The sequence below is a fragment of the Phocoena phocoena genome, chromosome 3 (genome assembly GCF_963924675.1).
Source record: "Phocoena phocoena chromosome 3, mPhoPho1.1, whole genome shotgun sequence".
NCBI classification, from domain to species: domain Eukaryota; kingdom Metazoa; phylum Chordata; class Mammalia; order Artiodactyla; family Phocoenidae; genus Phocoena; species Phocoena phocoena.
Window position 1 is genome coordinate 153,535,007 of NC_089221.1, and position 140,895 is coordinate 153,675,901.

The following is a 140,895-nucleotide window of genomic DNA, read 5'->3' on the forward strand; positions in this document are numbered from 1 at the left end:
CTGGCACAGAGTAGGCACCTGATCAAACTCGAATGAATGTATGCTTGGTATGCAATTTGATCTTTATCCTTGACAGGTGAGGAAGACTGAGGCCAGGGGTTCCACAGAAGTGTCTGTGCATTTTTGAGTCTCAGTGGGGAGTGATTTGGGTGTGCGCACATTTGAACTCCCTTCCACCTGCCCGTCTCCCCCCGGCCCCCAACTCCTCCCCAGCCCAGGCTTTCTGGCCCCTCAAAATCAGCCTCCACACTGCTTCCCTGGCTGACTATGTCCCTCTACTGAGGATAAGACCAAGCTCATTGTAGGATGGTGAGGTCTCTCATGTGCGGCCAACTCTCCCTCAGCCCCTTGGAGCCCTCCGGGTCCATGGTCTTCCCTTGCTCTCTGCACCCACCATGCCCACCTTCACCCTGGAAAGCTCCAGGGCTCACTGCCAGCCTGGTGAAGCCCTGCCTGCCCTTCACACTCAATTCAGGGGGCACCTCTCCCATCAGCAAGCCTTATTTCTCCCTCTGCCCTACTGTCGGAGTTATTTCTGCTGAACAGGACCACGTGGAGCCGTAATTACCTGCATCTCACCCTCCTGCTCCAGGAGACTTGAGCCTACTGGTGGCAGAGGTCAGGTCCAGGTCACGTGTGTCCCTGGAACCCAGCACAGGGCACTGGTGTTTGCTGCAATGCCTGTGTTTGAGGGTCTATGTGGACCCGGGCAAGCCACTGCAAGGAGCCGTAGGGAGGAGGTATGGACTGTGGGCCACAAGGTGGGATGGAGAGGAGAACTAAAAGGCTTTATTACCAGCAAATCTGTACACTATACACTGGGGGCCGGCAGGGCACCCGAGGGGTCCTCCCCAGGCTGTCTGCCTTGTCCCTCCAGGCTAGAGTGAGTGTGGGGGTGTGTCTGCAGACGTCCATTGTTCCCCCGCCCTCTTGTCCCAGGGAGAGAGCCTTCCTCTCCTCCAGCCGCCACGATACTCGGTCAGGGCCTATCGCAGGGAGCCGGTCCCTTCCTGCGCTCGCGGCTCAGCAGCGTCACCAGCTTGGCCTTGAAGCCCAAGTGGGCGCCGGCGGGGGCGGAGCCCCCGGCCTCGTCGCCGTTGTCGGCCAGCTCCAGCTCCAGCAGCCGCCGGTACTGGGCCTCCAGGCTGCTGTCATGGGCCGCGCCGGGCCAGCCCAGGTCCTGGCTATTGTGGTAGATGCGGCTGGCCAGGGAGCTGCGGCCGCCCGGGCCCTCCTGCTCCGGACAGCCGACGTCGGGCGCTGGGCCGGCGTCCAGCACGCACAGGTTCTCGTACAGGTGCTCGGCGGCGTCCGGAAGCCGGCTGGCCCGCTTGCACACCGACGCGTAGAGCGCGGGCGCCGGCTCGTCCGGGGCTGCGGGGCCCAGCAGAGGGGGCAGGCTCTGGGGCCCGGGCTCGGCCGCGCGCGCCCTCCGGGAGCCGGGCGCCTCGGGCCCCGGGGGCACCTCCCGCAGCTCCCCCGGAGGCTCCAACGAGGGCAGGGAGGTGGCCCGCGGCAGGGGGCAGGGCTGGGGCCCCGCCGTCTCCGGGAGCCGCTCCCGCTGGCGGGCGATGGCGGCGGCTACGGCCCCGCATAGGTCGCGGGAGCGGGGGCTGATGAAGGCGAAGAGGCCCTCGCCCGAGTCGCAGCGGCGGCCGGCTTCAAAGGAGAACACGCCCTGGGCACGGGCGGCACGGGGAGTCAGCGGCTGAGGGGCCGCCCGCCAACCGCTACCCTTCCCTGCGGGACCAGTGGGGCGGCCGCCCAGCACCTCACCTTGTCGGAGCCGAACTTGCGCAGGAATCGGTAGGGCCAGGTGTAGAGCGCCTGGGGGCTAGCGGGCTCGTTCAGCTGGATGGAGTCCTGGCCCAGCAGCAGGAGGTAGGGCCCCTTCAGCTGGCAGCGGGCGGCTGCCTCCGTCCTCTGTACCACCACTGGAAACTCGCCCACTGCAGGCACGGCACCGTGAGGGCCACAAGCACAGCCCCCGGGCGTCCCGGAAAGATCCCAGCCCTGTTTGTGCTAGGGCTGAGGCTGCCCCTGTACCTCCTCGACTCACCTTCCTGCCAGGAGGAGTAGATGGAGTTCTCCTCCATCTGGACCAGGCCCTTCTTGGGAGCCTCTGCTTCCCCTGATCCTTGGGAGCTCTCCCCTGTGCCCTGGGGAATGGGACAAGGTCAGAGGTTAGTGTCCCATCCACTCCTCTTCCCACATCCTTTCTCTGGGGTTCATGACAAGCAAGGGCACCCAGAGACTTGAGTGCCAGTCCCAGTTCTGCCCCTGACACACTGCAAGACCCTGGACACCCTTCTGAGCCTATTTCCCCACCTGCAATCCCCACCGGCTCCCCCTTGAGGGTGCTGAGTGCTATAAAGCAGAGGGCACAAACGAGGCTGTCCATTGCCCTTGAGGTTGGCCAGCGACTGGGCCGGCCTGTGTGTGTCCCTGACAGCTTGGAGCAGTAAAGGGGTGGGAGCTTCAAGGGTGGGACCCACGAGTGAATGGCCACTTGTTCCTCCCATCTCTGGCCTCTTTCCCCATCTCCCACCATGTCCTTTGGGCTCTGACCCTGAGCTCTCCATCATGACCACCTTGGCCCATGGTACCATGGCCAGGGTCAAATGCAATGGCTTTCCACTGGTCTCCTTGCTCCTGTTTATTTCTTTTTTTTTTTAATTATAAGAATCGTGGTAAAATATACAACATAAAATTTACCATTTTAACCGTTTTAAAGTGTATGATTCAGAATTTTATCATCATTCCAAATGGAAGCCCCGTACCCATTAACTGTCACTTCCCATTCCCCCCTCTCCCCATTCCCTGGCAACCCTTAAGCTGCTTTCTGTCACTATGGATTTGTCTCTTCTGTATTTCACATTAATGGAATCATATAATGTGTGGCCCTTAGTGTCTAGCTTCTCTGACTTAGCGTGTTTTCAAGGTCCATCCATGTTGTAGCATGTATCAGTGCTTCATTCCTTTTTATGGCCAAGTAATGTTCTGTTGTATGGATAGACTGCATTTGGTTTATCCATTCATCAGTTGATGGACATTTGCGTTGTTTGCATCTTTGGGCTACTGTGAACAATGCTGCTCTAAAGATTCTCGTACAAGTTTTGTTTTAACACCTGTTTCAGTTCTCTTGGGTATACACCTAGGAGAATTGCTGGGTCATATGTTAACTCTATGTTTAGTTTTTGAGGAACTGCCACTCATTTCCTTTTGGTCCATCACGGATCCTGTAAAGCTTTAAAACTCTCAGCTTCTGTGTCCAACTCCCCAAAGGCTTCTCCTCACACTCAGAATAAAATCCCAAACTCCACATGTGGCCCAAGGCAGTTTCAGCTGGCTCCCACCGGACTCTCCACTGTTGCCGCTTCCTGGGCCCCCTCTCACTCCTTACCTTCCAGCCACACTGGTCTTTCTGCTGCTTGAACATCAAGCTTTTCCCTGGGCCCTTGCCCATGCTGCTCCCTTAGTTCAGGGGACTCCTCAGACCTGTGTTTAGGACACTCTTTCCTCAGATCTTTGCCTGGTGGGTTATTTTTCCTCAAGGATTCAGGCGCACTCTCCTCTCCTGAGAAGCCTTCCTGGACCATCCTAACATCCCCCTACTCACTCCTGCTCCCACCCAGCCTCTCATTTTCTCCATAGCATGCATGGCCATCTGAGATTTGTTCTGTGGGCTTCTGGGCTGTTTCCCAGGCTTCTAGGTGCTTGGCAGGTGCTTGCTGAGTGATGAGATGTGAATGAGCATGGAGATGAACAAGGTGTGAGTGAACTGGTCTCCCCGGCTGGCCCCTGGATGCCTTATCCGCCCACTCTGTGCTCACCGGGAAGGCCAGCTGGCAAATGGGGGCCATCCAAGACTGGCGGTGCTGTGCGGCCAGCAGGTGGCTTCGCTCCGTGGTGGTGAGCAGGAAGGCACCAGTGTCCCGTGGGCAGCTCTCACCGTCAGCCGGCAGCACGGATACGCAGTCAGCCAGGCGGATGACCCGCCGCTCTCCTCGCCGGCCAGGCCCCACAGACCTGTCACCTGTTGGCCCCAGGCCACCATCCCGGACCTCCCAGCTCTCTAGCCGTGCCACGCCTGATGGGCCTCCTGCATACAGTAGACCCCATACCTTCCTCCAGGACTTCTGCAGGAGATGAAGATGGGGGAGATGACCCTCGGGTGGCAGTTCTCCCTGCAGCTCAGCCTAGCACAAGCCACTTAGCAAACACTCCTGGCCACCTAGGCTGGCCTCTGCCTCGCAGCTCTTCAGGCCACAGAGGATGCCTTGCCAGAGCCAGCCCGGCAGCAGGAAGCGTCTGTGCTTGGAGTCGGTCAGCCCTAGCTTCAAATCCACCCCACGCTTTCCTAACTGTGACCCCCCCATAAGCACTAGGATCCTCGTCTCTCAAAAGATTATGAGAACACGGGGCTGGGGCTTCTACTGGGCAATGTCTGTAAAGTATCTAGTGGCCAGAGCAGACCACCTGACACTACTCCTTTGTTGGTGCACCCACCCCCTGTAAAGCAAAGGTCAATTGGGCCACGGAACAAGGGCTGGGGCGGGAGGGAGGCCTCAGTCTCATGATGGCAAGGAAGGAAACATGCAAATAGCGTCGAGCAAAGGAAACAGACGGTTTATCTGCCTGGGCAGCAGCTGCAGCTGAGCTGTGGGTGTGCAGGGCCTGCTACCCCAGGACAGGGCTGGGAGGAGCTGAGCCCTCTTCTGCAGGATGGAGCTCCACTTTTGGGGGCTCCTCCAGCTCAGCCTCCAGCCCTCTTGAGGGGCCACAGTGCCACTAGTAGATGGGATGGAAGGCAGTTGGATTAACCAGCCTCACAGCTCTGCCCTGCCCCAAGGGTTCCATTCTTGGCTCCCCGCTCTTGGCTTCCCATCTGTAAATGAGGCAGGGTCTCGAAAAGGCCCACTCAGCCCAGCCTGCTCAGGCTGAGAATGGGGCTCTGTTCCACTTCCCCACACCTGGGTTGGATTCCCCACCTGGACTCCTACCCCCATTCTCCCAGGTTCTGGTGGGCTGTCCAAGGCTGGGGCAGAGGCCCACCATCTGTCCTAGGCAGCTGCCTGGCAGCCAGGGTCCCCACCTTGCCAAACTTGATGTGCTGCTGGTAGAGGATGCCGTCCTTGATGGGTGTCTCCAGAGGCTCCATGGCCATGGCCGCCGCTCCGAGGGCCTGAGGAGACTGGTGACGGGCCGGAGGGGAACTCCTCACACTTCCCCTTCTGGCCACTTCCCCCTCCCTCTGTCCAGAGAGGCAGCTGCAGGGTTGGGGGAGGGGAGCCCTGTCTTCGGAAAAGGAGCTAGGATGGGGGTGAAGGGCATCACATATTCCTTCCTTGGGGTTCCAGCTGGCCCAAGGTACCCACTAGTGCCAGGCAGGGGCCTTGGACCACCTGAGGGCAGATGACCCGTGCCTGCCTGGGTCAGCTGGGTGTGAGCCTCTGACCGCAGGCTGGCTCCTGAATCAGGAGCTCCTACCCCTCCCCCATCCTGGGGCTGTTGTGTACCCTGGGGCCTGCCATTCCCACAGCCTGGTCCCTACCCCAGGACCTTTCTCTAGCCAGACTGGCAAATTCCTTGTTTTCCCCCTTGGAGTCCTGGTTGGTCTGCTTGTCTTTACTCTGGAAATAGTTCTAATGTTCACTTGCTCCTCTCCATCTTCACAGCCCCTATCCATTGCCAGCTTTGGCATCTCCCCTTTGAACCACGTCCCCGCCTGGGCCCACCGGGCCCTCTCTAACCCCAAACCAACCTGTCTCTCCCCTCCCTAAATGCTTCCTGGCTCCCAGTGCCCTTAGGTTTAGCTTGGACTCCTTGGCCCAGCATTCAGGGTGCTGGGTATTCTGGCCTCCACCTCCCCCAGCCTGGCCCCTTCAGGGCACCTCTCACCGTGCTGCTCAGGGCTCTGGGACTTCTTCCTCTGGGAGGCCTCCCCAGACCACCCCACGCTGTCTGAAAGCACAAAGGCCCCACCCTCATGGCACGGCCCCAGCCACGTGAGCGTGGGTGGCACGCCCCCAGCGGGTTCCCTGGAGAGCTCACAGGCTTTTTAAGCTCTGCTTCTTGCTAGAGTCCTGTTTCAGTCTTGTCTTCCTGGAGGCCAGTATGGGAGCTCTGCATATGAATCTGAATCCTGAGGACAGCCTCATTTCATTTATTCAGTGCCACCTCTGGGAAGGAATGTGTAAACAGGCTGAATACTGCTTGGGGGTCACATGTGGGGTGTGTAGCTTCTCGGGCAGGAAATCTTTTCCAAGGGCCTCATTCACCTGGCTTTGTGCCCACTGTGGCCCAAGCAGCCCTGAGCTCTGGCAGCCTCAGACACCATGTCCTTTGCATGCTCATTGCCATTTCAGCGATGAGGAAATCAAGGCTCAGAAACGTTAAGTAACTTGCCCTAGGCCACACATCAAGTGACAAACATGGCTTGAGCAACTGCTGTCCTGCTGGGATAAGCATGTGGCTTTGCACATGAAGTGCCTGGACAGAGGAGCTATCACCAGTGCTCTTTCTGTCTACCCCTTGCAAGATGCTGAAATCCTGGCCCGTTTGCCAGCAGTCCCGTGACCACTGCCCACATTTATTCATGGCTGATCTGTCTGTCCCACTCACCTGTGAACTCCTCAGAGGGCATCTGCCTGGCTCATTTGTGTCCTGAGCCCAGCAGATACCTGGGCACAGAGCTGGGTCAGTGGGTGCTTGTGGCCTGAGTGGCAGTCCTGTGGCATCTGCTGCCCCCTTGGCAGACAGATCACAGGGTTCCCTACTGGGAGCCTGTGTGGGCAAGGGGCCTGAGGCAGGAAGTCTCCTCCTAAAGGGCCTTAGGAGAAGCCCCAGGACCTTTACACAGTGACAGGAAGAGGGAGGCTGGGGCAGGGCTGGAGATTATAACAGCCAACCAGAAAGACCAGTAGACCCAACCAACCATTTCCCCTTGGTCCATCTATGTGGTTCTTCTCTGAGTCATAAATCCAGGTAGACTAGAGGAAATACCCTAAGCCCCCAGAGGGCAACCTGGGTAGGCAGCTCCTTCCACAACTGAGTACCAGCAGGTGTGGCAGTAGTGGTGGGAGATGCCAAGGCCCTACCTGAGAGGGGCTCTGGAGGTCAGAGGGTGAGGCCTGCCCAGGAAGCACAGGGCAGAGAAGGCAAAACACAGAGGCTGAGACCAAAAAGGCTGGTGTTTTAATGGCAGCTGGGGTAAAGAGGAGCAAAAATAGTAATTCTGGGGGGCACAGGGAACAGGCAGCCAGGTCCAGCCTGGCCCAACCCAGGCCAGCTGGGCCGAGGATGCTGGCTTCTTGCCCACGGGGCAGGGGTGTGTGGGAGGTGGCTGGAGCCCCAGGGACGGAGGCCCCTTGGAGAGAAAGAGGGATGACAGCCAGCTCAGAAGTCCATGGAGCTGTGGGCCAGGTAGTCCTTGCGGCCGATGTTGCTAACCTGCTTCGTCTGCATAGCCTCGAGTTTGGGGCAGTCGGTGATCCGATGGCCCAGGCCCCCACAGAAGGCACAGCCACGCTCTCCTGGGGGAATGGGGTAGCGGTGGGTGGGGGAGGAGGGTCAGCATGGTGATGGGGCCAGGCTCTGTGCCCCAGACCCTGGGCCCCCATCAGACCCCCAGACCACTGAGGGGCAGAATGGACTCGTTCCGTGGTGTTCCCGTCACGCCCCCATTGGACTAGTGTTTCCCACCCCGTGTCACCTCCAATGTCCAGCATGGACTCGTCCCCGCAGTGCAGTACTTGCAGCACGGGTGGAACCTTCTGCTTGGCCTCCAGCAGCAGGGCTTTGAGATCCATCAGCACCGACTCATCTGTGGGGGTGGCAGGGAACCATCAGGTCCAGCCCTGGGCCCTGTAGCCAGGACCTGGCTGGTCATAGGTGGAGGACCCGGGGGACAGCCAAAGGTGGCCCTGGTGGCAGACTCACCACAGGCCTTGTTGATGAAGGTGGTGGCAATGCCTGTGTTTCCTGAGCGCCCAGTGCGGCCGATACGGTGCACTGTAGAGAGAGGGAACAGAGCATCTGGCCCACTGCCCAGGGGCTGGGGCCTAGGCCACAACCCCAGCCCCCCGAACAGCCCACCATAGTTCTCGATCTCCTCAGGCATGTCATAATTGATGACGTGCTGGATGGCAGGGAAGTCCAAGCCCTTGGAGGCTACGTCTGTGGCCACTAGGACATCCTTCTTGCCCTCCCGGAATGCCTCGATGGCCTTGGTCCGTTCCTCTTGGTCTGGGAAGGGTCAGGCAGGAGCTATTAGAGCGACAGCAAGAGTCTGGGGAGTAGCGGCAGGCCGGCCAGGTAGGGGAAGGGATAAGATGAGGGGCTGCTATGGCAGCGGGGTCCATGCCTATGCACGTGCCACGCTAACCTTTGCCCCCATGGATGGCCACAGCCTCGACCCCCTTGAGGAGCAGGTACTCATGGATGGCGTCCACATCTGCTTTCTTCTCCGCAAAGATGAGCACCTGTCCAGGAAAGCTAACTCCAGTCACAGGGGCTGCCTCCTGGGCACCCCCGCAACCTTCCGCCAGCATGCTGCCCCTGGGCTAGCCTGGCTGGCAGCACTCACGGGCGGCGGTGTCTTCTGCAGGCACTCAAGCAGGTACACCATCTTGGCTTCCTCCTTCACATATTCCACTTCCTGCCACCACCAGGATCAGGTTAGGTGGTCCTGAGAACAGGCTCACCAGCCATGGCCCTGCCACAGAGGATGGGCCCCCAGTCCCGGCTAGGAGGTGACCAGAGAGCCTCTTGCCAAGGGCTGGGTACCATGAGAAGGCTTCCTGCTAAGGGCTGTGGCTGTGAATGAAACCCCTAGTGCCCACAAGGTGGCCCCCAACCCGGCTCCCCATCAACTAAGCGAGCCTCGCCAGATCCAGCCCTCACAGGTGAGACTGCCCATCAGGAGTGCTTGCCCACCTGGATGACATCCAGGCTGGCAGCCCCAGCACGCCCCACATTGATCGTGACAGGCTTTACCAGGGCGCTCTTGGCAAAGTTCTGAATCTTCTTAGGCATGGTGGCACTAAAGAGTAGAGTCTGTCGCTGGCCCTAAGGAAGAAGAAGGCTGGGGCTGAGGGCACGTGGGGCCTGGGGAGCCTGAGGGGCTGGGACAGTGGGTAGGCAGCACAGGGCCTTAGGGCCCTCCAGAGTTGAATGTGGTGTGTAGGGGGAAGGTGGCAGGATCGTCCCGGCCAGGTGGGGATGGGCACCTTGAAGTAGGAGAAGATGGTACGGATGTCACCCTCGAAACCCATGTCGATCATGCGGTCAGCCTCGTCCAGGGCCAGGTAACGACAGATATCCAGGCTGACCATCTTCTTCTGTAGCAGATCCATGAGGCGCCCAGGGGTGGCCACCATCATGTGCACACCACTGGGGACCAAGGAGGGACACTGACAGCAGGGCCACCTGCTAAGCCCTACCTAGAGGCTGGCACTCCACCTTGTTCTGCCCTCCAGCCTCTTTCCTATCTCTCCTCACCTGACGCTCCTTGTCACTGCCACCACCTTGCTCTATGGACGACCCAAGGCTCTCCTGGAGAGCGCTGCAACCTTCTCGACCACCACTCTACCCAAGCCATGTGGTCACCTCGGCCCCACACACCCTTCCCCCAGGTCACTCCTCTTGCCCCCAGGAGGACAGTCCTAAATCTTCAGATAGGGCTCAGCCTGTGCTCCCACAGCTCCCTTTGTAGACCTCAAAGGCTCACTTTCGTAGTACAATGAACTCATCTTTTCCATGTCTGCAACCTCCCTGACTAGCAATGCCTATGAAACAGGAGCTGGGTTTGGTCTGTCTGTAACCCTGGACATCTAGTGATGTCTGTTGGGAACTGCACTGTGTGGAAAGGGCACAGGTCCAGCCATGCCCCAGAGCCTCAGCCTCCTCAATGGGTCACACTGAACAACCCTGACCTTCCTGGACACCCCGGGGCCCCCACCTCTTTGCCTTCTGCCTGGAATGCTCCGACTCTTTGACCTCCCAGATGCCCCCGTTCCATCTGCTGTGTTCCCACAGCACCTCACCGCATCCCTCTGTCCCACCCCAACCAACCTCCCCATTAGACTGGGGCTCGTTGAGGGCTGGGCCCATGAGAGGCCTCCGCAAGGATCTGTCGAGTGGCTAAAGCAAAGGGTCCTTTAGCTTGTCTAGGTAGGGACTTTGGGGAAGCCCTTGGGGCGGGGGTGCCTATACTCACTGTCGGATGGTCTCCATCTGCTCTTTGACGGACATGCCCCCGATGCAGAGAGCACAGCGCAGGAGTGGAGAGCTGTCCTCCTGCAGCAGGCGGCAGTAATACTCCAGGATGCCGTGGGTCTGCCGGGCCAGCTCCCGCTGCAGGTACAGGGGCAGTGGCTGGCACCAGAAGGTGGCCCCATCTGCACCCTGCCCTCCAGGCCAGGCTATCTTACCGAGGGGCAGATAATGAGTCCATAGGGCCCTTCACGCTTAGAGAAAGGTAGCCTCTTCTCTTGCTCCAGGCAGAACATGATGACTGGCAAAGTGAACACCAGTGTCTTGCCTGAACCCGTGAAGGCTATGCCTATCATGTCACGGCCAGACAGACTGTTGAGAGAAGAGAGGCCTGAGGGTCAGGTTCAGTGGAATACAGGGACTGCTTCTCATCTAGCAACCACTCCTCCCCAGGGCCACCAGGTTCACACTCACATGGTGGGAATTCCCTGGATCTGAATGGGTGTCGGGTGGTGGATGCCCTTCTTCTTCAGGCCTCTCAGGATGGCTACAGAAAACAACACTGGCATCATCCTTGTGTCTCATAGGTACTTCAACAAGCCCCCAAAGCCAAAAAGTTGGCACTACGTCCTTCACGTTACAAATGATGAAACTAAGACCCAGAAAAAAAAAAAAGAAAGAAAAACAAACACACAGACTTGTCCAAGGCCTCTAGGTTAAGCAGAGGCAGGATTCACACCCAGGTCTGTTTAAGGCCGTCATCACTTGCCCACCAAAGCTCCCTAATGACAGAAATTGGTAAATATGAACAGTTGCAACAACTGAAAAAGGAGAATAAAGACAAATCTCTCCTTCTCAAATCCCTCATCCCCACTGACTAGACCCAATGCCGCAGTTGCTGGGCTTGGTGAGGGCTAGGCTGCAACCTTGCAGATGTTTCCCTATCAAAATGTGGTGTTGCTCCCAGCTCCCAGGCACCTGCAGGAAATTTCATTTCCTTGAAGCTCTTGATGGGTGGTGGGATACCATCTCCTTCCACCAAGATGTGGTACTTCTTCCGTACACGCTCATGCCGCTCTTCAGACATGCTCAGGACGTAACGGGGTGGTGTCCAACTGTGGGTGGGTGGCAAGAGTCAAGAGAGCCCCTGGGCACAGCTGGCTTTGGGGTGTTCCCGCCAGTCTCCACCACATACTGTCTGAAGTAAGAGTGACTGACTTTCCAGACTGAAAAGACATACCTAGTTTTGATTGGATCGTCATACGTGATTCCCTTAGCCATCTCCTTCACTGACATCAAGGCTGAGGAAACAGATGTGGCTCAGGGCTGGTTCCTGCTTCCCAGAGGCCAGGCCCTTTGAAATATAACATGCCTAGGACTGGGGGAGGAGGCTCAGTCCACCTCCTCTCTGCCCTAGCTACAGCCATACCTCGACCCTCAGCCACACTCTCCAGGATCTTCTCTTCTTCCTTTAGTTGCTTCTCTTTGGCAGACTCCTTGCGGGCTGACCAAACAAGCAGAAGGTGTCAGAGAGACACCAAAGCGGTGCACAAAGCTGAGCCTCCCGCCTGCTGCCCAGCCCACCTTCAGCCTTCTCTTTGAGGTGCTGGTGCTGATCCAGGAGGCTGACGTTGGACTGAGGGCCCAACGGGATGTCGTCCTCATCTCCCCGCGCCTCGCTGCCGCTGTCCTGCTGCTCCTCTTCCGCAGCTCCCTTGCGTCTTCGCTGCAGCAGCTTCTGGAGCTGAGGTTCCACCAGTGCCCCTCAGAGCCGAGCCCAACGCACAGTGGGGCATCGGGCCCAGGGGCCTGAGTCAGGATCCTGGCTTTTGGGACAGGGTTCTGTGCCCCGAGGCGCACAGCTGCCCCACTCCTCAGATCAGGTCGCCAGTTCCTCGTTTGCCTGGGGACCACGCTCCCGTGTACTGACACCTCACTCCGCAGACCGGGGACCACCCCCCATCCCACCACCAAACCCCCATCTCCTGCCCTCGTTCCACCCTCGAGCCGGGGCCCTCACCAGCAGTTGCCGGCGCTGTCGCAACGGCACGTACGGCACGTAGTCCTCGTCGTCCTCATCGTCTGCCTCGGAGCGGCTTCCTGTGGCAGTCGCCTCGTCGGTGCGAGCCCGCTGCAGATACACACGAGTCAGACCCGGACCCCCGCCCCCCACTTCACGATCGCTCGCCACCCGCGCGGACCCCCGCCTGGCTCCCACCTTCCGCTCGGGTTCCGATTCCTCCATCCTCTGCTGCACGCATGCGCACCGCGGTAAAAACCCCCGCCCCCCCGCCTCGCCTACGATGAGATCCAATCAGATGTGAAGAAGCGGACGTCGGCGCCTAGCAACGACCTCTAAGTGCCGGATCGCGCAGAGGGACAAATTTTCTCCTGAGCCCCTGTCTTGCGGTGTGGCGTCTCCGCCCCCTGTGGGCGGCTACGCAGCTGTTGCCAGGTCTGAGGGCGAAAGCGTCAGTCAAGGCATTGTGGGACGCTGGAGGACTTGGAGCACGCGCTGAAGGCGCAAACCGAGTCGGGTTGAGTCGTGGGGACTGCTGATCCCGAAGACGGCGGTGTGCTGGGTCCCCAGCCTCGCCCAGGGAGTGACGTCACCCGGCACGCCCCCGCCGGCGGACACTGCGCCCTCTCCTGGCCGGGGAGCGGTGGGACCCAGCCAGCTGGGATCCCGCCCCGCTCTCTATCCCGCCCCCATTAACCGGCGCGGGCCCAGGAGGGCAGGGCGGGGCTTGAGAAAGTGACTCAACACACGCTGCCGCTCTGACTGGTGTTCTCATCTGTGTGAGACACCTATGTTCAGAGTGGTGAGGGATAAACAAAATGATGACGGTGGGTTTTAACTGAGGGCCTGTATATGTATGTAAAAGATTATAATGTAAATGCTGTAACAGAGCTCAGAAAGTGACTGGGGAACCAGAGAAGGCTTCGAGGAGACCTGCATCTGAAGTTACAAGGAAGTGTGGAATCTCAGAGCTGGGAATGCAAGAGAGGGAGAGGCTTCCTGATAGAGGGTCTAGCAGGATTGAAGTTCTGGCCATGTGCAAGTTCCCAGGGAACAAAGTGATCACGTGGCCCGTGTGGGGTTGGGTAGTCAGAGCTAAGGCTTTGAGGTAGACCCAGAGCATGCAGGGCCGAGACTGTCAGGGTGATTTCAACTTCACTGGGAACTTTTAAAGAGGAGTGATGGGTCAGTGCTGTTTTCTTCCTTCACATATTAAACATGAGTATGTGCTGGGCATTGTGCATAGTGTCAAAGCAGATAAAAGATGAACAAGACACAAACCTGGCTTGTGAGGACCTTACAGATTAGGTGAGGAGACAAACATAGATAACTGGTCTTGAGATTAAGAAACCTCTAAGACACAAAAGGTACCACTTTTGGAATTAGCATAAACGCAGGGCAAACTTGATTCTCACAGTAAAAGTGGCTTCTCAGTTGAAAGAAAGGGATGTGAAAGTTATGGTGGAATTCATGAACAAAGTGTTAACTGGGAAGAGGGAAACAAGTGAGCAAAAGTCAGAAGCCCTGAGGGTGCCAGGCCTAGCTGGAGACTGAGGTCAGCAGGTGTGGAAAGAGTGTGCCAGAGGCAGGGGCCGGGCTTAGAGGGCCCTCAATGCCATTCTCAAAAGTCTTCTTTCTCTGTATGTAAAGTGGCTGCTTGATCAGACCTGCAACTTTGAAATGATGAAGCAGAATTTTAGATAGTTGTGAGAATTCAATTGCAAGGCAGGAGCCTAGTGTAAGAGCTGAAGGGAGAGAGGAGCACAGGTAATGAATACACAAAGAAAAGTTTCACAGAAGCGTCCACACTTCCTTGGGGATTGGCCAAGGGACCAGGAACTGTGAGCCCATGGTTAATGCTGTTTTACCTCTTTGGAAGAGGAAGCGCTTGTATTGGGGTGGGGGGGTGGAGAGAGAGACAGAGAGAGAGACAGAGAGAGAGACAGAGAGAGAGAGAGAATATATGTGTTCAACCTGGGAGGAAGGAGGGACTGGTTTCCGATTCTGCTCCCAACACTCCACAAAGGGCTCTTAGTGACTGCATCGCCACTACCACTGTCGCTCCACACATTGAGCTCAGGCTAAGAGTTGGTTATAGTAGGAAAATGGCAAGGATTCGGGACAAAAGTGTGTGTGAGGCATTTCTAGCAAACTATTATATTAAAATCTGAATTCACAAACCAGATCCACGGTGGGGAGGGGGGGATGAGATAGTTCATTACTCTCCTAACTCTCAACTACTTAGGCTGCACGTCCATTCCCATTGTAAAGTCAAATCCAATTTATAAAAACTCCATTTACCATCAACTTCCCCTGACAACTCCAATCGTCCAGGCTATAGATGCACAGTTCACAAAGTCCTCAAGCCTTCCCCTGATACCTTCTCAAATCAGCTGCACAGAGATCAAGTTGCACCCCTCCAACTCACCCATCTTGGAGGGAGGGAAACTAAGACAGTGTGGGGAAGGGGTTGCTCAGGGTTTCCATACCAGAGTCCTCCCAATGGGTGAAATGGCACAGATGCTGCTGGCATACAGGCCTATGCTCTAATCCTAGTTGGTCAAACTGAACTTGTCTGAGCTTTAATTTCCACATCTGTAAAATGGAATAACAGTCCCACTTAGCATTGCTTCGAGAATTAAGCAGAAACGATGCCAACCTGTTGACAGGTAGCATATGCTCAAGAAGGTTAATGACTAAGAAGGACTCCAATGCTTCTGAGTACATCCTTCACCCTCACTCCCCACCCAGACAAGCAAACCACCAACATACCAACTCTGTGTCCAAATGTTGCTTTATCTTTCGGCAGGAAAGATCTTCACAGTATCAAAAAGAATTGAAAAAACAAGTAAAACAAAAACAAAATACCAAACACAAAGAAAGCAGTGTTGGGCCAGCAGTACCATCAGCCCCCAAACTCAAAGGCCAGCCCAGCCCCCGGGCTCTGAACGTGGAGGCTGCGTAGCACCAGGAAGCGGTTCTGCAGAGGTCCTGAGGGGCCCCAGCACACACGGCATCTATTCAGCTTTTGGTTGGTCCGGGATGGCAAGGAGGGTCTTGGGCAGGTGGGTGGCGATGTGAAGGAAAAAGGTGTAGACCTTCAGCTGGCGGTCAAGGTCTCAGGACACCCTGAAGAAGCTTGATCTGGCAGGGGCTGAGAAAACAGAAGAGCATGGCCACATGGTGAGCAATGGCTCCCACCCTAGCCTCCCCATGCTGGCTCTGAGTCTCCACAGGTGCCCACGGAGGCAGGAACAGCTGCCTACTATTTTTGTCCCCTGGGCTGAAAACACGGAACAGACGATCACCTCCAGCAGGGGATGAAGTTTAAGTCACAGTTGGGGGACAGAGCCCCGGCCCCAGTGAACATCATCCTAAATCTCAAGGAAAGTGGACAACACTCGAGGAGCCCACAACGCTCTGCTGTAGGCCAGGGTGGAATAAGAGGCCAGCCTCTGGCATTGCGCTCCTGTTGACAGTGAAGAGGCCACCTATGCACTCAAGACTCCTGCCTCAGGCTCCAGGTACATGGCCCGGGCTGGGTCCCGAGTCTGTGCCAGCACTGCTTTCTTAACGCACTTGGGGCTCACAATCACGCTATGAGGAGGGTGGAGAAGGTCAGAGGAGAGCATTCACCGGAGGGGAGCATCCCCTGTCTTGAGAAAGAGATCAGCCAAGAGGGAGTGGGAGAAGATTATGGCTGGATGAGGTTTCCTAGATGACAGGGGCATTGGGCTGTGGGAGGAGGTGTGACCCGTTTTCTCTCATGAAGGGCAACAGATGAAGGTGCCTGGGGTCCTTGTAGCTCCTGGTTCTTGTAGAAGTGAAGAAAGGCAGGAGGGCAACCCAGCCCTAGCAGAAGCTCCTGGGGGCATGGGTGTATCAGTCTGGCAAAGGATCAGGAAGCCCAGGCCCACAGAGCAGAGGGGATGAGGTGAGTCTGAGGACAGTCCTGACTCTGGGGTAGTACAAAGGTGCCATAGGGAGCCCAGCCCTGAAGGCTGCCCCTGGGAAGCTGAGGTCAGTGCCAAGGGTGGGGGGATCCTCACCCAAAACAGGACTCGGGGACCCAGCCCAGGGTCCAGAAGTCTGTTTCCCTGGCACTGGAAAGAGGAGGAAGAGGACAGGTGAGGACATCCTCCTGGGGGGTCCCTGAGCTCAGCCCACTTGTCCCAGCTTCCTGTTGCCTTGAAGGCAGCTGTGTGGTTGCCAGCCAGAAAAGGCCTGACCCCAGGGACGCATCTTAGGGTGAACTATGGCACTGCATAGCCATTAAGCCCCAAGCCCAGGACCAAGGCCTGCCAGACAGCCATCTCTTTTGCCCTTGGTTCCCAGCCCACCACTGCCTTCTCAGTTTTCAGCCTGGAACATCATCTGATATGTCAATATTTCAGACAAAAGGACCCTTGCAGGTGACTGGGAGAGGAGGCCAGAGCCCAGGTGGGGGCCAAGCTCTTCTTCCAGGAGGCGGTTTCACTACCAATTTCCTCATGGAATCTGTCCTGTTTGGGGAAAAGGGTCCACCTATGCCTAACTGACTTCCAAGGCCTTGGTCTAGCATGGCTGCCCTGTCACTGTTCCCCTGGGGCTGTGTCCTTTTCGCATGGCTTCAACTCGGAAGCACCCTGGTAGCCTGCGTGGAGAAGCCAGGCCAGGCAAACGAGATTCAACCCTCAGGCTGATAATGTCAGGCATAGGGGCAGCCCTCTGAGGCCCATGGCCTCCTGGACACTTTGGGAGGCAGCTGGTGAGGGAAGTAGAAGCCTGGCAGTGATACCCCAGGAGATAGCAGGGCTGGAAGGGCCCTTCAGGAACACAAGCAGGAGGGCTCTCAGGAGAAGAGATGTGGCCAGCCGAGCACCTAGTCCAACTCTCTATGCCCCAGAGCATGAAATGGCCTGGCAGAGGCACAAAAGGTGGCACAGCATGGGAAGAGGGGGTGCATGCAACACTTGAAGGGGGTCTCTATACCTCACTGAGCTGTGCTGGGAGTGGTTTTCTTGAGGCTGAAGTTGGTCCAGTTCACGGCAACTTTCTGACGCGTTTGCTTTGCAGAATCCAAACAGAACCTGTTAGGTTCGGGAGATGCCAGAGAAGCACAATCAGAGGTTCCCTCCTCTCTCCATTGGACCCTCTTCTAGACGTGTGTATCATGGTCACTAAAGAAACCAGGTCAGCTCTGCACAACCCCTCTGGCTCCCAGGTGTTGGGGTCTAGCAGTATGGGGCTTCCTGGATGAGATGCCCACAGGCCCAGGGGACAATGTGTAAAGAGAGTGACAATGCCTTAGGATACAGCCTCCCTCCTCACCCTGTATTTTACTCTAGCTATACTGAGATGCCTTCTGTTCCTTCAAGGATAATGTGTTTCTTCTGCCCTCAAACTGTTTTCATTTTACTTGGCCCACTCATTCCTATTCCTCAGGTTTCAGCCTGGTTACCACCTTTTTTGGGAGGGCTGCCCTGGCCACCCCACCTCTCATCTTGGCCATTCCTAGGCCCTAGCCCCATGCCCTTACTCCTCAAACAGCACTTATCACCGGATTGTATGTTTATGGCTCTCTCTCCCCACCTAGATGGACTGTGTTTGATTTGCCTCTGCCCCCCAAACTCATCCCAGGCAGAGCAGAGGAAGTGCAGGTGAATAAAACTGGAGAAAGCCCTTGTTCTTGGGGTCTGACATGCCTCCTGCTCCCTGTCCCTTACACCTTCCCAGATGACCTGTCCTGCCAAATCATCCTGTGTCCCAGCAGATAGGCTGGTGGGAGAGAGCCAGGAGGGGCTGGACAAGCTCTCCAAGGGCACATGGTTGAGGGTGAGGCCTTTCTGAGGCTTGAGTGTGTGTGTGTGTGTCGGGGGGGGGGGGCCCGGAGTCCACCGTCAGCGGGAGAGCAGGCAGCCTCATACCTACCTCTTGAAATACTCCACCTCCCGGTCAGTCTCATCCATCTCCACCCCATCCATGTCCTTGGGCAGGAACACATCGTCTAGGAAGACACAGCCAGGAGGGCTCAGTGCTCACAGCCAGGCGTCTGGGTCATGCTTTTGGGGCAATGCTGCTCACACGTGAGGACTGCCCTCCACCCCATGGCCTGGCTGGGTCGGGGGTCAGCCACTCAGTTCCTGGTGCACTCACCCAAGGAGGAGGCTGACTTCTCCTGCTTGTTGCGGCTCCGGCGGCTGCGGGCCTTGCCCTGTGGCAAGCTCTGTGGCCTTGCTGGGCCTGGGGGCTGCACAGACTCCTGCTCCAGAGGCTGTGCCTTGGCTTCACCTGGCCAGTTTTGCCAGGAGCTGCCCTTCTCCTTGTCAGCTTTGGGGCTGCTAGCCCAGCCTGGTCCTGGTCGGGTCCCCTGGCTCCCTTTTCCAGCCTCGGCACAGCTGTCCACTCTGGGAGGCTCTGGGGCCTTGCTTGGCTGCTTGGGGCTGGGGGTCTGGCTCTTGGCACTGGGAGTCTCAAGGCAGGCTGGGGACTGGGGAGCTGGGCTCACCTTGCTCTTCTTGGCCTGACTACCCTGTCTCTTGCCCTTCCGTGGCTTGCCACCTGAGGCCACAGGCTCAGGCAGCTCCTGCTTGCAACCAGGGACCTCCTTTACACTTAGCTCCTCAGAGCTAGGGTTACCTGGCTTGGGTGTCTTGACCCAGATCACCCGGGACAGGTTGGGCACGGTGTTGAGTCTCCTCACTAGCCCATTCTCAGGGATGATACCAGGAGGGGGGCCCCTCACCTCTGTCCATGGTGGGTGGAGACTTCTCATTTCTGCCCATGGTGGGGCTGGCTCGCCTGGAGCATGTAACATATGGTTCTGAGGGGAGCCCAAAGTCAAAGGGGACAGGTCAAGGTTAATGTCAGGCCGTTGCTCTGAGGAGCCATTGAGGTTTGAGGGGGCTAGACTCTGAGGCTCTGGCTCAGCAGCCCCCTCTTTAGTGAAGACGTTGCTGTTCATGCTGAGCTCACACACACTGAAGCTGGCGCAGATGGAGTCCTTGACAGTGTTCTTGATCTCCTGTAGACGGCTGCTCAGAAAGCTGTTGACCCGATCCAGCTCCTGATTGGGCCACTCCAAGAGCCTCTCCTTGGTAGGCCTCAGCTCCCGGCTTCCAGAAACACTACGATTTGCCTGCTTTAGAGCTTCTGCTGCCAACTGGGCCTTCTCCTTTTCCTGCCAATACAAGAGGCAGTTTCCGCAGGGCCTTGGCAGCTGCCAGGCACAATGCGACACCTGACATGTCTGCCTCTGGCCCAGCTTTGCCACTAACTGGCTAGAGGCAGGGCCTGGCAATCCTGGCCTGCTCACCCTGCAGTAATGAGGATGAAATGCAATCAGATAGGTACATGTCCTGGGGATGGAGGCAGTTATACCCACAGAGGATAGGGTTTTTACATCTTGTTCATCCAGGGCCCCAGTAGCAGTTCTAGGGCCTAAAAAAGCTAAGGCGGCTAGGACTCAAAAGGGATAGGATCTGCCTCCCAGGCATAAGCTTTAACAACTCACTCACTTGCTGAGTCTCAGTGGACTCATCTGCAAAATGGGGACAATAATTCTGGAGTGAAGACCAACGTGGGGATGCATTATGGAAGATGGCTGCTACAGAGGCATTCTCTCCAATTCTGCAGGTGGTAGGGGAAAAAAAGCCATGACATCAGGTAGGTCTTTCAAGAAGGAAGATGTGGGGTTGTGAGACTACCATGGTGGATCAGACTGCTCTGGGTGGCTGGGAATGTGTGTGCCCTCCTGATGTCGCATAAGGGAGGCTATTGGAGAGGGCCAAGTTCCCACAGGAAGGCCACTCAGTGCTTAGTTGGCCTCGGGCAATCAAGGCCATGCCTAAAGCATGCCCAGTGGCATACAACAGACAGCTACATGGGGCCCCCACAGCAAGATGTAAAAGCAGCCCCTTTGCCCAGGTGAGGACCAGGAGGCTGAGGAAGGCTGGACCCTGCCATTCAGCACTGACAAGAGTCAGATCTGGAGAGCGAAAACATGTCTGTGGGCTGAGTCAGCTCACCCCTCTGCCTAACCTCAAGGCACCAGCAGGCTAAGGAGGCCTTTAGAGGGAGATGGGAGACAGTTGTCAAAAGCCAATGGGGGGCTTCCCTGGTGGCGCAGTGGTTGAGAGTCCGCCTGCCGATGCAGGGGACGCGGGTTCGTGTCCCGGTCCGGGAAGATCCCACTTGCCGCGGAGCGGCTGGGCCCATGAGCCATGGTCGCTGAGCCTGCGCGTCCGGAGCCTGTGCTCCGCAACGGGAGAGGCCACAACAGTGAGAGGCTGCAAAAGGCCGCAAAAAAAAAAAAAAAAAAAAAAAAAAAAAGCCAACGGGAACAAAGTGGTAGTGGTGTGCTAGGAGCCAGATGATTTCACCATTTCACCTATTTCAGGCTGATTTGGGAATGGAGAGGGAGAAACAGGATGAGTAAAGCGAGAAAAGAGGTCTTGTGACCACCTCAATGTCAACTTAACAGGTGACCCTGTGCCCCAGGGTCATTTATTCTCTTAAAATACTAGCTCCACAGCTGACTAGGACCACAACTGTGGGACCTTGGACAAATCACTTATTCTCCCTGAACCTTAAAATCTCCATTTGCAAATTTGGGAGAAAAACTGCCAACCTATATACGTCAGAGGGTCATTATGAGGACACCTGAGTGGGTGTGTGCCCCTTTCCCTGGGCACTAATAAGGCTGTACCTTGGCAATATGGTACTCAGGTGAGGAAGAGAAACAGTCTAGAGCAGCTGTGTGCGGTGGAGTTCAATGCTACAGAGCTCTGAGGCCATGGGGATGGACAAAGAACTGGAAGGCCCTTCACTCTGCTCCTCCTCTGCACCACAACAGCTTTGCTTTTATTCGTTAGGAATTGAGGTTCCATGGAAGATTTCAACTGCAGAAAAGAGTTTTGTTGCTCTACAAAAGACTGAAAACTACTGGTGTAGAGGGAGTGACGTGGAATCATGTATAATTTGGTAGCGAGAGAAGGAGAAAGCACAGAACCACGCATTTTCTGCTATGTACCATGAGCCTGGTACTTCCCCATGTTGTCTCACTTAATCCTCACAACTGCCCTTGCTGTGTCATTATCCTCAATTTACAGATGAGGAAACTCATCTTTGGAAAGAATAAGGAACTGGCCCTAGATTACATGCTAATTAAGAGGCAGAGTTGGGAAAGCACACCCAGGGGTGATCTTCAGAAGTTCTTATGTTTTTCAATATCCTTTGACAATCATTTTTTGACTTGTGATTCTATGAGGCACTGGGAATTCAGCCATGCGTGAGACAGTCTCTGCTCACTGACTTGAATCTGCCAGGGAAGACGGACATGCAAACAGGCTGTTTAATTCTGAGTGCCAGTGACAAGAGGTACAGGGAAAAAAAGCACAGAGTGCTCTGGGAACCCAGACTGGGCCATCAGGAGGTGGTTGCCAGAGAAGGCAGTATCTCACTGAGCACTGAAGGGTGAACAGGATTATCCTGGGAAGTGTGAGACAAGCACTTTCTAGACAAAAGGAAATAGAAAGGCTGGGAAATGGGAACAGGCGAAATATTTAGGGAATGCAAACATTCAGAGGGACAGCTGGAGCACAGATTTCTTCTGGTGGGGGGGAGTGGGCAGGAAGGCGATAGGGGCAGACTGAGAGATGAAGCTGGAGAGCACAGCAGGGGCTGGATCCTCAAGAGCCCTGCAGGCCATGCTTGAGCCTGGATTTGACCCTAAGGGCAATGTTCAGCCATGGAAGGCTTTTTAAGGAGTGGCAGTAGGGTGTGAGCTACTTGGGAGGTAGCACAGCCAAAACTTTTGGTTACGGGTGGGGAGAGAGAGTGAGATGAGTCATGAAATCAACATCAACAACCACTACTGCTGCTGCAGCAGCTACAATGACCAAGCGTTCACTCTGCCCAACCTTTCTGTGCATCACTCCATTTTATTCTTGCAAAAGCCTTGAATTAGGTTCTACGGTTATTCTCATTTTATGGAGGAAGAAACTGAGGCTTAGAAGTTAAGTGATTTGCCCAAGGTCATACAGCAAATGTGGCAGAGCCAGGTTTCAAACTGGGGTCCAATTCCAAGGCCCGCTGCTCTCCATCACCATGATGTAGTCCTCCCAGATGGCACCTGGGGTTCTGGTTCAGGCAACTGGGTGGATGGTAGTGCCGTTAACTAGACAGACAACTGAGAAGGAAAAGCGGGCTCTTTGGACAAAGATGACAAGCTCAGTTTGGTATATGCTGAGTCTGGGTACCTGCAGGACATGTGTGAGGAGGTGCCCAGCAGCAGATGTCACCATGAAGCGCAGGGAGGAAATAGGTGGACATAATGACCTGGGAGGCAATACTATCTAGATGGCTCTTTCCCAGGGACCTGTCCTCAAGGGGGAGGGCCAGGCAGAGGAAGAGGCGCTCACAAAGGAGACAGGACAGAGGGCAGAGAAGAAGTGAGAAATGTGGAGAATGTGGCCTCCCCATTGCCCTTTCCCCACCCCCACTTGGCTAAAGTTGGAGGAGCCAAAGAAAACAGTGTTTGAAAAGGAGAACAAAGTGTGAGATGTTGCCTAGTGGAAAAGAAGATGGAACAGGAGAGAATGATTTGGCAACAGAGAACTCATTGGTGGCTCTGTGGAGCAGTGGAGGTGGAAGACAATTTGCAGTGAGCTGACAATTGCAGAGTAAATGCAGATGACGTTTTTCTGTGAAGAGGAAAGAGACTGGGGTAGTGTGAGGTTGTATGCTCAAAGGACAGTCTTCTTTCAAAAAAGAGAGTACTGGGCACAGTGAACTGCTGACGGGAAACAGCCCAGAGAGGCTGGAGCCACAAAGCAGGAAGCTGGTGTTAGACTGAGGAGGCAGGAAGGACTGCACAGGCCTTAGGTAGGAAAAGGGCTAACTCTTCCCTCATGACAAGGAAGTCTGCAGGTGGGGTGGTAAGACACTGAAAGAGTGCCTGTCCACTTGGCTTTTAATCCTTGTTGAAACAGTAAGTAAGGTTATCTGCCAAAAAATAAGGTGGGGGTGGGAAGAGCCTGGCAGTTGGAGCAGAATGGAGGTCTGACAAAGGGGCTGGGGAGAATGGAAGTGACGAGGAGCCAGAAGACTAGAGAGCAGCAAAGTGGGGGCTCAGGCACTCGGGAGACCACTCGGCCTGGGTGCCACAGATAGATTCATTCCAGTGCCTTCCTCAAGGTGTAGAAGGGGAGAGGCAGGCTGGGGTCGAACCCAGGACTGGTTTTTCTGAGAGGGTGTAAAGGAAGGGCAACGGCGCAAGGAACTAAGAGGACTGGTAGGAGAGTGAATGAATGATGGTCAAGGTAAGGGAAGAAGGACAGGAGACAGTCTTCAGTGGATGAAGAGGAGTGGTGGTGGGAGGTTGCAGATGACACAGCCAGGGGTTGGTTTCAAAGAAGCAAGGGTTAGGACATGAGAGAGAGAGAGAGAGAGAGAGTGAGTCATGGTCCAGAAATTGTATGAGGGAGCAAAAAAATACCCAGCTTTACCTGTCTCCCCAGGTGGGTAGTGGGTGGATGGTTCTTGGTGGAAGCTGTGTTTTTGATGGACTGTAGTTAAGTCTGGGAGGTGGAGGAGGGGTACCGGGGAGGAGGTTGATGTATAAACAGATAATGACCATGATCGCTAGTTATAGGATATCAGAACTACCCGCTTCTGTGTTGTATCTTGGCCTCTAGACTGGGCAGGGCAGACAGTAGCTGTGCAGGAAGTTTCTGAACGAGTAGAGAATGATAAAAGGCAGACCAGAGAGACGTGCGAGGTGCAGCCGTAGCACAGCGGAAGATATTACCTGAGGAAGACTGCAAAGAAGGAAACATGTGAATTGGGCTTGGGAGGAGGTTTTCAGAAGGAAAATGAGGGGGCAGACATGAAGGAGAAAGGATATCCAGGCATAGCGATTTATGAAAAGCACACCAGGCCTGGGAACTGTGAAGTGTACTTGCTGGGACCTAACTAGGAACCACTGCCTTGGGAGGCCAGGAAAGGCCAAAGAGACCACTGCTGCCCACTGCACACTTCTGGCCAGGCAATGCTGGCCAGGAGACAGAAAATGCTGACCATCTTCTGAAGGCAGTGGTGGGACCCTTTGGCTTACTACTTCAGGCTGCAGAGAAGGGGTCCTAGTTTGTCCTTTGGTTTGGAAAAAGATGGAGAATCATTGCTGCTTTCCAGAGCACCAGGGCTGTTTGACCACCCAGGACCTGGAGCTAGCTAGCTGTCAAACCCATTCTCTTCGGCTGAGCTCCTGAGTATGGCACTGTGCAGACAAAGCTGAGGGCAGGCAGGCCAAGAGGTAATGAGGTGGCAGGGGCTGAGCCATCAAAATGTGGTGCTTGCCTGGCAGGAGGGTTGCCCAGGAATAGCTCCCCTGGTTCTATCCTCAGCCTTCTGGGAGGAGCTCACTCAGCCCTCAGGCTGGGTCATTCCCATGGCTTCAATTACATCCCCATGCCAGCAACTCCCAGACCCACACCTCCATCTCCACTTGGACGTCTCATGAGAATCTCCGAGTCACCGTGTCCCAACTGAATTCCCAGTCTTCTGCCAATTCCACCCGTGCTCATTAAAGGTACGCCATCCTGACAGTCACCCTAGCAAACACCTGGGAGATAATCCCAAACTCCATCAGCTCCTTGTCCTGCAATCAGATCACCTGCCTCCTCTGAAAAACCCATCTCTCTTGCTCCAGGCCTATTATCAATCATTCCTCCCCTGGTTCTTGGTTCTCCAGCCTGGAGTTATTACCGCTCCAGGCTACCTTCCATACTGTCACACCGTAATCTTGGGATGCAGATCTGGCGAGTGCATTCTGTGATTAAAGCCCTCCAGCGACCACCCCACCCCCCTGCAGCTGTAGGATCAAGTCAAAGCCCAAGAGGCCCTTCCCTCACCTCCACTATCTCTCCTACCTCTCTTGGATTTGAGCTCTGGCTTCACAAAGGTGCTGTGGACGTGCTATTCCTGCTGCCAGGAGGGCCCTCCTGATGAATCTGTACTCACCCCCTACAACTCAGCTCCCAAGGCAGCCTCGTTGTACAGCCATTTCCAGCACGCCCAGGCAGGACGGGGGGCTTCCCTCATCCCAGCACTTGTCACACACTAACGTGCTTGTCCAGTTTTGTGTCAGTCTCTCCACTGGACTGAGTTTCTCCAGGGTGAGAACTTAACTGCATCATATTTTAGCTCCCAGTATTTGCAGAAGTGTTTGCTGAATGAATACCTGACTGAAGCAAGTCCTGGGCTTTGAGGAATCCAGCAAGCGGCTTCTGACGCTATGACTTGTTTTTCCTCCAATCACTGGCCCCCAGGCTCCCTCATCCTGATGCCTCCCAAACTTATTCAGACCTTCCCAGAGCAGAGAGCCGCCAGCACCATTCATGCCCCAAAAGTCCTGGGGGTTGGGGCGAGGGATTCCTCGGGGAGAAGAGGTGGTAGAGCTGGGCTCCCGCCACACCCACCTTCTTTTTCAGTTTGTGCCGGGCCCGCTTGGCGGCCCTGGCGCTGTTGGGGACTTTGGGCTCCGTGCTGTTGATGAATTCCAGCAGCTCATCCACATCTCGGTGGTCCACGGCGGGCTCCCCAGGGATCCCGCCCAGGGCGCCCCCCTTCACGGGCAGCTCCTCTTTCCGCCTGGTCAGCCTTGAGCGGAGCTTCTCTCGGATCTCAGTATAATTCCGACTCGTCGGGGCAGCGGGTGGCTGGGGGAGGGGGAGGTGCTGACGTTACACCCTGGGCCTGTGAAGCCCGTAGCACTCCCACCCGCCTGCACCAAACGTGGTGAGAAGCGAGACAACTGTTCTTTCTACCACAGCCACTAAGGCCAAATGGCTTCACCCTCAGCCAGGCCCGGAGCCAAGGCAGTGGTGGGTGGAGGGAGTGAGAGGTATGCAGCAGTGTTGGGAGCACAGTAACTTGGGAGCCAGGAAAGCAGGTTTGAGCCCAGGCTTTGTCACTCAGAAGCTGTATGACCTTGGGCAGGTTCACTGAGCCTTTGTGAGCCTCAATTTTGTCATCTCTAAAATGAGGATAACAACCGCTAGCTCAAAGATGACCAGCAATGTAATTACTTTCATTTCTTCTGTCCTCAACTGCTCTCCCTTAGCCAGTAGCCCTTCCCTCTTCACCTTATGAGACTTCTGAACTGCTTTCTCCCCGCCCAGAGACAGCATGTACTCTGCTCTGAGCCTCCTTCCTGGCACCATCTGTGTTCACTACCTGTCCCTCGGCTGGCTCTCACACTGGGGACTGAGAGCCTTTGCTTCCACTCTGCCTTCATCATGCACAAGCCTTCACTTCTCTGTGATTACACACGTATACATACTCATCAGAATCATAGCTTTCCTCTGCCACCTCCTTTCTTTTTGCCTAAGGAACAAAAGTGAATCTTAAGAGAAACCATGAGAAGAGCAAAGGCAGCAAAATGTTGAGAAATCTCTACCTCACCAATGTGCTGTGAGGATCAAGCGAGTGGACGCTGGTGGGAGGACTCACAGGGTCCAAGCATAATTATTAGCCCCATGAGCAAGGGGGCCTTGGGGAGAGCAGGGTGCTCCTCTGGCTCCCCTCGGCTGGCCACAAGCCCGCTCTGGCCTGGGCGGGGCTCACTCACCGCATTGTGGCCGAAGAACTCACAGTAGCAGCAGTCACAGAACTTCCCATCTCTCTGGTGGGTGGAGGATGAGGTGCAGGAGCTACGCTCTGAGCTGCTGTCCTCTTCCTCGCCCAGCCCCTCGTCTGCCTCGCAGGGCTGGGGTAGCTGGCAGGTCAGGCCACTATGGGTAAACTTGTGCCCCTTGCACCCAGGGTCCCTGCTGATGGGGAAGAAAGACAGGCCCAAAGGTGAGGAAGGGAAGGGCAGGAGCAGGCCACAAGGAGCCCAGGAAGCATCCCCACCATCACCTTCAACTGCCTCATCCCACAAAAGCCAAGGCAGTCAGACCAAATCAGAACCTCACAAAAACAGGGCAAACACTCTCTCTGTCCCTCAGGGCCCAGCTCAATGGCGCTATTCTGGAAAGGTTCCCTGTGCCCCCTGCCCACGCCTACCATGTGAGCCTCCTGGACTCTGAGGATGCCAGGTATACCTCTATCCTACTATCACGCTTTATAGCAATGGTCTGTTTACCCATCTTTCTTTCAGATCAGATTGTGTATTCCTCAAGAATAGGGACTATGCCACTTCTATTTTTGGGCCCCAGTGTGTAGCATAACAACCTTGTACACGGTAGGTGCTCAGTAAGTATGTGTCTGAACAGATTAGTGGACTGATGGCTCCCTGGAACATCCAAAGGAGGTCAATGTCCTTTTACTAAGGCCCCTTTTTCCCCATTTTGTTTGTTTTTGGCCATGCCACGTGGCTTGTGGGATCTTAGTTCCCTGACCAGGGACTGAACCTGGGACCCTGGCAGTGGAAGTGCCGAGTCCTAACCACTGCACCACCAGGGAATTCCCTCTAAGGTCCTTATGACTGAGTCTGAATCACTGGACAGAGCTGCCTTAGCCATGGGGCCTTGAAGTTAAGAAAGCAAATGTGCCTTGTGGGCCACAGACTCTAAGAGCTACTATTTGTGCCAGATACTGTATACAGCATATTATTTCTAACAATCCCCCAAATCCTGCAAAATAGGTGCTGCCATCCCCACACTGCAGTGGAGGAGGCCGAGGCTCAGAGTGCTTCACTGCTTTGCCCAAGGATCAGCTAGGACTCAGTCTGTGTACACAGCTCATGCTCTCTCACTGCACTGCTCTGCCTGTGGATTTCTGGAAGCACCCTGTAATATAGACTATCTTCCCAGGGTAAGGAAGAGACAGGCCTGCAAGGTCCCAGAATTGGAGCCTGAAGAGTCAGAGCCCTGGGTTGGCCATCAGCAGTAGGAGTGCCCCAGGGCTAGGGCCAAGGGAGGCGGGAGGAAGGGTGGGGCAAGGAGCAGGGGTGGGTCAACAGTCCTACTCAGCCTTGAAGCAGTTACAGAAGACAGACCAACCATCGCCCTTCTGCTTCCCATAAGAATGTGGGAGTAAAATCTTTGGGGTGGGGGGGGGGATGAAACAGGAGGGAAAGGGGCAGGGCACAGCCTTTGAAAGAATGACATAGCCCAAGGACATGACATAAACTGATTAGAATCAAATGGTTCCAGGATGGCACACAAGTTAACTTCCACTAGACCTTGAGCCTCTGTATATGCTTACTGTAACACATCAGCAAGCTAAATGACACACCCACAGGCACCATAACAGTTCCAAGATGGACCAAAAGGATCAAAAAGTGGGCTCTGGCCCAATTCCTGGAAATCCCCGCCCCTTCCCAAAAGAGCTGGAACACTCCTCCCACTCATTAGCCTATGAAATTACCCACTCCTATAAAAACTGACAACTCCCATACTCTGGTGCCTTTCTCACCTTCTGAGATGGGAGAAGGTGAGGGAGGTTCCACGGGGAAGGAATCATTATCAAGGTGCTTAGAGGACTTTCTTGGCAGTCCTGTGCTTAAGACCTGAGCTTCCACTACAGGGGGCATGGGTTCGATCCCTAGTCAGGGAATTAAGATCCCACATGCCACCAGGCACATGGCCAAAAATCACACACATGTGATTTACAATATAAAAAGATAAATCTATCTTCTCCAAAAAATTGTATCTTTCATATATATATTAATATAAACTTTCTCAGTACTTAAGAGTTACTTCTAGGAATCTATCTTAAGGACAGAACTCCTGACTCAAACAGATTTGTGTGCAAGGATGCTTATTACAGCCTAGTCTATAACCGTTAAAAACTAGAAATGCCTAAATATCCAGGAATAGGGGAATGATAAACTATGCTAGAGCTGTACAATTAGACATTATATGGCCACTGAAAAGTTTTCTGAAGAATTTTAACTGGGGAAATGATCATGGTATAATGTTAAAAAATAAACACACAAAAATATATAGAACGTGGACCTCGTTTTGTTATTTATATATATTATTTATATATAGAAACATCACGGGACTTCCCTAGTGGTCCAGTACCTAAGACTCCGCACTCCCAATGCAGGGGGCCTGGGTTCGAATCCTGGTCAGGGAACTAGATCCCACATGCCACAACTAAGAGTTCGCATGCTGCAATTAAAGACCCTGCATGCCACAACTAAAGATCTCACATGCTGCAACTAAGACTCAGCGAAGCCAAATACATAAATAAATATTAAAAGAAAAAAGAAGAACATCAAGGAAAAATGTACTGCAGTGTTAAAGTTTAGGTTGCCAGGAATTTTATACATTGCTAATTTTTCCAAGTTTTTAAATAATAAACACATATTTCTTTTATAATTGAACAAACTATGGAAAAAACATAAACACAGTCTATCCTTTAATTTCTATCCCAAAGGTACGTTTTGCAAAGTTTCCCAAAACTCTTTAAGTTCAAGCTGTCAGGGAGTTTGCTCTTTGCGCCACTCACCTGTGAGTGCTAGTGAGCTGCTGAGAGCTGGGCGGTGGGAGGAGGGGCCCGCTGCAGTGCCCGCTGCAATGCCCACTACAGGGGTGGCTGCAACCCGAGAATGGTGGAGGCATCTTCAGGAGCGGCATGCTAGTGGAGGGAAGGTGGGGGCTCTGACATGGCCCTGGGGTGTGGGGGGCAGCAGCCATGGCAATAGGGCATTCTGAAACCTGGGCAGGGAAAGGTGCTGCCGGGGTGGTGGGCAGCAGGTGCGGGTGGGGTGGTGAGCCAAAGGATCCGGGGTGAGATGGGATCAGCAGCGCTGGCTGGGGGTGGTGGCCGGTGGGGCTGTTAGGTGGAGCAGTGAGGTCTGAGTGCCGGTGGTGCTCCGAGATGGGGAAAACCTCACCTGTGGGCGGACGGGGGAGAGAGGTGTCAGTGGGAGCCCAGATCTTGGGAAGGAAGCCCAATGACTTGTTGTTGCAGCATCCTGCTTACTGTGACCATAGGGAGCATGCCTGGGAACAGCCTTTCAGCATGGTGGACTTGTGAGCTTTCGGAAAAGCCCAGCAGTAGCTTGGGCTGGAGAGATTTCTCTTTAGGCAGCAGCTGGACAGGCTGAAGTCCAGGCCTGAGAGAGAAGGCACCAGGAGTGCCAGCCCCATGCAAGGCCACAACACCTCTGCTGGCATAAACAGGGGATACATGTTCTGTCTCTCAGTGCCTCTTTAGGACCTGCCTGTCAACAGGCATTCCTCAGGCCCAGGGCAGGATCTACAGAAGCCAGTGGAGCAGCAGTTTGAGGCTCTGCCTCTGGGCCATGTGGACTGAGGCAGCCAGGGTATGCCAGACTCCCAGGTGGCCCCAGATTTCAGAGGACAAGTGGGAAAAGGCTTTGATGACTCTCTCTGGCTTATGCACCAAAATAACTGGAATTATGCATTACTCAACTCACAATTCTGGGGGCAGCACCCCTTTGAAGAATTCAGGTCCTCCATTTAGAAGCAGACAGTAATTCATATTTACACAGTACATCAAAAACCCAAGATTTTTTCTTTGGGTCACTAAGTGTTACCTCAGGGTCTAGAAAAGGCTTACACAGCTGCAAAACTGGCTAATAATCAAGGCAGCTCACACTGCCTATCTCTTGTGGATGGAAGTACAGTGCTTTTATAAAAGCACCCATCCCCTAGATGGAGAAATGGAGGCACCCAGGCCCTATGGGCTGCTGCAGGAGTCAGGTGATCTGATTCCTAATTCCCTAAAGGCCCTTTCAGACTTCACTTTCTGTTCAGCCAGTGCTTACCAGGTCCCCTCTTGGATCCAATGGGAACAGCTATCAGAGCCAGTCCTGGGGAAAGGATTCCCACCAAGACAGTCAAGGGCTAGATTCCCTGCTTGGCTTCCACCAGAACAGCTCCACTTTTACTTATTGGGTTGGCCAAAAGAGTTTGTTCAGGTTTTTCCATAAGATGTTATAGAAAAACCCAAACGAACTTTTCGGCCAGCTCAATATTTTAATAATCGATCTTCTGATCTGTTTGAACAAGCAGTTAGGAAAACAGAGCTCTCTCCACTTATGGGGCCTGGCTGTCTTCCGAGCTTGGAGACTCACCAGGGATGGAAGGAGGACTCCCGAGCGAGCTGCCTGGCATGGCCCCACTGGAGTGCGGGGAGTTCCAGAGGCCCGAGAGCTTATGTGCTGACAGGAACGAGCTGGGATCCCAGTCCCCTGAGTTCCCATGGCAGGAGGACGACGAGGATGAGGACGATGAAGAGGAGGACGAAGAGGAATGAGAGTCACCCCCACAAGACTGCGATTCGCAGGATGTGTGTGACAAGGAGATCTGGGGAAGGGGGAAGAAAAAGGCTCATGGTAAAAGAGGAAACATCAGAGCTAACCCTCTGCTGCCTCAGCTTCCCCAGGGACACCTCCTCCTCTAGGCCCCCATGCCATGGCCAAAGCACAGTTCCCACAACTAAAGGTTCAAGGGCAAATGCGGGCCAGGCCTTTGCCAAGAGGGGCTGTGGTGCTCCCAGTGAAGTATGTGGATATGATGAGAGAGATTCTGGTAATGGCAGAGACTGCCTGTTAACTGTGGGCCTTTAGGGAGTCCTGAGAGCTGGCAAGGAGAGGAACAGTCTTTAAATTAGGAGTCCTGAAGCTGAACTGATTCTGGGTAAAAGAGAGGGGCTGGGGGGAATAAGAAACAAGGAGTCGGACCTCTGTGATTCAGGAGATAGCACTTGGACAGCTTCTAGGCATCTTGGAAGCCTTCTAATGGAGGCACATTGCAGACCCTCAAACTGACCTTTGCCCTCCATATCATATTGGTTGGCTTTTGAGCTGCCAGAGAGCTGAAGGCAGCACAGTCACAGGGAAGGGTCAGGATCTCAATCTACCAGTACATCTGAGCCGGCCCTCACACCGTGCACTGTCCTCAGGGGCTGGTGGGCTGCCTGAAACCTCTCTTTTCTTCCCCCAAATGTGAACCCAAGCTGCTAATGCTGTGTGGATGCAGCCCAGCAGCCTCTTGGCACTTGGGCATAGGTGCTGCCTGAGGAGAGCCACCTGAGAGGACAAGGCAGCAACGGCTCAGCAGCCTGACTTCTCTGGGCAGGCAGCGCTCCTGCATTCAGGGACCCCTTCTCAGCGGTTACCTACCGCCACTGCATGTTCTCGACCTGTCTGCCTTTCATCTTCCTCCATGCTCTTTCGGCAACTCTGGCAGACCCATAGAGGCATCTCGCCTAGGAGATTCTTGACGAGCTTTGGCATGAAGTCAGGGGGCAGCTTCTCACCCTGCAACACCAGTCCATTTTGGGAAGGGCCTTCTTCCCAGCCTTTGCGTTCCCGGTGACACAGCAGGCAGCAAGTCTGCACAGACTGGCTGGAGGTGGGGGGAACCTGTCCAACAGACAGAAACAGGGTTTCCCAGAAGGGGAAGGACTCTGCTTAGAAATAATATTAACAATACTAATGACATCACTTATTACGTGCCAGGCACTGGGTTAGGCACTTTATTTACCAAATTTTAGTCCTTGTAACAGCTCTGCAAACTAGGTGTTATCATTCTTCTCTTTTTTTTAAAAGAAGAAACAAATTTCAAGAAGTTAAATAAGTTGCCCAAGGTTATAGAGTTAGTGAGTGGTTGAACTAGGATTTGAACCCTAGTGAGGCTGACTCCAAAGCTCATGCTCAAATGCCCTAATGCCCCGATGTCCCCAGATCTTGAAGGTTAATGAGAAGATGGCCCTTCCTTCTCTGGCATGTCTGGGAGACGCCACAAACCTTGGGTGTCTGTGAAGTCTATAGACCAATCCCCACCTGAAAGAAAAAATGTTTCAGTTAATGCAGTTTGGGGGAACATGTAGGTTTCCTGAAGAGCTGCACAATTCCATTAGGATCACAGCAGCATTTTGGAGGAACCAGTCAAAGAGTTATCAACTCAGTTGAAAACTGAGTTGGAGGGTAAGGCAAACCCTGGTGCTTCTGAGAGGCAGTGAGGTATGGTGAAAAAACCCTGGGCTTCAGGGGTCAGACTGACACACATTCTAATCCTTCCCTGACCACAAATTAGCTGGGTGACCTTGAGCAAGTTATTGAACTTCCTGAGCTCTGATTTCCTACCTACCTTGCAGAGTTGTTGTGAGGGTTCGTGCCTAGATAGGGAAAGTGCCTAGCCCTGTGCGTGCCGATAGCATGGTCCCAGTAATTATTATTTGGATTTTGTTTTTCCCTTCTAGGACAAACTTCACCTAGAAATATAAGTCTATAGGTTTTCTGTCACATTGAGGGGTACTGACTGGGAGACTGATTGTGTCTAATGATCCCAATTAATGGCTTTCCTATATCCTGCAACTTTGTACTATAGTCCCTTCTCACTCTGACAGTCATGTCACTTTCTTCAGCCAACGGGATGTTGGCAAACATGCTGCCAGCATAAGCTTGAAAAGTGTGTATGCATTTCTACTTGCCTCCTTGCATGGCTGGGCTTGCTCGCTCTCGCACCCGTCACAGCATGTAAGCATGACCAGGCTAGCTGCTGGAGGGATGTGAGAGACATGTGGGGAAAACTGAGTCTTCCCAGCTGATTGGCCAGCAGATCAGATACACGAGTGAGCACAGCTGAGATCAGCCAAGTAGGCCGCGATCAGCAGAACCAGAGACTCATGGTTGGACCAGTCAACCCAGAGACTCATGACAAATAATAAATAGTATTGTTTTAAGCCACTAAGTTTTGGGGTGGTTTGTTACACACAGTAGTTAACTGATATACCTTCCAAACTTACCCACCACTAGGTAACAGGTATTTGCAGAGGCCTAAGCAAAGGAATTAATAAGAGTATTATTTTCATCCTACCGATAAAATAAATGGCATCATCTTTTTCGAATAAAATCACCTTCTCACAATAAGTTGGCATCAGGGTATCCTTAAATCTGTAATGTTACAATTACACTGACCTGGGTCCCTGGTTTCTAGAAAAAGAAAGGAATCAAACAGTAGTACCAGGAGCATACTGAAACATTTACGGAAGTACAAGGACCTTGGAAAAGAGTACCAGAGAGAGAGAGAAAGGAAGGAATCTTACATATGGAACTCATGTGAGATGCTGCCTAAACAGTCTGTGCCAAGGGGACATTTCAGTGAGCAAGTCGGCTGCTTAATGGCAGTTGCAAAAGAATATAGGCTTCTAGAACCCATTGGTGATGAGTATCCCATGGAAAGAGTGGAAGGCTGATGGAGAAGCATGGTGTTCAGATGAGTTATGGCAAGGGAAGCCTTTCTGAGATGTGTACCCAGGAAACTTTCCATAGCTACAAAATGCCACAGTAACTCCAGAAGGAGGAGATGAGGTCAATGCCCAAGTCCCTTTCCCTGTGAGAAACAGAAAAGTAACCATATTTTTAAGGCAAACACCAGGACGTGTAATTTTACTACAATGGAGTTTCATTTCATTTCAGTGTTAGGTTCTATAGTTATTACATAAGATGAAAATCTTGTATGAGTAAAATTATTCTCGAAATTTTTTATGTGGCCTGTAAGGTACAGTATATATGGTTTTGTAGGTACAACCAAGAATTCAAATGTATAATGTAAATGACAAGGTGTAATAAGTGATTTTTTCTGTTTTCTTTTCAAAGTGAAAACAGAATTCTTATAAATTAAATATGTAATCAATGTGACTGTACTTAGTGCCAAAGTACTTGTGGGAGGTGCTGGGGTGTAGTAGAAACAACACTCACTTTGGCATTAATCCTGGGCCTCCATCACTTACCAGCTGTATAATGCTGGGCAAGTTCTACTTATTCTACGTCTCTCCATCTATAAAATGGGATTAAGTCCTGACTTGCAGAGTTGGCTGTGAGCATTGTGATAAAGCACCTAGTGCCAGGCATATATGTTGCCCAACATATGGCACTAATTATGAACATGATGGGGGCAATGGGAAACAGTATTTAAAATCAGGATTACGATTGAAAATACAGAATATACAATCATTGTATTTTAAGAGAATGCAAGAGTCTCTCACATGCAACGAACTGAAGGTGATTTTTTTTTTTTTTGTAAGTTTTTTTTTTTTAATTTACTTATTTTATTTATTATTTATTTTTGGCTGTGTTGGGTCTTTGCTGCTGCGCGCGGGCTTTTCTCTAGTTGCGGCGAGCAGGGGCTACCCTTCGTTGCAGTGCGCGGGCTTCTCACTGCGGTGGCTTCTCTTGTTACAGAGCACAGGCTCTAGGCACGTGGGCCTCAGTAGTTGTGGCTCACAGACTCTAGAGCGCAGGCTCAGTAGTTGTGGCGCACGGGCTTAGTTGCTCCACGGCATGTGGGATCCTCCCGGACCGGGGCCCGAACCCAAGTCCCCTGCATCGGCAGGCAGACTCGCAACCACTGCGCCACCAGGGAAGCCCTGAAGGTGATTTGTAGGCATCTTAATCTGTCCTCACTCCATGAAGTCATTCCTTAAGTTCCCCGAATACTCCCCTGTACTCTTATGTCTGCCTTTGCTAAAGGGGATCCTCTGCCTAAAACCCCCTTCCTCCCCACATTTACCACTAAGTAGAAGGGCAAGGCTTAAATAAGGCCCAGCTTAGATCCAATCTCACCCAAGCTTTCCTAGAGATTCCCTCTTATATTTCACCTCTCCTTCCCATATCCCCACAGCACATTGTGCCTTTGTTACAACATCTGTGCCTTCCACTTAACTTATTTATCTGTCCCTTCTACTAGATTGTGCTCTTAGAAGGCAAGTACCAGATCTGATTCTTGTCTGGATCCCTCACAGTACAGCACAGGGCACAGGCTCAGCTGGGAACATAGTGGCTAAATCTGATTTGTTAAGTGTCCCCATGGCAATACAGCTGGCAGGCACTTTGGCGAGACATTGCTTGAAATTACTGTTTCCCACAGAAAAAGGCCATCTCCCCACCCTGGACCTCCACCCAAATGGTTACAATCTCAAGTGTGGAAGAGTGGAAGATTGCATTCCTTGGGGATTACAATGAGATTCCACATTCATGGAAATAACATGACTTTCCCTAGAGCCAAAATGGTACACATGATAAATAAGAATAGCCATCAATGGAAGTGAATTTACAGGGCAGGCTGTCTTTCTGGTTAAAGGAAGAAACACAGGGCCTGGAAAGCTAATTAAGTACAATCTGAAGCAGGGATATACCACCTACATTGCATAAGGTTGCCCAGAGGATTAAGTGACATTAGAGATGCAAAGCACTTAGCTCAAGGGATCCATACAGGAGGTATTCAATCTATTATCTATGCCCCTTGGCTGGTCTGTTCTTAATAAGTCTACACTGGAAACTAGCTTATCCACTGTCTTGAGTTTGGTATACTAGATTCTTTCTTTCTAGGCCCAGGTAGTTCTGGGGGCCACCCTCAGAGCTGTCTTAACTCTAATCTTTGGTGCCTGCCCCTGGGTAAAACTCCCAGTGGAGCCTGGGGACTTTTCCCTCTGACATTTTCATCTCTACTTTAATTGCCAGAGGGTTGTTTGAATTCCAATCCCTGGAGATATTATATACAGTTAATACTACCAGATTTTTCAAATTTTTGCTTTGGCAGAGAAAAGCTCTTGGTTCACAGTTCCCTTTGACTGCAATCTCCTGCCATTTTCCAAATTCCTGGCAATCATGACTTCTTATCCTCTGTAGTCAATTCAGGCTTTCAACTAGCTGTTCTCAAGCTGTACTTTTTAGCACCTGGCACAATATTCCCACATGAATAACATCAATAAATGTTTATCGAATGAATGAAAATTCCAACCATGTTTCTTCATCACAGAGGCTGATGGAACTGATTCTTAAATCCAGAAACCCTGGGCAACAGCTAACTATTACTTCTTACCTCAGTTTAAATTCAGAGCCTCTCCAGATTCCGGTCTAGCCTTAGGTAAAACGTGGAGGAGAAAAAGGAAAGGTTCTAGTGGTTCTCTAGATTTGGGATCTGCTCAAAAAAGCTCCAAGATAATTCTGCTTCATTCTCTGAGCAAACCCCAAATCTCTGGACAGTGTGGGGTTACTCACACAGGGGATCAGTGTTGTAGCACGCACAACCCCAGAGCAGTCAATGAGCCAGGGGAACCCTAGACTGTGGCCACTCTCAGCCCAGGAGGCTGGCATGTGCAGCCATTAAAAGCAGTGCCTGCTCCCTCACCTGACCAGGCCCAAGACTTTTCTTCTTTGTCTGAGAAGCATTATGCTAAGACATTCTAGTTTTCCTGTGAAAAAAGAGATAAAATCAAAGAAAGGGGAAGACAGTTTTTTCATGGAACACCATTTTTACTTCAAAGAATGACTGACAAACTATGGTTATTCAAACCTGGGTTATTGGCAGACATTTTCTCAAAAAATGACCAAAACGAGCCTGTCACTTCAAGGAAAACAACTCTGTATTTATGGTCAATGATAAAATTCAAGTTTTAGGAGAAAATTAGAATTTTGGAAAAGTTGTATCCACAACAATGAGCTTGACAGCTTCCCAATACTTAAAGACTTTATGATGAAACTGATGGTGATATTAACAAATGTTATCTTTTGATATTATAAAATGAAACAGGAAAACATTTGGAAGATCTACATAACTCAGTGAACCTACTTTCCAAATGATCAAAGCATAATGTTACAGAATCATGCACTGGTATAAAGTCCACTCAAAGTGTTAGGTGAACCAACAGATTTTTTTTTTTTTTTGAACCAAGAGATTTTAATGTAAATGAGTATAAAGACTTTATTGATATGGTCTCAGATTCCATATTGCAAAGAAGAATACCAACAATCGTCTGGACAGGCTATCAAAATACTTTTCTCTTTCCAACTATGTATCTGTGTGAGGTTGAATTTTTTTTTTTTAACATACTTCAATCAAAATAATGTATTGCAACAGACTGAATACAGAAGCATATATGAGAATCTAACTTCTTTCTATTAAGGCAGACATAAATTTGCAAAAGTGAAAACAAGACCATTTTTCTAATGTTTGGAAAATTATTATTTTTAATTTAGAAGTTGTTATTTATGTTAATGCGATAGGTTTAATATTGTTATTCTGCAATGAATTAGTAACTAAATACTTTTAAACTTTCTCAGTTTTAATACTTAATTTGGTAAATATCAATAGTTTAACCAACAAAAGCTCTTTCGGGTCCTCAAAATTTTTTAGTAATGTAAAAGGGTCCCAAGACCAAACCCTTTGAGAACTGCTGATGTAAAGCATCTAACAGTGCCTGTCACCCAGTGAGTGCACAATAAGCAATAGTGATTATTAACAACCATATAGGAGTTCATGGCATATCTGGATAGCTCTTTGGGGGCATGAGTAAATTTTGCACTTCAGACTTTCTGGCCACAACTTGGGAATTATGTGTCACTAGGCCAGATGGCTGTCAAGGACTGCTCTTGAAGCTGGATCTAATTTCCAGAACCAAACCTGCTCTCATTCCTTTCATGGATTCTTTTTACTCCCAAGAGTTTGTGTATGTTTGAGAGGATTCCCCCAAGACACATGCTGTATCTAACCAGCAGCCCTGCAACAGTTTCCAAATTCTATTCTGAAGTGGCCCAGCAGAGCACTCTACTCTCAAGTCACCCAACTCCAAAAGCCTCCTTGTCACTGAGGCAGGCAGAGGACAACAGTTAAAATTCCCTTCCAAAAGCAGAGAAAATGATTAATCCCCAGCCTAGAAAAACTTATCAGCCCAGTCATTACCACTCACTCTTCCGTTCACCCATTCATTCCCTCATTCAACAAACATTCTCAGGGCCCCTACCTGGTGCCAACCATTGTGCTAGGTGCTGTGAACCATAGAGTTCCTGCCTTAAGAACACATGCGTAAACCAGGCAGGTTCATGCACGGGGTTGTCAATGCTCCCAAACTCCCAGGATGCCTCATATTCATTTTGGAGAATCAGGCAGGAACATATTAAAATAACATACAATTATAATAAACAAAATAATACATAAATTAAAAACTGATTAGGACATTGGGCTTCTCTACTTAATATAAGCTTATTATGTGCCTTCTCACATACCTATCCAGTTTGAGGATCTCTTTCCTTTACCTCCTCTTTCCTACCTTGGTCTCTCTTTGATCTCTAGGCTCCTTTCTGGTGGAGCTCGCTACCAGGGCACTCTTTGGCCCCTGGCATTTATAACTTGGCCCCAGCTGACCTCTCCATACTCCATTTCCACGCTTAACACCTGAGAGCCATAGGTTCTATTCATACTGTTCCTCAGATATACCTTGCCCCTTCAAACCCCAGCACCTCAGCTTTACTCCTCAGGAAATTCCTACTTATCCCCTAAAATCTTGGTCAAAGGTCGTTGAAGCTTCTGCTGGACCAGGCTGAGTAGAATTATTTCAGTATAGCACCTATCACATTGTGCCATAGACGTATCTTCTGCCTACTCCAAATCCTGGTAGAATGGGAGCTCTTTGGGGGCAGGGAGTAGACTGCGGCCATTTAAGTGTGTCCAGGAACTAGGCTTGGCTTGGGTCTGGCACATAGTAGGCATTCACTGAATAAATGAACGAATCCTTAAAGCCCATCTGGCTCATGTCTCAGCTGCTCTACACAAAGGATAGAAACTAAAACACAGCCAAACCAGCCCCTTTCCCGACATACCATGTTGAAAAGGCATGGGTGCATCACTCCAGGCCACTAATGGGTAAGAATCTCAGACCATTCTACTGCTGGCCATCAGAGGTGTAGTTAATTCTTAGGGAGCTGATACAACCTCAGTGCCCTGGAGCTTTCACCCGAACTCCCACTCAGGCTGTTGGCTCAGGTCCTTCCAAGAGGTACGACAATAGTTTCACAACATAAAGCCATTTTGTGGAGAATTCTCTTCGGTTGTACAAGCTGAGTCAAGGATAGGGCAGTGAGTCTTTCTGACCCCAGGGGCCCTCTACCCGCCAAGGCTAGTTCATCTGTCAAACGTGCCTCCTGGGTATAATCAGCCACAGGAAGGCCTAAGCTGCTTCTTATTTACCTGGAACCTTGGGCAAACCTTATTACCGACTACTCTGTAATGGCAACACAGAGTTCTCATGGGTGGAAGAGTATGAACTTTGGAGACAGACTGTTGTGAGTTCAAATCCCAGTTCTGCCATTTTCAGTATGATCTTGGATTATTACTGAATTTCTTTGAGCCTCAATTTCCTCATTTATGAAATGAGAATAAAACCATACTTCACAGAGTGGTGAGGACAGAAGGAAATAAATTATATAAAGTACCTGGCCTGGGCCTGGCACACAGTAGGTGCTCAATACCCGTTAGTTTCTTTCCTCTTCTGTCCTGGAAGAAATGACAGGGAAACTTACTAAGTGAGACTTGCCCAATCCAAAGTTATTACTTGAAGCACAGGACAGAAGACTAGACAGGTGACCTTCAAGGTCTCTTTGACCCCCGCCCACCCCCCCACCCAGCCCACATTCTCTGGCTGCAACTTCCTAATAAGAACCTTCAATATTTCCGGGCCCTTCTTTCTGCCTTAGTTTCCCTAAATCTATTCACTTCAGAATGGAGGGGGAAACCACAAAGGGATCTGGATAGCTAAGAGCCTTGGGTAGGAAATAAAGGACAGGTGGCCTATAGGACTGCACCATGTTCATCCACCTAGAGTCTGAAGGATGAGGGTGGGAACATGGGCACAGAACTGAAGGGTGCAAACACTGGGCCTTTCCCGGGACACAAGCATGCCTCTCCTCAGTCCTTCTCTGCTCTGCATATTCTGCCACGAAGAACCATTAACCACTCCTTCCCACAATATCCATTCCCTTTCTCCAATACATAAGCACTCACATCTTCATTCACACTGTTCCCTCTGCCTCTTCCTTTTTAGGCTCAATTTGGGTGTTACATTCTCCTAAGTCCACAGGCAAAATAAACTGTGCTTTGCTCTGGGATGCCCTAACACTTTTTTACATGTCTCTTGTAGAGAGCTTATCACGTGTATCATGATTATTAAAATCTGTCTTCTCCAAAGAAGACAGCTTTTCAAGGGCAGGGCCTGTGTCTCATGAATCAGTGCATCCCAATCATTCAGTAGAGGTGGCAGCACGTGTTTCCATACACGAAGAAAGATTAGCAGTTGGAGAATATGGGCAACAACTGGAGAACTAGGAAAAGTTTGTTTTTTTTTAAAAAACTAAGGCTGTTTCTTCTCCTGCTTATGGAAAAGCTCTCTCCTCCCCCAGGAAGCCCCATTCTTTAAAGAATAGCCTAGGCCTCCGCAAAGATCCCCATGGCACCCTCAGTTCAGCAATTCCCAGACCCAGCCACACATCAGAATCACCTGGGGCAATTTAATAACAATAGATGCTGGGCTTCAGACCTAAAGACTCTAGGTCTGGGATACAGTCCAGCAAAGCACAAGGGATCTGATTATTAGTTAGGCTGGGGTGAGGGTGAGGGAGAGGTAGAGGTAGAATCAAGCAATCACAGCTGCCTCTCCCACTGAGAATTACTTCCATGCTATCAGAGAGAATTTAATGAAGCACATCACATTCACTTTCCTACTTAAAACCTTTCATTGATTCCTCATTGCCTACAGGATAAAGCCCAAACCTCTCGGTTTTCAAGAACCTGCTAAACTCTCCAGCCAGACCTCTCACCACTCTCCATAAGCTGGGCAGTTCTGGCCTCTGGGTCTTTGTCTATGCTGTTTGCTTTGGTTAGACACTTTCTCTCACCTTCTCTGGAGGACCTTCTACTTGACCTTGAAGCCTCAGCTCTGAGAAGCTTTTTCTAGGCTATCACGTCTGTGCATCCTTAGAACAAAGCATCTATAATAATCACAGCTACCACTTGTGCTCAGTGCTTGACATGCAGTACTTGCTGAACCCTAGTGTGAGCCCAGCATCACTGTCATTTTATACATGGAAAAAAAACTAAAAGGCTGAAATACTTCTAAAGGTGTGTACTAGGATCTAGGATTTGACTCAACTCAGAGGAAGCGATGCTCTTCTAGCCTAACTGCAATTATTATATGTATGTTCTTTAGACCATGAGCCCCTGTGGGCAGGGACCATGTCTGATTCACTTCTGCATTCCCAGCTAGCCCAGGGCCTGGCACAGATCAGGTGTCCATTAGGGTTGGTAGAATAAATGGACACCAGGTCAGGTGAGAGGAAGGCTGGGCATGGTGTGTGTGCAATGTGCCTGAATGAATGACTGCCAGCCTGGCCTAGCAGTGCGGGCAGATAAGGAAAAAGTGCTTGAAACCTAACATCTCTTTTATTATAATTTAGTTTAACAGCCATTCATTGAACACATAAGGACCATGCGTAATAAATACACCAGAAATGAATTAAAACATAACCCATGCTCTCAAAAATTCTAGGTTTAGTAAGTAAAGGTGTTAGGACCTTAATAGTACATCTGATATCATTTATTAAGCTTATAGCTCTGGGACATTTTAAGGAAATTAAAAATTTTAATTATTATTTTTTTTGCGCTGTACCGCATAGCATGTGGGATCTTAGTTCCCTGACCAGGAATTGAACCCATGCTCCCTGCATTGGAAGCTCAGAATCTTAACCGCTGGACCAACCAGGGAAGTCCGGAAATTTAAAATTTTAAAATCTTAGTAGGTAAGTCTTCATCTTCAAAAGACTTTTGGCATTTCTACATAGTGAATCTCTACTGGCTTACAAAGAACCAGAGGAGACAAGGATCTCTCCTCAGTACCATTTCTTCCTATCTGCAATGAAAATGGCTGGGTGGGCGGTGATTTTAAGGGGGAAGTCTCAGGGTACAGGGATTATCTCATTCATCTGTGTGCCCCGAATAAAGGCCTTGGCACACAGATCGTTAATACTTGCTGAGTGGATTAAACATAATGAGATTTTAATAAAGATACTGGCTGATTATCTGCTCCAGTCCCATGAGGGAGCAGGTTTAACTCTGAGCAGTGGGGGAGCCAGCTCTCTAGAGTTCCTTTAAACTAGGCTGGGCAAAGTCCCAGGTGATGCTGTAGAGATGAGAAATGGGAAGGGCAGGACGAGCTCAACCCCCACCAAATGCCAGTTTACAGTCTAGCAAGTCTCCTGGGGGTTTACTGAGTGTGCACCTGGACTACAAGCTGAGTGGTCCAAGAGAACTAGAGACAGCCAGCAGAGCTGGCAGGTGAGAACACTCAGGCTTTGGACGGCCAAATGGCTCCCTGCCACACGTCACGTCCAATTCTAGCTCTGGCGTGAGGAGCACTAGGTGCTATGTGCGTTGCTCCACATTCTCTGGTGAAGCTCTGGAAGAGGCTTAAAGAAGGGAAGAAACATGCCCACAGCAACAAAGCTAAGAGAATGAGCAGGAAGCTCACCCCAAGTCTGCAACATTAAATACTATGTCTCACTGCCTCCTCCAACTGCTTTGTAAGTTGGGTTTTTTTTTTTCTTTGCTAAGAAGGCTGTAACTGTTTTAGTCTTCTTGTGAAATAAATGAGGATTTGGGTTTTTAGTGAATGTATCAATGTAGTTTAGTGGCCTAATCAATTAGAAGTAAGGACTTTTGGGATTCCAATTAAGCTCAAAGTCCTGCATTTAAATGTGTACAGGTTATGAAAATGAGCAAAGGAAACTGGATGCAACCAGTGGCCTATGAGCCTTAACTCAGAGGAAGTAATGATCTTCTAGCCTTACCGCAAACTACTATAAACCAAACTCATTTGGTCTCTAGACCAAATGAGCCCCTTGTGAGGAGGGACCACGGCTGATTCACTTCTGCATTTCCAGCTGGTCCAGGGCCTGGCACAGATCAGGTGTCCTTCATATGATAAAGAGGGCAGACACTTCTCAGAGACTGCAGATTACTGCCTCCTGGAAATGTGGGCCCAGGAGCACCAGACTTTAAGAGACGGCACAAATCCAGTTTTGCGGGAAACTTTTGATTTTTAAAAATACTGGCTCAAATCAAAACAAAAACAGAAACAAAACTACATGTGACTTGACGCATTTAAAACTGTATGTGGACTGAAAGTGATCTCATTTGCCATCTTTGGCTTCGGTTTGGCATATGACACTGAATTTCACCTTACTTACCCACTCTAAGTATTTAAGATAGGGTTCTAAGTGGTGGTGGGAGCCAGTGATCCTCACCAAAGGTATGCCTGTGGGTAGAGCAATGACTGATCCCAATTCTTTCAGCAGGTGCTTTTCACCAAGGCACAAAGGCCTGCTTCTGGCACACAGAACCCCCTTCCCCAACAAAAATGGGGCACAATCAGAGGAGAGTTTGTCAGTTTGTTTCACCTATTGTGGCTAGAGTAAAAAAATGCCTTGTTAAATACCCCACAGTACACAGAGTGTCCTGTTTTTGGTGGTAGTGGGGGCACCTATAGTAGGAGTTACTTGGGCAAATATTTAGTTTCTCTGAGTTTCTGTTTCTTCATCTGAAAAACAGGGTTAGTAGTATTTATATCCTTCAGTTCATTCATTAAAATTTGTTAACCACCAGGCATAGGGGTACAATGGTGACTGACTTGGTTCCTGCACTCTCAGAGTTTACATAGCAAAAACAGACCAATAATTACACCAATAGCTAACTCATCACATTTGTGCTAAATGCTGAGGGAACACGGGTGGTGGGAAGGTATGTAAAGTGCCTAGTATGAATAAATGAATGAATTGGCAGGTCAAGCAGTGCAGTAGGTAGGAACCTACATGTTAAAGTTGTGTCCTATATAAAAACTAAATGGTTAAGCCATCAACCAAACTTTCTGGCCATGAATACTATAGGCTGGTTAAGTGGCAGGGGACCCTGAATGGGAAAGAGAGAAGACAACAGCTCCCTAGTTCTCTCCTCCCCCACTATCCCCTTCTGGAGAACAGCACTCCCAGGGGGCCCAGAGAAGGGAAAGAGAAGGCTAGAGGAGAAAGCAGCTTCAGGGTAGGACGTCAGACCAGGCAAGGGTGGGGTCCAACCTGAGGAGTCAAATCCTTTGGAACCAGTCTCAGCCCAGGGTAAGGGTGGGGATGAAGGTGGGGCTTCTGACACTCAGTAAGTGGTGACATCTTCATTAATTAAAAATCTGATTGTGATCTGAGACACAAAGGAGACCAGTATCAAAACTGGGTTACAATAAGTACAGGTTCTCAACGGATTCATTCTCTCTCATTCACCTAGTTATTCCTACTCTGTGTCAGCAAGGCCCAGGGCTAGGTGTGGAGGACCAGTGATAGATGGCATGATCTGTGCCCTGGTGGAGTTCAAAGTTGGGGGGGGGGGGAGGGCACAGACACATCAACAGACTACCTCATTGTAGAATGGGGAGTGCTACCAGAGGGGAGCACAGGGCGCTGTGGGACAAAGGGGGCACCTCACGCAACTGGGGAGGTTAGGGAAGGCTTTCTGGGAATGGTACCCCAAACAGCATCCCCACTCACATGCACAATTCCAGAGATTCTACTAGAAGGCTGTCAAGAGCCATGCCTTCTGGCTGCACCAGCCTCCCAGAGTCCCCTGCTGCCCGATGCAGTGTCTGCAGAGCCAAACGCATCTTCTGCCACGCCTCATCCTCATCCGGCGCTGCATCCGACCCTCCAAGACTCCTGCAGGAGCCTGCCTTCCTTGGCAGGCTCATCCAAAAAACCAACTCAAAACTCTTTTGTCAGAGCAAGCTTAAGGCGAGCCACCCAGCCCCAGGTGCCATAACCCTCCCAGAGCAACTGTGGCTCATGCCACCCCAGCTTCGCAGTGAACACCGGCAGGGTACCTCCTATTATCTCCTTTGCTCAAATGAAAGTGACCTTCTCCCAGGTGGCAAACTGGAAGCTTTGAAGAGTCCTTCTACTGCTCACTCTCAGCAAGATTCGCCAAACCCAGGGATTTGAGGGTCTGGGTGGGCCGCCTTGTAGGTCGGGGGTATACAAAGGAGAAAGAGCAGGCTTTTCTGGGTTTCCACCTCCGTGCAGGAGACCCACCAAATAGTCTTCTGGGCAGCCTGGCTGTCTGCTGCAACTGCTCCGCTGGGCAAGGAAAGGAGGGAGGCCCCGGGAGACATATGCTGGGGGCACAGCTGCTGAGGGGGCAGCGAGGGGAAGGGATGGAGCCGCTCCCGGGGTGGGGGGGAGAGAAGAGGCTGCAGCCTTCCAGGCCCCAGCGCCCCGAGGTGGCCTGTGGGTGGGTGGGGAAGCAGGTGGGCCCAGGGGAGGTAAAGGGCACAGATCTAAGCTGTAGCCTCAAGACTGGTGCGCGGTCCCAGTGTGGGTGTGCGACCAGAACGTTTCCCGGAGGCGGCGGGAGAGGGCAGGAAGCCTGGTCTGAGGAGAACCGGACGTGCCGTGCCTCGGCTTTGGACCAAAGGATCCAGACTCCACTCCCGCCTTGCGGGAGAAAGCCTCAGCCCTGGCCCAGAGGGTAAGGCTCTGGCCCCAGCCGGGGGAGGATGGTCCATCCCCAAACCCGTCCCGGCCCCGCTCCGGGGAGGTAAAAGAGCCCGAGCAGCCAGACTTGCCTCGCTCGCTCCTACCTGGGGACCGGGAGCCAGATTGGGGTCGTCCTCCTCCCTGGGGCCGTCGCGGTAGGGCTCCGCCGGCGCCTCCGGGGGCCCTGCACCCGCTCCTGCTTCCAGGCTCGGCGGCGGCGGGGGCTCCAGCGCCTGGGGCTTCTGCGGCCCCGCGGTCCGCGCCCGCTCGCGCCGGCCCGCGCCGCCACTCGGCCTGCTCCGCCTCCGAGTCATGCTGCTGCTCGCGCCGCTCCCTCGCTTCACTCGCGCCGCCGCCTCCGCCTCCACCGCCGCAGCCACCTCTCCCCTCGCAAGACAACAGCCAATATGGCGGCGCCCGGCTCCCCCTCTGTCGCTGCCAGCAGGTCAGAGGGCACGCAGAGTCCGCGCCGCCGCACTAGCCCCCGAGGCTGCCTGCGCCATGTTGAGTAAGGTCACCACCCGGAGTTCCGCGGAAGAGTGAACCTGGTGAGGAAACGCCCTCCCCATCCCAGGATCCGAGGGATGAGACCTGCGCGAGGGGAGGGTGTGCTCTGTAGTAATCGTGCTGCACGGCCCTGGGCGCTTAATAACTGTTAAATGGATGAGTGAATTCGTAATTTCTGTACTGCTACGCTACTTTCACAGCCATGACCTGACTCCTTGTACCTACACTGAGTGGCAGGTACAGTAGTTCCCATTTTGCAGCGGAGAAAACCGAGGCTGCAAAAGGCGAAATGGTTGCTCAACATCAGCCAGCCAGAACTCATGGGCTCGTGGACAGCCTGAGCTGAAAGGGACAAAGGGATCGTCTAGATTCGTATTTTCAGTGTATGGTCCACGGGGAGTCCAGCGTTTGGTGCTTGGGACAGCGAGACTCACCGTCTCAGTCTGGTGGGGAGAGTGGACACTTAAATACACAATTACAAGTGTGATAAAGATGAGATGACTGGGGCATGTACTAGGTCAGTGTTTCCAAAAAAGTGGTATGTGTGCGAGAGGATTTTGAGTGGTACACAAAGGAACATTTAAAAAATGTAATGATTATGTATTTAATTGTTAAAACTGGGATATTTTCCCTCCCTTTCTTTTTTGAATGTATGACATGCGTATAGTACAAATTTTTAAAAGTAGTTTTGAGTGCAACTTGTCTCATGCCAGGGCCAGTGGTGTCCTGAAACCATATGGTGGTTATATGTAGAGTTGCTGTTGATCCATCAACAAGGGCAGAATTCTGACATTGGCCCAACCCAAGGGAGCAAGGACTATTTTGAGAGGAAGGGCTAAATGGAAGGCCCTGGAGCTCTCCCTAACTGCCAAATGAAAAAATAATACTTCATCTCATTACAGGGATTAGCACCACCATCAAAGATTTGAAAGATTCAGGGTGATTCCCACTATATCAACATTACCTCTTCAGTTTGTCCAGAACAGAGGATAGATGGTATTTTTTCCCATTCATTTATTTTCTTTGTGGTAAAATTTGAGTAACATAAAACTTATTGTCTTAACCATTTCTAAGTGTACAGTTCATTGGTATTAAGTACATTCATATTGTTGTGCAACCATCACCACCATCTATCTCCAGAACACTTTTCTTCTTGTAAAACTGAAACTCTGTACTCATTAAATAATAACTCCCCATTCTCCTGTCCCTTCAGCCCTTTGCAACCACCATTCTACTTAAGAAAACCTCCCCCTTTTCCCTACACCCCAGCCTCTGGTAGCCACTATTCTACTCTCTGTTACTATGAGTTTACCTTTTTTTTTTTTTTTTAATATTCCACATATAAGTGAGATCATGCAATATTTATCTTTTTGCGACTGGCTTGTTTCACTTAAAATGTCCTCTAGTTTCATCCATGTTGTTGCAAATGGCAGGATTTCCTTCTTTTTTAAGGCTGAATAATATTCATTTATATTTTATATATATATACTTTTTGTATATTCCTCATATATATTCCTATATATAGTAGATATTTATATATTCCTTTATATACATATACAGATATCTATCCATCTATATCACATTTTCTTTATCCATTCATACATCAACAGAGAAGATCTATCTATCTATCTATCCATCTATCTATCTGTCTATATCACATTTTCTTTATCCATTCATACATCAACAGAGAAGATAGGGCTTCCCTGGTGGCACAGTGGTTAAGAATCCACCTGCCAATGCAGGGGACACAGGTTTGAGCCCTGGTCCGGGAAGATCCCACATGCTGTGGAGCAACTAAGCCCATGCACCACAACTACTGAGCCTGTGCTCTACAGCCCACAAGCCACAACTACTGTGCCCGCGTGCAACAACTACTGAAGCCCTTGCGCCTAGAGCCCGTGCTCCTCAGCAAGAGAAGACACTGCAATGAGAAGCCTGTGCACCGCAACAAAGAGTAGCCCCTGCTCGCTGCAACTAGAGAAAGCTTGCGTGCTGCAACGAAGACCCAATGCAGCCAAAAATAAATAAATAAAATACATAAATTTATAAAAGCAATAGTAAAACAACCCCAAAAAACAAAACCAGAGAAGATGAATGGTCTTAAATCATGACCGAGCATTATGATAAACTCATTCTGGTAGGCCAGTGCAATTGTAGGCCCACAATTATAGGTCTGATCAATGCTTTTTTTTTTTTTTTTTTTTACAGTACACGGGCCTCTCACTGTTGTGGCCTCTCCTGTTGCGGAGCACAGGCTCCGGACGCGCAGGCTCAGCGGCCATGGCTCACAGGCCCAGCCGCTCCGCGGCATGTGGCATCTTCCCATACCGAGGCACGAACTCGTGTCCCCTGCATCAGCAGGCGGACTCTCAACCACTGCTCCACCAGGGAAGCCCTGATCAATGCTTTTTTAAAAAAATATATTTATTTGTTTATTTGGCTATGCCAGGTCTTAGCTGCGGCACGTGGGATCTTTGATGCAGCATGTGGGATCTAGTTCCCTGACCAGGGATTGAACCTGGGCACCCTGCATTGGGAGCATGGAGTCTTAACCACTGGACCACCAGGGAAGACCCTAGTCAATGCTATTTATTCTATACCAAACCTCAGGAAAAGTTTGTGTTCCTCTGGCAGGGGCAACAGTAGACCTTTACTGTCTTGCTTCAGAGGTATGTCACTCTCTGGACATACTCAGTTTATCAGAATTTTTGACCAAATCACCATTTCAGTGGATATCAGGCTAATCTACTGTGATGCTGATGACAATATCCTGAAGGACCTTGAGAACAGGAAGTAGCAGATACCCTAGATGATTTGGTAAGCATGATGTGTGTGCCAGAGAGCAGATAATAAATCCCACGAATATATAGTGGCCTGTCTACTCAGTGAACTATCTAGGGTTCTGGGGTGTGTTTTGATATTCTGCACCAAATAAATGACAAGCTGCTGAACATCACACTCCTGACCACTCAGAAAGCAGTACTGTACTTGGTGGGCTTCTTTATTTGGTTATAAAATATACCATATTTAGGTATATTATTTTTACCTATTACTGGGTCACTTGAAAGCTATCAACTTGAAGGGGGACCATACAAGGAGAGAAGGTTTTCTTACTGGATCAGGCTGCAAAGTAGGTAGTTCTGCCTTTGGCCCTTATATTCAGGCACTGGCTTTTGGAGCAAAGTTATGACCTTGTTCAGCAGTTGTTTTCCTTCTGAGGAACATCTCCTGGCTTGCTTCCCGGGTGTGTGGAAATTGGATGCCTGACCATGGCATAGCAGGTGACCACGTGACCTGAGCTACCATGTTATCTGATCTACCTAGTCATAGAATTAGGGATGGCCAGCAGTACTCCATCATGAAGAAGAAGTGACATATATGGCCTCAGTCCAGCAGGCCCTAAAAGCACAAGTAGGTTGCCTGAGCAAGTTGTTTACATTCCTCTCCTACTGATGTTCATGGTCTCCTGGAGAGTTGTTTGTGATGGGTTGACTAAGGAAGAATAATCTAAAGCCCTGTTTATAAACGGCTTTGCACGTGATGTTGGCTCCAGCCGGAAATGGATTGTTGGGGTCTTCCAGTCTTCCTCCGAGAAGGCCTGAGGGACCTGGAAAAGGGAAGTGTGCCCAGAGGCCCCAAAGTAAAGATGCACTGATTCCTAGCCGTTGGATAATGGTTTAGTCTGTTGGTCAGGGACTTGGAAGGAACCAGACTGAAGGCTTAGTGACAAGAAGTTTTGAGGAAGATAAATGTGGATAGACTGCCCAGAATGGCTTCAGAGCATAGGGTTATTAGTGTGCCAGATGAACACTCACCAAAGGGTCTCACTACAGAAGAACTTCTTAAGAGCCTGGTGGGCAGTTTGGCTCCTTCTGTGGCTATCAGGCAGTCTCCTTCCCTAGCCATCTCAGGACTTGCTCCGTGGGTTTATGAGAAAACTGGCCCAGTATTACGGACTGCTCCCTCCCACGGCTGGCCTACTCTTTGTGCTGCACCCAATTTGCAAGCCTCAGGGAACCAGCCTGAGCCCCCAGGTGGAGCCTTACTTTGAGGGAAACAGCCAGCTATCTCGTGGCAGGGAGATTACATTGGGCTCTGTATTAGTCAGGGTTGGCTAACTGCTGTAACAACTGACCCCGACATGTCAGGGGGTTAATACCATAATAGTTTAGTTCTTGTTCATGTCACAATTCAATGCTGGATGAAGGGGACTTTGCTTCATGCAGTCATTCAGGGGTCCACGCCCTCTCTGTCTTGTGGCTCCGCCCTCATCCAGGTTCTCTCCATTCAAGGAGAGGATGGTAAAGATAGAGCGAGGGTTGCCTGGGCTGTTTTTATGAGCAATACCTAGTAATGACTATACATCACTTTCACTCACATTCTTTTGGGGAGATTTCAGCCACATGGCTCCACCTGACTGTAATCTTTCCTTCCCACTCCTTCCCCTCTCCCCAGGCAAACACTGATCAGCTTTCTGTCTCTATGAATGTTCTATATTTTCATATAGTATGCACTCTGTTTTGCCTGACTTCTTTCCCTCAGCATAATTACTTTGCAATTTATCCATTTTGTAGTGTGTATCCATAGCTCATTCCTTCTTAGTACCGAGTGGTATTCCATTGTATGGAAGTACCACAGTTTGTTTATCCATTCAATATTGATGAATAGTCATGACAGACCTTTCTCATACATTTAATTAACTTATTATACTGCTCTGAGAACTGGAAGAAAATATTTTTAAAGCATGTATGCAAGGTACTAAAATCACATCTTTTGCCACTGCTTACACTTATATATTTTTTTAATATGCTAACCTTAAAATGTGTGAGAGCAGGGCCAGCTTCATGGATGTACAACCTGCACAGCCACTCAGGGTCCCTTATTCGGAAGGGCTCTGGGCTTGGCTTAACTTTCTGCCATCACCTTCTTGAAATTCTCTCTCTCTCTCTTTTTTTTTGGCCATGCTGTGCAGCATGGAGGATCGACCCTGTGCCCCCTGCAGTGGAAGCGCAGAGTCTTAACCACTGGACCGCCAGGGAAGTCCTTTGTAATTCTTAATAATGTTTGAACAAGGAGCTCACATTCTCATTTTGTACCAGGCACTCCAGTTTATGTAGCTGGTCCTGAATGAGAGGGTGTGTAGTTTTTAAAACTGCTTTTTGGGGGCATGAAGCAAAAGTTTGAAGGCCACTGGCCTTGACTGTCAAGTCTGTAAGAGCTTGGGCTTTTGAAACACAGCATCCAGGATGGTTTGCAAGTTCTCCTACCTTCCACTCTGTGATCTACCTTACTCCTCCTGCAAGGCAACAGTTACAGAACTAACTGCTTGAGTGGTGAGGAGGGAAGGGGAAACTATAAGGGTGATGCAAACCAGATTACCAGATCAGCATAGTGTCCCATCTGCACAGGTGAGGTTGGGCACCATGGGCCTCATACAGCTAACTGAGGGTTTTACCCTTTCCCTGGGGTTATGTTTAAGGCCCTGGAGTCTTATCTAGTACTCAACTGTGAGTGTGTGTATATGTGTGTGTGAGAGAGAGAGTGAGAGAGAGAGTGAGAGTGAGTGTGTGTGTGTACAGGTGTATCTAGTTCTCAAGGTCATCCATCCACACAGGCATTCATGGAGATGTCATTTGTCCCCAGTGGCTGCTGCTGAGAACTGGCTGTTCTCACTCACATGTCTACTAGAGACCCCAGCTCTCTTCCTGCCTCATGAGAATCTTGGTGAGGTTACCTAAGGTTCTTTTTGCCTAGATGTGCCCCAGAGCCATCTCCATGCCCGGTGTTGCTGTTTCCCCAGGCAACCTTCCCCTCTATTCTTGGATTCTTTGCTTTTCCTCCGGCCTCTCTCTGTGCTCTCATCGCTTCCCTCCATCCTCCTCTTCTTTACTTCTGTGACAGGGGAGAGCCAAATCTGACTACATGTTGGATCTGTTTCTTTTACTTTAACCTTTGCTTTCCACTGCTTTTGTTCACTAAAAGGATACTGTCTATACATAATGGCCTAATAATGCCTCGGGGAACCCTGCCCCTCTGCCTGAATGCTAAACTAAAGTGCCTTTGTTCAGGGAAGCATCCTCACCCTGTCCGCCTGTGGATGGCTGCAAGTAAGAAGAAATTAACACATCCCCTCCCGGAGGCTGGCCATTCCAGGGGATATTTACAAAACGTATAGCGTTTTTACTTTACTTCCTCATCTCCTCCCCCAGCCCCACCCCACCCCCACACCCCTACCTCGTTCTGTAAAAGAAATGGGCATCCAAACCCCGATAAGATGTTTTTTTGGAGAATTTAGTTGGCCATCTTCTCAGTCTGCCGGCTTTCCGAATAAAGTTGTACTCCTTGCCTCAACACCTTGTCTCCCGATTTATTGGCCTGTCTTCTGTCATGTGGCGAGCAGAGTGAGCTTGGACTCGGTAACACTTCCATTTCTCCAGACCCCTGAAGTCCTCCTTTTGGAGTATCTGGAGGAAGCCCAAGTAGATAACACTGTCTTCTTCTTTTTTAAAAAATATGTATTTATTTATTTATTTGGTTGGTTGCACCGGGTCTTAGTTGTGGCAGGCGGGCTCCTTAGTTGCGGCTCGCCGGCTCCTTAGTTGCGACTTGAAGGCCTCTTAGTTGTGGCACATGGGCTCCTTAATTGCAGCAGACAGGCTCCTTAGTTGTGGCATGCATGTGGGATCTAGTTCTCTGACCAGGGATCGAACCCGGGCCCTCTGCATTGGGAGTGTGGAGTCTTAACCACTGCACCACCAGGGAAGTCCCAATGGCACTGTCTTCTTGACTAGAGTTCTCTACATACTGGAAAATGAAGCAAAGGAGAGGCAGGTGGAGGCTGAATATTACCATATTACTGACAAAGACCAGGGCAGAGCATTTGCTCAATGTGGGCAACTGAACCCCCAGCCCCCAGTCATGGCAGTGCTAGAATGGGTGGACCTCCCTTCCAGAGCCCCTGGAGGGGTGGTGGATGTGGCAGATCCTAAGAGGAAGAAGGGCAGAGCTGAGCAGAGCATGTACCATGTTCTTCCCAAGTACACAAGTACACTAATCAGATGAGTTCTCTCTCCCAAGAGCAGAAGTTTCCTGTCAGTGGAACCTCTTCACCCTGGGCCAATTCTTCCTCTCCTCTCCTCTCCTCTCCTCTCCTCTCCTCTCCTCTCCTCTCCTCTCCTCTCCTCTCCTCTCCTCTCCCTCTCCTCTCCTCTCCCCTCCCCTCCCCTCCCCTCCCCTCCCCTCCCCTCCCCTCCCCTCCCCTCCCCTCCCCTCCCCCCTCCCCTCCCCTCCCCTCCCCTCCCCCCTCCCCCTCCCCCTCCCCCTCCCCCTCATGAAGTTTCTTAAAACTTTTCAGGGACTTCCCTGGTGGTGCAGTGGTTAAGAATCCTCCTGCCAATGCAGGGGACACGGGTTCGATCCCTGGTCCGGGAAGATTCCACATGCTGCGGAGCAACTAAGCCCATGCGCCACAACTACTGAGCTTGAGCTCTAGAGCCTGCGAGCCACAACTACTGAGCCTGTGTGCCTAGAGCCCATGCTCTGCAACAAGAGAAGCCACCACCATGAGAAACCCACGCACCACAACAAAGAGTATTTCCCGCTCACCGCAACTAGAGAAAAGCCTGCGCACAGAAACGAAGACCCAATGCAGTCAAATATAAATAAATAAATTAATTTTAAAAAAAACGTTTCAGCTGTGGCTGACACTTCTCTCCTTTGCCCTGAGTCCTTGTTGAAACCAAATCCAGAAATACTTAAAAAAATCTTTTTAGGGCTTCCCTGGTGGCGCAGTGGTTGACAGTCCGCCTGCCGATGTAGGGGACACGGGTTCGTGCCCCGGTCCGGGAGGATCCCACATGACGCGGAGCGGCTGGGCCCATGAGCCATGGCCGCTGAGCCTGCGCGTCCGGAGCCTGTGCTCAGCAACGGGAGAGGCCACAACAGTGAGAGGCCCGTGTACCGCAAAAAAAAAGAGAAAAATCTTTTTAAAATAAAAATTTAAAACATAGACAAATGTAGACAGAATTCTATAATGAGTCCCCTTGCAGTCATCACCCAGCTTCCACAATAATCAACTCATGGCCAATCTTGATTTATCTATAAATTTTACCTTCTCCCCCCATTCCAACTCCTGTGTTATTTGAAACAAGTCCAACGTATCACACCGAAAAGACTCTTATTTTCTGCCCTGTCACATTCCACCCATGAGGAGCAATGAGCACAGAATGGACTAGCTATTTGAAACGGGGTCGGAGTGAATTACTAGGGGAAAAAAAGTGGTAACATTATAAAGATACTATCCTGCCATAGTAGTTAGGCTGTTTCCATTTTCCTTGCCACAGTTGAGGTTCAAGGACTTATCATTTGTCTCTGGCAACAACCTTGTTCTTAGTTTCCTTGCTTTTCTCCCTCTGGATTACTAGTGTTTCTTCATGTGACCACCTGCATCAGAATCCCTCGGAAAACTTGTTAAAATGCAGACCCTGGGCCCCTCTCCAGCCCTGCTGAATCAGATTTATTTATTTATTTTATTTATTTATTTATTTTTGGCTGTGTCGGGTCTTCATTGCTGCGCACAGGCTTTCTCTTGTTGCAGCGAGCAGGGGCTACTCTTCCTTGTGGTGTGCCGGCTTCTCATTGCGGTGGCTTCTCTTGTTGCACAGCACGGACTCTAGGCGGGTGGGCTTCAGTAGTTGTGTCACGCGGGCTCTGTAGTTGTGGCTCACGGGCTCTAGAGCACAGGTCAGTAGTTGTGGCACACGAGCTTAGTTGCTCTGCAGCATGTGGCATCTTCCTGGAGCAGGGATCAAGCCCGTGTCCCCTGCATTGGCAGGCGGATTCTCAACCACTGTGCCATGAGGGAAGTCCCTGAATCAGACTTTTGAGTGTGGTTCCAGATGTTTTTTACAGGGAGCCCAGAATGATTCTGATGCACACTGATGTTGAGAACTGCTGTCCCAATCTAGCCTCCATGCTGTCCCCAGATAGTCTTCAAACACCAAATCTGACCATGTCACCCCCCACTTTGGACAACCAGGAGACCCCCAGACACACAGGATAAGTTCCAGGTTAAGGCTTGGTACTTAGGGCCCTTCAAGAGCTGGCCTTTGCGTGCAGCAGCCTCGCTCCCTACCACTCTCTCCCTTGAACCCTGGGTTTCAGCCCTGTCATACAACCTTGATGCGCTCAACACTGCATTCTCTCCCTTACCCCTCCAGGGTTTAATAAACTTGTTCTGATTATTCAAGGGCTGGGCCAGGCCAGTGTCTCTTCTTCTTGGAAGCCATCTGTGACTCATTCCTCTGTACATTGTGGTAGAAAAGCTGGGGATTCAGATAGACTCAGATGTCCATCTAAGCTCTACCACTTTATGGCTATGTGACCTTAGGAATGTCCTCGATTGCTTTGGGTCTCAGTCTCACCATCTAGAGAATGGGGATGAAAGCAGTATCTCATGGGACTGTGAGACATAAATGGAGACCTTGGCACAGTAGGGAGGCAAAACTTAACCTCTGTCCTCTTAGAATCTCTGGCTGGTTCCAAGAATTAAATTGACATGGGACAGATTAAAAGAAGAAAAGCATATAGATCTTTACATGGGAGCCCCCACAGGAAAAACAAAGATCCAGAGAAGTGGCCAGGCCTAAGTGTTTATATAGTAGGCTGGACAAAGAGAGACAATTGTGGAAAAGTAACTAAAATATATGGGGAGGGACTTCCCTCGCGGTCAAGTGGTTAAGACCTCACACTTCCACTGCAGGGGGCAAGGGTTTGATCCCTGGTTGGGAAACTAAGATCCTGCATGCCGTGTGGCGTGGCCAAAAAAGAAAAAATGGGGAGACTAAAGATGAGTTATTTTAATACGGTGTGTTTGTGCAGATTTCTCTTGGTCTCGACTTCCCATCTCTGGTGATAAGAATCTTTCCTCCTGGTACAGAGAGATCTTTCACAAATTTTGTCTCCTGTCTTCAGGAAGAAAAGCGGAGGTCAGAGTACCCTTCACGTAACTGCTATTTCTTCAAGAGCCTTTAGCTCAATAATTCTTATGCCAAAGTGGCATATTTGGGATGGCATATTCTGCCACTTTTCAGCACAGTGCCTGGCACATACAGTAGGGTGTTCATAAACAAGAGCTCCCAAACAAGGCCCTGGCCAAGAGAGAGTTAAGGGCCAGAGCATCTCAGATCACTCTGATATCTAATGGAGCCCATGCTGTCAGAATTCACCTAATACAATGATTTATCGTGACAATAACTATGAGGTCTTCATAACAATGAGATCATCACTGCTCATTGGCCAATATTAGCTCCATCACAGGGCACTCTGACTCCAGTTTTGTCCCCTTGGGCCCCCTGCCACTTTAGAGTGACTTTTCTAGTAAGTATTATAATGTTGTAAGCCAGGGTTTTAGTAATTTCCCATTCCAAAATAGCGTTCCAGATCTGTGCTTTCCTTTTCCAGTTTTCCCCAAAATAGTCAAACAGAAGTAATAGGAAAAATTCTTCTATATCACTGGAAATTAGGAAGGGTCTCACGTATACCCTTAGAATATATAGTCATGGCAGAGTATGGATGGGGAGTCTGCTGGTGACACCCCACTCCCCCACTTCCCAGTCCCACTGATATCTCTTGGTTTTAAGTGGGGCCAGGAGATGAGAGCTCTAATAGTCTGCAAAGGACGTGAACTCCAATGGGCTTGGAGCCCACACCCAGGGACCCAAGTCTGTGGGCAGTGGGGATCTTGCACTGCTCACGTCCAGAATGCCATTATGGGGATGGGGGCGTTCTGGACAAAGGTGAGGAGGTGGCTTCTTGAAGAGTAGTAAACTGGGGAGGGGGACTGTTTTAGCAACAAATTATACCAAAACTTAGTAGCTTAAAACAAAAATAGACATATATTCCTTAGTTTCTGTGGGTCAGGAATTTGGGAGCAGCTTAGGTGGGTGGTTCTGGCTCAGGGTCTCTCACAAAGTCAAGATGTTACTCAAGGCTGCATCATCTGAAGGCTTGGTGGGACTGGAGGATCTCTTCCCAAGGTGGCTCACTCACATGGCTATTGGCAGGAGGCCTCAGTCCCTCACCACAAGGGCCTCTCCACAGGGGGACTGGAGTGTCCTCGTGCACTGGTGTCTGGCTTCCCTCAAGTGAGAGAATCAAGAGAGCAAGGTGGAAGCATAATGCCTTTATGACTCAGCCTTAGAAGCCACATGTTGTCATTTCTGTAGCATCCTATTGGTTACATAGGTCAACACCATTCAGTGTGAGAGGGGACCACATAGGACCATGGATACCTGTAAAGAAAAATCATTAGGGACTGTCTGGGATGCTGACTACCACAGGGATGCTGTCTCAGACATACTTGTGTTGCCAAGACATGGGGGAGGAGGAGAGGTCCCTGCACTCTCAGCATAAAATATTACACAAAATTTAGATACATTGTTCAGCTAGAAAAGAAGGAAGGGGCATTTTCAGAGCTAGGAGAAAGAAGAACACTGCAGTGAATGAGCCTTGAAGGCTTGTGGCCAATGATGAGTGAATAAACCTTAGGGGTTGGGGTTCTCTGGCTCTAGGCAAGTCAGTGCACAGCAACCTTGACCTACAGGACATCATGTTGGCCTACTGCATGGATGAAATCATGCTGACAGGAACAGCTTGGATTCCCCCTCCTCAAAAAAAAAAAAGTTACATGTCTTTTAATATTCCTATTAATTGGCTTGGGGCCCTACTCACATTCCCAAGGATGTCCTCCTTCCTGTGGTAGGTCTGCAACTCAGTTGCCCTGGCTAGTTTGGGGTGCAGATGTTTATTGGAAAGGACCCCAGAAAGCTTGGGGCATCTCCAGAAGCACCCCATTTTCTCTGGCTACTGTTGCTGCCAAGCCCCACTGTGTAGCCAGAGGTCCAGCAGGGGTGGGGTACCCTGTTCTGGTGCAGCTGGAGTGTCCTTAGGAAGCTGGGGCTCTGCTCCCATCGGTCTGCCAGTTACCACTTCTGCCACCATCAGTGGCTCCAGGAGAGAGAAAGTGATGGAAGGTTCAGGTTCTGGCTCACCCTGGCCATCTTCTCGAAGAAAGAAGCAGTTTTGCTGCTTTAGAGCCTCCAGAGACTCTCTGATGTTGGGCTGGACCACACTGGTAGCCTTAAATTTGGGAGGACACTTCCTTTCCTCTATTCCAAAGCCTACCCTCATTTCCTATCCCAGAAGAGGGACAACACTTGGGGAGATGGGAGGAAACTAACCTGGCTATTTTCTCCTCTGCAGGTAAACCTTCACAGTTAGTTACGTGGGTGATGACCTCCCTCCAAAAGTTCTTGGAGGTCACCTTGTGGTAGAGATGTCTTGTACTTCTAGCCTGGTCCTCCAGGGCTGAAGATTTCCGCATACAAAATAACCCTTCACAGAGCTTGTGCATGGGATCAGTAGTTGTGCCTCACGGGCTGTAGGGCGCAGGCTCAGTAGTTGTAGCGCACGGGCTTAGTTGCTCCACGGCATGTGGGATCTTCCCAGCCCAGAGCTCCAACCCGTGTCCCCTGCATTGGCAGGCGGATTCTTAACCACTGCGCCACCAGGAAAGTCCCGATAGCCTAATGATTTTAAAGACAGAGAAATAGAATTTGAGTTACTTCATTTCTGTCATTCTACATGTGACCACATTTATTTCTGTTTAACATGTAAAACAGTGAGAGAGGAAAAAATGCAAACTGTGAGGTGTAATAATCTTGTTAGATTTTCGTTCATATATGAAGTATTTTATTAAGTTTGACCCATATCATTACAATTGATAGTTGTTTTAAATTGTTAATTTTTTTTACTAAAAAATGAATCAAGAAGATAAAATACTTCATCAGTGGTACGATTTAGTAGTTGCCTCAAACCTTTTGTAGATGTTTTTATTTATTTTATATTTAAAATTGTGGCAAAATATAAATAACACAATTTACCATTTAGAGCATTTTAAAGTGTACAGTTCAGTGGCATAAAGTACGTTCATAGTGTTGTGCAACCATCACCATTATCCATCTCCAGAACTCTGTTCATCTTGCAAAACTGAAACTCTGTACTCACTAAACAATAACCTCCCCCTTCCCTCTCCCCCTAGCCATTGGGAACCACCATTCTACTTTCTGTCTCTATGAATTTGACTGCTATAAGTGGAATCGTACAACAGAGATTTTGGGTTTATTCAAATTCATTTATCAGTTAATTTACTAACTAGTCATAGTAATAACTAGACATTTATTTACATATGATATTACTACATCAGACTACAAGAAAGAGGAAAACCGCCCCTGACATCTAGGGCTGGCCTGGCACTCACAAGTAGGCCTTGGTGTTCTGTTGAACATGACCAGTTTCATAGGACCTCAACATCAGATGAGGTCACTATGTGACTGTGATGGATCAAGAAACAGGATTCCACTCAATAATCAGGTCTGACCACAGACAAAAACTTGACCATTGTCCCAACCTCCCAGAATGACCAGGCATCCTCTGGTCCTGGCACGTACGAGGGCTGCTTCTTTACCAATCACACCCTTAGCCTTCATTCATTCCTCTTGCCTTACAGATAGGATTTATTATACATCCTCTGGTCGTAAAATTACCCCCACTTCTTGACAGCATCCAATCCAGAGGGAAACCCACTGCCTTGAACCCTCCTCCAAAATGCCTACAGGAGCCCTAATCCCATAACAAATTCTTTCCAACACCCTCTTGCTGAGTTGCCTCAGGGTTCCCCTGTGATGTGCATCCAACTTTGCTGAAATGAAAAACAAACCGCACTTGTTCAGTTGCGGGTGAGCTCTTGCTGGTCTTTGGCTGGAGGATGTTGACAGAATTGGAGGTTCACCAAGATTCAGCAGAAGCCCTCCCAACCTTGGACCAGGACCCTTGAATCAGTAATACTGTGTGCATCTGATACTCCTCCCAGTCTCTACCTATTTGAGGTGTCCATGGTCAGGAGACAAGCTCGTGCTGAACTGAGATCTGATGTTTTGTTGAAATCCCTCAGCACTGAGTTTTTTTGTTTTTGTTTTTTTCCAGGAATAAGGCCTCTTGAGGTTGTTTTGGTTACTTGTTTCTAGCCTTCTAACACTTGTTCTATGGTCTATCTGCCTGCCCAGTGTCTTGAACGTTTTTTTATAAGATGAAAACTGTGTTTTTTTAATTGGGATGTAATTGACATATAACATCATATTAGTTTTTTTTTTTTAATATTTATTTATTTGGTTGCACCAGGTCTTAGTTGCGGCAGGCGGGCTCCTTAGTTGTGGCTTGCTGGCTCCTTAGTTTTAGCATGTGGGCTCCTTAGTTGTGGCATGTGAACTCTTAGTTGCGGCATGCATGTGGGATCTAGTTCCCTGACCAGAGATTGAACCCGGGCTCCCTGCACTGGGAGCGTGGAGTCTTATCCACTGTGCCACCAGGGAAGTCCCAACATTGTATTAGTTTTAGGTGTACAACATAATGATTTGAAATATGTATATATTGAGAAATGATCATCACACACCAGGATAAATTTAATAAACATCCATCACCACATATAGTTACATAATGTTTTTCTTGTGAAGAGAACTTTAAGATCTACTCTTTTAGCAACTTTCAAATATACAATACAGTATTATTAACTATAGTCCTCATTGTTGTACATTACATCCCCAGAGCTTATTTATCTTGTAACAGGAAGTTTATGCCCTTTTACCACCTTCACTCATTTTGCCACTCCTATCCTGCCGCCTCTGGCAGCCACGAATCTGTTCTCTGTATTTATGAGTTTGTTTGTTTTTTTAGAATCCACATGTAAATGAGATAATATGGTATTTGTCTTCTCTGTCTGACTTATTTCACTTAGCATAATGTCCCCTAGGTCCACCCATGTTGTCACTATTGGCAGGATCTCCTTCTTTTTTATGGCTGAAAAATGCTCCTGTGTGTGTGTGTGTGTGTGTGTGTGTGTGTGTGTTTGTTTGTTACCATGTCCTGGATTTACTGTAAATAATGCTGCAATAAACATGGGGGTGCAGATATCTTTTTAAGATAGTGATCTTGTTTGCTTCGGATGAATACCTAGAAGTGGGATTGCTGGATCATATGGTAGTTCTATTTTTAATTTTCTGAGGAACCTCCATGATGTTTTCTGTAGTGGGTGCACCAACTTACATTCCCACCAACAATGCACAAGGGTTTCCTTTTCTCCACATCCTCTCCAGCATTTGCTGCTTCTTGAGAATGAAAATTCTATGGGAGAGATGGGCATAACCCTGATAAGTTCATTCTCTAGTTGGACATTCTTTGTCTTGGGTCATCATTTCAAAACCTTGTAAAGATTTCCTCCTTGATCTTGTCCTTGTATCCCTGAGAACTATTTTGTTTAGCTTAGTTTGCCTAGAATTAGGAGGTTGTATCTGGCTCTGATGGGTGCTGATTGATTGGCCTTTGGCCAAGCTTCAGAGAAATAAAGTTACACATGAACCATCCTTATGGACCATTCGGTTCCATGGGCTGTTTAAAAAAAGGGTTTCTTCCTGGTCAAACACTTACCTGCTGCATGCTTTCTAACCACAACACCACCAACTTGTACTTAGTTTTCTGACTGCTCCAATTTCACCAGTGACAATTTGGAATTGCAGTAGCCACTTTGGGGGGCTTTTTAAAAAACTTTTATTTATTTATTTATTTTTTGTGGTACGCGGGCCTCTCACTGTTGTGGCCTCTCCCGTTGCGGAGCACAGGCTCCGGACACGCAGGCTCAGCTGCCATGGCTCACGGGCCCAGCCGCTCCGCGGCATGTGGGATCTTCCCGGTCCGGGGCACGAACCCGTGCGGCCTGCATCGGCAGGCCGACTCTCAACCACTGCGCCACCAGGGAAGCCCACTTTGGGGGGCTTTTGACATTGAAAAGATTGTTCATTTAAGAGACACCTTCAAGCAAAAAACAAACTCTCATGAAGAGATTGTCTTGTTTGTTGAAAAGAGAGATCATTTTATTTAATGTAGGATGAACTCCATGCCTCCATTTCCATACCTCGGGGATTAGTAAATGTGGGCTTTCTAATTGTAAGGCTTGAGAAATTAGTCAAAGGCCCAAGTTACTCTCTAAACCAGCTGTAATGTGGTTTCTTCTGTTTTTCTGTTTCTAAAGTTCTTCCCTTCCCTTGCAGAGGAAACATAAGTAGTCTTAAAATAACAATTTCAGATTGGTCCAAAGCCAGCTGCTTCTCACTTTTTCTGTTCCTCTCTCTTATGCTCTCAGTAAACTTAAAGATTACCATTAAAACGGAAAACAAAACAAGACATTCGATTGTTATGTGCACACTCTAGAACTATCTAGTCCAAATAAATGTAAAAGTTGTCTAAAACAAAGTTATTCAACTGTGTTTTTTATGTCTGTAGACACTCGAAAGTCTATGTGCATAATAGCCTTTGTTAAAAGATAAGAAGAAGCTTTAATTCCAAGATAAAAGAGCTTTGGGCATGGTTGAGAGTCTTGGAAAAGTAGTTTACCATATAAAAATAATGTCAACACAATATTCTGGTTTGTACATGACCAGGGTTAAATTTCTCATGATTTAAACTTTCTAAATTTCCTGATTCATTTTATGAGGTATGTAAGTTACCACTGTTTCCATAACCTGTTTAAAATGAAAGATATGTATATAGTTTTATGTCACTAAATGAAATTATAATGTTGGATGTCTTTTTTTATTGTGGTAAAATATACATAACATAAAATTTTACCACCGTAACCATTTTTAAGTGTACAGTTTCGTGGTACTTAGTACATTCACGTTGTTGTGCAATCATCACCACCATCCATCTCCAGAACTTTTCTTCATCCTAAACTGAAACTCTGTACCCATTAAGCACTAACTCATCATTCTCCCCTTCCCCCAGCCCCTGGGAATCATTGTCCTACCTTCTGTCTCTATGAATTTGGCTATTCTAGGTACCTCATGTAAGTGGAATTATACAATATTTGTCCTTCTGTGTCTGGCTTATTTCACTGAGCATAATGTCGTCAAGGTTCATCCATGTTGCAGTGAATGTCAGAATTTTCTTGTTTTTGAGGCTGAATAATATTCCATTGTATGTATATGCTACAGTTTGTGTATTCATTCATCCACTGATGGACATTTGGGTTTTTTCCACCTTTTGGCTATTGTGAGTAATGCTGCTATGAACATTGGTGTACAAATATCTGCTCAGGTCCCTGCTTTCATTTCTTTTGTGTATATACCCAGAAGCAGAATTGTTGGGTCATAACGGTAATTCAACATTTAATTTTTTGAAGAACTGCCATACCATTTTCCACAGCAGTTGCATACATTCCCACCAGCAAAGCACAATACTTCCAATTTCTCCACTTATTGGCCATTTGTATATCTTCTTTGGAGAAATGTATATTCAAGCTCTTGTATATTTAAAAATCAGGTTGTTTGTTTTTTTGTCATTGATTTGTAGGAGTTCCTTATATATTCTGGATGTTAATCCATTATCAGATATATATAATTTAAAAATATTTTCTCCCATTCCATGACTTGCCTCTTTACTCTGTTGATTTTGTCTATTGATGAAAAAAAATTTTTTTAATTTTCAAGTAGTTCTATTTATATAGTTTTTCCTTTGCTGACTGTGCTTTTGGTGTCACATCAATAAATCATTGCCAAATCCAAAGTTGTGAAGCTTTTCCCCAATGTTTTGTTCTAAGAGTTTTATGTTTTTAGCTCTTATATTTAGGTCTTTGATCCACTAAAAAATAATTAGCTTCTTTAATTTACGTTATTAAAATTTTACTTTATTTAGTTTTTAGTCATGATAAAAAAACATAAAATTTACCATCTTAATGATTTTTTAAAATATATCATTTTATTTTATTTTTTATTTTTTTTGGCCATGCCGTACAGCTGTGAGATCTTAGTTCCCCCACCAGGAATTGAACCCACGCCTTCGGCAGTGAAAGCGTGGAGTCCTAACCATGGGACTGCCAGGGAATTCCCCATCTTAATGATTTTTTTTTAAAAAAGATTTATTTATTTAATTTATTATTTTTGGCTGCGTCAGGACTTAGTTGCAGCACATGGGCATTTCGTTTTGGTGCGCGGGCTTCTCTTTAGTTGTGGCGTGTGGGTTTTCTCTTCCCTAGTTGTGGCATGCAGCCTCCAGGGCGTGTGGACTCTGTAGTTTGCGGCCCGCAGGCTTTCTAGTTGAGGCGCACAAGCTCAGTAGTCGTGGCACGTGGGCTTCGCTGCCCAGCGGCATGTGGGATCTTAGTTCCCTGACCAGGGATCGAAGCTGCGTCCCCTGCATTGTAAGGCAGATTCTTTACCACTGGACCACCAGGGAAGTCCCTCTTGATGATTTTCAAGTGTACTGTTTAGTAGTGTGAAGTACAGTATATTCACATTGCTGTGCAACTGATCTCTAGAATTTTTCATCTTGCAAAACGGAAGCGCTATACCCATTAAACAGTAACTCCCCATTTTCTCCTCCCCACCAGCCCCTGGCAACTACCATTCTACTTTCTGTGCCTATGAATTTGACTACTCTAGATATCTCACACAAGTGGCATCACACAGTATTTGTCTTTTTGCGACTGGCTTATTTCACTTAGCACAATGTCTTTAAGCTTCACCCATGTTGTAGCATGTGATATGATTTCCTTCCTTTTTTAAGGCTGAATAATATTCCATGGTATGTATACATTGTATTTTATTTATCCATCCATTCAATGAACACTTGTGTTGCTTCCACCCCTTGGCTATAGTGAATAATGCTGCTATTTTGAACATGGGTATGCAAATATCTCTTTGAGATTCTGCTTTCAATTATTTTTGATATACAGCAGTAGGATTGCCAAATCAATACGGTAATTCTATTTTTAGTTTTTGAGGAGCTGCCATACCATTTTCCATAGTGTTGTGCTGTTTTACATTCCCACCAACAATGCGCAAGAGTTCTAATTTCTCCACATCCTTGTCAACACTTGTTTTCTGTTTTGTTTTGTTTTGATAGTAGCCATTCCAGTGGGTGTGAGATGATGTCTCATTATGGGTTTTTTTCCTTTTAAACAGACTTTATTTTTCAGAGGAGTTTTAGGTTCACACCAAAATTGAGCAGAAAATGCACCGAGTTCCTGTAAGCCCTCTGTCCCCACACAGAGCAGCCTCATCCACTTTCAACATTCTACACCAAAGTGGTACATTTGTGACAATCGATGAATCTTACATAATTATCACCCAAAGTCTATAGTTTCATTAGTGTTCATTCTTGGTGTTGTACATTGTATGGGTTTTGATAAATGTAGAATGACATGTATCCATCATTATATTATCATACAGAATAATTTCACTGCCCTGAATATCCTCTATGCTCAGCCTATTCATCCCTCCTACCCTCCCCTCTTAACCCCTGTAGCCACTAATCTTTTTACTGTTTCCATAGTTTTGCCTTTTTTAGAATGTCATATAGTTGGAATTGGAGAGCAGATTAGGCCACCCCAAGAAATCATCCTTATTGTCAGGGATAGGGAATTCAAGGCTGAGAAGGCTCTATAAACAAATTTTGTTTCTTTTCATTAATTTGCTACCCCAAGTCCAAACCCCCTTGTTTTGTCAAATCTTCACAAGTAATTGTTTCTTTGTCTAAAAGGTTAAGAAGCAGCCTGCTTTGGTAACTTCTTTGAGTCTCACATTCCTTCAAGCACTCATATGTACAAATTAAATTTTTCTCCTGTTAATGTCTTACGTCTAATTATTAAACCAGCCACGAAACCTAGAAGGGGAGAAAGGAAAAGTTTTCCTCCCCTAAAGAATAATACAGTATGCAGCCTTTTAAGATTGGCTTCTTTCACTTAGTAATACACTTTTAGAAAAAAAATTTTATTTATTTATTTTGGTTGCTCTGGGTCTTAGTTGCGGCATGCGGGATCATCGTTGCGGCATGCACATGGGATCTAGTTCCCCAACCAGGGATTGAACCCAGGCCCTCTGCGTTGGGAGCGCAGAGTCTTATCCACTGGACCACCAGGGAAGTCTCTTAGTAATATACTTTTAAGGATCCTCCATGTCTTTTCGCGGCTTGATAGTTCTTTTTTTTAGTGCTGAATAATGTTCCGTAGTTTAGATATACCACAGTATTTTTTATTCATTCACCTACTGAAGTACATCTTGATTGCTTCCAAGTTCTGGTAATTATGAATAAGTCTGCTATAAACATTCATGTGCATGTTTTTGTGTGGACATAAGTTTTCAACTCATTTGTGTAAATACTAAAGAGCATGATTGCTGAATTATATGCTAAGAGTATGTTTAGTTTCGTAAGAAGCTGCCAGTCTTCCAAAGTGACTGCATCATTTTGAATTTTCACCACCAATGAATGAGAACTCCTGTTGCTCTACATCCTCACCAGCATTTGGTGTTGTCAGTGTTCCGGATTTTGGCCAATCTAATAGGTGTGTAGTGGTATCTCATTGTTGCTTTAATTTGCATTTCCCTATGACATGATGTGGAACATCTTTTCATATGTGTGTTTACCATCTGTATATCTTCTTTGGCAAATTGTCTATTCAGGTCTTTGGCCCATTTTTAAGTTGGATTGTTAGTTTTCTGTTGTTGACTTTTAAGAATTCTTTGTATATTTTGGATAACAATCCTTTATCAATATGTCTTTTGCAAATATTCTCTCCCTGTCTGTGGCCTGTCTTTCCATTCTGACAGTGTCTTTTGCAGAGCAGAGGTTTTTAATATTAATTAAAATGAAATTATTATCTATTATTTATTTCATGGATCATGACTTTAGTGTTGTCTCTTATAAGTCATTGCCATATCCAAGGTCATCTAGTTTGTCTCCTGTGTTACCCTCTAGGAGTTTTATAGCTTTGTTGTTTTACATTTAGGTCTGCGATCCATTTTGAGTAAATTTTTTTTTTTTTTTTGCAGTACGCGGGCCTCTCACTGTTGTGGCCTCTCCCGTTGCGGAGCACAGGCTCCGGACGCTCAGGCTTAGTAGCCATGGCTCATGGGCCCAGCCGTTCCACGGCATGTGGGATCTTCCCGGACCAGGGCACGAACCCGTGTCCCCTGCATCGGCAGGCGGACTCTTCAACCACTGTGCCACCAGGGAAGCCCCCCCATTTTGAGTAGATTTTTGTGGAGGGTGTAAAGTCTGTGTCTAGATTCATTTTTTTTTAATTTAATTTTACTTTTGGTTGCGTTGGGTCTTCGTTGCTGTGTGCAGACTTTCTCTAGTTGCAGCAAACGGGGGTTACTCTTCGTTGCAGTGCGTGGGCTTCTCATTGTGGTGGCTTCTCTTGTTGTGGAGCATGGGCCCTAGGTGCATGGGCTTCAGTTGTTGTGGTGCATGGGCTCAGTGGTTGTGGCTCATGGGGTCTAGAGCACAGACTCAGTAGTTGTGGCGCACGGGCTTAGTTGCTCCGCAGCATGTGGGATCTTCCTGGACCAGGTATCAAACCTGTGTCCCCTGCACTGGCAGGTGGATTCTTAACCACTGCACCACCAAGGAAGTCCCTAGATTCATTTATTTTGCATATGATGTCCAGCTGTTCCAGCACCATTTGTTGAAAAGACTCTTTTCTCCATTGTATTGTCTTTGCTCCTTTGTCAAAGATCAGTTGACTACATTTATGTGGGTCTATTTCTAGGCTTTCTACTCTCTTCTGTTACTCTATTTGTCTATTCTTCCACCAATACCACACTGTCTTGATGACTGTAGCTTTGTAGTAAATCTTGAAGTTGGGTAGTGTCAATCCTCTAACTTTATTCTCTTCCTTCAATATTGTGTTGGCTATTTTTTTTCCAGTTACTTCATTTTTACTAGTTCACATTTTCAGCAGACAAATCAAGATGCAAACAGGGTCTTTTACCCTTCCATAGAAACTTTAGAATCAGTTTATTAAAGTCCATAAATTAATTTGTTGGGATTTTTATTGGGATTGTGTTGAATCACAATCCAGTTTGGAAGAACTGACATTGTGACAGTATTGTGTCTTCCTACCCATGAATATGGAATATCTTTCCATTTATTTAGTTCTTCTTTGATTTCTTTCATCAGAGTTTTGTAGATTTTTCTCATATAAATCTCGTACATATTTTGTTAGATTCATACCTATTTCATTTTTGGGGGTGCTAATGTAAATGATACTAGATTTTTTCTTTTCTTTTTATCGAACTATAGTTGATTTACAATGTTGTGTTAATTTCTGCTGTACTGCAAAGTGATTCAGTTATACATATAAATATATTCTTTTTTATTTTGGTTTGTCACAGGATATTGAATATAGTGCCCTGTGCTATAAAGTAAGACTTTGTTGTTTATCCATTCTATAAATACTAGTTTGTAGCTGCTAACCTGGAACTTCCACTCCCTCCCTCCCCCACACACCTCTCCCCTTGGCAACCACAAGTCTATTCTCTATGTCTGTGAATCTGTTTCTGTTTCATAGATAAGTTTATTTGTGCCATATTTTAGATTCCACAATGATATTATATTTTTAATTTCAAATTCCACTTTTTCATTGTAAGAAAACAGTTGACTTTTGAATATCCATCTTGTGTCCTGCAAACTTGTATCTTGCAACCAGGATCACTTATTAGTTCCAGGAGTTTTTTTTTTTTTTTTTAATGTTGATTCTTTCAGATTTTCTACATAGATGATCAAAGTTTGTTTGATCATGGAGGAGCCAACCTTGGAGAGCTGAGCGTGAGGCAGGGTGCTGGGTTGGTGGGCTGGCCCCGGGCTCCCTGGCTCAGGCTCCTGACCCCACTTCCACACGGAGGCATTTCTCAGGACAACTGGCACAAGCGCTGCAAGACTGGGGGCAAGAGAAAGCCCTACCACAAGAAGTGGAAGTATGAGCTGGGACATCCCGTTGCCAACACCAGGAGTGGCCCCCGCCGTATACACACAGTCTGTGTGTGAGGAGGTGACAAGAAGTACTGGGCCTTGAGGCTGGATGTTGGGAACTTCTCCTGGGGCTCAGAGTGTTGTACACGCAAGACAAGGATCATTGATATTGTCTATAATGCATCCAACAATGAACTGGTCCATACTAAGACCCTGGTGAAGAACTGCGTCGTGCTCATTGACAGCACATGTACCAACAGTGGTACGAGTCTCACTATACACTGGGCCACAAGAAGGGGGACAGGCTGGCTCCTGAAGAGGAAGTGATTTTAAACAAAAAACGTTCAAAAAAGAAATTCAGAAGAAATATGATGAAAGGAAAAAGAATGCCCAAATCAGCAGTCTTCTAGAGGAGCAGTTCCAGCAGGGCAAGTTTCTTGCATGCATTGCTTCAAGACCAGGACAGTGTGGCAGAGCAGATGGTTATGTTCTAGAGGGAAAGGAGCTGGAGTTCTATCTGAGGAAAATCAAGGCCTGGAAAGGCAAATAAATCCTCTTCCCTCCTATCTTAGCTCATGTAATAAAGGTGTTTATTGTTCTAAAAAAAACCCCAAAACTGTTTGATCACAGAACGTTTTATTTCTTCCTTCTCAATCTGAATATTTTTATTTCCTTTTCTTGTCTTATCATAGTAGCTAGGCTTTCAGTATGATGTTGAAAAACAGCGGTGAGAGGGGACATCCTTGCCTCATTTCTGATCTTAGCAGGAAATCTTCGAGTTTCTCACCACTAGGTATGATGTTAGCTGTAGGTTTTTTTGTAGATCGTCTTTATCAAGATGAGAAATTTCCTCTCTATTCTAGTTTGCTGAGAGTTTTTTTTTTAAATAAATTTACTTATTTATTTTTGGCTGCGTTGGGTCTTTGTTGCTGTGTGTGAGCTTTCTCTAGTTGCGATGAGTGGGGGCTACTCTTCATTGCAATGCACGGGCTTCTCATTGCGGTGGCTTCTCTTGTTGCAGAGCATGGGCTCTAGGCACGTGGGCTCTGTAGTTGTGGTGCACAGGCTTAGTTGCTCTACGGCATGTGGGATCTTCCCGGACCAGGGCTCGTACCCATGTCCCCTTCATTGGCAAGCAGATTCTTAACCACTGGGTCACCAGGGAAGCCCATCAAACATTTATTAATAGTTCTAAACCTTTTGTTTCTCTGTAAAAGGAAGCCAGTGTTCAGTAATTAATGTTTCAGTATCTTATTTTATTTGGAAATGACCTAGTTATTTAATAAACTTCCATCATTTAACTTAATTTAGCACAACTCTAAATTTTCATGTTGTTGAATATCTGGAGAGTTTTTTTTTTTTTAGCTTCAACCCCATGCGGCATGAAGGATCTTAGTTCCCAGACCAGGGATCAAGCCTGTGACCACTGCAGTGGAAGTGTGGAGTCTTAACCACTGGACCACCAGGGAAGTCCCTGGAGAGATTATTTTTAGATGGACATTCCTAAAACATAATTATTCCTAAAAAGTTCACCCAAAGCTCTTATCTCATTTACATTTTCTTTCCTTAAAAGTTTCCTCACATTGAGTTTCTCCAGCAGTCAGCCACAAACGGCTTATGGACTAATGAGATCCTGATCTCCTTAGCTCTCACCCATGGCGAAGTCGAGCCTGAGGCAGCCAGAACCCCTGGGCCACTGGTCTTCAGTAGCAAGCATCCTCATCCATTCACCCCAGGGTGCTGAAAACTATTTCATTTTCTACATATGCAGTGAGTGAAAATGGCTGAAAAGTGGTGAGAAGAGCTGGTTTCTCCATTTCCCTGGCCCTGAACCAAGATGACGGAGTAGAAGGACGTGCTGTCACTTCCTCTTGTGAGAACACCAGAATCACAACTAGCTGCTGGACAATCATCGACAGGAAGACACTGGAACTCACCAAAAAAGATACCCCACATCCAAAGACAAAGGAGAAGCCACAATGAGATGGTAGGAGGGACACAATCACAGTGAAATCAAATCCCATAACTGCTGGGTGGGTGACTCACAGACTGGAGAACACTTATACCACAGAAGTCCACCCAGTGGGGTGAATGCTCTGAGCCCCACGTCAGGCTTCCAAACCTGGGGGTCCGGCAATGGGAGGAGGAATTCCTAGAGAATCAGACTTTGAAGGTTAGTGGGATTTGATTACAGGACTTTGAAAGGACTGAGGGAAACAGAGATTCCATTCTTACAGGTCACACACAAAGTAGTGTGTGCATCGGGACCCAGGGGAAGGAGCAGTGACCCCAGGGGAGACTGAACCAGACCTACCTGCTAGTTGGAGGGTCTCCTGCTGAGGTGGGGGGTGGCTGTGGCTCACCATGGGGACAAGGACACTGGCAGCAGAAGTTCTGGGAAGAACTCCTTGGCATGAGCCCTCCCAGAGTCCTCAATTAGCCCCACCAAAGAGCCCAGGTAGTCTCCAGTGTTGGGTTGCCTTAGGCAAAACAACCAACAGGGAGGGAACCCAGCTCCACCCCTCAGCAATCAAGTGAATTAAAGTTTTACTGAGCTCTGCCCACCAGAGCAACAGTCAGCTCTACCCACCACCAGTCCCTCCCATCAGGAAACTTGCACAAGCCTCGTACATAGCCTCATCAACAAGAGAGGGCAGACAGCAGAAGCACTACAATCCTGCAGCCTGTGGAACAAAAACCACATTCACAGAAAGATAGGCAATATGAAAAGGCTACGTACCAGATGAAGGAACAAGATAAAACCCCAGAAAAACAACTAAACTAAATGAAATGGAGATAGGCAACCATTCCATTATCAGAATAATGATAGTGAAGATGATCCAGGGCCTTGGAAAAAGAATGGAGGCAAAGATGAAGAAGACACAAGAAATGTTTAACAAAGACCTAGAAGAATTAAAGAACAAACAAACAGAGATGAACAATACAATAACTGAAGTGAAAACTACACTAGAAGGCATCAATAGCAGAATAACTGAGGCAGAAGAACGGATAAGTGGCCTGGAAGACAGAATGGTGGAATTCACTGCAGCGGAACAGAATAAAGAAAAAAGAATGAAAAGAAATGAAGACAGCCTAAGAGACCTCTGGGTCTTAAACACATTAAACACAAAAGCATTTGCATTATAGGGGTCCCAGAAGGAGAAGAGAGAGAGCAAGGACCCAAGAAAATATTTGAAGAGATTATAGTCGAAAACTTCCCTAACATGGGAAAGGAAATAGCCACCAAAGTCCAGGAAGTGCAGAGAGTTCCATACAGGATAAACCCAAGGAGAAACACACCAATACATATAGTAATCAAATTGGCAAAAATTAAAGACAAAGAAAAATTATTGAAAGCAGCAAGGGAAAAACAACAAATAACTTACAAGGGAACTACCGTAAGGTTAACAGGTTATTTCTCAGCAGAAACTCTACAAGCCAGAAGGGAGTGTCATGGTATACTTAAAGTGATGAAAGGGAAGAACCTACAACCAAGATTACTCTACCCGGCAAGGATCTCCTTCAGATTCGATGGAGAAATCAAAAGCTTTACAGACAAGCAAAAACTAAGAGAATTCAGCACCACCAAACCAGCTCTACAACAAATGCTAAAGGAACTTCTCTAAGTGGGAAACACAAGATAAGAAAAAGACCTACAAAAACAAACCCCAAACAATTAAGAAAATGGTCATAGGAACATACGTATTGATAATTACCTTAAACGTGAATGGATTATATGCTCCAACCAAAAGACACAGGCTTGCTGAATGGATACAAAAACAAGACCCATATATATGCTGTCTACAAGAGACCCACTTCAGACCTAGGGACACATACAGACTGAAAGTGAGGGGATGGAAAAAGATATTCCATGCAAATGGAAATCAAAAGAAAGCTGGAGTGGCAATACTCATATCAGATAAAATAGACATTAAAATAAAGACTGTTACAAGAGACAAGGAAGGGGCTTCCTTGGTGGCGCAGTGGTTGGGAATCTGCCTGCCAATGCAGCGGACACGGTTTCGAGCCCTGGTCTGGGAAGATCCCACATACTGCAGAGCAACTAGGCTCCTGTGTCACAACTGGTGAGCCTGTGCTCTGGAGCCCGCGAGCCACAACTACTGAGCCCACATGCCACGACTACTGAAGTCTGCATGCCTAGAGCCCATGCTCTGCAACAGGAGAGCCCACGGCAATGAGAGGCCCGCGCACTGCAATGGGAAGTGGCCCTCGCTCGCTGCAACTAGAGAAAGCCCACACGCAGGAACTAAGACCCAACACAGCCTAAAATAAATAAATTAATTAAATATCATTAAAAAAAGAATAAACATAGTTATATTGTAGCACATAATCACAATCACCTACTGAAGCCAAGGTATACTCTTTAAAAAAAAAGAGAGAGACAAGGAAGGGCACTACATAATGATGAAGGGATCAATCCAAGAAGAAGATATAACAATTATAAATATATATGCACCCAACATAGGAGCACCTCAATACATAAGGCAGCTGCTAACAGCTATAAAACAGGAAATTGACAGTAACACAATAATACTGGGGGACTTTAACAGCTCACTTACACCAATGGACAGATCATCCAAAATGAAAATAAATAAGGAAACAGAAGCTTTAAATGACACAAAAGACCAGATAGATTTAATTGATATTTATAAGATATTCCATCCGAAAATAGCAGATTACACTTTCTTCTCAAGTGTGCACGGAACATTCTCCAGGATAGATCACATCTTGGGTCACAAATCAAGCCTCAGTAAATTTAAGAAAATTGAAATCATATCAAGCGTCTTTTCTGACCACAATGCTATGAGATTAGAAATGAATTAAAGGGGAAAAAACGTAAAAAACACAAACACATGGAGGCTAAACGATATGTTAGTAAATAACCAAGAGATCACTGAAGAAATCAAAGAAGAAATAAAAAAATACCTAGAGACAAATGACAATGAAAACACAACGATCCAAAAACTATGGGATGCAGCAAAAGCAGTTCTAAGAGGGAAGTTTATAGCTATACAAGCCTACCTCAAGAAACAAGAAAAATCTCAAATAAACAATCTAACCTTACACCTAAAGGAACTAGAGAAAGAAGAACAATCAAAACCCAAAGTTAGCAGAAGGAAAGAAATCATAAAGATCAGAGCAGAAATAGAAACAAAGAAAACAATAGCAAAGGTGAATAAAACTAAAAGCTGGTTCTTTGAGAAGATAAACAAAATTGATAAACCATTAGCCAGATGCATCAAGAAAAAGAGGGAGAGGACTTAAATCAATAAAATTAGAAATGAAAAAGGGGAAGTTACAACAGACACCACAGAAATACAAAGCATCCTAAGAGACTACTACATTCAACTCTATGCCAATAAAATAGACAACCTGGAAGAAATGGACAAATTCTTAGAAAGATATAACCTTCCAAGACTGAACCAGGAAGAAATAGAAAATATGAGCAGACAAATCACAAGTAATGAAATTGAAGCTGTGATTAAAAATCTTCCAACAAACAGAAGTCCAGGACCAGATGGCTTCACAGGTGAATTCTATCAAACATTTAGAGAAGAGCTAACACCCATCCTTCTCACACTCTTCCAAAAAATTGCAGAGGAAGAAACACTCCGAAACTCATTCTATGAGGCCACCATCACCCTGATACCTAAAGCAGTTAAAGATACTACAAAAAAAGAAAATTACAGACCGATATCACTGATGAATATAGATGCAAAAGTCCTCAACAAAATACTAGCAAACAGAATCCAACAACACATTAAAAGAATCATACACCATGAATAAGTGGGATTTATCCCAGGGATGCAAGGATTCTTCAATATACACAAATCAATCAATGTGATACACCATATTAACAAATTGAAGAAGAAAAACCATATGATCATCTCAATAGATGCAGAAAAAGCTTTTTTTTTTTTTTGCGTTACGCGGGCTTCTCACCGTTGCGGCCTCTCTCATTGCGGAGCACAGGGTCCGGACGCGCAGGCTCAGCGGCCATGGCTCACGGGCCCAGCCTCTCTGCAGCATGTGGGATCTTCCTGGACCAGGGCACGAACCCGTGTCCCCTGCATCGGCAGGCGGACTCTCAACCACTGCGCTACCAGGGAAGTCTCAGAAAAAGCTTTTGAAAAAATTCAACACCCATTTATGATAAAAACTCTTCAGAAACTGTGCATAGAGGGAACCTACCTCAACATAATAAAGACCATATATGACAACCCACAGCAAACATTCTCAATGGTGAAAAACTGAAAGCACTTCCTCTAAGATCAGGAACAAGACATGGATGTCCCCTCACACCACTATTATTCAACATAGTTTTGGAAGTCCTAGCTGTGGCAATCAGAGAAGAAAAATAAATAAAAGGAATACAAATTGGAAAAGAAGAAGTAAAACTGTCACTGTTTGCAGATGACATGATACTATACATAGAGAAGCCTAAAGATGCCACCAGAAAATGACTAGAGCTAATCAATGAAATTGGTAAAGTTGCAGGATAGAAAATTAATGCACAGAAATCTCTTGCATTTCTATACACTAATGATGAAAAATCTGAAAGAGAAATTAAGGAAACACTTCCATTTACCATTGCAACAAAAAGAATAAAATACCTAGGAATAAACCTACCTAGGGAAAAAAAAGGCCTGTATGCAGAAAACTATAAGACACTGATGAAAGAAATTAAAAATGATACCAACAGATGGAGAGATATACCATATTCTTGGATTGGAAGAATCAATATTGTGAAAATGACTATACTACCCAAAGCAATCTACAGATTCAATGCAATCCCTATCAAATTACCAATGGCATTTTTTATGGGACTAGAACAAAAAAGCTTAAAATTTGTATGGAGACAAAAAAGACCCTGAATAGCCAAAGCAGTCTTGAGGGAAAAAAAACGGAGCTGGAGGAATCAGCCTTCCTGACTTCAGACTATACTACAAAGCTACAGTAATCAAGACAATATGGTACTGGCACAAAAACAGAAACACAGATCAATGGAACAAGATAGAAAGCCCAGAGATAAACCCATGCACCTATGGTCAACTAATCTATGACAAAGGAGGCAAGGGTACACAATGGAGAAAAGACAGTCTCTTCAATAAGTGGTGCTGGGAAAACTGGACAGCTACATGTAAAAGAATGAAATTATAGCACTCCCTAACACCATATACAAAAATAAACTCAAAATGGATTAGAGACCTAAATGTAAGACTGGACACTATAAAACTCTTAGAGGAAAACATAGGAAGAACACTCTTTGACATAAATCACAGCAAGATCTTTTTTGATCCACCTCCTAGAATAATGGAAATAAAAACAAAAATAAACAACTGGGACCTAATGAAACTTCAAAGCTTTTGCACAGCAAAGGAAACCATAAACAAGACAAAAAGACAACCCTCAGAATGGGAGAAAATATTTGCAAATGAATCAGTGGACAAAGGATTAATCTCCAAAATATTTGAAGAGCTCATGAAGCTCGATATTTTTTGTTTGTTTATTTGTTTGTTTTTTACGGTATGTGGGCCTCTCACTGTTCTGGCCTCTCCCATTGCAGAGCACAGGCTCCGGACACGCCGGCTCAGCGTCCATGGCTCACGGGCCCAGCCCCTCCGTGGCATGTGGGATCTTCCTGGACCAGGGCACAAACCCGTGTCCCCTGCATCAGCAGGCGGACTCTCAACCACTGCGCCACCAGGGAAGCCCCAATGCAGCTCAATATTAAAAAAACAAACAACTGAATCCAAAAATGGGCAGAAGACCTAAATAGACATTTCTCCAAAGAAAACATACAGACGGCCAAGAAGCACATGAGAAGCTGCTCAACATCACTAATTATTAGAGAAATGCAAATCAGAACTAGAGTGAGGTATCACCTCACACCAGTTAGAACGGGCAGCATCAGAAAGTCTACAAACAACAAATGCTGGAGAGGGTGTGGAGAAAAGGGAACCCTCTCTCACAGTTGGAGGGAATGTAAATTGATACAGCCATTATGGAGAACAGTATGGAGGTTCCTTAAAAAACTAAAAATAGAATTACCATATGACCCAGCAATCCCACTACTGGGCAGATACCCAGAGAAAACCATAATTCAAAAAGACACATGCACCCTAATGTTCATTGCAGCACTATTTACAATAGCCAGGTCATGGAAGCAGCCTAAATGCCCATTGACAGACGAATGGATAAAGAAGATGTGGTACATATATGCAATAGAATATTAGCCATAAAAAGGAACGAAACTGGGTCATTTGTTGAGACGTGGATGGATCTAGAGACTGTCATACAGAGTGAAGTAAGTCAGAAAGAGAAAAACAAATATCGTATATTAACGTGTATATGTGGAAACTAGAAAAATGGTACAGATGAACCAGTTTGCAGGGCAGAAACTGAGACACAGATGTAGAGAACAAACGTATGGACACCAAGGGGGGAAAGCGGCGGGGGGGGGGGTTGGGGTGGTGGTGTGATCAATTGTGCGATTGGGATTGACGTGTATACACTGATGTGTATAAAAAACTGATGACTAGGGCTTCCCTGGTGGCGCAGTGGTTGAAGAGTCCGCCTGCTGATGCAGGGGACATCGGTTCGTGCCCTGGTCCGGGAAGATCCCACGTGTCGCGGAGCGGCTGGGCCCGTGAGCCATGGCCGCTGAGCCTGCACGTCTCGAGCCTGTGCTCTGCAACGGGAGAGGCCACAACAGTGAGAGGCCCGCGTACCGCAAAAACAAAACAAAACATAACAAAACTGATGACGAATAAGAACCTGCTGTATAAAATAATAAATAAAATAAAATTTAAAAATTAAAAAAAAGTTTCTTCACATTGAGTTATATTCCTTGCTGACAAATTTGTAACAGATATAACAAGATTTTATTTAGCTTATATTAAACCTAGGCACAATAAAAGTATCATACTTAATGTTGATGGCTAAAAAAAACAAAAAACAAAGAAACAATACTATATCACTTCATGGGTAGTGCAAGTACCTTATAACAACAAAATATTTCTAATTCCTCTTTCCTATCCCTGTATCACTGCTATCATTCAGTTAACTTATCTCTAAGCTATAATCATTGAGTATCTTGTTGCTTTATTATCTTGAATGAACTGTTATCTATTAAATCAATTAAGAACAAAAAATTTAAGGTTTTCATTTTACCTTCACTTATTTCTTCTCTAATGGAGATCTCTTTATGTAGATCCAAGTTTCTGACCTATGTTGCTTTCCCTCTTTCTGAAGAACTTCTATTAACTCTTTTTTGTTTGTTTTTGGCTGTGTGAGATCTTAGTTCCCTGACCAGGGATGGAACCCATGCCCCCTACAAAGGAAACACGTAGTCTTAACTACTGGACTGCCAGGGAAGTTCCAATTAACATTTCTTGCAAGGCAGGTCTACTGTCCACAAATTCCTTCAAGTTTTGTTTGTTTGAGGAAGTCTCTATTTATCCTTCACTTTTGAAGGATAGTTTCACAGAATTATGAAAATATAATATAGAATTCTAGGTTGGTGTTTATTTTCTCTCAATACGTTAAATATTTCACTTCACTCTCTTCTCACTTACATAGTTTCTGAGGAGTAGTTGGGTATAATTCTTATCTTTGCTTCTCTATAGGTAAGAAGTCCCCCTTCCCCCAGTTTTTTCAAGATTTTTCTTTATCTTTGATATTCTGCAGTTTGATTATGATATAACAAAGTATAGTTTTTGTTTCTTTTGTTTTTGTTTTCAGCATTTATTCTGCTTGCTGTTCTCTGAACTTCCTGGATCTGTGGTTTGGTGTCTGACATTAATTTGGGGGAAATTCTCATTCATTAATGTTTGAAATATTGCTTCTGTTCTTTTCTGTCTTTCTTTTCCTTCTGGTATTCCTGTTACACCTATATTATACTTTTGGTTGTTATCCCACAGTTCTTGGATAGTCTATTTCATTTTTTCAGTCTTTTCTCTCTTCTCTTTCCAGTTTTGGAAGCTTCTATTGACATATCCTCAAGCTCAGAGATTCTTTCCTCAGCTGTGTCCAGTCTACTAATGACCCATCAAAGGGATTCTTCATTCTGCTACAGCGTTTTGGATCTCTAGTATTTCCTTTTGACTCTTTCTTAGAATTTCCACCTGTCTGCTTACCTTACGCATGTGTTCTCTTATGTCATCTACTTTTTCCGTTAGAGTTCTTAGCATATTAGTCATAGTTATTTTAAATTCATGATTTGATAATTCCAGCATCCCTGCCATATCTGACTCTGGTTCTGATGCTTGCTTTGTCTCTTCAAATTGCATTTTTTTGTCTTGTAATATGCATTGTAATTTTTTTGTTGTTGAAAACCAGACATAATGTACTGGGTGAAAGTAACTCTGGTGAATAGTCTTTTAGGAATGTGGTGGTAAGGTGTCAGAGTAGGAGAAGCATTCTGTAGTCCTATGATTGGGTCTCAGTCTTTCAATGAGCCTGTGCTCCTGGGCTGTGAAGTTTACACATGCCTCTTAGTACCCACCCACCCCCACCCCCCAATGACTGAAGTTAGGTATTTTCCTTCTCCCGGTGTTAAACACTGATAAAATCTCAGTAGGTTAGGCTCTGGTAAAATAGTTTTTCTTCAGGGCAGGCCTTGTTGAGAAGAAAAGAATGCTTTGGCGTATGTCAAAATGGTTACTTTTCCACTCCCCCTGATGGGAGCCCAAGGAGATTTTCCCTGATATTCAGGGGGATTCATAGACACTTAACCTGGTTGAGCTCCTTTGGATTAAATTCACAGAAGTGAGGGCCCCCTCTGGAGTTTTTAATTTTCAGACTTATCCACACTGAGCATCTAGCAATTTGTAAATTACAGTTCAGACTTTCCTACCCTGGTACTGGTTCCTGAGGAGGTTTCTGCTTGTGGGTTTCTGCTACAGTAAGTTGTGATTATTTGTATCCACTTTTCTGTCTCTCCAATTTTGGGGGCTGTGGTTTGCCCTATGACCTTGCTTCTTTGACAGATCTAAGAAAAGGTGCTGATATTCCAGTGTTTTTTTCTTTCTTTCTTATTCTTAGAATGGAGTGTGGATTTCTAAGCTCCCTACATGCCAGACTGGAATCACTGTGATTTTCATTTTCATTTTCCTAATTATTAGTGTGTTGAGCATCTATTCATGTGCTTGTGCACCATTTGTATATCATCTCTGAAAAAATGTCTGTTCAAGTCCTTTGCCTATTAAAAAATTGGATTATTTGGGTTTTTGTTGTTAAATTGTAGGAGTATATATATTCTATATATTTTATATAGATTTGTAAATATTTTATCCCATTCCATAAGTTTCTTTTTCACTCTGTGGATTGTGTCTTTTGATGTACAGAAGTTTTAATTTTCATATAGTCTCATTTATCTATTTTTTCTTTTATTGTCTTGTCACGTCCAAGAAATCATTGCCAAATTCAAAGTCATGAAGATTTTCCCCAATGTATGCCTCTAGGAGTTTTATAGTATTAGATTGTATATTTGGGCCTTTGATTTGATCCATTTTGAGTTAATTTTTGTATATGGTGTAAGGTAAGGGTCCAACTTTATTCTTTTGCATGTGGATATCCAATTTTCCCAGCACCATTTGTTAAAGACTATCTTTCCCCCAGTGAATAGTCTTGACACCCTAGCTGAAATTCATTTAACCGTATGTGCAAGAGTTTATTTCTGAGCTCTCTATTCTATTCCATTGGTCTATATGTCTGTGTTTATGCCAGTACCACATTGTTTAGCTTTGTAGTAAGGTGTTTTTTGTTTTGTTTTGTTTTGTTTTTTGGAGGTGGCATCAGCCTTTATTGTGGGGTCTGCACAGTAGGTGCCGGGCCCCTCCTGCTGAGGGAAGACTGAGACTCCAGCCTGGACCGACCATCCAGTCTCCAATGAGCCCATCCTCCTCTGCGCACGGGATCTGGGTCCTGTGGGGTAACTCCGCCTCCATCACCCCCTCCCACGTGCTCGGGTGCATTGCCAGTCAGGAAGCAGGAGCCAGGGCGGGTGGCGGGTCACCTGGTGCAGCAGGCCTGGGGCTCGGGCCCTGGCCCGGCAGCTGCAGAGCCCCAAGTGGAGGCAAGGGCCGTGGCCCCGGCCATGCCACCCTCAGGCTCTGGGTCCAGGCTCTCGTAGATGGTGGGCAGCGAGGTGCACTGGCTTAGCCTACGGCTAAGGCCAACCAGCAGGGGCTGGGGCAGGGAGGCCACATCCACGTTGTTGCCCAGGCCCACCCGGGCCAGCACCGGGAACTTGGTGGTGGTGTCCTTGATCACCTCAGTGAGCTCACGGGCGGCAGCCGGTTGCTGTTGAGCAGAAGCTGGGTGAGGCGGGGCAGCGTCCAGAGGCTGGGCAGCAGCCGGTGCAGCAGCTCATCACTCAGCCCCGTGAAGCTCAGGTCCAGCACTGCCAGCCTGGCGCCTTGGCTGCCCAGGTAGCGCATGATATGCTGCACGTCCCGCACTGACAGTGGTATCCCCGATAGGTTCACGGTCTACCCCGCCGGCAGAGTCTTCTGGAGGTTGCTCTTGAGGCAGCTCTGGGTCTTCCTTCGGGGCAGGCTGGACCCCTGCTGCCGCTTGGAGTGAGGGGTGAGGTGGTAGATGAGCTGCCGGCAGGTCTTGTCTGAGGACTTCCAGAGCTCACAGTCCTGAGGGGGCAGCGCGACTTGGGGCACTGCAGCTCCCGGGCCAGGTTCACAAGCAGGTCGTGGGAGATGGGGTCCACCAGATTGAGGAAGGCCACATTCCTGTAGAGGATGTCTGTGAGGAGGGTCCCTTCGAGGCCCAGGTCCTGGCGCAGGAGGCGCAGCAGCTGCCGGGGGCGCTCCGGCCGCCGCTCGCGGAGCGCCGACTGGATCTCGCGGAGCCAGCCCACCCGGCGCTCATAGGGCGCCGGCCCGCACCCAGCCTCCGCCCCAGCCTCCGAGCCCGCTTCGGGCCCGTGCCGCCGGCCCAGCCGCGCCCCCATGGCCGCCGCGCGGCGGGCGCCGAGCCGGCCTGTAGTAAGTTTTGAAACCAGAAAGAATGAGTCCTCCAACTTGTTCTTCTTTTTCAAGATTGTTTTGTCTTTTTGGAAGTTCCCTTGAACTTCCATATGAACTTTAGGATGGATTTTTCTACCGTGCATAAAATGCCATTGGGATTTTGATGGAGATTGGGTTAAAAATGTAGATCACTGAGTATTGTGGAAATCTTAACAATACTGTTTTCTAATCTATGAACACGGGTTGTCTCTACATTTATCTGTTTTCTTTCATTTATTTCAGCAATGTTTTGTAGTTTTCAGTGTGGAAATCTTTTACCCCCTTGAATAAGCTAATTCCTAGGTATTTTATTCTTTTTGATGTTATTGTAAATGGAATTGTTTATTAATTTCCTTTTGCGGTTGGTCATTGTTAGTGTATAGAAATGCAACTAATTTTTTAGTGTTGATTTTATACCTTGCAATTTTGCTGATTTCATTTATTAGTTCTAAGAGGTCCCCCCCACTCCCCGCTTTGGTGTGTGTGTGGAGTTTTCTACATATAGTATAATGTCATCTGTGAATGGAGATAATTTTACTTTCTCTTTCCCAATTGGGATGCCTTTTATTTCTTTTTCTTGATTGACTGCTCTGGTTAGAACTTCCAATTATATGTTGAATAGAAGTGGCAAAACCAGGTATCCTTGTCTTATTCCTCATCTTAGAGGAAAAGTCTCTCACCACTGAATAGGATGTTAGCTGTGGGTTTTTCATATATGACTTTTATTATGTTGAGAGAGTTTCTTTCTATTCCTAGTTTCTATAGTGTTTTTATCATGAGAGGGTGTTGAATTTTGTCAAATGCTTTTTCTGCAACAATTGAGATGATCATGTGTTTTTCCCCTTCATTTTGTTAATATGTGTTCTACATTGATTGATTTTCATATGTTGAGCTATCCTTTATTCCAGGAATAAATCCCACTTGGCCATTGTGTATAATCTTTTAATATGCAGCTGAATTCAGTTTGCTAGTATAGGCATACCTCATTTTACTGTGCTTCATTTTATTGTGCTTTGCAGATATTGTGCTTTTTACAAATAGAAGGTTTGTGGCAACCCTACATCAAGCAAGTCTGTTGGCCCCATTTTTCCAACAGCATTTGCTCACTTCATGTCTCTGTGTCACATTTTGGTAATTCTCACAATATTTCAAAAATTTCATTATTATTATATTTGTTATGGTGATCTATAGGAGTGGTTTTGGGTTTTTTTTTCTGGCTGCTCTGCGCAGCTTGTGGGATCTTAGTTCCCCAACCAGGGATTGAACCTGGGCCCCAGAAGTAAAAGTCCTGAGTCCTAACCACTGGACCGCCAGGGAATTCCTGATGATGAGTGATCTTTGATGTTACTACTACAACCAGCTGAAGGCTTGGGTGATGATTAGCATTGTTTAGCAATGACATATTTTAAAATTAAGTTGTGTACAATGTTTTTTTAGACATAATGCTATTGCATACTTAATAGACTACAGGATAGTATAAACATAACTTTTACATGTACCAAGAAACCAAAAAATTTGTGTGACTCCATTTATTGTGACATTTGGTTTATTGTGGTGGTCTGGAACCAAACTTGCTTCATCTCCTGTTCTGCCTGTATATGTTGAGAACTTTTGCATTAATGTTCATAAGGGATATTGGTCTGTAGTTTTCTTTTCTTGTAGTATCTGTGCCTGGCTTTGGTATAAAGGCAGTCTTGGCTTTATATTGTCATTCTATGCATTAGGAAGTAATCCCTCTTCACTTTTTGGTGTTAGTTCTTCTTTAAATGTTTGATAGAATTTTTCAGTAGAAGTTTTCAGTGAAGCCATCTGGCCTATCATCTTTATTTGTCAGGAGATTTTTGATTACTGATTCAATCTCTTTATTAGTTATGAGTCTATTCAGATTTTCTATTTCTTTGTAATTCTGTCTTGGTAGATCTTTGGTTTCTAAGATTTCATCTAGGTTATCTAGTTGTTGGTACAACTATTCATAGCATTCTCATAATTCTTTTGTTGATTATCAATAGCAATGTCCCCATTTTCATTTCATTTCTTTTTATTACTGAATAATATTTCATTATATGGCAGTATCACAGTTCATTTACCCATTTGCCTATTAAAGTACATCTTATGTTCTTCCAAATTTGGGGCTATTATGAATAAAGCTGCTATAAACATCTATGTGTAAATTTCTGTGTGGACATAAGTTTTCAGATTATTTCAGTAAACACCAAGGAGCGTCATTGCTGAATGAAATGGTAAGAATGCATTTAGTGTCTGTAAGATACTGCAAACTGTCTTCCAGTTAAACCACTTTTTAGGTAGATATAAAAACCATGGTTTTCCACCCTTTTTGGGTACTGTGACATTTGTTTATTAACTTTATTATATATATAAAGTTCAATAGAAGAAAGTTTTCACTTTCTGCATTTCTTTTCTAACTACCATAATTATTCATCATGATTGTTCTTGAAAATATTTTTCTTATGGAGGAGAGGGGTGTTAAAATATTATCTATTCCAGGTGTGAAATATGCTAGGTTCCTCACTGAAGGAATGAGATCTCCTTCAACTGCCTTCAAATATGTGTTCAAAAGTCATTTCCTCGTTCTGAGGCACACCCTATTTAGAAATTGCTTTCTCACAAATTTAGATAATATTCATGGTTTATATAAAAGTGAAGAATGTTAATAAAATATTCCAGGAAACATTTTAAAGAATCCAAGACTTAGTTTTTTTAAAATTGCTTTCTCATACCCCTGCCAACCCTCTAGCACTCTTGTTGCCCTTACTCTGGTCTACTTTTTATTTTTCAATCTTTCTTATCACTTCCAAGCTCTCATGTAATGTATTTATTTTTTATGCTCATTGTCTATTTGTACTACTGGAAGGTAAACCCATGAGGACAGGGATTTTTGTTTGGTTCCATGATCCTTCCCAAGTGCCCAGAAGTGTCTGGCACATGATATATGCCCCATAAATGTTTGTTAAAAGAATGACTTCATGAATCTCCCTGGGTGGATTGCACAGTGGTTGCAACCTAAGGATATGGCCTGACAGAGCTTTCAGAGTGAGGTGTCAAACAGCTCCATTATTCCATTATTGGTTGGTCCTCCACACTCTTTCCCTGATCTTTGAGGAGTCAGATTCTGTTTGGCGAACTGTCTTCTTGGAATGTGCTGGAGGTGGCTTTACCTATCAGATCTCTTTGGTGGATCACCTTGATTTTTCCTATCCCACTGTCAGCCTGCACATCGTACACATGTAGGATTCTCAGTTTCCGATAGAATGGGACAGCCTGTCTACCAGTCAGCCATTTGGAGCTTACTGGAATAGCAGGAGGCCACAGCTATGCAGGGCTCACAGAAGGAATTCCTCCTTCAGGACTTGTCAGACGACAAGGGACCTTTTGGATCTCAAGACATCAACCCCTTTTGGAGCTTGGCATTAGGTCCTCCATCTCAGGAAGGAGACTCAAAACAAGGCCTGGCCCAAAGCCAGTCCCCTCTCCCATACTTCAGTTCTGCTCCCAGGATGGGGAACAATATCATTCTTCCTTCCTCCTACAGCATTTACATCAAAGTGTTCACCTTCCTGGGACCCTTGCTTGCCTTCACATCAACTTGGCCCCTAGCAAGGGAGGACACCCAATTAAGCAAATGAAAGTTCCCTTCTTCAGATTGATTCCACTTGTTTTCAGAGTGAACTGTGTGTCATGCTATGTTAAGACAGCTCATGTGTCCAGTTGCTGATGTCCACTCAGTGACACTGCCATGCCTAAGATGTTACAACTTCAGTCCAAGTAAAATAGATCAGCTCTACAGCACAGGGATTGGTGGCTGCAAATTTTCTCTGGCACCTTTTGCATAGTAGTGTGGGTTTCTTCCATGGACTTGGGCTGGCTTGATCTCAGGATGGGTTTTCAGGGTACACTTGATATTGTGAAATAAAATTCATATTTTATGGCAAGACAAGAAAAATTTAAACATAAAAATTTTATCTGCCCTTTGGCTTACTCTGTGCATTGTGTATCTGCATTATACATCAACCAAAGCTTCCCCATTGGCAGCAATACCTGCTCAACAATGAAGAACAATATTCTCCTAGCATCAACAAGACAACTCCTTAAAGATGACATTCCTTCCTGATCATGTAAGGGGCCACGATGATGCTTTGATCTGGACTGTGTAAACTGTCATTTAATGTACAGCCCTCTGTCTCAAAAAACTTATATAATTCTGCCTTGACTTCTAACAGGAGGAATAGTTCTCAGAGCTTTCTGATATGTTTTTCCTGGATTATAATCGTCAATTTAGCTTGAATTAAATTTTCCATTTTTTTCTTAGATTGACTGATTGATTAATTTTTTTGTTGACAATATGACCTGATGAGGTTAAAACCCCAGGTGTGGTACTGTTCCTCTTTTCTGCCTTCAAATGTATTGCTTTCTAAGATGGGACTCTGTGTGTGTGTGTGTGTGTGTGTGTGTGTGTGTGTGTGTGTGTGGTGTTTGTTCCCCTACCAGTGAAGAAAACCTTATTTTCTTTAGTAATGTACCTGATAAGGAAGCTCGCCTTGCCAAGGAAGCATTAATTTTCTTGCAGATGACAAAACTGTCTCCCTGGAGGAAAGAATATTCTTCCTGGCAACATAATATTACCCTTTAGGAAGCCATAGCCCTAGAACCATCACATAAGGAGTGTTTGACACTTCCTGGGCCTGGCTCATCTATAGAACTGGCTTCACCAGGGATCTTAGGTCTCCCATGAAGTTACTTCTAGCTCCCACTTGATTTTCTTTGATTTAAAAAGATCATTCAAAAAAAAAGATCATTCAGATGATAGAGTGTCTGTGTGTTTCCAGTTTGTCCCATTGCAAAAGAATGCCATTTATTCATTCACTAGGCCTTTGTTAGCACTCCCTCCATGTCACAGCTTAGCCTGGTGATGGGTAAACATTTAGAAGAAAAAGATACTGTTCTTGGCTGAGGAGCTCCTGATCTAGAAAAGGGAGCACAGAGTGACAAGGCCATTGAATGCAATGTGATAGGGGCTGACATTAGGGACGTACGGTGGTGTGGGAGCCCAGAGGCTCTGGGAAGGTTTTATAAGGGAGAGAACTTTGAGGTGAGCCTTCAAGGGTGTGTAGGATTTTGTTATGCTGGGGGCGGCGGAGGGGGGGGGGCGGGCGCGTGGCGGGATAACTCTGCAGTCAGAGGGAATCACCAGTGAAAAGTTCAAAGTGTGAAAGTGTATTTGATGTTCCTTGAATAATACAGTAAGAAACCCCATGAGGTTTGAGCGTGGAGATGAGAGTGGCTTTGAATGAGAGGTGTGTACTTTCTTCTATTGTTTATGGTGAGCAGCTGAGGGCTGTGAGTCTAGCTGGCAGGTAGAATGAGAGTACAGGGCCCAATCTGTATTGGGAGGTGTTGTGGTAGAATTGATCCTGGCCCAGTTTCTTGCTGCCATTTCACCAGGGAATGCAAACTCAACATCCAGAGACTTGGGCTCTTATTCTTTTTGAGCTCCAATCTCCCCATCAACTGTGACAGGCACTTATATTTGAAAGTTAACAGTGATGTCTCTTTGCTTACTTGCATAACATTTTGCAAAGAAACAGCAACTACCATCTGCCAGGTGACTTTTTTTTTTTTAAAAGATGTTGGGGGTAGGAGTTTAGTAATTTATTTATTTATTTTTGCTGTGTTGGGTCTTTGTTTCTGTGCGAGGACTTTCTCTAGTTGTGGCAAGCGGGGGCCAGTCTTCATTGTGTTGCGTGGGCCCCTTACTATTGCGGCCTCTCGTTGCGGAGCACAGGCTCCAGACGTGCAGGCTCAGTAGTTGTGGCTCACAGGCCTAGTTGCTCCGCAGCATGTGGGATCCTCCCAGACCAGGGCTCAAACCCGTGTCCCCTGCATTAGCAGGCAGATTCTCAACCACTGGGCCACCAGGGAAACAAGGGTGACTTTTTTTTCAGTTAGAATTTTGGGGCAAAAAATATGCATGGAATATCTGCATACGTGTATGTAAAAAATCAAACAATCTTTATTCTGAAATATAACATACATAGAGAAAATGTATATTTACAGTTGAAAGAGGAAATAATAAAGTGAATAGCTGCATACTCATCTCTCAGGTTGGGAAACAGACTGTTACCAGAACCATAACTAATCTTCTATTTGTCCCTCCCCCAGATAACCACTAGCCTCACTTGTGTATGTCTTCTTTGCTTTTCTTTGTGGTTTTACTTCTATGTATGTACTCCTAAAGAATGCACTGTATAGCTTTGAGTAGTAAACCCATCTGTGTAAGGAAAGGGCAGTATGGCCACTGTTAGATGAAGCTCCAGAGGATACACTGAACAGAGGTTCTGAGGCATACCTCAGAACTTCCCTCTCAGGGAAGGTGGTGGGCAAGATCGTGAGTGAGTCTTGGAGGGTCTCATCACAGTTGGGAAATCCCACAGGGTTCTGGAGTTTCCAGGTGCTGCACATCTGGCAGCATTATGATAGGAGGAAGGGGCTATTTCTATGTGGTGGGCTGAGCGTTCTCAGCTGATGCAAGGCAGCAGGGCATGGAACAGAGCAGGAACTTTTCTTGTATAACCAGGTACAGATGAAAATCAGGACCAGGCTCAGTAGGCCATGTGTCTTCCAGTTATAAAGATGGTGCAATGAAAGTCAGCACCAAGCGATTCTCCTTCAACATTCTCCTGGGGATTTTCATCACTTCTTTCCATGTTGGGTCTTCTGGTTCTTCTAACCCATCTCTTCCCCTTTCTTGTTTATCTCTTTTGTTTTTGTGGAGAACATCACAATAACCTTTCAAGAAAAGATGCTTGGGAGGTCAATTTTTAGACTTTCCATGCCTGAAAATATCCTTATTCAACCTTCCCCCTTGACTGCTGGTTTGTCTTGGATATGAAATTCTAGGATGGAAATAATTTTCTTTCAATATTTTGAAATGATTACTCCTTTGTCTTCTTCCCTCCAGAGTTGTTGTTGATAAATCTAAAGCCATTGTGATTCTTGATGTTTTTGTGTGTGACTTGGTTTTTTCCTCTTTTCAAGTTTTTGGAATCTTCTATTTGTCCCCAGTGTTCTGGAATTTCACAGTAACTTTCCTTGGTGTGGGTCTGTAGGTTTTTGAAGCTTTCTTCCAACCTTCAAGTCAAGATCTTCAGTTCTGGCAACATTTCTAAAATTATTATTATTTTTTGTGGTTATTGATTATCTTCTCCCCTCCATTTTCTCATTTAGATGGTTGAGCTCCTGGAGAGTTTCTCTCATTTTTCTCATCTTTTCCAGCCCTTTTTTTTTTTTTTTTGCCCTCCTTATTGAGAGAGTTCCTCAAATTATCTTCAAACTTTTACATTGCATATTTTCCATTTATGCTTTCAGATTTTGAATTTCCAAGACCTTTTTTTCTTTTTCTGAATCTTCATTCCTTCCTTCCTTTTCCCCTCCATCCCTCTCTCCCTCTTTTCCTTCTATCCTCCCTTCTTTTTTAAAAAATAGCATTGTTGGTCTTCCCTGGTGGCGCAGTGGTTGAGAGTCTGCCTGCCGATGCATGGGACACGGGTTCGTGCCCTGGTCCGGGAAGATCCCACATGCCATGGAGCGGCTGGGCCCATGAGCCATGGCCGCTGAGCCTGCGCGTCCGAAGCCTGTGCTCCGCAACGGGAGAGGTCACAACAGTGAGAGGCCCGCGTACCGCCAAAAACAAGAAAAAAAATAGCATTGTTATTGTTTTAAGGATATATATTTTTTTAAGCATGACATTTAAAATTTTTATTTAGTTAGTTATTTTTGGCTGTATTGGGTCTTCGTTGCTGTGCACGGGCTTTCTCTAGTTGCGGTGAGAAGGGGCCACTCTTCGTTGCAGTGCAAGGGCTTCTCATTGCGGTGGCTTCTCTTGTTGCGGAGCACGGGCTCTAGACGTGTGGGTTTCAACAGTTGTGGCTCGCGGGCTCTAGAGTGCAGGCTCAGTAATTGTGGCGCACGGGCTCAGTTGCCCCCTGGCATGTGGGATCCTCCCGGACGAGGGCTTGAACCCACGTCCCCTGCATTGGTAGGGGGATTCTTAACCACTGCGCCACCAGGGAAGTCCCAAGAATATTTAATTTTTTAAAGATTTCAATGATAGTTTTTTAAAATCTTAATTAAAAATTTACATACAGTAGTATTCACTATTTTTGGTGTATAATTTGAAGAGTTTTAACCCATGTATAAAATATTCTCCCTGCATAGTGTCTATTTCCTCCAGGTTGCTTCTTTTCTCTTTTGTTTAAATGTGTTCGACATTTTTCTCAGATGTCTAGCAATTCCTGGCTCCCTGCTCATGATTAAGAATGGGGCCTAAGATACTAACTGGGGACTTTTTGAAAACATGGTGGGCCTTGTCAACTGGGAGCTTCACAGTGGGTAATGACGTGGGCCAATTGTTTGGGGTCAGATTCCCCAGTGAGGAGCCCTCCAGACTCTTGCATTCAGCATTTAGTATGTTTTTGGTATTTCCATCCTGTCTTATACCTTTAAATATATTTTTATTACTTATTAGCTAATGACAGTATCTAGTTACTATTCTGCTGGGAAAGATGAGAAAATCAACATATTTATACTGTCTTCCACCATTTCTGCCTCTCCTTTACTGACTTTACTGAAGACAGTTTCTTTGATTATTTCTAAGTCTATTTCCTGGAACCAAAGTCGCTGCAGTCATTTTTGGCTCAGTTGTACACGTGAATGTATTCAGTGCTCACTACTGACTTTGTCGCTGTTATTGCTAGTTTTTCTGTTCATTTTGGCTGAAAATTGTCTTCTAGGACAGTGATTTTCCAACTTTTATGTTCTTAAGATTCACCTGGAGATCTTAAGACTCTGGTTCAGTAGGTCTGGGACGGGGTCTGAAAGTCTGAGTGTCTGACTGACATCTCCCAGGTGAGGCTGATGCTGCAGATCACACTGCAAGTGGCCAGATTCTAACAGGCTCTTCGTGAGTTCTGAAACTTTGAAAACATCTCTCTGATGCCTTGATACTTGTGTGAAATTTGGGCATGACATTTTTGGGTCACATTTTTTTCCTCAATGACTTTGCAGACATTGCTGCACTATCTGCTGATGTTGAAAGTTTTTTGGAGATTCTGAAGGTAGCTTGATCTACCCCTTGCAGGTGGCTTGATTTTTGTGTGCTTGTTTCTTTTTGGCCTGGAAGCCACAAGATTGTTGCTTTGCTTTATCTCTGAAATTCAGTGTCTTTGCAGGTGATGTCTCAGTGCTGACTGATGGGTGAGAGCTCTTTTCTGGGATGTAGTGTGATGCTCTTTTAAATCCGTGGACTCAAAGTTTCTTCTGTTTCGCAAGAGTTACCTGAATCTTTTTGTTTTATTTTCATCTAAGTCATTTTTTAAAAAATTGAGATATAGGACTTCCCTGGTGGCACAGGGGTTAAGAATCCGCCTGCCAGTGCAGGGGACACGAGTTCGAGCCCTGGTCCGGGAAGATGCCACATGCCACGGAGCAACTAAGCCCGTGTACCACAACTACTGAGCCTGTGCTCTAGATTCCACAAGCCATAACTACTGAACCCACATGCCACAACTACTGAAGCCTGCGCACCTGGAGCCCGTGCTCCGCAACAAGAGAAGCCACCGCAATGAGAAACCCACACACCTCAACAAAGAGTAACCCCTGCTCATGGCAACTAGAGAAAGCCCATGGACAGCAACGAAGACCCAACGCAGCCAAAAAATAAATAAACTTAAATTTTAAAAAATTGAGATATAATTTGCACACTGTTTTAGTATATTTATCCTTTTAAAGTATACAATTCAATGGTTTTAAAGTATAGTCACAAAATTGTAAAATCATCACTACTATCTAATTCCATAACATTTTCAACACCCCAGAAAAAACCCCATTCCACTTATTGGTCACTCCCCATTCCCTCCACCCCCACCACTGGCAAGCACTAATCTACTTCTGTCTCTATGGATTTGCCTATTCTGCACATGTCACATAATTGGGATCATATAAGATGTGACCTTTCATGTCCGGCTTCTATGGTCTGCATAGTGTTTTCAAGGTTCATCCATGTTGTAGCATATATCAGAATTTCATTGCTTTTTATGGCTGAACAGTGTTCTGTTGTATGGATAGATCACATTTTGTTTACCTGTTTATCAGCTGATGGACAAGGGTTCCTGCCACTATCTGAATCATTTTTGCATATTTCTTTTTTTCTCTTGCTTATCTTCTTCAGAGATTCCAACTATTTGTCTAGTGGGATCTCTTTTGTTCTATGTCTGCCATTTTTCTCTAATCTTTTTTTCTGATTTGCTCGTTGTCAAGTCATCTTTCTTAATATTTTCTATCCTTTTCTCTCTGTCCCTGATTGTTATCCATAATACCTCATCCCCTCTTCATGGCTTCATATGTGGCCTTTATTTCAGGGATAGTCAAATTCTCCTCTCCCTCTTTTTCCTGAGCTCTGGTAGAAAAAAAATGTTTTCATTTCTTTCTGCTGTCCTATCATTGCTTCACCAAGCACCTGCGATTCAGCTTTGAGACCTTGCATGATGGAGGTGATAGTTTTAGTATACTCTGTGAGTTCTTGGGGGCGTATCTTTGCTTATGATGCTCATCGTTTCTACAACAAAATCTTTTGGAGAGATGTCCTTCACTTGTTGATTTTTCCTTTCTTTTTTTCCTGCAGTATAGATTCTTTGCCTATTCATTTTGTGGTTGAATTCTTCTCGGATGAGCTGTTTTCACAAGGATGGTGTGGGGAGGAGCCAGGGTATTTGCATTATTTCATGGAGACGCCTCATAAGACAGGTGTGTGTGATTGAGGCTGCTGATCTCTCCTCTGCTGAGCTAACCAAGAGCGGCAGCTGCTTCCCCTGGAGCCCCTCCCTACTCCCCATGTTAGCCAGGCAGCAGTTTGCCAGGTCCTGCATGTAACCTCTTATCTCTCTGAGCACCTTATCTCCTTCCACTCTACTGTATCAAATGTTCTTGTTTTGTCCCAACCCCCACCCCGGGTTGGCCACCCACTTGCATGGGTCTGTCCTGCACTGGTCCTGCCTTGAAGGTCTCTGTGGATGGCCCAGTGTTCCCTGCCCCTGGCAGTTTTTCTCATTTTATTTCAGAGTTTGGAGTTAGAGGTTTTCCCTCATTTAATCAAAGACAGAGAGTTGCTGTTTCTCATTTTCTTTTCTTTTCTTTTCTTTTCTTTTTTAATGGATATGGGTCCCTTAAAAAATCTTTTTTAATTTAATTTTTAAAATTTTTACTATTTTCATTTTTGGCTGTGTTGGGTCTTCGTTGCTGTGCGCAGGCTTTCTCTAGTTGTGGTGAGAAGGGGCTACTCTTCATTGCAGTATGTGGGCTTCTTATTGCGGTGGCTTCTCTTGTTGTGGAGCATGGGCTCTAGGAGTGAGGGCTTCAGAAATTGCAGCAGGCGGGCTCAGTAGTTGCGGCGTGTGGGCTCAGTAGTTGTGGCTTGCAGGTTCTAGAGTGCAGGCTCAGCAGTTGTGGCACACAGGCTGAGTGGCTCTGAAGCATGTGGGATCTTCCTGGACCAGGGATCGAACCCGTGTCTTCTGCATTGGCAGGCGGATTCTTGACCACTGCACCACCAGGGAAGCACGTGTTTCTCATTTTCTTTGCTGCTTTTGATGGGTTTGGGAGAAGAGGCAGACAGGAAGTCATTAGGAATCCTTTCTCACATGTAATTCCAATAAAAAGAATGACGAAAAGCAAATTAAATACATGTAAATTTCTGAATTCAGTTAAAAATCTTTACAGGGATATCCCCCACCCACACACTCCAGTTTATGATAGTAAAAATAAACGAAGTGCCCCAATGTCTCTAAAACCAAATTTCAACTGTATTATATAGTTCATGTTTTAAGTCAAACTATGCCAAACATTGCTTCTGAATTTGGAGAAAATTCAGCCGTCTCCATAACATGGTAGAAAAGAGTTACCTTACAGAAAGGCAGAAATACTACTTGATATAAAGGAGCAATGGGTGTAAAACACTTGGCAAAGTGTTGCTCCCATTTGAAATCAACATTGGGTTTTTCTCTTTGCCTCATCTCCTTCCCAGTCACAATGGGGACCTGGCCAGGCTGGACCAGGTCCTGGGCAGATACTGTTTTGGAGGGAAATGGAGCTCTCCATCAGGATTGGGCCCTTAGGACAGTCACTGGGACAGCCATCCCCCACCTGGTGCTGTTTTTGGCCCTTGCAGGTCTGTGTCTAATTGCCTGTGGCCTGGGCCTCTCTCTCTGGAGCACTGTGACCTGGAGGGGCCCAGAGCTCTTTGCAAGGCTGGTAAGAGACTGGTAATACCTGAAGTCACAGTCTCAGGGCTCTCAGCCTTGTGTGTTCCAGCTCAGCCTCTAAAGCCAGTTCTCCAGGCCATCTGGCCTCTGTCACCACTTTGCTTGGTGTTCTCCACCTATGCCCACCCCCTGAAACGGCTACTGGAGTCCTCACGGCAGCTTTTTCACAGTCTTCCCCCCAGCTTAACTGAAATCTGGCTTCCCTCCCCCGTTGCCCCTCATCCTCCCTTGTCCTGAGCCTCTTGGTGCAGAGCTTGCATTGGAGTGTCCAAATGCTGCTGCCCCTCCCTGCAATTCTGCTCTGCAGTCCTTCTGAAATCCTGTTTGGGCTCATCACCCTCCCCCGCACTACTCACCACCACTTTGGGAGTTCTGGGGCTGTGGCTCTTAGCTTCTGCTCCATGCCTGGGAGATTTCCAGGGCCCACCCTGCTGTGAAGGGTTACCTCTGTGGCTCCCTTGGCTGCCCACAGCACACCGGTCACCCCCAATATGGCCCTGACTCCTGGGCATAATTCTCTTCATGTGATTGTCTCTACAAGCCCCCTGGAAGCTCCTCTCCCAAGATAGAGTCTTAGTCATCTGTATCCCATTGTCAAAGTTAGGGGCAGCCTATTGACCAGCACAATCTGTTTTAAGAATAAACAAGACTGGAAGTTAGGAATGTAGAGAAAGAAGCACAGGCTCTGCTTCCCTCTGCTGTGGCTCAGCGTGCCCCTTCCCCAGGCTGGAAGCTTTTCTCCATCTGGCAGTCTCAGGGGACACTTCCTTGCTCCTCCTTCCTCCCTCCATAGCCCTTAACTTCCAGAACAAGTCCTCGGGCCCTGCTTCCAGTTTTCCTTTCTGCTTAGGGAAGGAGACTGGAGGCCTGCGCGGCCTGTGGCCGGTAGTGGGCAGGCACCCTCCCAGCTGGCAGGGGATTGCTGCCTCCCCTCCGTGCCTGGGGCCGGTTTTGGAGGCTCAGGTGAGATTAAGTAAGGGTGCATTGGTGCTGAGCCCTGAGCCCTGCTCTGCAGCCTCCAGCAAAGGATTTGACTACTGACTCAAGTAGGGTACCTGCCATGCGGAAGAAGCCTCATGCGGGCAGGAAGGGGTGAGGCTCCTGAGGTGGTGAGGTGTCTTGCCTCTCCTTTGGTGAGAGGCTCTTGGGGGCCAATGAGGAGGGAGGCCAAGCTGGGGCGTGGGAAGAGCTCGAGAGGGAGAGTTGGGAGCCCAGGTTGGGATCCCCTCTAGGCAGGTATTCATTGCTGACTGCTGTCAGCTCTTCCAGTCCCAAGGTCACAGGTAGAGGGAGCAGATTGTCTGGGAACTTTCCTGGGACTAGAAAAGAGTGGGTGGTTAGTCAAAGAGTTGTGTTTCACCAGGTCTGATTCTTCCACCCATTTATCCCTGCAAATATACAAAAGCAAAGAAATACAACAATGGACTCACATGTACCCATTCTCTAGATTGAATAATTACCAAGATTGTGCTGTATTTACTTTGTTACTTTTTCTTTGCTGAAGTATTTTAAGGCAAAGCTCAGACATTTTGCCATGTCACTTCTAAATACTTTGTTATGCATCTTTCAAAAATATGACAGCTACTTTCATACCATAATGCCATTATCATACTTAACAAAATTAACAATGGTTCCTTGGTATAAACTAGTATCAGTTCATAGTTGAACTTCTTTGGTGTAGTTTTACTACTGTTTGTCATGTAAGACCCAACATTTGGTTGTGATAGCTCTTAAGTCTGTTTTGATGGACAGCGTTCCCCCTTTTATTCTGGGTCAATGACATGTTGCTGACACTGGTCATCCTGTATAATGGCTCTCAGACTCTCAATCTGTTTATCTGTATAGTAGATAGTGTTGCTGCCCTGCCAGACTCCCTTTACTGGCACACCCAACATTTTAAAAAAATTAATTAATTAATTTTTATTTATTTTTGGCTGCGTCGGGTCTTAGCTGGGGCATGCGGGATCTTCGTTGAGGCATGTGGGATCTTCTGTTGCGGCGCACGGGCTCTTTGTTGTGGTGTGTGGGCGTCTCTCTAGTTGTGGCCTGCGGGTTTTCTCTCTCTAGTTGTGGCACACAGGTTCCAGAGCGCATGGGCTCTGTAGTTTGCGGAACGTGGGCTCTAGGCTCTAGTTGAGGCGCACGAGCTCAGTAGTTGTGGCCCACGGGTTTAGTTGCCCCACAGCATGTGGGATCTTAATATGCCGAAGAGAGATCAAACCCATGTCCCCTGCACTGTAAGGTGGATTCTTTACCACTGGACCACCAGAGAAGTCCCTGGCACACCCAACTTTTGTCTGCAGTGAATGTTGGCTGTAAGGGCTCACAGCTGCCTTCTACTCAGGGCAATTGCTTGTAGAAAGTTGCTCTTAGCCAACCCGAGCTCACCCTCTTCATGGCCCGCAGCCAGTGATTGACAGGGGTACTAAAGCCTAGCTTCCTTGACCTGAGGAGGGACAATACTGTAGTAGTGCTCATGCTCCAGAGCTTTCCAGGGGACTAGGCAGAGCCTAGACTTCAACTGAAAGCACTCATTTCCTCGGCTTCTTCCCCTGTCCTACTCTGCCTCCCTCAGTTCCTTGCAGGTTTCTTTTGAGAGCACTTACATGAGAATCCTAGGGTCAAACTGTGCTTCTAGGAGACCTAAGTCTATTTTCTTCCTCAGAGTGTCACTTAACTTTTACTTTGATTTCTTGAATAACTACAAATGGAAATGAACTCTGGAGGCCTAGTCAGAAGCAGGTTCAACTCTTTATAGCAAGATTACTTCATCATATTGTAAGCCATCTGGAGGCATAGGCGATCAATGAATTCAGTCTGATCTCTCTGTTGTGAAGTCCTCTATCAACCTCTCATCTAGACACTCCATCCATTGATTATTCCCTGACTCAGTTACTGCACTAAGGGTGGCAAGGAGGATATTTTTCTAATTCTTTTTCTAACATCATTTCTTCCATATTTATCACCTGGAATATTTCCATAGGGAAGAATTTTCCCCGATCAATGAAAGCGATTTGGTTGTCCTGCAATGCAATTTATTCAGGAAAGGTTAGTTTCTTTCCTGTTAATTGACAATGCTCAGTAAAGAGGTGATGCCCTTTACTTCCTGGTTCTGTTACCATTATTACGCATGTCATCGTTTATTTCAGTATCAAAATATATGTGTATAAAAATTGAGATAAAACTCATATGGGCTTCCCTGGTGGCGCAGTGGTTGAGAGTCCACCTGCCGATGCAGGGGATACGGGTTCGCGCCCCGGTCCGGGAAGATCCCACATGCCGTGGAGCAGCTGCGCCCGTGAGCCATGGCTGCTGAGCCTGCGCGTCCGGAGCCTGTGCTCCGCAACGGGAGAGGCCGCAACAGCGAGAGGCCCGCGTACCGCAGAAAAAAAAAAAAAAAAAAAAACTCATATAACATAAAATTCACCATTTTAACCTTTTAAAAGCATACAATTCAGTGGTTTTTAGTATAATCACAATATTGTGCCACCATCATCACTATCTAATTCCAGAACATTTTATCACCCAAAAGGCAACCCCACCCATTAAGCAGTCACTCCTCATTACTCCCCAGCCCCAGCCCCTGGAAACCATTAATCTTCTTCCTGTCTCTATGGATTTGCCTATTCTGGACATTTCATATAAATGGAATCATACAATATGTGGCTTTTTGTGTCGGGCTTCTGTCCCTTGGCTAAATGTTTTCAAGTTTCATCCGTGTTGTAACATGTATCGGTACTTCATTATTATTCATTCACTATTGACTGATATTCCACATTTTGTTTATCCATTAATTGGTTGATGGATATTTGGGTTGTTTCCATTTTTTGGCTATTAGGAATAATGCTGCTATGAACATTGAGGTACAAGTTTTTGTGTGAACATATCTTTTAAAGTAGCTAGAGGTAGAATTGCTGGTCATATGGTAACTCTATGTTAACTTTTTTTTTTTTTTTGGCTGCGTCCTTGTTGCTGCACGCAGGCTTTCTCTAGTTGTGGTGAGTGGGGGCTACTCTTTGTTGTGGTGCACAGGCTTCTCATTGTGGTGGATTCTCTTGTTTCGGAGCATAGGCTCTAGGTGTGAGGGCTTCAGTAGTTGCAGCATGTGGGCTCAGTAGTTGTGGTTTGCGGGTTCTAGAGCACAGGCTCAGTAGTTGTGGCGCACGGGCTTAGTTGCTCTGCAGCAGGTGGGATCTTCCCGGACCACGGCTTGAACCTGTGTCCCCTGCATTGGCAGGCAGATTCTTAACCACTGCGCCACCAGGGAAGCCCTATGTTACCTTTTTAAGGAACTGCTAAACTGTTCTCCACAGCCTCTGTTCTGTTTACATTCCCACCAGCTATGTGTGAGGGTCCCAATTTCTCTACATCTTCATCAACACTTATTACTTACCATTTAAAAAATTATGTCCAGTGCTTCCCTGGTGGCGCAGTGGTTGGGAGTCCGCCTGCCAATGCAGGGGACGCGGGTTCGTGCCCCGGTCTAGGAAGATCCCACATGCTGCGGAGCGGCTAGGCCCGTGAGCCATGGCCACTGAGCCTGCGCGTCCGGAGCCTGTGCTCCGCAAGGCGAGAGGCCACAGCAGTGAGAGGCCTGCGTACCGCAAAAAACAAAACAAACAAACAAACAAAAATTTTGTCCACTCTGGTGAGTGTCAAGTGGTATCTCATGTGGTTATGACTTGCATGTTCCTAATGCTAATAATGTTGATCATCTTTTCATGTGCTTATAGGCTATTATATATCTTTGGAGAAATTTCTACTTGAATCCTTTGCCCATTTTAATTTTTATTGGATTGTTTCTCCTTTTGTTGTGGAGTTGTAAGAATTCTTTATAAGTTCTATCCAGACTAGACTCTAGGCTTTCTGCTGTCTTGATGCTATCCTTTGATGTACAAAAGTTTGAAACTCCCCCATTTATTGAGATATATTGACAAATAACATTGTGTAACACTGTATAAGTTTAAGGTGTACAATGTGGTGATTTGATATACATATATTTTGTGAAATGATAACCATATTAAAGTTAGTTAACGCATCCATCACCTCATATATCTACCATTTGTGTGTGTGTGTGTGTGTGTGTGTGTGTGTGTGTGTGTGTTTGGTGAGAACATTTAAGGTCTATTCTCTTAGCAAATTTCAAGTATACAATACAGTATTGTAAACTATGGTCACCATGCTGTACATTAGGTCCCCAGAACTTCTTCTAATTGCAAATTTGTATCATTTGACCAACATGTCAAATCTCCCCATTCTCCCCGCTCCGAAATCCCTGGCTACTCTCTGTTTCAATAAGTTCAGCTTTTTTAGATTCCACACATAAGTAAGATCATACAGTATTTCTTTCTCTGACTTACTTCACTTAGCATAACACTTCAAGGTTCATCCATGTTGTCACAAATGACAGGATTCCCTTATTTTTTATGGCTAAATAATATTTGTGTGTGTGGGTGTGTCCATATCATCTTCTTTATTCATTCGTCTCTAGACGGACACTTAGATTGTTTCTACATGTTTGCTATTGTGAATAATGCTGCAGTGAACATGGGGGTGCAGATATCTTTTCAAGATAGTAATTTTATTTCCTTTAAATATGTATCCAGAAGTGGAATTGCTTGATCATATGGTAGTTCTATTGTTAATTTTTTGAGGAACTCCATACTGTTTTTCTTTTTTTAAAAAATTTATTTATTTTTGGCTGTGTTGGGTCTTCTTTGCTGAGCGCAGGCTTTCTCTAGTTGTGGTGAGTGGGGGCTACTCTTTGTTGTGGTGCACGGGCTTCTCATTGCGGTGGCTTCTCTTCTTGCGGAGCATGGGCTCTAGGCACGCAGGCTTCAGTAGTTGTGGCTTGCGGGCTCTAGCACAGGCTTAGTTGCTCCGCGGCATGTGAGATCTTCCTGGACTAGGGCTCGAACCCATGTCTCCTGCATTGGCAGGCGGATTCTTAACCACTGCGCCACCAGGGAGGTCCCCCCATACTGTTTTAAATAGTGACTGTGCCAGTTTACATTCCCACCAACTATGCATAAGTATCCCTTTTCTCCACATCCTCTCCAACACTTGTTATCTCTTATCTTTTTAATTATAGTCATTCTAACAGGTATCAGATAATATCTCATCATAGTTTTGATTTGCATTTCCATGATAATTAGTGATGTTGAGCATCTTTTCATGTACCTGTTGGTTATTTGTATGTCTTTGGAAAAGTGTCTTTTCAGGTCCTCTGCCCATTTTAAAATCCAGTTTTTTCTATTGAGTTGTTTGAGTTCCTTATATATTTTGGATATTAACTCCTTATCAGATACATGGCTTACAAATACTTTCTCCCATTCCGCCACCAGGGAAGCCCCAGTATGGAAATTTTAACAAAATTAATTTTTCTGATTAATGAACTTGGGACATTTTTCCATTTATTTGTGTCTTCTTCAATTTCTTTCACCAAAGTGTTATAGTTTTCAGTGTATAGATATTTAACTTCTTGGTTAAATTTATTCCTAAATGTTTTATTTTATTGTGAATGGGATTGTTTTCTTTATTTCTTTTTATATATTTCATTGTTAGTGTATAGAAACACAACTGATTTCTGTATGTGGACTTTGTATCCTGCAACTGCACTGAAATCATTGATTTGTTCTAACAGTTTGTGTGTGTGTTTGTGAAATCTTTAGCATTTTCTATATATTCGATCATATCACCTGCAAAGACAATTTTACTTCTTCCTTTTCAGTTTGGATGCCTTTTATTTCTTTTTCCTGCCTAATTGTTCTGGCTACGACTTCCAGTACTATGTGGAATAGGAGTGGTGAGGGGGGCAACTTTGTCTTATTCCTGATCTTAGATGAAAAGCTTTCAGCCTTTGACCACTAAGTGTGATGTTGGCTATGGGCTTGTCCTATATGGCCTTTATTATGTTGAGATATGTTCCTTCTGTACCCAATTTATTGTGAGTTTTTATCATGAAAGAATGTTGTATTTTGTCAAATTTTTCTGCCTCTATTGAGGTAATCATATGATTTTTTATCTTTCACTCTATTAATGTGGTGTATCATATTTATTGATTTGCATATGATGAACCAACCTTGCATCCTAGGGATAAATCCCACTTGAACTTGATGCATGATCCTTTTAATGAGCTGTTGAATTCAATTTTTTCATATTTTGTTGGTAATTTTTGCATCTATATTCACCAGAGATATAGGCCTGTAGTTTTCTTGTAGTGTCCTTATCTGGTTTTGGTTTGAGGGTAATGCTGGCCTCATAAAATGAGTTTGGGAATGTTCCCTCCTCTTCAAATTTTTCGAAGAGTTTGAGAAGGATTGGTGTCAATTCTTCCCTAAATGTATGGTAGAATTCACCAGGGAAACCATCTGGTCCTGAGATTTTCTTCATTGGAAGGTTTTTGATTACTGATTCAATCTCCTTACTTGTTATAAGTCTGTTCAGATTTTCTATTTTTCTATGATTCAGTCTTGGTAGGTTGTATGCTTCTAGGTGTTTATCCATTTCTTCTAGGTTGTCCAATTTTTTGGCATATAATTGTTCATAGTAGTCTCTTTGATCCTCTGTATTTCTGTGGTATCAGTTGTAATGTCTCCTCTTTCATTACTGATTTCATTTATTTTTATCTTCTCTTTTTTTCTTGGTCTAGCTAAAGGTTTGTTAATTTTGTTCATCTTTTAAAAACCAGTTCTTAGTTTTGTTGATCTTTTTTATTGTTGTTATGGTCTCTATTTCATTTAATTCTGCTCTGATCTCTGTTATTTCTAACTTCTGCTAACTTTGGGCTTAGTTTTTTCTTTTTCTAGATCCTTGAGGTGTAAAGTTAGGTGGTTTATTTGAGATTTTTCTTTTTTTAAATATAGATGTTTATCACTATAGACATTCCTCTTAGAACTGCTTTTGCTGCATCCCCAAAGTTTCTGTATATTGTTTTTCCATTTTTGCTTATTTCAAAAATTTTTTAACCTTCCCTCTTGATTTCTTCTTTGATCCATTGGTTGTTCAGGAGTGTGTTGTTTCCTTTTTACATACTTGTGAATTTTCCAGTTTTCCTCCTGTTATTGATTTCTAGTTTCACACCATTGTAGTACAAAAAGATACTTGGTATAATTTCACTCTTTTTTAAATCGCTAAGACTTGTTTTGTGACCTATACTGATCTATCTTGAAGAAGGTTCTGTGTTCACTTGAGAAGAATGTGTATTCTGTTCTGTTGGATGGAATGTTCTGTATATGTCTGTTAGGTTCATATGATCTAAAGTGTAGTTCAAGTCCAATGTCTCCTTATTGATTTTGTCTGGATGATCTATCCATTGTTGAAAGTGGGGTATTGAAGCCCCCTATTATTATTGTATTGTTGTCTATCTCTCCCTTCAGATCTGTTAGTGTTTGCTTAATATATTTAGGTGCTTCAGTGATGGATGCATATATATTTACAATTGTTATATGTTCTTGATGAACTGACCCCTTTATCGCTGTACAATGACCTTCTTCGTCTTTTGTACAGTTTTTTTTTTTTTTAAATTAATTAATTTGCGGCACGCCGCAAGTGGGGGCTACTCCTTGTTGCAGTGCGCGGGCTTCTCATTGCGGTGGCTTCCCTTGTTGCGGAGCATGGGCTCTAGGCGCACGGGCTTCAGTAGTTGTGGCGCATGGGCTCAGTCATTGTGGCACGCGAGCTGTAGAGCGCAGGCTCAGTAGCTGTGGCTCACGGCCTTTGTTGCTCCGCGGCACGTGGGATCTTCCCGGACCAGGGCTCGAACCCGTGTCCCCTGCATTGGCAGGAGGATTCCCAACCACTGCGCCACCAGGGAAGCCCCTTTTGTACAGTTTTTGGTTTAAAGTGTATTTTGTCTGATATAAGTACAGCTACTTCTGCTCTCTTTTCATTTCCACTTGCATGGAGTATCTTTTTCCATTCCTTGACTTTGAGCCTATGTGTGTCCTTAAAGCTGACATGGGTCTCCTGTAGGAGGCTTGTATTCGAGCAGGGGTCCCCAACCCCTGGGCCATGGACTGGTACCAGTCCACGGCCTGTTAGGAACCGGGCTGCACAGCAAGAGGTGAGGGGCAGGCGAGCGAATGAAGCTTCATCTGCCACTCATCATCACTCCCCTTGCTCACATTACCACTTGAACCATCGCTCGCAATACTGCCTAAACCATTCTCCCCGACCAAACCCCTCCATCCATGGAAAAATTGTCTTCCACGAAACCAGTCCCTGGCACCAAAAAGGTTGGGGACCACTGTATTAGAGTCTTGTTTTTTTAATCCAGCCAGCCACTCTATGCCTTCTGATTGGAGAACTTAATCCATTTACACTTAGAGTAATTATTGATAGGTAAGGACATACTAATGCCAGCTCATTGTTTGCTAGATGTTTTGTTGTTCCTTTATTCCTCTCTTGCTGCCTTCCTTTGTGAGTTAAATTTCTGTGCTGGTATGCTTTGATTCCCTTCTGCATATCTTTCATATATCTACTATAGGTTTTGCTTTGTGGTTACCGTTAGCCTTACATAAAACATCTTATCGATATTACAGTCTGTTTTATGCTGATAACAACTTAAATCACGTACAACAAGTTTACTCTTTTTTCCCCCTTCCTTTTATGTTTTTGATGTCATAATTTACCTGTTTTTATGTTGTGTACTTATTAACAACTTATTATAGCTACAGTTATTTTAATACTTTTGTCCTTTAACCTGTATAGTAAAGTGGTTAATATACCACCATATTACAGTATTAGAGTATTCTGAGTTTGACTATATACTTACCTTTATCAGTATTATCATGTTGCTAATTAGCGTCCTTTCATTTTAGCTTGAAGAACTCCTTTCAGCATTTCTTTCAAGACGGTCTAGTAGTGATAAACTCCCTCAGATAAACTCCATCAGCGTTGTTTGTCTGGGAAAGTCTTTACCTCTCCTTCATCTCGGAAGGACAACTTTGCCATATAGAGTATTCTCACTTGGCAGTTTCATCCTTTCAGCACTTTGAAAATAACATCCCCCTCTCTCCTGACCTGTTAGGTTTCTCCTGAGAAATCCTCTGATAGTCTTATGGGGTTCCTTTATGAGTTACAAGTTTCTTTTTTCTTGCCCCTTATAAGATTTTCTCTTTGTCTTTGTCTTTTGACAATTTTACTACAATACGTCCTAGAGAAGATCTCTTTAAATTGGTGACCAGATGAGCTTCATGAACTTGGATAGCCAAATCTCTTCCCAGATTTGGGGAGTTCTCAGCCATTATTTCTCTAAGTAAGTTTTCTGCTTCCCGCCCCCCTTTTCATTCTGAGATTCCAATAATTTGCAGATTGTTTCTTTTGATATTATCCCACGGATCACATAGGCTTTCTTCACTCTTTTTCATTAGTTTTTCTTTGTTCTCCCTGACTGGATAATTTCAAAGGTCCTGTCTTCTAATTCCAGATTCCTTCTTCTGCTTGATCCATTCTGATGTTGATGCTCTCTATTGCACTTTTCGTTCACTCATTGTACTCTTCAGCTCCAGAATTTTGATTTGGTTCTTTTATATGATTTCTCTTTGTTAACGTTCTCATTTTATTTGTGTATCATTTTCCTGATTTTGTTCAACTGTCTTTCTATGTTTTCTTGCAGCTCATTGAGCTTCCTTAAAACAACTATTTTGGGGCTTCCCTGGTGGCGCAGTGGTTGAGGGTCTGCCTGCCGATGCAGGGGACGCGGGTTCGTGTCCCAGTCTGGGAAGATCCCACATGCCGCGGAGCGTCTGGGCTGGTGAGCCATGGCCGCTGAGCCTGTGTCCGGAGCCTGTGCTCCGCAACGGGAGAGGCCACAACAGTGAGAGGCCCGCATACCGCAAAACAAACAAACAAACAAACAAAAACCCCAACTCTTTTGACTTTTTATCAGGAAAACTATAGATCTTCATGTCTTTGGTATTGGTTACCAGAAGATTATTGTGATCCTTTGGTGGTGTGATAGTTCCTTGATTTTTCATGTTCCTTGAAGTCTTGTGATGCTGTCTTCACATTTGAAGTAGCAGTTACCTCCTCCAGTCTTTACTCATTGACTTTGGGAGAGAAATACCTTCTGTCAGCCCTGCTAGGGATTCTGAGGTTTCTGGATATGCCTACTGTACATTCCTTGTTGCCTCTTGTGACAGAATTCTTAAGCTTATATGCCTTCTTTCCATCCTGCAATGCACCAGGCCAGAGGCTGACAGACTTCCTTTTGCTTTTCCAAGGATAGAGCTAAAGCTTGAGTTTGTGGTCTCTCCCTGGCCAGCAGATTTAGGCAAGCTTTCTACACATGTTCACTACTGTCTGCCAGAGCTTGCTCTCACCACCATCAGGAGTGCATTCCGGGAGATAAGCCATAGGGAGGTGTGTAGATGAGGCACATGGAGCATCGGCAGTGCCTGTGGGCCATTTGGAAGGATTCAAAGGTAAAGTGTCCCCAGCAGCTCATGACAGTTAGTAGGACCCATGTCCCTTTAATGTCCTCTGAGGGTCCTATGTGCTCTCACCAAGCCTCTTCCCACCCCCAAGTCATGTAGCTCACAACTCAGTACTCTGGATGGAGCAAGAGAGAAATGACCTCTTTGACAGGATCTCACACTGCTGGAGAAGCTGGGTGCTCACTCACACACTCTCACTTTACCCTGAAGGAGAAATCACTGACCAAGAAAATGATTTCTTAGCATTGAGCTGTGCCAGTTTGGGGGACAGGTAATGCAGGTAAAGTCAAACTGTTCCTCTTACCCTCTCCAATGTGTCCAAATGTGTATTTTTCTGCTCCAACTATGTGCTGGAATTTCTCTTCTGGAAACCTGGATTTCCACAAAGGCTCTCTTATTCATAAGTGATTGTCTAAGACAGTGTTCTCCAGGGACAGAGGCCCACTCCTTCCTCATAATCTTTATCATGCCTCCTGGATATGCACAACTGTCATTTTCTCACATTTATGTCAAGTCGAGTGTTGCAAAACAGCTCCAAGCTCTTTCATCCAACCAGTTTGCCTATCCAATATATCCCAAAATTTAAACTACAGAAACTGTGGCACTGTTACTGTTGTCAAATAATTTGAAAAAAAATAACACAAAAAAAGGACAAACAATATACTTGCAGGTCACCAGTCTTCAGCCTCTGATAACAGCCTACTTCTAGTTGTCCAACTTGCAGTAGGTATATTCACTTCCATCCGTTGTTTGATCTAACTTTCCTCCTGTCTTCATCTTACTCATGCTACACTTATTTTCCTGATTCCTTTCTTTTTCAAAGTCTCTGTCTTACAGTGTTATATATTCATGGGTATTGGATTATATTTTGAATTATATTGAAATCTTTTGTACATTTGCATCTCTACAGGCTCCATTTCCCCAAAATGGAATTCATTCCCTATTCTTCATATTTAAACCATTTCATCTTTCAATGTTCTACTCATGTACTCTCCCTTTTATAAAGACCTCCTTGGCATCCCTTTTCCCATTCATCAATCAATCCATCCATCCATCCATCCATCCATCCACCCAGGTCTCACCCCATTCCGAATTCTGAGAGCTCTGAGTACCCCATTTGTTAGATCACTTGGGACCTCGTCAGGCGTACACTTCTTGCTCTTTGTCGTGGGTTGAATGATGGCTCCACAGAAGACATGCCTATGCCCTAACCCCTGGACCCTGTAAATATGAACTTATATGGAAAAAAAGGTCTTTGTTGATATAATTAATTTAAGGACCTTGAGATGAGGTCATCCTGGATTACCTGGTTAGGTCCTAAATCCAAATGACAAGTATCATATGACACAGAAGAGGGGACACAAGAGGAGGAAATGGAGGCAGAGATTGGAGTGTTGTAGACAAAAGCCAAGTAATACCTGGAGCCACCAGTAGCTGGAAGAAGATGAAGGATTCTCTTCAAGAGCCTTTGGAAGGAGTGCAGCCCTGCTGACACCTTGATTTTGTACTTCTGGCCTCCAGAACTGTGAGAGAATAAACTTCAGTTGTTTTAATTTACCATGTTTTATGGTAATTTGTTATGGTAGCCACAAGAAACTAGAAATTCAAATGGCCAGCTCTTTAAAATCAGAGGCAGTGTGTTTTACCTCTTTGTATGAGGTCTTTCCTCTACCTGGAGAAAAGTAGCCAGAACAGAGAAAAGAACACCAAGAACTGAGTTGAATTGACCAGGTTTCAGCATGGCCCATCCCTTATTAGCTGGCTCTCTTTTCTAAATCAGGGACACATGCCATTTCCTCTACAGAGTGACTGTGAAGGTTTCATGTGGAAATGGATAGGGAACTCTCTTCTACTGTGTGTGTGCAGCTCTCCCATATACTCACTGTTGCTCTTTTGTGACTTGTTTCCCTATTGAAGTGTCAGGATAAGGTCTCAACTCTGTGGGTAGAGGACAGGGTCCCTCTGGAAAGGGTGGTCATTCTGGGGTTAATCACTGGGGAAGAGGCAAGTCCTAGACATGAAATCATAAATTAGAAAGCAGCCTCTCTGAAGTTGGGATTTTGCTATAGTGGCCTTCTTTCGGCTTCCCCAAATAGCCATGTTCTTTTTTGTTTTAGGGCTTCTGTATGTGCTATTCCCTCTAGCCAGAACATTCTTCCCCCAGCTAACTCCTATCCTCTGTCTCAGTTCTAAAAAGCAGCCTTCCATTACTACCTAGATTAGGCCAGGACTCCTGACATATTGCCCTTAGCCCATGCCCTTCTCCTCAGAAGCATGCATCACCCTACGTCTTGTTCAACATTCTGCCTCATTTGGTGTCATACCACAGGTTCCATGGGCAAGACTGTGCCCACCTGGGTCTTGTGCTTCTCCTGCAGCAGAGAGCAGAGCACCCTCCCCACCCCCACTCCCAGCTTCAGATAAGGGAAGTGACCCTAAGGTCATATTCTCTGGTTAGAGGTTACTCTCCAGTGGTCCCAGCCCCCAGCCTTCAGTTAAGTCTCACTTATACTTTCTGAGGCTAATTGTGGCCAGACACACCAGTAAGCAGCACCCCTGAGGCTTGCAGTCATCCCTCAGGAGTATCCTAGGGGAGGGTGCATCTATCCCAGAGGCCAGGGCTTTCACAGCTGCCCCACCCTATGGGGAGTCTCCCTCATTGATATTCCTGACATTGACAATTTGGACTTGATTTTATTGAGGGTGCCAACCAGTGAATTTCCTTATAACAGAAAATGTCAAATTCATGTGAGAGATGGCTATAATCCAACAGGGCAACCAACATAGGGCTTGGTAAAATGTGGACTAGATCAGGCAGAAGCAATGGGGGGTATCTACCCCTGTGTGCACTTGTGAAGGTTGAGTTACAGGAGATGCTGAATGTAATGGAAACATTGACTTGGAATCTTTAGGCATCTCCTGAAATGATTAGCCAATGGCATCATAAAAAGAGAAAGAGGTCAACTGAAAAATAGCAGGACGACAGAGGTGCCCATCAGACTTCTTGAAGAACCCAGCAGTCCAGGTGATTGGAATAGGATAGTACATGAGCCTGACCAGAGCCCAGAGAGAGAGAAGGCGGGTTGAGCACAGGATCACCACCAACATTCAGGTTACCCAAAAGATGGGCCCAAATTGGACTTTTCTGGAAAAGGTTCCACATGTTGCTAAGGCTTCTGGGGTAAAAGTATTCTTCACTTCAACCATTTTGAGATCAGTCCCCCACTAATGCATGCAGGGCCTCAAATATTAACATCTGATTGGACACATATAATGAATTGCAGAGTAGGAGGCAATAAATATTTAGGTCAGAAAATTTGACAGTTATAATATATATTCACTCTTAGTTCACCCATCCTGTTTAACGTGGGGGTTGGGGTAACACTCACCCCGCTCCTGCTCAGTCTCACAGAGCAGCAAAGGAGCCTACAGCTCCTCCCACCCACATGTCTCCAGCTTGAAACCCATCCTCTCCCAAGTCCTGGCTCAGAAACCAGTTTAAAGAGGTCCTCTGTCCCCCCCACCCCACACACCAGTAACAAGGAAGTCCCTCAGGGTTGGGAGGGGTGGGAGAAGCCAGGAGACAGACCAGGCCAGGCCACTTCCCATTATTCAGCAGAAGGGGAATGAGTGGGGGCTAAGCCTCTGGTCTCTGGGGCTCATCTACACCAACTTCTTGGCTTTAAAGAAGCTCTTGAGGTGCTGCATCTGCCAGATGCCAGTGGCCACAAGGATGAAGGTCTGCAGAATGAACCACCACAGCACCCGTTGGTTGGTGCTCTCGCTGGTCTGCCGGAAGCGCTCCTCTCGCCACTGTGGGAGGGGAGAACAGGAAGGTGTGGCTAGAACTGAATTGATCCCCAGGGGAAGAGCTGAAAGAGCCACTCCCTGGGAGGTTACACATCCACTGTCCCAACTGGCCCAGCCCAGCCCCTCACCCTCTGGTACTCCTGCTCCTTCTGGATCTTCTCCACTTGCTCCACCAGCTGCTGTATGCGCAGATGCAGCAGGGTCAGCTTGTCATTGGCTGCAAGTTCTGTATAATCATTGGTGTGTTCACCCAACTGCATGTCCAAGTGAATGGCCTGGGGAGCAGAGGAGCCAAGGGTGGGGTCAGGGAGCTCAGCTCCACGCACCTGCCAGAAACCCAGCTTCCACACACCAGTCTGGGCCTGACTGAACTGAGCAGTTCAGTGCCTCACACGCATTGATGTGAGGACTAGCTCTGCTCCAGGTGCCAAAACACCAGATCAAGGCCCTGCTTGCATGGAGTTCCATGTCCAAAAGACAGAAGGGACAGAACAAAATGTGCAGAACAAAATGCGTATGACTCAGTGTTTGAGACAAGCAGCTCCTAGGAGTTCCATGTCAGTGGGAGGTGGTAATGAAGAGCCTGGGAGCATTCAGCTGCTGGACAGCTCTGAATTTTACATTATGAAGCTTGGTCTTTATTCTAGGGATGGCAGGGAGCCGAGGGATGATTTTAAGTCAGAGTGACTCCCTCCTGGGTCCCCTCTCATTCTTCAGGACCTGTCCTCTGTATGCTTACTTCATGGAAAGCCCAGCCCTCCTCAAGAGGCACCGCCTACTGAACCCTTTTCACCCAAGGGACTGAGATGTTAAGGGTTGGTGACTTTCCCCTCCATACTCACCAGCTTGCCATCATAGAAGAGGGCGAACCGGATGGACTCGAGGTGAAGGCAGATCTGGTGCTCTCCGGGAGACTGAGAAGTGAAGGTAAAGCTGCCCCGAGGGCCGTACTGACGAGCCAGCAGATTCTAGAGGAAACAGCCTCTGTGAGCACAGAGAAGCTGACCAGAAACCTGCTTCTAGGAGAGGAACTCTGGGGGTATCCCAGGTTCTGATCCCCACAGGCCAGACCAGTAGGGAGGGTGTGAGAAAATGGCATCAGTTTGGGCTTGAAAATCTCAGATCCCAGCACTGCTAGTACACAATACTCTACAGACTGCAAAGAGCATGGCCTTTCTTGAGCCTTCCTGCCTGTGAGGAGATGAGCTCTCCTCTGAGAAATGGAGGACTAGGGAGGACAAGACAATGACGCTGGAGACGTGGGGGTGGGAGGGCTGCAGGGAGTCAAGGCCTACCTCACCTTGTTCTCGGGGTCCTTCACAAACACGAACAAATTGATCCACTGCGGGGAGGGCTGGTACCTTTCCATAGCAGGGTCGTATAGCTCGGTCTTGTAGTTACCTAATGGGGAGGCAGCCTGAATGCATCCCCATCCACACTCACGACCAAGAGCCCGCCCAGGACCTCCAGGAGTCACGGGGGACGGGGGGAGGAACAGGAAGATCCGGGTGTCTGATTGCGGGGCTTGACCACAACCCTCTGCCTCTCTCCTTCCCTCTCCTGCCCCGCTTTTCTGCTGTCATCCGGGTCTGGATCAGACTTGCCTCCTCGGCGCCCCCCAACTCCGGCACAGGCAACGGAGAGCATGCTTTGCCCACACTGCTGTCCACCCATTTCCCACCCGTGCCTACCCCCGGCAGCAGAGGGGAGGTATGGGCCTGAGCTGATCCCGCGGGGCCTCATCCCCATTCCCTCTCAGGACTCTGGGTGCGGGGAGGGCAAGGCCGGGACTCTGGGTGCGGGGAAGGCATGGCTCGGGCGCACCTATGACCACTGTGCCATCGGGGATCTCCTGTATGAAGCACTTCTCCTCCAGCTCGCTGACCTCGAGGTAGAACGCGCCTCCGCCGCCTGTGAGCGCCAGCAGCTGCCCCAGCAGCAGCGGCAGGGCCAGTTCGGCTGCCCTCGCTCGGCTCCATCCCCGCCCGGGGCCGGCCCCGGGCCCAGCGCCTTGCGTCCCGCAGGCCCCCGCCACCTTCCCAGCCGAGTCCGAGGGTGTCTTTGCTGGGCCTGCGAGACTGCAAACTCGGGCACGGACTACAAATCCCAGGAGGCCCCGCGCGGACTCGCGTTGCGGAGGGGCCACGCGAGCTCCCACCCCACTAGCGAGGCGCTGCCCAGCGCTTTCCTTGCCCCGCCTCGCTTAATGCGCGCAGAAACCCAAGGAGGCGGGTTCTCTTAGTCCCATCTTGCTGATGTGGTAACAGCCTCAGAGAGAAGAAGGAAGGGACTAGCCCTCTGAAACTTGCAGGAGCGGCTGCCTGAGATGGGTGTTGAGAGTGTGGGCAGGTCCAGGCATGACCTGGACCTGAACCTCGAGGAGGTTAGAAGTGATGGTGAGACAGAATGAGAACTGCAGGGAAGCCCTGTGGGGTTCAGAGGCTGACGTAGTAGTTCAGGAAAGGAACGGAGAAATGTCCCTTTTATGGAAGGGGTAAGTTTGACTCAAGCTCTGAAGGATGGTTTAAAATCTCCCTGAGCAGTGACGGAGCAAGAACAATTTAAGGTAGAGAGACCTAGAATTGCCTAACAGCAGTAGGCCAGTTAAGGGACTAGGGGAAGAAAGTTTATGGGCACATGGAGGGAGGAGGTAAGTTGGGCCGAATCACTGAGGGGGCAGGAGCTGCCAGGCCAACTTGCACAGGTGGGACTCTTCATCCAGTGGGACCAAAAGAAAAGACTGTGAGTGAGCCTGGAGGGTGAAAGAAGGCAGGAATGCAACTGGAAAAGGAAAGGGAATACACAACGGAAAGGTGTGGGAGGGTGGGGCCAACATGACAAGACAGGGACCCAGGAATAGCAAATCTCAGGAATTCCGAAGCTCACGGTGCTCTGAGTAGGGCAGCGTATACTCAAACGTCAATATAAAGCAGTAGCCCTTCCCAGGTGGTGGGATGAAGTCCTCCACCATCTAGAGCCTGATGATAATAGATGCTCATTGGTTTATTCAGTAATATAAAATGATGATGAAAATAATAATACTTTTTATTCTTCTGTGCCAGCCACTGTTCTAAGCACTTTTAAATGTATTAACTAAATTAATATTTTAAAAACTCTATAAGGTAGACTCTAATAGGATTCCAGTTTAACAGTTGGGGAAGCAGTGGCAAAGAGAGGTTGAGTAATAACTTGCCCAAGGTCATCCAGTGATAAGCGGCAGGCATTTGCTCACACAAACTCTGGGCATGACTTTACGATACATGTTGGACATGAATATGAGTAAAACCTGTCTCCTGTCCTCTAAGAGACCACTGAAAAGCAAAGGAGCAATGTCAATACAGTGTTTTAAGATTAATAATATGTTTTAGCTACCAGAAATTGTCCCCTCACTTCATCAGTGTGGCCCATTGATAATTCTAGGGGAATGTTTTTATTCCTTCACTGGGAATGATCTTTAAACGAAAATGACAGATGCAGGTGTTAACAAAGGCAGACACTTTAGAAAGGTCAATTAAGACAACAGCTGAAAAGCATCTGTTGGATTTGGGAACTAGCTGTTCATCAAGGGCATTCACCAGGAGCTGGGAGCAGGGGTGATGACTCAGGGCTTGGGAGGCAGGATGAGGTGCTGTCCACGGTCCTGAATCTTGATTGCCTGTACCACCGCCTGCAATAAGGGACTGGTTTTGTTGTTGTTGTTTTGCGGTACGCAGGCCTCTCACTGTTGTGGCCTCTCCCGTTGCGGAGCACAGGCTCCGGACGCACAGGCTCAGCGGCCATGGCTCACGGGCCCAGCCGCTCCGCGGCATGTGGGATCTTCCTGGACCGGGGCACGAACCCACGTCCTCTGCATCGGCAGGCGGACTCTCAACCACTGTGCCACCAGGGAAGCCCTTGTTGTTGTTTTACATATAAATTTTCCAATCCCTCATGAACCAATACTTTTGTAAAAAAGAATAAAATATGAAACTGATTATGGGCTTGAATGTCACATCAATGTTAAATTTCTATAAAAGTTTCTAAGCGCTCAATTTCTGTGCTTATCTCATTGCAGACCTATAGCAAACACTCATGGACCAGCACTGGCCCACAGTGAGTAGCACTGTTTCATAGCCAGTGATCAGACTGCACACGGAAATCCCCTAAAGGGACAAAAGTGAAAAATTATTAGGGCCTGCAGTGACATGCATGTAAGGAGATAGTGCAGCAGTGACTTTACAGCAAGATTTCAAAGCCAAGACCCCAGATGTTGGGAAGGATGAGATGGTTCCCAAGTAGAAAAAGTACTGTGTTGATGATAAAATCTGATTCTGAGTGATGACAGGGCTAAGAATATAAGAGCAGAGAGCCCACCATTCTGGGGTTCTCCCACTTGACAGTGATCTCATTCCACACTGTCTGCCAAGACCACTGAACCTGGGTGCCATTTGTGAGATTTAAAGAAGACATTGGGGAACTGCATCTATTTGCCCTATCTGAGGTTCCCCTAAGATCGAAGACTCTGTCAGGCCTCTACTACATGCTGTTCCCTTTCTAAGGGATGTCCTGAGCCCCCATTGCTGCCCTCTTTTCCACTTGCCTAATTCCTATTCACCCTTTCAAGACTCAAGTGCAGCATCCCTCTTTTAGGTGTTTCCTGCCCTGGGCTCCTTGGGACCTTGTGTTAACCATGTTGAATTATAATTGTCCATTCACATGCAAGTCTCTTGGGGCTGATAGCTGGAAGAGATGAAGACAGGTTTCTGCCACATATATTTATCTCTGTGCTCCCCAAAGCCTAGCGAAAATCTAGGAACAGTATGATTGTGCAGTGGATGTTTGGTTAGAGAAAGGGAAGAGAGAGGAAGGAGAAAAAGTAGAGGGGAGTATGGAGGGAAAGGGGGGGATAGAGAGAGGAAAAAGAAAGAGAAGTTGGAAGAAAAAAGAGAGAGAAAGAAGAAAGCAAGGATGAAGGAGGTTGGAGAGAAAGAAGGAAGAAGAGTAATGGTGAGTCATAAGCCAAAATCTCCATACCTTGTGCCTGGCCTTTCTTATGATGTCCCCTCCTCATTATTCCCATTAGGCATCTCGAACTAGGGATGGTGGGGGTGGAGATACCTCATGGTTAGAATGTTCTTGCACATAAAATCAGAGCTTCCATGTGCAATTCTGCTCTGGTGCTGGGCGGATTCTGTTGGTGTGCTGGTGACCTCCACATCATCCCCAGGACACCACCATGCCAGTGTTCCTTCCTCTGGTCCACTGGTCTCTGCATTCTTCTTCCTCCCTGGCATGTAGAAAAATATTCCTTGTGACCATCTCCACAAAGGAATTTCCTATGAAAGTTCTTTTCCCTGTGCTTTCTTTCCCAGGACACCTAGGCACTGAAGGGTGTGTATGTGCTGAATCCAGGGATATCAAGAACAGTATCACGCTGGACCTGGAACCAACCACTGTTCCTGATTCATGCACCACCCCCACCACCCACCCCCACACAGGCTGACACTTATCCCTCTGACAGAATTCTTCCACTCCTGGTGAGTTTTCTCAGAGTTTTCTCACTGTCTCTCTTTCCAGTCCATCTCTCTTCAGGGCTTCAGGCAGTCCATCCCACAGGTCTGTGCCTGGCTTGGTCCTCCAACCCTCCTTCACTGCAGGGGTTCCCATAAGGAGGGCAAATCAAAGGGAATGGATGGGCTGTTCCTCAGTCCCTGAGAATCAGGAAGCCATTGATCCCAGGACTCAGAGGACCTCTAGAGGTAATGTGGCCAAATGCAACATACCAGTGCACTTAAGACTCAGCTCTACCCCAGCCAAAATACCGTTATACTTTCCCACAGTAAAATGTTTGCAGCATCCTCAAAGGTCTCCACTGTCTTCCAAACATCTTTTCTGGATGAGTAAAGAAATGCACAGACTTGGTTGAGGCACCAGGACTCCTCTCTGGGCTCAGTTTTCACCAAAGGTGAATCCTCTCCCCTCATGCCTGAGGTTGTATAGATGAACCTGGACAAGGGATGCAGCTTTCTCAGACATCTTTTATTTATCATCACCCTTTCTATCAAGTTCCCGAACTGGTAACCACTTCTGCCCTTGAATGAAGACTTTCTCTCCAGTCTTCCATGCAAATGGGAAACCTCATTCTTTTGGTTCAAAGACCATTCATTGTATAGGATGAGATAGAACCCAGGGAAAGAGGAGGGTAGGGGACATGATGGGGAGACCAAGGTGGAGGGAAGAGAGAAGAGGAAGATGGCAAATCCAGACAGTGACACTTCCTTACTTCCCCTTTCTTCCCCTTTCCTCTCCACAATTTCCTCCCTTCTTTTCCGTAGCGCCTCCCTCCTCCCTTTTTCTCTCTGATTTTAAAAGGCAACTTTTACTATTATTCAGGCATGGTGAGGCCAAAAGATCAGGAGATGATTACTATTAAAAAGATAGTTTGGGGACTTCCCTGGTGGTCCAGTGGTTAATACTCTGCACTTCCACTGCAGGGGGTGCAAGTTTGATCCCTGGTTGGGGAACTAAGATCCCACATGCCGCAGGGCATGGCCAAAAAAGAAAGAAAGAAAAGATAGTTTTTTACTCACAGTTCCCAAGCAGACTGGGTACACCAAGTCATGCAGGGCCACATGGGGAAACACCAGTGTTGGTCAGGAGGCAGAGGAGTGAGGGGAAAGCATGGATAAAAGTCTTTATTATGGTGTTCATGGGAAGGAGTGGGTGATTGGTTAGTTTGAATAATTTCAGCAGGCTGTGTGCTGTTGGGGCTGTCATGGGTTATCTGGTACCTGACCCTGAGGTGGTTCGGGCAGGAGGAATATTGGCTTGTTGCGTGAGAGTTCAATAAAGATGGTGGTTGGGGGCAGGGGGGTATGGGCTTTGGATTGGTTGGTTTACATATGAAAGGTACCCTCTCAGGTGAGTCCTTTGCTATCTCTAAGAACTAACCCTGGGAAGGGTAGTGAGGCCCCAGATGCCTAGGAACACAGAATATAAGAAAATATAGTTAATACACTCCTCAACCAGAGTCTGCACCACTGGGTCTCCAAAAGATCATGGCAGCATTCTCATCCCACCTACATTGAGGGTTTTACAAGTCAGGAGATGGGGAACAGGGTGGAGCAGGTGAGGAGAAAGGTGGGTCACAGCCCTGCCTTCTCTTGGACTGGGGCGGAGCAGATTGGGGCCAAGGTTAAGAGGAAAGTAAGACGATTAGGTTTCTACTGCTGCCACTGCCAGGATACTGCTGCACTCAATCTGGCAAGTCCCAGCCATGTTTCTGGCTTTGAAGAACAGGTTCAAATGACCTAAGGTATGTCCTGGTCTCCATCCTTCCCCATCCACATCCCCAAAACTAAGATTCGGGATTCTGTACTGGCTCTGTCATTAGTTGACTGTATGACCTTGTACCTTACTTCCCTTCTCCGGTCCTCATGTTTTCCTGCCCCTACAGCTGCTCCAGATGAGGGCTCAGCCCCCTTGCTCCTGGTCCATGTTGCTGAACTCTCTGCCTCTCCGGGGGTTGTTTCAATCACTCCAGCTTACAGGTGCCAACTGTGTGAATATTTGTTGGTTGAATGGGCACTGCCACCACTGGAGAGGAGGAAGAGAACACCAGGACTGCTCCCTGAGTGTGGGAGAGGTGGCGCTGGTGTTTGCTTCCTGAGATTGGAGTCTCTTCATGAGGGAGCTTCTGACTTAAGGATATGTGGATGGAATCAAAGTGAAGTAAGTTCTTCAGTTACCATCAACACTGTGATGTCATTTGATCTCCAATTTCCCTGTTCCCCTGAATGTATGTCAAGAATAAACTCCAGGGCTTCCCTGGTGGCACGGTGGTTGAGAATCTGCCTGCCATTGCAGGGCACACGGGTTCGAGCCCTGGTCTGGGAAGATCCCACATGCCGCGGAGCAACTAGGCCCGTGAGCCGCAACTACTGATCCTGCGCGTCTGGAGCCTGTGTTCTGCAACAAGAGAGGCCACGATAGTGAGAGCCCTGCGCACCACGATGAAGAGTGGCCCCTGCTTGCCGCAACTAGAGAAAGCCCTCGCACAGAAACGAAGACCCAACACAGCCAAAAAAATATACAAAAATAAATTAATTAATTAAAAAAAAAGAATAAACTCCATACCTGTGTCCCAAATTACACACAAACACACACACATTGGGTATACATTCATATTCTCCTACTGCTGCTTTCTTTCCTTTCCCTGTATTATTTAATCCCTCACGAACTTTTCCCCTGTTACTGTTCAGACTCCCATCTCTGAGTGTTCTCAAAGCTGTGGCCCTGGATTTAGGAAAACTGTTTGGGACATGGAACCCATGTCTGCTTTGACTATGTCCAATGCTCAGTGGGGGAGATTTCCAACAAGACTGGTAAAGGTCTAGATAGAAATTATTCTCTTTTTCTCCACTGCCACAGAAAGAGAATGGGCCAACAGTTGTCTACTTCTTACCATTCCAGTTCTCAATGTGGCGATTCTGACTTAAAGAACTCAGAGGAAACGAATGGAACAGACAAGACAGTGTGTCAGACAAAAAGCACACAGCCTGGTGTCAGCATAGCTTGGGAAATATGACATGTGTGAGATGTAGAGATATCCCTTTCCTCATCTCACAAGATATAGGAAAGCAAAGAACTTCCTGTAAAAGGGCTTTAGCAAAACCCAAATTTTAAGGCAATGACACCATTTGAAAACATCTAACTGGGCTTCCCTGGTGGCACAGTGGTTAGAGTCCGCCTGCTGATGCAGGGGACACGGGTTCGTGCCCCGGTCCGGGAGGATCCCACATGCCGCGGAGCGGCTAGGCCCATGAGCCATGGCCGCTGAGCCTGCGCGTCCGGAGCCTGTGCTCCACAACAGGAAAGGCCACAACAGTGAGAGGCCTGCGTACCGCAAAAACAACAACAACAACCAAAAAACCCATCTAACCATGGAAAAAGACTGAAAGCTTTCTTTCTAAAATCAGGAACGGGACTTCCCTGGTGGTCCAGTGACTAAGACTCTGTGCTCCCAATGCAGGGGGCCCAGGTTTGATCCCTGGTCAGGGAACTAGATCCCACATGCCTCAAGTAAAAGTTCACATGCTGCAACTAAGAGTTTGCATGCCGCAACGAAAAGATCCCACACGCGGCAACGAAGATCCTGCATGCCGCAGCTAAGACCCAATGCAGCCAAATAAATAAATATTTTTAAAAAATCAAGAACAAGGCAAAACCTTGTTTTGTCTACTCTCACCACTCCTATTCAACAACACCAGAAGATGTAACAACTGCAATAAGGCTGGAAGAAGAAATAAAAAGCATGCAGATTGGAAAGGAAAAAAGTAAAACTGTTCCTATTTGTAGATAATATGATTGTCTATATAGAAAATCTCAAGGAATCCACAGAAACCTCCTAGAACTAATAAATGAGTTTAGCAATTTGCAGGATATACGAGCAACACATACAAATCAAGTACATTCCTATGTATTAATAATAAACATAAAGAAACCAAACTTTAAAGTGTAATACCATTTACAGTCATGCCAAAGAAAACGAATTACTCAGGTAAGATGTAAACAAAGCATGTACAGAATCTGTTTGCCAAAAACTACAAATCCTGATGAAAGGAATCAAAGACGACTCAAATAAATGTAGGGACATACTGTGTTTATGTATTGGAACACTCAACATAGTAAAGATGGCAATTCTCTCCAAATTAATATTCAGGTTTAACACAATTCCTATCAATATCCCAGCAAGAATTTTATAAATATAGGCAAGATTATTCTAAAATTTATACGGAGAGGCAAAGGAACTAGCATAACTAAAACATTTTTGAGGAAGAAGAATAAAGTGGCAGAAATAAGTCTGCCCAATTTCAAGACATTATACAGAGTAATCAAGTAATCACGATTATAGTAATCAAGGCTGTGTGGTATTGGTAAAAGGATAGACAAATAGCTCAGTGGGGCAGAATAGAGAACCCAGAAATAGACCAATACAAGACAATCTGATTTTTGACAAAGATGCAAAGCAATTCGATGGAAGAAAGATATCTTTTTTTAAAAAAGGACATTATTTTTAGAGCAGTTTTAGGTTCACAACAAAATTGAACTGAAAGTACAGAGAGTTCCTGTATACCGCTTGCCCAGCACATGCACAGTCTCCCTACTATCAACATCCTGCGCAAAAGTAGTACATTTGTTAAAATCAACTAACCTACATTGATACACCATTATCATCTACAGTCCATAGTTTACATTATACATCACTATTGGTGTTATACATTTTATAGTTTTGGACAAATGTATGATGACATGTATCCACCATTATAGTATCATGCAGAATAGTTGCAATGCCCCAAGAATCCTCTGTGCTTTGCCTATTTATTCCTCCCTCCCCCGTGCCCCCAAGGTCACTCCTAGCAACCACTGATCTTTTCATTGTCTCCACAGTTTTCCCTTTTCCAGAATGGCAAATAGTTAGCATCATACAGTGTGTGGCCTTTTCAGTTTGGCTTCTTTCACTTAGTAATATGCATTTAAGTTCCTTCATGTCTTTTCATGGCTTGATAGCTCATTTTCTTTTAGTGCTGAATAATATTATATTGTCTGCATGTACCACACCTTATCCATTTATCTACTGAAGGACAACTTGGTTGCTTCCAAGTTTGGGCAATTTTGAATAAAGCCACTATAAACATCTGTGTCCATGTTTTGTGTGGACATAAGTTTTCACCTCCTTTGGGTAAATAACAAGGAACATGATTGCTGGATCATATGGTAAGAGTATGTTTCGTTTTGTAAGGCACTGCCAAGCTGTATTCCAAAGTGGCTGTACCACTTTGCATTCCTATCAGCAGTGAATGGGAGTTCCTGTTGCACAACATCCTCATCTGCATTTGGTGTTGTCGGAGTTCTAGATTTTGGCCATTCTAATAGGTGTGTGGTGGTATTTCGTTGTTTTAATTTGAAATTCCCTAATGACTTATGACAATGAGTGTGTTTTCATGCGTTTATTTGTCATCTGTATATCTTCTTTGTCAAAGTGTCTGTCCAGGACTTTTGCCCATTTTTAAATTGGGTGGTTCATTTTCTTATTGTTGGATTTCAAGAGTTTTGTGTTTATTTTGGATAACAGCCCTTTCTCAGATGTCTTTGGCAAAGATTTTCTCCCAACATGTGGCTTGACTTCTCATTCTCTTGAAGATAGCCTGTTCAACAAGTGATGCTACAGCAATTTGCCACCCATAGACAAAAAAGAAAAAGAAAGAAAAGAAAAGAAAAAAGCCTTGACCTGTCTCACACCTTACACAAAAATTAACTTAAAATAGGACTTCTCTGTTGGCGCAGTGGTTAAGAATGTGCCTGCCAATGCAAGGGACATGGGTTCGATCCCTGGCCCAGAAAGATCCCACATGCAGCAGAGCAACTGAGCCCATGTGCTACAAATGCTGAGCCTGCGCTCTAGAACCCAAGAGCCACAACTACTGAAGCCCACGCACCTAGAGCCCGTGCTCTGCAACAAGATAAACCACCACAATGAGAAGCCCGCGCACCGCAATGTGCTTGCTACAACTAGAGAAAGCCCGTGTAAAGCAACAAAGACCCAACACAGCCAAAAATAAAAACAAATAAATAAATAAATTTATTTTTAAAATTAACTTAAAATAGACCACAGATTTAAATATAAAATGTAAAACCATAGACTTTTAGAAAAAAAGAATAGGAGAAAATCTTTGGGGTCTAGTGTTAGGGGTAAAGAGTTCTTAGACTTGACACCAAACTCATAAAAGAAAAAACTGATAACTTGAACTTCATCAAAATTTTGACATTTTGCTCTGTAAAAAACCTTGTTAACAGAATGAAAAGACAAGCTACAAACTGGCAGAAAATATTTGCAAACCACATGTTTGACAAAGGTCTACTATATAGAATATGTAAAGAACTTCCATCACTCGAAAGTAAAAATTCAGGGCTTCCCTGGTGGCGCAGTGGTTGAGAGTCCGCCTGCTGATGCAGGGGACACGGGTTCGTGCCCCGGTCGGGGAGGATCCCACATGCCGCGGAGTGGCTGGGCCCGTGAGCCATGGCCACTGAGCCTGCGCGTCCGGAGCCTGTGCTCCGCAACGGGAGAGGCCACAACAGTGAGAGGCCCGCGTACCGCAAAAAACAAACAAACAAACAAAAGTAAAAATTCAAATAGAAAATGGGCAAAAGACATGAAGAGACATCTAATTAAAGAGGATATAAAGATGCAAATGAATGCATGGAAAGGTTTTCAACATCAGCCATTAGAGAAATGCAAATTAAAACCACAATGAAGATGAGACTCAAACCCAGCTGCACCTCAGATTGGGACTTGAACCCACAATCACTGACTTAGGAGGGGACTCAAACCCACTGTCTTTTAAATGAAACCACACATCTAGTCTCAGGACTTATTAAAGCTCAGGTTGTTTTGTCTCGGCACAGAAAGAATTCAGCAGGAGGCAAAGAAACAGGCAAAGAGTAAGTTTATTAGCATAGGATGCTTGTGAGAGCTACAAGCTGGCAGGCAAGGGAACACAGCCCTGAGAACAAAGAGGGCTACATTTTTATAATGAAAGGAAAAGTGGGGAGGGGAGAAGACCACCTTCTTCCTCATTTTTGGGTAGACGTCAAGGCTTACATTATGAGTTCTTCCTTTAACCCTCTATCGTCTAACTGGGACTGTCATGGTGCTATTTAAATCTTATGTATATTAGCAAAAGGGTGGTGACATACTAAAATATGGTAATTCATCTCAGGTCTCGGCATAACGTTCCCTTTCCCCTATTTTCCCTAGTTTTTCACCTCTCACCTATATTGCTGTAGTAGCTATGTGCAGAAATGCTACTCTTCAAGGACCATTAACTCCCTGACTTCATGTAACAAGATTCAGACTCCATAACTATTGAACAAGATTCAGACTCCATAACTATTGTCTTGTATCTTAACTATGAGTATTTGTGGCTTGAGTGGGTCTAGGGCTTGAATGCACCTGGTCTTCCTTCAAGGTAGAGTAGATTATTACTGGGTTACTTGATTTTTTTCTTGAGTGCTCATTAGCTTACAACAGTCTCCCAAACACCCTTAAAATTCCTTTTCTGTCTTTAATCCCCCAGTGGAATTTCTAAACTATTTAATTATCCTACTCTATCCTTATCAAAGTATCATCACAAACATATCAGAATGGCTAAAGTAAAAAATAGTGACAACAACAAATGTCAGTGACAATGTGGAAAAACTGGATCACTTATACATTGCTGGTGGGAATGTAAAATGGTAGTCACTCTGGAAAAGAGTTTATCAGTTTCTTTAAAAACTTAGCATTCAGCTACCATAAGACCCAGCAATTGCTCACCTAGGCATTTGTTCCAGAGAAATGAAGACTTATGTTCATACAAAAACCAGTACATCAGATTTCTGTGGTGGTGCAGTGGTTAAGAATCCGCTTGCCAATGCAGGGGACACGGGTTCGAACCCCGGTCCGGGAAGACCCCACATGCCGTGGAGCAACTAAGCCAGTGCGCCACAACTACTGAGCCTGCGTTCTGGAGCCCACGAGCCACAACTATTGAGGCCATGTGCTGCAACTACTGAAGCCCTTGTGGCCTAGAGCCTGTGCTCTGCAACAAGAGAAGCTGCTGCACTGAGTAGCCCACTCACCGCAACAAACAGTAGCCCCCGCTTGCCCAACTAGAGAAACCCGCTCACAGCAACGAAGTCCCAACACAGCCAAAAATAAAATATAAACAAATAAATAAAGTTAGAAAAAAAAACTGTACATAAATGTTTATTGCGTCTTTATTTGTAATGGAAATAAAAGTAAGCTGGAAACAACCCAAATGTTCGTCAGTGGCTAAACTGTGGAGCATCATAGGATGGCTACTACTTAATGGTTACTTTTTCCTTCCCTTTTTAAAAAAAATTTATTATTTTTAACTAAAAGTCAAATTGGGGTATAATTGACATATAACATGACATTATGCTATTTTTAAAATAATGAAATGAGAATACTTTTCATACATTCATGTAATAATACTTATTGATCATCTATTAGGTACTAGACATTGTTTCATAGCAGGATACACAGCACTAAGAAGACAAACTCTGTTCCCATGGACTTATATTTTACCGCTAGAGTAGGGGAAGATAACTGATAAACAAGTATCTGAATAAAATAAGAAAATATCAGGGGGAAATACTTGCTTTAGTAAAAATAAAACAGAATGTTGTGACTGAGAGTGACTGGCATGGGGGGTCTCTGGGTTGGGAAAGCCTCTCTGAGATGGCATTTAAGCTGAGCTTTGAACATCAGGAAGAATTCATCACGTCAGGATCTGGGAAAAGAACATTCCAGAAGAGAGACAACCTACATTTTGTATCAAAGTTAGGAAAAAAAATTGAATTTTATTTTGTTTATTTTTTTATACAGCAGGTTCTTATTAGTCATCAATTTTATACACATCAGTGTATACGTGTCAATCCCAATCGCCCAATTCATCACACCACCACACCAACGCCCCTGCTGCTTTGCCCCCTTGGTGTCCATATGTTTGTTCTCTACATCTGTGTCTCAGTTTCTGCCCTGCAAACCGGTTCATCTGTACCATTTTTCTAGGTTCCACATGTATGCATTAATATATGATATTTTTTTTCTCTTTCTGACTTACTTCACTCTGTATGACAGTCTGTAGATCCATCCACGTCTCAACAAATGACCCAATTTTGTTCCTTTTTATGGCTGAGTAATATTCTATTTTATATATGTACCACATCTTCTTTACCCATACATCTGTCGATGGGCATTTAGGTTGCTTCCATGACTTGGCTATTGTAAATAGTGCTGCAATGAACATTGGGGTGCACGTGTCCTTTTGAATTATGGTTTTCTTTGGGTATATGCCCAGTAGTGGGATTGCTGGATCATATGGTAATTCTATTTTTAGTTTTTTAAGGAACCTCCATACTGTTCTCCATAATGGCTGTATCAATTTACATTCCCTCCAACAGTGAGAGAGGGTTCCCTTTTCTCCACACCCTCTCCAGCATTTGTTGTTTGTAGATTTTCTGATGATGCCCATTCTAACTGGTGTGAGGTGATACCTCATTGTAGTTTTGATTTGCATTTCTCTAATAATTAGTGATGATGAGCAGCTTTTCATGCGCTTTTTGGCCGTCTGCATGTCTTCTTTGGAGAAATGTCTATTTAGGTCTTCTGCCCATTTTTTTTTTTTAAAGCGGTATGCGGGCCTCTCACTGCTGTGGCCTCTCCCGTTGCGGAGCACAGGCTCCGGACGCGCAGGCTCAGCGGCCATGGCTCACGGGCCCAGCCACTCCACGGCATGTGGGATCTTCCCGGACCGGGGCACGTTCCTGTGTCCTCTGCATTGGCAGGTGGACTCTCAACCACTGCACCACCAGGGAAGCCCTGCTGGAAGATTTTTAAACACAGTTTCAATTTCATTACTTGTGATTTGTCTGTTCATATTTTCTATTTCTTCCTGGTTCAGTCTTGGAAGGTTATACCTTTCTAAGAATTTGTCCATTTCTTCCAGGTTGTCCATTTTATTGGCATAGAGCTGCGTGTAGTAGTCTCTTAAGATGCTTTGTATTTCTGCGGTGTCTGTTGTAACTTCCCCTTTTTCATTTCTAATTTTATTGATTTAAGCCCTCTCCCTCTTTTTCTTGATGAGTCTGGCTAATGATTTATCAATTTTGTTTATCTTCTCAAAGAACCAGCTTTTAGTTTTATTCATCTTTGCTATTTTTTTGTTTCTATTTCATTTATTTCTGCTCTGATCTTTATGATTTCTTTCCTTCTGCTAACTTTGGGTTTTGTTTGTTCTTCTTCCTCTAGTTCCTTTAGGTGTAAGGTTAGATTGTTTATTTGAGATTTTTCTTGTTTCTTGAGGTAGGCTTGTATAGCTATAAACTTCCCTCTTAGAACAGCTTTTGTTGCATCCCATAGGTTTTGGATCGTAGTGCTTTCCTTGTCATTTGTCTCTAGGTATTTTTTTATTTCCGCTTAGATTTCTTCAGTGATCTCTTGGTTATTTACTAACGTATTGTTTAGCCTCCATGTGTTTGTGTTTTTTACATTTTTTTTCCCTTTAATTCATTTCTAATCTCATAGCATTGTGGTCAGAAAAGATGGTTGATATGATTTCAATTTTCTTAAATTTACTGAGGTTTGATTTGTGACCCTAGATGTGATCTATCCTGGAGAATGTTCCATGTGCACTTGAGAAGAAAGTGTAATCTGCAGTTTTTGGATGGAATGTCCTATAAATATCAGTTAAATCTACCTGGTCTATTGTGTCATTTAAAGCTTGTGTTTCCTTATTTATTTTCATTTTGGATGATCTGTTCATTGGTGTAAGTGAGGTGTTAACCTCTTCCAGTATTATTGTGTTACTGTCGATTTCCTGTTTTACAGCTGTTAGCAGTTGCCTTATGTATTGAGGTGCTCCTATGTTGGGTGCATATATATTTATAATTGTTATATCTTCTTCTTGGATTGATCCCTTCATCATTATGTCGTGTCCTTCCTTGTCTCTTGTACCATACTTTATTTTAACGACTATTTTATCTGATATGAGTATTGCTACTCCAGATTTCTTTTGATTTCCATTTGCATGGAATATCTTTTTCCATCCCCTCACTTTCAGTCTGCATGTGTCCCTAGGTCTGAAGTGGGTCTCTTGTAGACAGCATATATATGGGTCTTGTTTTGTATCCGTTCAGCAAGCCTGTGTCTTTTGGTTGGAGTATTTAATCCATTCACGTTTAAGGTAATTATTGATATGTATGTTCCTATGACCATTTTCTTAATTGTTTGGGGTTTGATTTTGTAGGTCATGTTCTTCTCTTGTGTTTCCCACTTAGAGAAGTTCCTTTAGCATTTGTTGTAGAGCTGGTTTGGTGGTGCTGAACTCTCTTAGCTTTTGTTTGTCTGTAAAGCTTTTGATTTCTCCATTGAATCTGAATGAGATCTTTGCCAGGTAGAATAATCTTGGTTGTAGGTTCTTCCCTTTCAGCACTTTAAGTATATCATGCCACTCCCTTCTGGCTTGTAAAGTTTCTGCTGAGAAATCAGCTGTTAACCTTATGGGAGTTCCCCTGTATGTTATTTGTCATTTTTCCCTTGCTGCTTTCAATAATTTTTCTTTGTCTTTAATTTTTGCCCGTTTGATTACTATGTGTCTCGGCATGTTTTTCCTTGGCTTTATTCTGTATGGGACTCTCTGAGCTTCCTGGACTTGGGTGGCTATTTCCTTTCCCATGTTAGGGAAATTTTCGATTATAATCTCTTCAAATATTTTCTTGGGTCCTTGCTCTCTCTCTTCTCCTTCTGGGACCCCTATAATGTGAATGTTGTTGTGTTTAACGTTGTCCCAGAGGTCTCTTAGGCTGTCTTCATTTCTTTTCATTCTTTTTTCTTTATTCTGTTTCACAGCAGTGAATTCCACCATTCGGTCTTCCAGGCCACTTATCCGTTCTTCTGCCTCAGTTATTCTGCTATTGATTCCTTCTAGTGTAATTTTAATTTCAGTTATTGTATTGTTCATCTCTGTTTGTTTGTTCTTTAATTCTTCTTGGTCTTTTTTAATTTTTTTTTTTTTTTTTTGCAGTACACGGGCCTCTCACTGTTGTGGCCTCTCCTGCTGGGGAGCACAGGCTCCAGACACACAGGCTCAGCGGCCATAGCTCATGGGCCCAGCTGCTCCGTGGCACGTGGGATCTTCCCGGACCAGGGCACAAACCCATGTCCCCTGCATCGGCAGGTGGACTCTCAACCACTGCGCCACCAGGGAAGCCCTTCTTGGTCTTTTTTAAACATTTCTTGTGTCTACTCGATCTTTGCCTCCATTCTTTTTCCGAGGCCCTGGATCATCTTCACTATCATTATTCTGAATTATTTTTCTGGAAGGTTGCCTATCTCCACTTCATTTAGTTGTTTTACTCAGGTTTTATCTTGTTCCTTCATTTGGTACATAGCCTTTTCATCTTGTCTGTCTTTCTGTGAATGTGGTTTTTGTTCCACAGGCTGCAGAATTATAGTTCTTCTTGCTTCTGCTCAGCATTGATTTTTAAAATCCAAGATTTATTTCTTCTGCTAGTGTTGGAGGGTCTCCTGCAGAGGCCGGGGGTGGCTGTGGCTCACTGTGAGGACAGGGACAGTGGAAGCCCCTCTTTTTCCCCCAATATAATATGGTAAAATACACATAACATAAAAGTTAGTCTCACCCATTTCAAGGTGTACAGTTTAGTAGTGTTTAAGTACATTTATATTGTTATGAAACTATAATCACTATCTCCAGAACTCTTTTCATCTTGCAAAACTGAAACCCTATACCCATTAAATAACAGCTTTCCATTCCCTGCCCCCCATAACCCTTCAGGGTTTCCATTCTACTTTCTGTCTCTATGAATTTGACTACTCTAAGAATCTTATGTTAATGACATAATACAGTATTTGTCTTTGTGATTGGTTTATTTCACTTAGCATAACATCCTCAAGGTCTGTCCATGTTGTAGCATATGTCAGAATTTCCTTCCTCTTAAAGGCTGATTATTTCATTGTATGTATATACCACATTTTGCTTATCCATCCGTCAATGGATACTTGAATTTCCACATTAAAGCTATTGCTGTTATGAATATGAGTGTAAAAAGTATCTTTTTAAGACCCTGCTTTCAATTCTTTTGAGTATATACCCAGAAGTGGAATTGCTGGATCATATGGTAGTTCTGGTTTTTAGTTTTTTGAGTAACCACCATACTGTTCTCCACAACAGCTGTACCATTTTACATTCCCATCAGCAGTGCACAAGGGTTCCAATTTCTCTACATCCTTTCAACATTCGTTTTCTGCTTTTTGGTACTAGTCATCCTAATGGATGTGAGGTACTATCTCACTGTAGTTTTGATTTGCATTTCCTTGTTAATTAGTTACGTTGAGAATCTTTTCATATGCTTATTGACTGTTTGTATATCTTTTTGGAGAAATGTCTGTTCAAGTCCTTTACTATTTTCGAATTGAGTTGTTTGTTTTTTTGTTGTTGTTAAGTTTTAGGGGTTCTCTATATTTTCCAGATATTAATCCCCTGTCTAATATATCATTTGCAAATATTTTCTCCCATTCCGTGGGTTGCCTTTTTACTTTGCTGATCGTTTCCTTTGATGCACATTTAAAAAATTTATTCATGAAGTCCAATTTGTCTATTTTTTCTTTTGTTTCTTGTGCCTTAGGTGTCATATCCAAAACACCATTGCCAAATACAATGTCATGAAGTTTTTGCCCTATGTTTTCTTCTAAGGGTTTTATAGTTTTAGACCTTATATTTAGGTCATGAGTCCATTTTGAGCTAATTTTGTATATGGTGGCAAGGGTTAAACTTCATTCTTTTGTATGTGGATAACCAATTTTCCCACCATTTTTTGAAGACTGAATGGTCTTGGCACCCTTGTTGAAAATCATTTGACCATATATGTGAGGGTTTATTTCTGCACTCTCTATTTGGTTCCATTGACCTACATGTCTGTACTTTATGCCAGTACCACACTGTTTTGATTACTGTAGCTTTGTAGTAAGTTTTGAAATCAAGAACTTGATTCTTCTTTTTCAAGATTGTTTTGCCTATTTTGGGTCCCTTGATATTCCATATGAATTTTAGGATGGGTTTCTCTATTTGTGCAAAAATAAATCATTGGGCTTTTGATAGGAATTGCATTAAATCTGTAGCTTGCTTTGGGTAGTAACAACGTCATAAAAATATTTATTCTTCCAATCCATGAACATAGGAGGTTTTTCTATTTATTTATGTCTTCTACAATTTCTTTCAGAATTTTTTGCAGTTTTCATAGTACAAGTCTTTCATCTCCTCGGTTAAGTTTATTCCTAAGGCTTTTTTAAATACTATTGTAAATGGAATTTATTATTAATTAATTAATTTAGCTTTTGCCTGCATTGGGTCTTCATTGCTGTGCATGGGCTTTGTCTAGTTGTGGTGAGCGGGGCTACTCTTCGTTGTGGTGTGTGGGCTTCTCATTGTGCTGTCTTCTCTTGTTGCAGAGCACAGGCTCTAGGTGTGAGGGCTTCAATAGTTGCGGCACATGGGCTCAGTTGTTGTGGCACGTGGGCTCAGTAGTTGTGACTCACAGGCTCTAGAGCGCAGGCTCAGTAGTTGTGGTGCAGGGGCTTAGTTGCTCTGTGATATGTGGGATCTTCCTGGACCAGGAATTGAACCCTTGTCCCCTGCATTAGCAGGTGGATTCTTAACCACTGCGCCACCAGAGAAGTCCCCTCCCCTTTGCTTTTATCTCTTCTGTCTGCCAGGAAGTTTTCAAATCATTTAGTTCAAATACCAAAATACTCAATAAGCAACTACTGGATTTTTAATGATGACTTCAGAGGAATGGTCATCACTAGGTGCTTTGTTTCTTTTGTATTATACTTGCGCTCATCTCTTGGATTGGATGTAGCAATAACATTTTTTCATTGTTGAGAGCTCTTGAATTCAGTCATGATCCCCACGAACTAAAAAGAGTTGGTTCTGAATTCAATTCAGATTAAAATTATTGAAATTTACCCCAAACAATACAAAATTTGGTTTTATTTTTGTCCTTCAGTTACCCAATGCGAAGTTTGGATGAATAAAGCATGCACAACTACAGGCTTTCTACTTAACCTCTGGGTTTGCTATTAAAAATGCTGTTTACCCTCATAGCCTTCTCCTTAGCCCTTCGTATTTCTTTGCCTCTATTCTTTTATACTGCAGATTTTTCTCACCTATTGTACAAAGAAATTGCGATGTATATTTTCCATGTAATTTGATTGTGGAATTCTGTCACCTTAAGTAGTGAGTTCTTCCAAAATATAATATGTTTCCAATAAAATAAAAAAGTAAAATAAAATAAAGTAAAATGAGTCTCTTGCATATAGTTGGATTGTGGGTTTTACCCAATTTGCCAATCTTTGTCTTTTTTGGGTTTTTTTGCAATATGCGGGCCTCTCACTGTTGTGGCCTCTCCCGTTTTGGAGCACAGGCTCTGGACACACAGGCTCTGGACACGCAGGCTCAACGGCCATGGCTCACGGGCCCAGCCGCTCTGTGGCATGTGGGATCTTCCCGGACCGGGGCATGAACCCGTGTCCCCTGCATCAGCAGGCGGACCTTCAACCACTGCGCCACCAGGGAAGCCCCAATCTTTGTCTTTTGACTGGAGAATCTAATCTATTTACATTTAATAAATTACACTTAAAATAATTACTTATAAGGAGGAACTTACATCTGTCATTTTGCTATTTTTTTCCATTTCCCTTATAGGTTTTTGTCCCTAATTTCCTGTATTTATTTCTTTTGCATTAGTTTTTGTAATGAAACATTTAAATTCCTTTCTCATTTCCTTTTGTGTATATTATTATTATTATTTTTTTTAGCCATGCCTCACGGCATGCAGGATCTTAGTTACCCGACCAGGGATCGAACCCGTGCCCCCTACAGTGGCAGCACAGAGTCTTAACCACTGGATGGCCAGGGTAGTCCCTTGTGTATATTCTTTAGCTAATTTTTTTGTGGTTACCATGGAGATTACATTTAACATCCTAAAGCTAAAACACTCTAATTTGAATTTATATCAGTTTACCTTCAATAACACATAAAAACTCTGCTCCTTTCACAGATTTGTTCTCACCCCTTTCAATTGTTGATGGTACAAAATTATATCTTTATACATTGTGTGTAATGGTTATGTTTTTACTATAAAAGGAAACTAACAGTTGGAATAGGCAATAAAATGAATAAATCTCCAGAGAATTATGCTGAGTGAAAAAAGCCAATTGCAGAAGGTTACATACTGTATGATTCCGTTTATATAACATTCTTGAAATGACAAAGTTATAGAAATGGAAAACACAGATTAGTGGTTGTCTGGGGTTACAGAGGGTGTAAGGGAGTAGGGAAGTGGGTGTGGCTATAATAGGACAACATGAAGTATCCTTGTGGTGATGGAAGTGTTCTGTGTGTTAACTGTATCAATGTCAATATTCTGGTTGTGATATTGTATTATACTTGGGCAAGATGGTACCATTGGGGGAAACTGAATAATGGGCACTGTGGATCACCTTTAGTTATTTCTTACAGCTTCATGTTAATCTATAATTATTGTGGTGCTCCAAGGACAATGGTGCTTCAAGGACAAAGGACAACCTTGCCTGAAAAAGTTTCAGGGTTACACCCCCTACCGGACTCTTAATCGCCCTCCCCACTATGTTGCGATGGTTACGAAATTCCTGAGCCCACCTGGGTGACGCCCACCTGGGCAATGGGACCTGTCCCAAATAAGGAAAGGCATATGCCCTGTCCCACTCCCACTCTATAGATGGAAGGTATATGTGCCTCGACCAATCAGTAAATGAAATTTTCACCTCGGACCATTCCTTTGTTTTCTGGCTATAAAAACTGATCAATAGCATGTTCGGGCTCAACTCTCCCAGACTACTAGGAAGTCGGCCCACTCTTCTGGCAGTGACCCTTCCCTCTAATAAATTCTATGTTCTTTACATTCTGCCTTGTGTCTGGAAATTCTTTTCCAACCCGCGTTTTGACCACGACAATTATCTCAGTATAAAATGTTTAATCTTAAAAATACCTGAAAGTATTATCATAAAATGTTATCATTTATTAATTCTGTAATTATTTGTTAATTCTGAGTGGTGGTTACAACAGCAGTAATATAGTATGTAGTTATAATAACACAATCAGCAATTCATAGAAGAAAACAAATGACCAATAAAAAAATGTTCAGTCCTCAAGGAAATAGAAATTAAAGGATAGTGAAATACTATTTTTCATCCACTGATATTGCAAATATTTAAAAGGTTAAGAACATTTGACCAGGGTGTGAGGAAGTAAGCACTCCAACACACTGTTGGTGAGGTTGTAATATGGTACAAAGTTTTTGGGAGGACAATTTTGTGATCTCTTATCAACAAAACTATGTCCTACAGCAATGGTTTTTAGAAAATGAACAAGAAATTTTACTGCAGCGTTATTTGTAAGAGCAAATAATTAGGGGGATAGAAATCTTAACCACTTTCATCAGAGTTATGGTTAAAAAAATAAGGTACATTCATTTTATGGAATTTTATTACTGTTAAGAAAAATAAGGTAAAGACTTTCCAATGAGGGAGAAAGCTAAACACATTCCCACTAACCCCCCCTCCTTAGGGACAAATGAAACAACAAAGAGAACTCAAAATAAAGAGAAAACGGAAGCTTCTATGAAGTCTTGAGGTAGCACAATCATAAACTGCTAACTCCGAAGGAGAGCTGCCAAAATACACTGAAATTTGGATACAATTCACGAAAGGCAGATCTCTGCTGATCTGACCCTGAGCTCTCCAAAACGCGCAGTTCCGCCCCAAGACCCCCACCAATACTCCTTTACCAGCCTGCCAATGGGGCACTGAACCCCGGTTCAGAGACGAGCCATCAAGGCTGGTATCTGACAGCAAAGCTGGCGTGGATGAGTAGCGGGGAGGAGTTGGAGGGGGGACGAGGGGCGGAGGTAGGATGCCTGGAAGCACACAGACAAGCGGACGGCGTTTCGGGCACAAAGACATGGCAAAGGGGTTCCGTGGCGGCGGCGGCGGCTGCTACCGCTGCTGTTTCTTGTTTTTTCTTCTTCTTCTTCAGTATTTGAAACATTTTCGAAGATAAATTCATGAATTGTTTGTGTCATTTCTTTCAAAATTCTATTTTTAAAAACAGAAGCAAACGGAGGGGCAGATGCTATGCCCAGGGAAGTCAAGGATCCTAGGTTCGAATCCTGTCCCTGATCATAATTCGCTTCGCGACTCAAACTGCGTGTTTCATGATCTGTAAAAAAATTGATAATCAACACCAGTCACTGGGCCGCGACGACGGTCAACGGAAAGAATTTCTCAATTCTGCGTCCCCAATTCGCTCCTAGGTAGAAGCGGCGCCCCAATCAGGTACCGCCGCGCCACGGCCTCGGGGCATCTGGGACTTGTAGTCCGCCCGGCGGAACTCGCTGTCCCGGCAGGCTGCGCGGCGGCGGCAGGGCTACGTGGCAGGGCCGGCTACTGCTGCGCGGGCAAGTGGGGTAAGATGGCTGCACAGCGGGGCGTGCGGGTTGTTGGGCTCTGCCCCGGAGCCCGGTTGGGTAGGGTCGTTCGGGCCCTCCTGCTACTACTGTGGTTTGCGGCCCGCGGAGGCGCGCTTTACTTCCACATCGGGGAGACGGAAAAGAAGTGCTTTATTGAGGAGATTCCGGACGAGACCATGGTTATAGGTACGAGGGAAGGGAGAGAGTTTTCAACAAGACCGCGGTCTTGGGGCGGGGTTTGCGGGAGGGTCATCTCCTCAGAGCTGGGAGCAGGCGGCGTCGGCGTGCCCTGGCGACAGCGGACTCAGCGCCACCTCGCGTTCCTCTGACTGGGCTCGCCCTGCTTGCTTCCAGGAAACTACCGGACGCAGTTGTATGACAAGCAGCGAGAGGAATACCAACCGGCCACCCCCGGGCTTGGCATGTTCGTGGAGGTTAAGGACCCAGAGGACAAGGTGAGTCGGCTCCTTAGCCCCGCTGAGCCCTCCGCTCTGAACTTGAGCGCCAGACCAAGCAGGCGCCGGTACTTCCTCTCCTAATTTGCGCATCTGCTAGACTGGTAAAAACAGTTGGTGTTGTGGGAAGATCCTGGGTTTTCACTCCGGGCTAACCTTGGGCTTTTTCAGTGCTGGCTGCTTCTCTTAACTTGTTACTGACCGCTGCATGAACCCGCCAAATCAGCTGCCTTCTCTGAGCCATTTCTTTGGTCTGTGAAATAGAAATTCATCTGTCTTATAGATGTGATGAGTGGATTAATTGTGGTGCTAGAAACCAAAGAGTTTTGTCGACTCTAAAGCCATGACATATAGACTTTAGGATTTCACGGAACAGGGTACTTTCCAAAAAGAATGAGCAGCTTTTAATTTGACAAATAAGGATATTAAAACAAACAAACAAAGAAACTTCAAAACCGTTCAACTGTCACCTTTCATTTGAAAGAATGACAGCAAAAGAGTTGAAAGGGCATGAGCTATGAATGAAGTAAAGCCCTTTCCAAGAGTGGTCACATGCCAACCTAATGTCAGACTCTTCGCCCCTTCTCCAGATAGTTCGAAGGCAAGTTTTTGGCAACTGCTGCTAAGCAGCATTGGAACTTTTAGTTTTGTGGGATGCCTAGGGCTCTGCTTGTCAATTTTTGAGGCACTTAGAGCCTTACGCACCATCAGCCCTATTCCTACCATAATACTCACTGAAGTCCCTTCTCTCCAGGTCATCCTGGCCCGGCAGTATGGCTCTGAAGGCAGGTTCACCTTTACCTCCCATACCCCTGGTGAGCACCAGATCTGTCTTCACTCCAATTCCACCAAGTTCTCCCTTTTTGCTGGAGGCATGCTGGTAAGTGGACCCATGTTGGGCTCTTTCGGCCTCTAGCCCCTGGTAAAGACTGGGGACTGGTGCTCCTGTAGGTGTGAGATGACTATGTCAGATTTTGTATCTCTCTACAGCTGGGTTTCCAGTGAACATTCAGGGTGTGGTTACAGAGCTCTTTGTATATGCTTTGGTTAGAGTATCAGCCAAGGTTTATTCTTGCCCTTGGGCCTAGAGCCCCACAGGGCCAGACACTAAGGAGGCTTAGTCAGTGTTGGCTAAATGAACAAATGAAGAAAGGTGGGAGGACCAGCTGTTAGGCCCTGGCAGGAAGACAGAGCAGGGCTACCTGATTCTTCTATCTTCCTTGTCTGTCTGTCTCCAGAGAGTTCATCTGGACATCCAGGTAGGTGAACATGCCAACGACTATGCAGAAATTGCTGCGAAAGACAAGTTGAGTGAGTTGCAGCTACGAGTGCGACAGCTGGTGGAGCAAGTAGAGCAGATCCAGAAAGAGCAGAACTACCAGCGGGTGAGTGGCTGAGCCAGGAGCAGTGGGCTTCCTCCCAGAAGCTGCACACTGACTTAGCCAGGAGTCACATGTCAGACTTATTATGAACCCAAGGGATTTACATGTTTGTGCTGCATTGCAAGTCTAAAAGGTGGGATGGGTATTACTAACTACTTTTAATGGAGGAGGCAGTCTCTTAAGGGGCCGTCATTATCTTATTGGGAGACACACAAAATGACAGAGCAGGAATTGATACCAACACCTTGGGTGTTATTTCCATGGTTCTCAGTGCTCCCGGGATCAAGGGTTTTAATCTCTCCTGTGTCCAGGAGGCAGGCAGGTACTATGAATGGATCTGTGACCATAATGACGGGTAGAATAGTGACCTATCTAAATGGAAACAGCTACTGTGGTCAGCTGAGGGCAGCATTGCAGAATTGCTAGCCCAGGGTTTTAAGAGGCGCTTAGAAGTCCCGGTTTTTTATGTAAAAAAGTCTGGGTTTTAAATGTTGTCAAACCACTGTGTGAGCCAACAAAAACGTGTATGGGCTCCATCCAGCCCCTGGACCACCAATTTGCAACCTGTGCACACAATATTCAAGGAGCAGTTTGGGAGACCCAGGCAGAGGGCTCAGAGCAAGTCCACTTCTGAGCGTTCTAGGACAGCTCTGTCTGATAGGATGATACCACAGCCACTTTACCACTCCCACAGGCATCAGGGTAGGACCAGGTAAGGCTGTACCTTACAGATGAGCAAATAGACCTAGGAGAAATGAGAGGGTTGCCTGAGGTCATCTGGCTGGTGAGGGTGAAGACAGTTCCCAGGTGGGGTGGCTTTTTTTGGGCACTTGACTGGAACCTGGGCAAAGTTAGTTGGCCCTGGGACATCCTCTGGGAAGGGAACCCAGCAGTTCTAGTGGCCCCAGCTGGGGCCCAGCCAACTCAGGCTCATCTTCCTTTCTCCCCTCCCACAGTGGCGAGAGGAACGCTTCCGGCAGACCAGCGAGAGCACCAACCAGAGGGTGCTGTGGTGGTCTATCCTGCAGACCCTCATTCTCGTAGCCATCGGCGTCTGGCAGATGCGACACCTCAAGAGCTTCTTTGAAGCCAAGAAGCTGGTGTAGCCGTCCCAGGCTTCCCAGGCCATCCTTCCTCCCTGGCTGGGGAAGCAAGGGCCTCCTGGACTGACTTCTCTCCGGCAGGAGGCCTGGTCCCCAGCCATGGGTGTCTGCAGGGGAGAGGGGCCACAGCACAAGCTGAGGGTAGCAGCTTGGCTGGCTAATACTTAGCAGGTGGTAGGGTAAATGCCTGCCCCCTGCCCTGGGCCCTTTGCAGTAATCTGAAGCCACTGGGAGCCCTACTGACACCTCAGAATCACAGTGTTACTGATCAGGGATGTGAGCCTATTGTCTGGGATGACTGGGGGGAGGGGAGTGGGTGGGCAAGCCAAGTCTTCCTTCTGTCTTCCTTTCCTAACTTGGAATTTTGACCAAGTTGGGGCGTGATTCCCTGCCACCCAGGAAACCTCACTATTCCCTCCTTGGGCCTAGACCCAGCCTGCTGATCCGGGGTGTTTGTGTCCATTGAGGGTGGGGTAGAGGGAGTTGCGGTGTGGGAAGGTAGCCCTGAGGTGGACCCCAGGTTCTTCACGTGGTTGTTCTTTTGGGGACTAGAGAAACTGGGGTTAGGCCAAATAGAGGCCTTGGTGCTGGTTGGGGATGGGGCCTGCAGAGTCTTAGTTACTGATTTCATTTTCAATAAGTTTAGGTTTGTTACATTGGTTTCCCAATAAAAAAAAATTAACTTCTTGTCCAGTGTAAAGTTACTCTACTGTCAGTGGGCATAGCACTGCAATGTGCTTGAGGGAGTGTCAGTTTTTCCAATGGGCAAAGCACTTCACATTCTGTGTACCCACCTGTGAACTTCATACTTTTCATCCTCTCCATACCCTCCAGTGACAGTGGGTGGTGATTTTGCCCAAGACCATCTAACAAGTGAAAAGTAGGTGGACAGAATTGTTGTGGTGCTTCAAGGAAGTGCCTAGTTAGTGAAGGTACTGCACATTGAACGGAGGAATGCTGCAGGTGTGGAAAGGACAGGAATCCCTGAGTTGGGGGTAGGAGGGGGATACTGATGGACTTAACCAATAGCATGGGATCTCAGCAGTGACCTTGAAGGAGAGGAAGGATTCTGATGAAAGAAGGCAGGACAGGGGTGGTTGAGGAAAACAGGCAAACAGCTGGTATGCAGATAGATGGGCATTGTTTCAGCTGGAGTTGAGGGGGCGGGGTTGTAAGAAAGCTGGAAAGAAAAGTTGGTTAGAGTTAGAAGAGCCTTGAACGCCAGGTAAGAGATTTGGATATAACCCAGTGTTCAACAAAGTTTTGAGTATTAGAACACCCTGAATATAAACTGAGGAAGGTTAATCCAACAGTGTGTGAGAAGGAGACGGGGTGGGGAGGCAAGTTTGGGGACTACTTGAACTGTCAGGAGAATGTAGTCTGAGCTCATATAGCCACTTAGACCTCCACATTTAGGGAAAAAAAAAAACTTTTAAGAACAGTTTTAGAATTGCAGAAAAATTGTGAAGATAGTTTACATCATGCAGTAGTATGGTATATTTGTTAATGTTAAAATGAATGAATCAATAGTGATAGTCCATGCTTTATGCAGATTTCCTTAGTTGTTACATAGTGTCTTTTTTGTTCCAGGAGCCCATCTAGAAGATACCATTGTTACATTTAGTTGTCTCCTTGGGCTCCTCTTGACTGTGACAGTTTCTCAGACTTTCCTCCTTTATTACCTTGACAGTTTTCAGGGATACTGGTCAGGCATTTTGTAGATTTCCCTCAATTGCAATTGGTCTGATGTTTTTCTCATGATTAGACTGGGGTCCTGGGTTTTTGAAAGACCACAAAAGGAAAGTGCCATTCTCATCCCATCATATTAAGGGTACTAATTATCAACATGATTGTGGATGTCACAGTTTAAAATAAGTTAATTTGGATTTTTACATGAAACCTGACTTAGATCTGATACTAGTGGGGCTTCATCCTGATGCGACAACAATTAGCTGGACTGAATGGGAGCTATCCCCTTAAGATGGGCTTGTGCTTTCCAGGTCAGGCCCATCTCCCAGTTTCCATCTTTGGCCTTACCTGACTGTCTCTGCAGGGGTCAGCCTTGACTTTGTCATCAGCCAAATCTAGGCTGGATTTTTCGAGGTTCTGGTATAAGGTACACTGCCCTGGGAGAGCTTAGCAGTAAGGGGACTGGTGGGTTGTATGCTGGGTGAAAGGGGGCTCCTGGGAATGATTAATTTCCTACCTACTATAGTGAAGTCCTCTCAGAAGCAGAGTGGTTGAGACCATAGATTGTGCAACCAAACTACCTGGGCTTACATTCTGAATTACTTCTCTGTGCTTCAGTTCCCTCATCTTTAAAGTGGGCATAATAAGTACAATGCACTCATAAGGACAGATTGAGATAACAGTAGTAAAGAATTTAGAAAAATGACTGGCACATAGTAAGAACTCAATGGATGCTATTTATTAGGAAACTTAAAATGTGCCTGGAAGAACAGAGGAGATCAAGTCTAATAACTTTGCCACTCTCTTTTCCCAGGTAGCAAGCTGGCCCAGCTGGGGCCAAAGTTCTCACGGTGACAGGGCAGATATGGGAAGTCAATCTTACTCCCTTCTTCAGTTCTCAGCTCCACCAAAGTACTCCTCTCCTGGATGATAGCTGCCATTTATATAGCGTTGACTATTGTGCCCATTACTGTACCAAGTTTTTGCATTTTCTCCTTTAATCCTCACAGCAACCATATAAATCAGGAACCATTTATATACTCAGATGAGGAAACAGAAGCAGGCTGTTCCCCAAAACACAGCCGAACTGGCAGAGTCAGGTTTCAAATCCAGCCAATCTGCCTTTAGTGCCTGTCTCCTAACTACTACTTGGGGTGTCACTTGAGGTATCAGGCTGAACGCAAGACTGAGCCCTGAGCTTGGCCCTGCCGCCCTCCAAGCTCGCTGCGGAGAAAGAATGCACTTGAGTTGACGGCAGGACTACTTGGACGCCTTCCCTTGGGAAGAGGAGGAAGATGCAGATTATCCCAGAGCGCTGGTTTGGAAGTCTGGAGTCTATAAATCCAGTCCAAGCCCACTGACTTGAGCCCTCTCCGGGGCCTCAATTTCTCGGGATGTTCAGCGGCCCCCGGAAAGCAGTTAGTAGTTCAGGCGTTTGGTGCGCTCACGTGTTCCTCTGGATGCGGAACCTTTGACGCCGCAGCTCCGGGGAGCAGACGGCGCGGCCGGAGCGGCGGACCCTGTGGACCGAGGGGCGGGGCGGACGGGCTTGGGCGGGGCGGGAGGTGGAGGCGCCGCGTAGGCCGGGGAGGCCGGGCCG

The 140,895-nt window shown here is 46.3% G+C and overlaps 6 protein-coding genes, 1 non-coding gene and 2 pseudogenes across 9 annotated transcripts in view; 3 read left to right on the forward strand and 6 right to left on the reverse strand.

Annotated features, from left to right (window-relative positions):
* Positions 1–769: 769 nt before the first annotated feature.
* On the reverse strand, positions 770–5,199 carry DOK3 (docking protein 3). 2 transcript variants are annotated; one of them, XM_065874997.1, is made up of 5 exons: positions 5,096–5,199; positions 3,834–4,139; positions 2,060–2,159; positions 1,777–1,949; positions 770–1,678 (listed from the first exon to the last, which is right to left on the reverse strand). In XM_065874997.1, exons 1-5 carry the CDS (start codon positions 5,165–5,167, stop codon positions 980–982), a joined length of 1,350 nt encoding a protein of 449 aa, XP_065731069.1. In that variant the 5' UTR covers positions 5,168–5,199; the 3' UTR covers positions 770–979. The 2 variants fall into 2 exon arrangements, with proteins under 2 accessions (XP_065731069.1, XP_065731070.1); XM_065874998.1 differs by having other exon boundaries at positions 980–1,678; positions 3,834–4,136; positions 5,096–5,161.
* A 1,976-nt stretch (positions 5,200–7,175) lies between these two features.
* On the reverse strand, positions 7,176–12,486 carry DDX41 (DEAD-box helicase 41). The gene is made up of 17 exons (XM_065873462.1): positions 12,434–12,486; positions 12,236–12,346; positions 11,800–11,959; positions 11,645–11,719; positions 11,456–11,516; positions 11,194–11,330; positions 10,690–10,762; positions 10,434–10,587; positions 10,220–10,356; positions 9,231–9,393; positions 8,938–9,069; positions 8,588–8,659; positions 8,387–8,483; positions 8,098–8,247; positions 7,942–8,013; positions 7,715–7,825; positions 7,176–7,535 (listed from the first exon to the last, which is right to left on the reverse strand). Exons 1-17 carry the CDS (start codon positions 12,458–12,460, stop codon positions 7,399–7,401), a joined length of 1,869 nt encoding a protein of 622 aa, XP_065729534.1. The 5' UTR covers positions 12,461–12,486; the 3' UTR covers positions 7,176–7,398.
* Positions 12,487–15,011: 2,525 nt separating this feature from the next.
* FAM193B (family with sequence similarity 193 member B) lies at positions 15,012–46,944 on the reverse strand. Of its 2 annotated transcripts, XM_065874038.1 has the most exons (10): positions 46,646–46,941; positions 32,319–32,561; positions 31,269–31,500; positions 29,675–30,062; positions 26,844–27,045; positions 25,693–25,932; positions 18,371–19,394; positions 18,146–18,221; positions 17,207–17,304; positions 15,012–15,389 (listed from the first exon to the last, which is right to left on the reverse strand). In XM_065874038.1, the coding sequence occupies exons 1-9, from the start codon at positions 46,853–46,855 to the stop codon at positions 17,208–17,210; spliced, it is 2,712 nt and encodes a 903-aa protein (XP_065730110.1). In that variant the 5' UTR covers positions 46,856–46,941; the 3' UTR covers positions 15,012–15,389; position 17,207. The 2 variants fall into 2 exon arrangements, with proteins under 2 accessions (XP_065730110.1, XP_065730111.1); XM_065874039.1 differs by lacking the exon at positions 25,693–25,932 and having other exon boundaries at positions 46,646–46,944.
* LOC136120329 (small ribosomal subunit protein eS8-like) lies at positions 46,854–70,458 on the forward strand (annotated as a pseudogene).
* Positions 70,459–81,944: 11,486 nt separating this feature from the next.
* On the reverse strand, positions 81,945–82,899 carry LOC136121631 (leucine-rich repeat-containing protein 75B pseudogene; annotated as a pseudogene).
* A 1,300-nt stretch (positions 82,900–84,199) lies between these two features.
* On the reverse strand, positions 84,200–84,271 carry TRNAK-UUU (transfer RNA lysine (anticodon UUU)). Its single transcript has one exon. It is a non-coding gene; the product is annotated as a tRNA-Lys (tRNA).
* A 25,755-nt stretch (positions 84,272–110,026) lies between these two features.
* Positions 110,027–113,505, reverse strand: LOC136120331 (transmembrane emp24 domain-containing protein 9-like). The gene is made up of 6 exons (XM_065873753.1): positions 113,421–113,505; positions 112,359–112,736; positions 111,835–111,935; positions 111,377–111,502; positions 110,663–110,809; positions 110,027–110,537 (listed from the first exon to the last, which is right to left on the reverse strand). Exons 1-6 carry the CDS (start codon positions 113,503–113,505, stop codon positions 110,388–110,390), a joined length of 987 nt encoding a protein of 328 aa, XP_065729825.1. The 3' UTR covers positions 110,027–110,387.
* A 21,160-nt stretch (positions 113,506–134,665) lies between these two features.
* Positions 134,666–138,284, forward strand: LOC136120071 (transmembrane emp24 domain-containing protein 9). Its single transcript, XM_065873537.1, has 5 exons — positions 134,666–134,852; positions 135,021–135,121; positions 135,876–136,001; positions 136,360–136,506; positions 137,460–138,284. Exons 1-5 carry the CDS (start codon positions 134,669–134,671, stop codon positions 137,607–137,609), a joined length of 708 nt encoding a protein of 235 aa, XP_065729609.1. The 5' UTR covers positions 134,666–134,668; the 3' UTR covers positions 137,610–138,284.
* A 2,579-nt stretch (positions 138,285–140,863) lies between these two features.
* Positions 140,864–140,895, forward strand: part of B4GALT7 (beta-1,4-galactosyltransferase 7) — a 9,582-nt gene continuing 9,550 nt past the window's right edge. Inside the window, exon 1 of the mRNA XM_065874378.1 lies at positions 140,864–140,895. This exon is cut by the window's right edge and continues 96 nt beyond it. The gene's annotated coding sequence lies outside the window, so the exon portion shown is untranslated.

What these genes read in the sequence shown, in the direction of transcription:
- LOC136120071 (XM_065873537.1), top strand. Translation starts at nt 134,669, where the DNA reads ATGGCTGCACAGCGGGGCGTGCGGGTTGTTGGGCTCTGCCCCGGAGCC. An exon ending in TTAAGGACCCAGAGGACAAG is followed by an intron (nt 135,122 to 135,875) that starts GTGAGTCGGCTC and finishes CCTTCTCTCCAG; the next exon opens with GTCATCCTGGCCCGGCAGTA. An exon ending in AAGAGCAGAACTACCAGCGG is followed by an intron (nt 136,507 to 137,459) that starts GTGAGTGGCTGA and finishes CCCCTCCCACAG; the next exon opens with TGGCGAGAGGAACGCTTCCG.
- LOC136120331 (XM_065873753.1), bottom strand. Translation starts at nt 113,505, where the DNA reads ATGGTGGAGGACTTCATCCCACCACCTGGGAAGGGCTACTGCTTTATA. An exon ending in TGAAGGACCCCGAGAACAAG is followed by an intron (nt 111,503 to 111,834) that starts GTGAGGTAGGCC and finishes TGTTTCCTCTAG; the next exon opens with AATCTGCTGGCTCGTCAGTA. An exon ending in TCTTCTATGATGGCAAGCTG is followed by an intron (nt 110,810 to 111,376) that starts GTGAGTATGGAG and finishes TCTGCTCCCCAG; the next exon opens with GCCATTCACTTGGACATGCA.
- FAM193B (XM_065874038.1), bottom strand. Translation starts at nt 46,855, where the DNA reads ATGACTCGGAGGCGGAGCAGGCCGAGTGGCGGCGCGGGCCGGCGCGAG. An exon ending in ATCTGGCTCCCGGTCCCCAG is followed by an intron (nt 32,562 to 46,645) that starts GTAGGAGCGAGC and finishes TCTGTTGGACAG; the next exon opens with GTTCCCCCCACCTCCAGCCA. An exon ending in GAGGTGGAGTATTTCAAGAG is followed by an intron (nt 17,305 to 18,145) that starts GTAGGTATGAGG and finishes CGAACCTAACAG; the next exon opens with GTTCTGTTTGGATTCTGCAA.
- DOK3 (XM_065874997.1), bottom strand. Translation starts at nt 5,167, where the DNA reads ATGGCCATGGAGCCTCTGGAGACACCCATCAAGGACGGCATCCTCTAC. An exon ending in TTTGCCAGCTGGCCTTCCCG is followed by an intron (nt 2,160 to 3,833) that starts GTGAGCACAGAG and finishes CCCATTCCCCAG; the next exon opens with GGCACAGGGGAGAGCTCCCA. An exon ending in GCAAGTTCGGCTCCGACAAG is followed by an intron (nt 1,679 to 1,776) that starts GTGAGGTGCTGG and finishes GCCCGTGCCCAG; the next exon opens with GGCGTGTTCTCCTTTGAAGC.
- DDX41 (XM_065873462.1), bottom strand. Translation starts at nt 12,460, where the DNA reads ATGGAGGAATCGGAACCCGAGCGGAAG. An exon ending in ATCCAGGGAATTCCCACCAT is followed by an intron (nt 10,588 to 10,689) that starts GTGAGTGTGAAC and finishes TTCTCTCAACAG; the next exon opens with TCTGTCTGGCCGTGACATGA. An exon ending in GTCCATGCTGGACATTGGAG is followed by an intron (nt 7,536 to 7,714) that starts GTGACACGGGGT and finishes CCATTCCCCCAG; the next exon opens with GAGAGCGTGGCTGTGCCTTC.